Genomic DNA, 144,179 nt, shown 5'->3' with positions numbered 1-144,179 from the left:
GAAGTCCGGAGAGACCATCAAATACTTGTACTTTAGTGGTAAGCGGTGCAGTCCATATATTCAAGAATATATCATGACACACAAGCGATGAAGACTGTGAGAGATTCTGGCTGCAAGTCAGTCCATATCCTGTAGAAAACTCCACAGCAATTAATCAAGAGAGAGGGCCAGACTCTCAGTGGGTGCTAAATTCCACTGAAGTCACTAGAGCTGCATCCATTTACACCTGGCTGCAGATATGGCCCAGAATAGAAGTAGGTACCTTGTGTATTCTGATCACTTTACATCATTATGTAGTGTGTGTGGGTGTGTGCGTGTACACACATACACAAGCAGAAAGCCCAATTTTCAGCCCTCACTTGTGCAAGTAGTGCTTATTGATGCGAGCTGCCAATGGGATTACTCATGTGACTAAGAGCTTTAGGACCTGGACCATAATCAGACAGCTTTCTGTATAATAATATTAATAAAAGCTAGCTCTTATATAGTGCTTTTCATCCGTAGATCTCAAAGCACTTCTCAGGGTCAAAAGGAGGTAACGTTTTGGAGGCTGAAGTATTCCTGGCTCCGACATCAGCAGCTATTACTATGAAGATACACACACAGTGGTGAAATGATTAAATATATCCACTCCATGTACGCAATTCTGGGTGCTGCGAATACAAGCCCAGGCCCATTGCATTAAAGAAATGACCATATTTCCTCCAACACAAACAGTAATTCAGTGTCTCTGGACTAGTAGCATCTGGCATGAAGCATGTATGTTGTTTCCAGAAACCCAGCACAGAAGGGCATTTTAAAGCAAACAAAAAGTTGAAATGCTCTGATTCCAGCGAGCACTTGGAAGAAGGATTTGGGTGCAGGGTGTGGAAATGCAGCCAGCACTTGAACTAACCCCAGGCTGTGTGACGTATCACAGCAGCTATGTAAAACAAGGACTCTTTTACACTTCAGCCCTCTCCTTCCAACGGGGTGTTGCACTGAGCTGAGTGTTACCTGACTTTGATGTTCTCCATACAGACCCCATATTTGTTCATGTTTATATGTTCTGACAGTGAAGGAATGGCTCTGCTTAACATCCCGTGGGTTTCCTTGCGGACAGTTTTAAACATCACACAGCATGTCCAACAGCCAGTCAGACCCAGCCAGCCAGCACTTGTGTCTGACGGAGCAATGGATGAGATCACTGATTGCTTGCGTAGATTTCAGACCTACAGCCACCACTGCATGAAGATATTTGGAAAGCTCCTATCCCATCCAAATAGGGATAGGAAAGTACTAAGGTGGATGTAAGAGGTCAGCAAACTAGTACTCGCCTCCTTTAAAAAAGAACAAAAAGCACCCACCATGTTTCAAATATATTTTTTGTTACAGTAGCAGGTCTGAGGAGTATTCAAGAATAAAAATCTCTGAGAAATTACACTGGCCATGTAAGCTTAGTGAGCCAGATCCTCCCTCCTGATTACATTTATTCAATCTCAGTGACTCAGCTGCGCCTCGTTGTCCATTCACATTGCCTGAAACTCCATCGACCTTGCTGGAATTATTCCTGATTCACACCAGGGTGAGTGAGAACAGAATCAGGCATACTGCACGGAACATCCTCAGCCAAATTCTGCCCTCGTTTATGTTGGCATTATTTGTATTACTAGGGGCCCTGCCTGAAATCACTGTTAGATGCTTTGCATACATATAGGAACAGTCCCTGCCACAACGGCTTAGAATTTAATAGAGAAGGGTTAAAGAAAGCATTAATATCCCTGCTTTACAGGTAAGGAACGAAGGCATAGAAAAATGAAGTGAGTTAGCTAAGGTTATACAAAAAGTGTGCAGGAGGGACTGAAGCCAAGAATCAGGAGGAACTCAAAGTCTAATGTTTTAACTGTGGGAACACCTTTCTCTCACCCTCCTGAGCCTTGTGTGTTTCCATATTTTCAGTTTTCATGATTTTTATTTTAGGTTAACAGGCAAAAAAGCAACAAGAAAGAAAGAACAAATGTAAAATCTCCAGAAGACAGAAGATGGCATGTGTGTGTCTGAAGGATATTTCACCTGGCTCCCAGCCGGCTGTGTTTATCTGTATAGGAAGCATTGCTGAATAAAATGGACCGATTGTGAAATCAACAGGATGATGATCTTCATGGTGACTTAAAGGGCTTAAAACGGGAGAACTTCCAGAGGGAGAAACCACCAACTAACCATACAAAGAGAGAAGGAACGGAAAAAGAGGAGAAGAATACGCATATTTAAGAAAGGAACCTGAACTGTACGTCCCAAATTGTTCAAACATTATCAACACTGGGTGAAATTCACCTTTGTGCAGAGGACCAGAACAAGGCCCATGTATCTCTTATGTCCCACTTAAACCCTCCCAACTGGGGTCTTGTTTTTCAGAACTGAGGCCTCTTCCCCATTTCTCTCCTAATTTTTCTCTGCATGGACTGAAATAGAGAATTAAAAATGATGTCACATCCAAAAAGAGAGCCCAACCCGCTGGAACTGTGTTTGTTTTCGGTGTCAATGGGGTTAAATGTAACAAGCCAAAATCTTCATTAAAAGGCAATTTAGTTCAAGTGTCCAGTAGGCCGAACTGCAAGGAAGTGACATCTAGGGATAATGAATTCACTACACAGCTGTCTAAATGACATAAATCAATTTATATCAAATATCTCCTCTACGAGAGACTATCCAACCTCTTCCAGTTATTAGAAACGCTGGACAAAGCCAAGAAGGGGACCCCACGGTGTTATTGCTAAACAAATGCAGTAAGAGGAGATGGGGAGCCAGGGAAATCCTGATGTACATGCGTGCTTCCCTCAGGCTGATTGTGCTCCTGATTACAGGAGATTAGTCAGCTTTTGGCTAGGAGCAAAGCTCTGATGTGAAGATGAAACCAGAGTGGAATTAGTTGACCCCCAAGCTGCCTTCACTCAGTAAACAAGATGGAAAAATCTGGACCAAAACCAAAGCCAGTGTTGGTGGCTTGTGCAGTTAAACTGTCTATTTGGGGTAAACATGAATCTATTCTGTTTGCTTCAGACAGCTCAGTCTTGCTACATCTCATTGGTAGCATTCACAGCAGCCAAGAAAGGCAGAACCATTTCAGACAGAAGAGATCCATTCCACAGCATATGACAGAGCAATAAAGATCAGCCTCAATCTTTCACAAAGTACGGGGAGCCTGAAGCCACCTGGGAGTGGTTTGAAGTGGTGTAAAATTAAATGTATTTTCATTCTTGAGTTCAGCATGGGTTTTCTTCAACTCAGACAGGCAAGGACTGAGGGACAGCAGAAGCTGTGACAACCAGGGTAGAGGTGTTAGGGATCTGATTCGCCATGTCATCCGAATAACGCAGTGCTGTATCAGGCCCTAGAAGGAAACAATAAATAGGACCAGATCCTCAGCTGATGTAAATTGGCCTAACTCCACTGAAGTCGATGGAGCTAGGCCCATTTACATCAGTTGAGCATCTGGCTCAGAACTGGCAATACGTACAAAGAAAAGGAGGACTTGTGGCACCTTAGAGACTAACAAATTTATTTGAGCATAAGCTTTTGTGAGCTACAGCTCACTTCGTCAGTTTCACTGGTATACTTTTGCTGCTTTGTACCACTCTGATATAACAAAAATTTAAACTTAGCTTAGGTGGCCAGTAAAATAAGGCATATGAGTACTTTGTATCACCACACCATCCTCGTGAATCGGGAACACTATTTTTAAAAAGTGAATTTAGCACTACAGAATCAAGTAATGTTGCCCACGCAGCCTCAATGCATCCTCTTTGTGCGTATAAATTACAATACTTTAATTATGTGATAACATCCAGTTGTTCTCCCCCACCACAAGACCCCTGCCTCATTCAGGCATCTATTGAGTATTTCTCTTTATCCAAAGAAGATGGCTCTAGACTGTTCTCAGTGGTAGCTGATGACAGAACAAGGAGTAATGGTCTCAAGTTGCAGTGGGGGAGGTTTAGGTTGGATATTAGGAAAAACTTTTTCACTAGGAGGGTGGTGAAACACTGGAATGTGTTACCTAGGGAGCTGGTGGAATCTCCTTCCTTAGAAGTTTTTAAGGTCAGGCTTGACAAAGCCCTGGCTGGGATGATTTAATTGGGGATCGGTCCTGCTTTGAGCAGGGGGTTGGACTAGATGACCTCCTGAGGTCCCTTCCAACCCTGATATTCTATGATTCTATGATTCATCAGTCAATGTGTGGCCCCATGCATTTTTTTACTGCACTGCATCTAAACCCTGGAACAATTGAAAGAATATTTTTAGCATGGGCAAAACAGTGTTATTTTTCCCCCTCAAATCTCATTCTCAGAAACAGCTGAACTGTTTTATTTCAGACTTTCCCCAAAAATTCCGCCGGAGACAGACACCCGACATGGAAAATTTCAGCCCATACAGTTACAATTTGGCAAAGTTACATGCAACTGAAAATGATGTCTTTTAATGGCAACCTTAACTATAGGTTTTGTTATCTGCATTCCATCTGTTTATACTTGTCTTCCAGATGGACCAAGGAAAGCCCCGTTTGCCAACTGGCCAGATTCCTGGTACCTTTGGCATATTTTTCACTCACTGTAAATATTTACGGAGATGGTTATCCTTGGAATGACAACATCTTTTTCCAAAGAAATTAGTTCAGCATTAATGACAGCAAAAAAAGAAGTGATAAATGTATCCGAGACTCGAGAAAAGCCCATATGCCATGGTTGCCTGATACTGTCTCCTTAGAATGAGTTGCAGGGGAGAGAGGGGGAGGGTTAGTTTAAAAAGCACCAGGGACACCAGACTAAGAGTCTGTCAGATCCATAATGTTTTATTCTTCCATGGCTCTCAGATACCATGATGATGAATGCGGTAAACCAGATTACAAAGATGCAAAGACTACAAAGGTACAGAGTCGTATTTTCAGCCACAGGTTGTTGTCTCCTATGCAACAGTTACTGAGTGAAATTCCATGGCCTGTGTTATGAAGGAGGTCAGACTTGACGATCATAATGGTCCCTTTGAAAACTATAAGCTCAATTCTCCCTTGTTTCTGAGCTCCCCTTGGTTCCTGTGGCAGCCCAGAGCCAGTTGATTTCCTGTTGGAACTGCTCACATGCTTAAAGTTAAACCCATGTCTGAGTGTTTGGGACCTACATTTGATTGTTGGTCACTAGTAAGAATAATTGTTTGCATTAGAGCAGACTGGAAAACGGGAAGGGGGTGAAATCTACAAATATTTTTGTCAGAAACTGTTTCCTTTTTTCAATGACAATTTTGTTTCGACAAAGACATTTTCCTACCAGCATCTCTCCTTCGCGCTTAACCCAGCACATTTAAATCTAAGGGTCTCCAGGCAAGGAAGGATGGTCTTGTAGCAGACACACAATCTTGGGTGCTGATAGAACTCAATTCTGTTCTTGGCTGTGAAGGGGCTTGTTCCGTTTTTTTTTTCTTTTACTGACATTTATACTGGAAAAAGCCTTAGTGTGAACACAGTTATATCAGTTAAAAAGTGCCTTATACTACTATAATTATTCCCCTTCCGATGTGAGAATATCCGTAGCAATATACCAATATTATTACTAGCATTACCGTAGTGCTTAGGAGTGGCAGTCATGAAAAAAGCACCCCACTGTGTTAGGTGCTGTACACAGACCAAAAAGACAATCCCTGTGCCAAAGAGCTTACAATCTAAATAGAACTGTTCCCATATTAGGGGATTGTGCCACTTTAACTATCCTACTATAGTTAAAGTGGCACAACTTTGTAACATAGGCAAAGCCGAATATCACCTCTTCTCAAATGCATCCATTCTCTACCCACTGTGTTTGCCAGACCCCTTAGAGGATCAGTTTTGGGGATGGAACGCTGCTTTGAAGCTGCAGCTCTGGCTGTTGGATCTTGCTCACAGGTCCTTTCAGCCAGCTGTATTAAGCTCTTCAGCTGTCCTCTGGCCCTCCAGGCTGATCCCTGGAGTGATGCTCAAGAAAGTCCCTCTTCTTGCCCCACAATATGGGCTGCCAGCATCTTCCTTAGCAATGTGGGGTTTTGGGAAGTGGTCAGTTATGCCTGAAAGGAGCTGAACTAATCCTGGCCTGTGGAATTCAGTGGTAAACATTCTCAGAGATGACTTACTGTCTGTCACAACATTGTGCAAATCTATTTGTAACTGGGATTCTTGCAGGGTGAGATCAGTCCCCCCACATGGCAGTTAGATCCAAGAGGAAGTAAGAGTGTGCATTGGGTTACAAGATGATATCACCTTGCTCACTGCGGCCATATGCCTGTGGGTCTGTTCCCATATGAGAGCCTCTCAGAGATTTATGAGACTGATTCAGAAGGCTCTAAGGTCCCCCTTTCTCCCATCCCCAAGGAACCATGTTTAAAGATGATTCAAATGTGTCTGCAGCCCCCATCCAGCACATGCTGTTCAGACTGTGTGGATGGGGGCCAAAACAATTATTATTAAATACATTTGAGATTAGCGGGATTGTGAGAGGCTCATTAAAAAGACAGCCTTGGCCGCTCCAGCGTGATTGCAGTATCCCCGTTGTCTCCTGTTCTAAGTTTGAAGAGCTAGTGCACTGAAAATAGCAGGGTGGCTTCGGCACCCTAGGGGGTGACTTGGGCAAACCACCCAAGTATAAGCCTGCCCAGCCCCACTGGGCACATATTCAGGTGGCTACCCCACTGGGCCCATGCCGTTGCTTCCACACTGCTATTTTTAGCAAGTCAAACAGAACTAGTACATGTCTATCTACCTGGCATAGGCACCGACTCTTTGGGTGCTCCGGGGCTGGAGCACCCTTGGGGAAAAAAGGGTGGGTTCTCAGCATCCACTGGTAGCCCCGTGGATCAGCTCCTCCCGTTCCCTCCCAGCGCCTCCTGCCCACCGCGATTAGCTATTCAGTGGCGTGCAGGCGGTGCTGGTGGGGAGGGGAAGGAGCAGGGGCAGGAAGAAGTGGGGGGATGAGGCAGAACGGGGTGGGCAGGGGTGGGGTGGGGAAGAGGCAGGGCAGGAGTGAGGGCTTGAGGGAAGGAGTGGGGAGGGGGCGGGGCATGGGGCAGAGCGGGGGTCGAACACCCCCCGGGAACTGGGCAAGTCGGTGCCTCTGCTACCTGGGCTGGGAAACTTGTTCCTAGTTGCTGTGGAGACCTATCCTTAGCCCTGTTTTCCTCCTCAGATGGTGTCACAGACCAGAGCGCTCTTTTCTATCCCCTAGCACTCCGCTCAATAAACAGTGGCATTTCTAAGCACAGGTCAAAGAACTTCATTAAGCTGTAGATAAGTGTGAAATGTAGATCAGAGTCTGAAGTGCTAGAGACCTTGAAAGAACTTTGTAGCTATCCAAGCACAAAATTCCCAAATTCCAACTTTATGAAAGCATGCAGCAGAGCTGCGCTGGGACTCCTCCTCGCCCACTTGCAAGGGGCCAAGAACTGTACCCATATACCCAGCTTTTAAAATATTGGCAGGCAGCCCCCAAATCCATGTTATGCGCCTTTCCTTTGCTTTTGGAATGTCCTTGAATGTATATTCAGCAGCTCAGGGGAAATCACTGGAGCCAGTTAGGAATGATAATGTGGAATGGAAAAATCCCACTCTGCCCTATAGAGAAAACAGACAAGGCTGTGTAATACGGGAAATGCCAAACTGTTCTTTTTATGCAGGGAGAAATGCAACACTGTAATATCTGGTTCAGGTGCAGGCCAAAAACCCAGCAACCTGGGAAATCACAGGCCAAAAACCCAGCAACCTGGGAAATCGTAGGCCAAAAGCCCCTCCATAAGACTTTTTTTTTAATTAGTTTCTGGTACTTTCCAATATTCTTTCCCTTTTGTTTTGTCTTTCCCAGGCAGGCCAGCTCTCCACTTTGAGAGAGCCTTCCTGGACATCCTGTCCAAAGAAATCCCAGGCACCCTACCCCAACCAACAGCTATGGAAAGCAACAAAATGTTTTGTAAGACTTTTTAGAAAATTTCAAAGTATTGTTTCCTGCCCATGCATCAGCATTATCATTGTTCTCAAATATCCTGCTTTTTCATTTCAATAGTCAAAACTTTTTTTTTTTTTAATTAACACGAAAATTAGCTGAGACTAGGAAGAAGAGCTTAGTAGCTTAGTAGCTACAGCAGTGGATTGGGACGTTGGAGCTCAATTCCTAGATCAGCCCCTGCCTTCCTTTGTACTGATGATCAAGTCATGGGTGTAGAGCCCTGAGCAGATGCAAAATTTATATTCATGGATATAAAGCAGATATTCGTGGAGCTGCAGGGCTCTACCAGGAACCACAGTGGCAAAATCAGCAATATGTTGGGCCACTGCTCGCAAAATCAGCAATATGTTGGGCCACTGCTCGCAGGAGCCAGCGCCCAGCCCAGATAGCTCCTCCGGTATGGCTGTACTGCCCTGAGCCCAGCCCCTTGGGGCAGGCACCAGGCTCAATGGCAGCTGTCCCTGGTTGTGCTACAGTGTGCAAGTGACTCGCATGCTCCCGGACAGGAGACGCAGACAGCTGTGTGGAAGGAACTCCTGTCCGGGAACATGCAAACTGCTTGCACGCACTAGCATGATCAATATTTCATTTAAAAGTGCCTGTGACGGGGAACATCGGCCTCACACTGGTACCGCAGGGGTTAACCCTTCCTTCCTAGCAGAGGAAGCTCCACCCCGGAAGCTCTGCTGGGCATGCTCTAACTGAAGAACAGGTATAAAAGCCTGCAGAGCTGCTCAGTCTGGACTGACTGCTGGAGGGGAAGGAGGCACACCGCCAGCTCCCAAGGAGGGACAACCTGCGTGCCAGGATCCGGGGGCTAGCCGAGCCGGGATGCACCCTCATGCCCAGACGGAGGACATCACAGGAGGGGAACAGACCGGAGGATCCCACGAAGTGGAGAACATGGCGTTTATGGTAGGAAGTGACCCAGGGGAACTTTAGAGGCAAACGGTGTTAGAGCCGCATAGACACTTGGTGTGTCGCAGGCGGATCGCCACCGAGCTGGTGGCAAGGGGAGCTTGCCGCTACCATGGCCCTGGGTCAGGACCCGGTGGAGAGGGCGGGCCTGGGTCCCCCTACCACCCCCCCCCCCCCCACCGTGGGAATCCTATGGACTCTGGCCGCTAGGCTGTACTACCCGACTTGCGAGGGGGATTGTGTGAACTCTGGCCATTGGGCCACATTGCTCCAATGCGGGGAGCGATTTATGTGGACCCTGGCCATTGGGCCACACTGCCCTGACACTTGGGGCGAGTTACCTGGACTCAGGTGGCTAGTCCATACTACCCTGCTTGTGAAGTGGATTGTGTGGAAGGAGGCCATTAGGCCACAACCGGCTGCCCACAGAGAGACAGGTGCGTGAACTTTGAAGTGGTGAGGTTCTGACACCCCATCCCACCCCTGCCACAAAGGGGCGGGGCAGTGCCAGGCCTGCCACAGTGCCCTACAGCCTTTAAATTCCATGCAGAACTGCCAGGACCTCACTTTTGAAAGGCTCAGCTGAAAAGCCAGAACACACAGTAAACCACAATTTATCTCTCTCTTCAGGATGAAGGGTTACATCAGGTGAGATATTGCATCTTGTTTCAGAGGAGACAATCTGAAGTGGCTGCAGCTGGGTGCAGGAGTCAGCTGTGGTCAATGGATAGTTTATGGAGCAAGAGGAAGCCTGTTCTCAAGCTATGTTTCTGAGCCTTCAATCAGAGCTTGAATCCATTCTGAATGTGAGGCCAAAAGGACAGCTGTCCATGCATAGGTGGAAGCCCAGAAGGTACAGGGAGCGTCTTTCCTGCCTTGGATTTCTATGCAGAAGGCCACCATCACATGGGTAGCTGCAGTCCAAGCGCATGAAGGTGGAAGGATGCTAGTGTTTCCAGCAATACTTCATGACCCATATGTGTCTGGCACGGACGGGACTTGGCCAGGATTCTACTGCACTGCAACTTTCCCACACAACGGGGAGCATCTGGTGCCCAGATTGGGATGGGCGTGTGACTTTCAGATGGGACTGTTGATGAATGTGCTCCCCCAGGACAAGTCGAAGCATCATTCCTGTTGGCCTCCAGAGGCATACTACCTTGTAATGTTGAGAGGTACCGGTGATTGCATCAATCAGAAACCTCTTCAAGATTGGGTGGGGAAGCATCCTTCAATTAGCATGACTGTCATGAAATGTTAATCAGAAGCCCCCCACCTGAGACAAAAGGGGATTGTGAAGCTGCCATGGGATTTGGACTGAATGGGAGGAGGGCTTTTGCTAAATAGTGAGAGAGAGAGAGACTGGGAGTAGGGTGGGGGGCAGAACACACACAACAGAGAGAGAAGCGGAGGCAAAAAGCAAGAAACCCAAAGCAGTAGCTGTGTGATCCTGGAAAAAACTAGAGAGCATTTGGGTCGATCAGCTAAAGAGGCTTGGGGTTGTAAGCTAAGAAACTGTTCCTTTTGTTCTTGGGTCCTGCTGCATTTGGAGAAGCAGGACTTTGTACTTTCTTTATAAATAAACAAAAGTGTATCAAAGAAATACCTGACTATCACCAATTTCTTCTTCCAGTTGGAACATCCTAAGGGGCCCAGACTTTCACTAGCCACTCAGGTCAAAAAGGGCAACACCTCTTTACGCCACCATTCGAGGGTGTGTGCAGCCACACCCAGCCTGGGCAAACTAGTGCGGATGTTTGTGATGGAGAAGCATCTTGGCCTCTCGAGTAAATGGCTTGTCATGGGCTGTGTTTATTTTTGACCTGCTTAAAGGGACCATTAATCATTTCAAGATATGGCATCTTGTGACTGGCCAGGACTAGAAACATGTGCTAAGCACCGTATCTTTCTAATTTAATGGTGCATGAGGTAAAAAAGATCTCAGCTGATCTCATTATTCAGATTATACCATTGCATGTCCGCTGAGTCCTGTGTTTGAAGAATAGCATCCTGCCTGTATGACGCTGATATCCGTCTGCCCGTACCTGCAGAAATCTTAATTAGGCCCCTTTATCTGAGTATTTAATATGTTCTTGGTACAGATTTTCAGTTCTCAGTCATCAACACTACTGTGCCTCTTGGATTTAGCCAGGAAAGGAAGCAACTCAAACTTGATGCAGGAAGCCCTGGAAAGCTCTGAGGCAAGCCAGATCTCATGCAATTTTCAGCTTGATTTCCACGATGATGAGGACTAGGGTAAATTTGGTAAAGCTTAGGAAAAGCATCCAGATTGTACAGGTTTTCTCCTAGTAGACCTAGTTTCTTGCTGTCTTTTGCCCATTTGTAATTAGAGATACTCCCTAAACCCCAGTCTCCGAGCCAGTGTTTCAATGATCAGCTTATTTGTGGTTTTAAGGAAAAAATAATATTCCACTGACGTGTTACATCTCACCTCATGTTTCCTGGTAATACGTCAGGAGACTGCACCTTCACATTTCTGATGTCAAACTCAGCCACATGTAGAACGCTTCTTCCTCCAGGTGGAATATAGTCTGTTGACACAGTTGGCTTTAATGTTAACCACTTCCTTTCGTAGGGTCTGGAGTACCAACCTTTTGACCTGACAGCGTGCCAGGTCCTGATCTCATTTGCAGCAGTCTAAATCGCATAACTCCACTGATGTCAATAAAGCTGTTCTGGATTTACACCATCATAACCAATATCAGCCTCAGGCCCTCAATGTTCATCTCAGCCCCTCCAAATCTAAAAAATACCCCTGACCTTTTATGTCGACTTCCAGGTTCTGCTTAAATCCACAGTCTGTACTGTAGGTTTGAGGCTCCCATGACATTGTGGTCAATATACTGAATTAATCAGATTCCTCTTGAGTGATAAAAGGAGCACAGCTACAGGGTAAAGCATGAAAAGGTTAAAATAAAGAGACCCGATAAAGTCCCCCACTGTGATAACTCCCACTCGTTTCACTAGGAAAATGCAAATTGCCAGACTGGATCAATCCAACGATCCATCTAGTTCAATATCCTGTCTGTAAAAGTGTCTGGTATCAGCTGCTCCAAAGGGAGGTACAAAGAACCCTAAAAATGGTCATTCTAGACTAACGAACACATTGGGAAAGTTATGGGTATAATGCCATCAGGGTAGTTTAGGTGCCAAGTTTACATTTGACAAGATGTAATGTTAACGGCGACATTGTATGATTTTTGTTTAAACCTTATTTTCAATAAAACAGTCTCTTGCTGGGACAGAAAATTTCCCCTGTACCAACTGCAGCTCAGACATCCTGGCCTTCTGCTGGTGCTTTGTGCATGGGATGCAGAAAGCGGCTTGAAACAGATTATAAATAAAAATGAAAGTAGAGTTTCTCTTTTCATCGAGCAACTTGGAAAAGGCAAGCAGAGACAAAATATATGTCTGTGTAAGACAGGAAGGGCCCTATCCAGGACCCTGCATACAGCACAAGCCAATAAGCCATGCACAAGGGAGTTCTGCAGGGCTCTTGCAGAGAGAAGCCAAGAGCATTCCTGCAGACAGTGAAATGGCAGCATAGCCATTCTGCAGCTGCCTCTGCAACGCGCTGCGTTGTCCCCATTGTCGGTGGCAGCGTGATGGGTCAGTAGGTCCAGCCGGTCTGAAACCCTCCCCAAACCTGCCTGTGTGCAGGGATGAGGGGGGCTGTGGCTTGCAGAGTTTGTAAACCCTTTGCTTGGCTCCCTGAATCCTTCCCTCCACCCCAACATGAGGGGACTCTTGCTGGTTCGCAGGCAGTATATGTCCACAGTCAGGCCTGAGGGTTGTAGTCAGAGGGAGCGCCGTGATGTTCAAAGCTCAGAAAATCCATGCTGTCAGTTTTCATGACCTTTGTGAGCAACAACAACACAGGAAGAGAAGGTTTAATACATCGGGCTACATTCAGACGTGGGTACGTCTACACCTTCTTCCGCTGCTCTTAGCATGTTAGGATGTTATACCAGCTAGACTCCCTCTAGTCACCCTTAGACTCACACCTGCTTACCACTGTGTAACTTATCCCTTTGCCCTCTGGCTTACCTCTGAATTTGACCCACCAAGTGTAAGGGAGTCAAACCCAAACCACCATACCCTACTCATTACCCCATAGCTGTGTAACCTGACCCTGTCCCTTTAAACAAGCAATTCTTAACAGGAGAGACACCTTGCCTTAGTCCGCCTTGCTTCTTAAGTCAAGGACCTTCAGCCTTAACATGCTTCCCTAGTAGTCAGGAGCTTATTATTCAGAAAACGACGTGCTGCTACAGGACTAAGCAAGACAGGGGTTCATTTAAACCAGCTCCTACTCCCAGAAATGCCCATTGAGTCACATACAAGCTAGTAGTGAAATTAATTGTGCTGCAGTCACATATCAGTATAAGCTCCTTGTCCCAATGAGAACACAATGTCAATACAGTCAGGGTTAAAATCCATCCCATGGTACTCAGCCTGAGTGGCTGGGATCTGGCGGAACGTGGCGGGAACTGGAGCAGAGAGGGAGGAAGCCTGCTAGCTGAGGTGTAGTGCTGAACGAAACGTGTGTGACCACATCACCTAAAGGAGCACAGGTCGTTTTGTTTTTCCAGGTGCTCAATGCCATTCAATGGAATTCACCCCGCAGGGCAGGAGAGGACCTATTGTTAGCCTCCCACACTGGAGGGGGAGAGTAGGCTGCACAGTGCCACCCACAAAGCATTGGGGTCCCCCCCACCCTTCATCACTATCCCGTTTATGACTGAGAGGAGTCTCACTTCTCCAACTACTGAGCCAAGACCTTTGAGCAAAGGAGGGATTATCTAGCGGAGAGTATCTCTGCTATCGCCAAACGGTTTCCCTCTGGGCTGCTAATTCCCAGCCTGGGGCGGGGAAATCACACACAGCTAATTAGAAACAGGTACCGTCTGCAGGTAACGTTGCCAGACAGAAGCCCATTCGCATCTGACACAATCTGCACAGTTTTCAGTGTCTGAACAAGCCCCTGGGGGAAGTGATGAATTTGTCACACCTGTTTCTCCAAATCTAATAATAATAAAATAATTCCATTCAAGCCCAGGGAAGGCGGCATTCCAGTAACATTTTGCTTTTACTGACTGAAATTTCCCGTAAGACGGGCCTCTGGCTATAGAGTGGAAAATCTCTCCTCACTCACTTCCCCCTGCAGCCCTGGAGCAGACGTAGGGAGTCTGACTTTTTAGTCCTGCCAGGGCTGCAGCAGTAGCTATGGTGTGCTTGCACCTCCCGGGTGTCAAGTCGGAGCCACGTCGAAGGGGGCGGAGGAGCTGGCAGCTGCGTTCCAGTGGGCGCTCCTAAGTCCCGCTCACTTTGTTGCGCAGCAAACCGGGAACAACACCTTGTAAAACGGACCCTAAAAGGGGGGGAAAAAAAAGACGTGATTTCAATGATAACATCAAAGGAATGTGTGTAAAGGCCATAAATGTCCCGTGCCATATGGCCAATCACCAAAGATTGTTTGACGCATCAGACCATATGTTTTCCCCTAAGCAGCAGTTTCCATTGCACTTTAACAATAGGACAATGAGAGGCGGAGCATTCCTGAGTGGTTATTGCTGCATGCACGTGGGGTAATAACTGTGGCGTGAGGCCAGCAGCTGCGTGCGTTCAACTCTTCAAGCAATACAGTCACCATTCTCAAGGCAAAGCGGGAGGTATCTTGATGGCATTACAAAATGGAATTGCTATAGCACTGTACTGAGCAATCTCAGACCTGATCCGTTATGGAGCATTGGGGGTACATCTGTTACATCACTGAGAGCCAGCGAGAATGCTCCCAGGGCTCGACGCACAAGGGGGACTTGGGTGTTATGATACTTAGACAGAGAACATAAGAACAGTCATACTGGGTCAGACCAAAGGTCCATCTAGCCCTGTATCCTGCCTTCGGACAGTGGCCAATGCCAGGTGCCCCAAAGGGAATGAACAGAACAGGTAATCATCAAGTGATCCAGCCCCTGTTGCCCATTCCCAGCTTCTGGCAAACAGAGGCTAGGGACACCATCCCTGCCCATCCTGCCTCATAGCCATTGATGGACCTATCCTCCATGAATTTATCTAGTTCTTTTTTGAATCCCGTTATAGTCTTGGTCTTTACAACATCCTCTGGCAAAGAGTTCCATAGGTTGACTGCGTGTGTAGCGTGAAGAAATACTTCCTTTTGTTTGTTTTAAACCTGCTATCTCTTAATTTAATTTGGTGACCCTTAGTTCTTGTGAAAGAGCTGGTGACCCTCTCTCCTTTGTATCCAACAGCCCAGTAGTTAGGGAATGTAGGAGATCCTTGTTCAAATCCCACCCTGCCTGATGTGGAGCAGAGATGTGAACTTGGATCTCCACTATCCTGTTATGGGACCACTCGTGCTTTAAGTTAGGCCCCTGCTTAAGTGTCTTGCAGAGCCTTAGATACTCCCATGCATGTCTCACTTGAGACAATGAAATCCAACCAGGTGAAACCAAGAGTAGGAACTGGCCTTGGCATTGGTGATAAGCCTACACTAATGTATTCTATCCATTTTGGGAACGTTGAATCTTGTATTTCATATTGATGCTGAAGGCCAAGGAAAACAGGCTCATTTCAGTTACTATTTTTTGATATCAAATGTTTTCCTGTGCAATGAAAGAGGTCCCCAGCTGAAGTTCTGTAAAGGAAGTTTGGGGCAAATGTTTGTACACAAACTGGGGGGAGGAGAGATGATTTTATGTATAAAAAAGTAGAAATAGGTGAGCGTGACTGATTCCCATTGTGCTACAATATACTTATTTTACCCTTACTCCATCCTCCACCACAACCTCATTTATGTGTCTCTTTCTTCTGCTAGTCTAGTTCTGTTGATAGCTTGTGCAGGCAGGGACTGTTTTTTAACAGTGCCTAAAATAATGGGGCCATGATCCTGCATGGGGCCCTTCAGTGCTTCTGTAATGCAAATAACAAATACAATAAAAAGAAAAGGAGTACTTGTGGCACCTTAGAGACTAACCAATTTATTTGAGCATAAGCTTTCGTGAGCTACAGCTCACTTCATCAGATGCATGCAGTGGAAAATACAGTGGGGAGATTTTATATACACAGAGAACATGAAACAATGGCTGTTACCATACACACCGTAAGGGGAGTGATCACTTAAGATGAGCTAATAGTTCCGCTCACCCCGCTCTCCTGCTGGTAATAGCTCACCTTAAGTGATCACCCTTGTTACAGTGTGTATGGTAACACGCATTGTTTCATGTTCTCTGTGTATATAAATCTCCCCACTGTATTTTCCACTGTATGCATCCGATGAAGTGAGCTGTAGCTCACGAAAGCTTATGCTCAAATAAATTGGTTAGTCTCTAAGGTGCCACAAGTCCTCCTTTTCATTTTGCACAAAAAGTGAGTTTCTATGTTCATTTGATGAGTGTCTGCTTCTGCAGTGGTGTCTCATCTGTTGACATCCCACCCCACCCCACACACCTTCTTGCCTTGAGAGGACCACCGTCCACTTGGCAATGGGGAAAACTCAATTTCAACGTTCCCTGAAACCCAGGCTTCCCCTGCTCCACCACACAAACAGATGTCAAGCAACCTAACCTGAAGCTGGAGGGACACACATTATCATGGCCTGGTCTACACCTAAAATTTAGGTCGACCTAGCTAGGTGACTTAAAGGTTTGCATTCACACCCCTGAGAGATGTAGTAAAGCTGACCTAAGCCCTGGTATAGACACTGCTAGGCTGAAAGAAGAATTCTTTCATCAACCTAGTCACCGCTTCTTAAAGGAGTGGATTAACTACAGCGATGGAAAAATCCCTTCTGCTGCTGTAGCAACTGTCTACACTATGGTGCTACTGCAGCACGGTTGCAGCACTGCAGATGTGCCACTATAGCATCTGTAGTGTAGACATAGCCCCTGGGGTAAGGGGGATTCGATTCCTGTCTGTAACAAGCTATCTGTGATTGCCATCCCTATGAGTAAGTGGTGATCCTTCTGGGAAAGGGTTAAGAGGGTTATGCAGGACATAAGGAAGGTGCGAGTGGCTCTTGAGAGGGAGAAGACCTAGGATGTGAGCTGAGCAATCCTGAGGGAGGAACCAGATGAGCAGATAAGCCAAGGAAGATGGCTTAAACTGAATGTGTTCTATTGTTATTAATCTCTATGTTAAAAGAACCAAAACTCAGTAATGAGTCCAGGGGTGAGTTTGGAGTTTATATAACATGGGAAAAGCACCTGTTTGCACCATGTTCACTCAGTTCTGGGCTTCTGTACTCTTCTATCTACCTACCCACCTGCCTTGGTATTTATACCTGCTTATTACTGTGCGATATGATGGTCTCTAGCTTAAGCCTAGAGTGGACCATACTTTTCTGAGCAAAGGGGAGAGAAGAGGTAGGTGGGAGCTGGTGGTCAGGACTTAATTACAGGCAGTTGCATTGCTATATATTGAATTTATGACTATGTTAGACACTGGTGACAGATGCCAAACTCCTTCTCTCTGTGGTTTAAGATTATTGCTGATATTAGGTCTCTAAGAACACAAAGGCAAAACAAGAATAGAGCTAACCCAGTCAAAGGAGTCTGGGATTACAGCTGTCTTTAATGAAATCCAAGTTAGCCACAGAGAACATAAATAAGTTAAATCTCATCTGCTTTGAGGTTTCCCTTTGGTCCCAGAAGACGCCAAAGGCAGGATATGAGGAGAGGTGTATAGGCTTTTTCCGGAAACACTGAGAGAAAGGCAAGGAAAAATGCCTCCCTGTGCACCTTTCGTCTGCTTTTATGATGTGACCTCATCACTAACAACCTCATCTACTGATGCAGACTACAGTACAACACATTACATAGCAAAGCAATGAACGAAGAGAGAGAGGACTAGTGATTTTACCCTCTCCTCCTCCCCCAGCAAATTGGATTAAAACTTCTGGAAGGGCCAGACTGGAAAAGACAGCAGGAAGAGAATCCCCGCCCTCTGCATCCCCACTTCTATCCTCCCCATAACACAGTCCATAGGCCTAGAAGGGAAAAGCAGTGGGGCCAAGGAGCAGGGGGAGGTGCCTAGGAAGAAGCAGTGTACACAATACTTGCCCTCTGCTACATGGCAGGATACAAATTGGGTATTAACTGATCGCAGCAATAAATATTCCCTAGAGCTGTCATGAACCGCATGAGAGCAGTCACACAGCACGAGGGGTTTCTTGCCAGCCCTCGGAAACATGATTCTACTGACACAGCTGGCAGGAGAGGCAGCTCTGCAAGGAGAACACCCGCAAAGGCCTTAGTGCTTCTGGCTGGAGATCCACACCATTGGAGCCTGGGTGTCTGGTGGATTCTCCACCACAGCAGGGTCTGCTTGACCCTGCTCCCTGTTTCATTAGCAATAAGGAATGCAGCTGGAGGCAAGTAGGAGGAGCCATGAGAAACAGCTTTATCAATAATGCTGAGAGGCCAGTGATCTGTTTGTCTCCCTGCCCACAGGTTTATGTTCGTGAATTTCAGGTCCCTCACCTAACTACGTCCCTCTTTGAAAATAGAGACTTTTTTCCCAGTTCTACTCATGCCAAGCCACCAGTGTGCCCTGGACGAGGCCAGAACAAGCTGCAAAGGCCGTGCAGGTGAGCCACTTCTGTTACCCAACATATCTGTATGTTTATAGCAACAGTGTACATTTCACAGGTTGAGTTGATAGCTAGGAGGGAGAATTATGAACTAAAATGATCTGTCCTCCATCAGCCAATAATACTGCCCTTCCATAATGGCCTTTCCTGCCACATATCCCCGAAAACACCCTGCAGAGCTGCTAAAAATCTGCAGCTCAGTGATTTATGATTCAACTGTGATTTATGATCAAAGCGTGGCAACAGCTGAGCTTTGAAACGCAGCAGCCACGTGGGTGTCATGAACCAGTTAAGGCAGTGAATTGTGTATCCTGGCAGTATAGCAACTGGAAGGTCTGAACTAGAGAAGTCAAGATTCTGCCAAAAAACGGAGGTCCTCATAGCCCTTCCAAACCTTGGTCCCTTCCTAGAACTCAGCCCAAACCCAAATTTTGGAATAGTTTAAAATGCTCCATTGACTTTGTTTCTCATTATTTGTTCATTTTCATGTACTCTGTACTTTCTCCAGTACTCACATGATGATCACTGTGAGCTAGGTAGATAGGTAGGTAGATAGATAGATAGGACAGACTTGATTCTTCTCTCGCCCCCAGGTAAATCAGGAATAGTTACGTTCTGGTGTAAATCAGAATAACTCTGTCAACATCAAGGGAGTTACACCAGTTTATGCCCCTATACTCTCCTACTATACACAGCAATATTGGCCCCAAACACCTCTGTTTTACTCCTGCAAGCAACAGAGTTTTGAATTATTACTGCAAAGCTTTTTTGCAAAGGGAAGTATTTATTCTCAGCTTCACCTGAGAGTGTGTGTCATTCTGTGGTTTGTAAAGTAGAGGGTTATTTTAAAATGCGAGAGTCAAATTATCAGACGGTGCAAATCCATTCACTCCACTGCAACCTTATGACTTTATACCAGCTGAGGGTTTGGCTTTAAATTTACATCAGAGATGTCAACAAACTTTGCTAAGGCCATAGCTCCTTACTGCATCACCAATCTGCATCAGTGCCAATGGTTTGTTCTAGCCCCATGTGCTACCCTTCCTATATTGTCATGGTAATATTAGTCCCCAGGTAATATTGCATGTCAGAGTAAGTAGCTGTCTGTGACAAGTGTCTTAACTGCCACAAAGCACTTGCACTTGCAACTTGTGAAGGGAGCTGATTTTTTTTTTAAAGCTTGCTTTGTGTTTCACTACTGGGCTTATTAAGTCCCCTGCTAATGAATCCATGAATGAGATCACAGAATAAAATGGAAACCAAGAGCTTGTTAATTGTTAACAGAGGCACAAAGGGGACAGGTAGTCTGGTATGTGTCTGCTTCCTGCAGACATTTACATTTTAGTTACATTTTACAGTTTCGTTTCCACTGAGGTATGTACAGAAGTCTGAACTCTGTAAGATCCAGGCAGTGAAATGTTCCCGTATTCCATAGGTATGAACCCAGGGAGATTCCAGCCCTCCTGAGCTCTCATAAACTCAGCAGTGAGACTTTCTCCATCACCGCCTGAGATTTCTGACAGACATTGTCCTACCCCTTGAAAATTGTTCATGACTTTAAGGACAGATCCTCTTGTTGGGGTGTTTCCTATGAAGGGGAATGGCGTAGGGTCTAACTTTTCTCTCGTACCAGTGTAAATCAAGACTAACTCCACGCAAGTCAACGCAGTTATGCCGGTATGTGAGAAGAATCAAGACTATGGAGCGTAAGGGCTGGTCTACACTAGAAAGTTAGGTCAACTCATCTACGTTGCTCAAAGGTGTGAAAAATTCACACTCCTGAGTGACCTCGTTAAAGAGACTTAAGTCCCTGTGTAGACAGCTGTAGGTCAATGGAGGAATTCTTCTGTCGCTGTAGTAAATGTCTACACTGAAGCGCTACAGTGCTGCAACTGTACTGCTGTAGCATTTCTAGTGTACACATAGCCTAAGTCAACAGCCTTTCACAAATGACTGCTGTAGTCTTTCTTGCATCCTGGAGCAAGATTCCTCTGATAGGAAGAATGCTCTTGTGGGTTAAGGTGCTGGATTAGGATTCAGGAGATCTGCATTCAACACCCAGCCCTGCCACTGACGCTCTATGTTGCCTTGGGTAAGTGACTTAATTGCTCAATGCCTCAGTTTTCCCACCTGTAAAATGGAGATAAAAGTAATTCCTTTCTTCTAACCTTTGCCTGTCTTGTCTATTTAGATTGTATATTCTTTGGAGCAGAGACTGCGGTGTCTTCACACTGCCAAGCACAATCGGAGCTTGATCCGAGTCAGTGCATCTTGGAGCTACGGTAATACATATAATTAATAACTGTATAATTAATAACCTCGGCACCTGGTCTCTTCCATCACAATGGACGCTACAAGATTCCCCTATCCCATTTCTCCTGTCCATTCTCCCCTTTGGCATTCGGACAGCCATCCTGACCATCCTTCCAGGTTGGATGTGGTTCTCTCTACAGCCAGTCAATGTTGAGCCTTACATCAGCAAAAAGTAATTACTGGAGAGTAGTGGTGTCCTATCCACTTCCCACCACCCTAATTACAATGGGCCCACGGGACCAGAATGCTCCCATACATCCTCCTCTCCTGTTTTATTTGGATCTTTCTATACCTGTCGGGTTGGTGAATGCTACCTGTTAAACTAGTGACCTTTCTAGCCAAGTCACTTGCAGCTTGAAGGTGGGTAGACATAGTTCCCCGGGGTACGAGTCATCCGACTGAGTTGTAATTTCTGCTCATTAGCCTGGAATTCCGCACTCACTGTTTTCTTCAGGAAGAAGCCTTGTGTGACACGGAGGCCCATTGGTGGTTCACTTCTCTGTGTCCGCAACTCCTATCAGGCCTGACAAACTCACTACACCTAATACATTGCAGTCACAGTATTGCTTTGTAAAGAATGTTGCTAACCCAAATAAGAAGCATTAGTAGGAATAATAATAATGAATTGTAATATTTAGCTGTAAGGCTCAGAAGACATCATTTTCCTCTGTCCTGGGAGAGTAGTGTTTAGTGTCAGTAATGGCAAATGAGGTGGTAAATCCATGGGCAACAGGTATTATGCCTTTGCAGACTCATATTCTCAAACTGACACTTCATGGGTGGTCCATTTGTTGTAACCACTCGGCAGCTTTCTTTATGAATGAATGTATTTTCTAAGCACAGCTTCTGTTAGCTCAGCAGGTACTTACTTCAGGCATATTTTAACACCCAGCCCTGCAGGGCTGTTGCTTATTCCAGGGTACCAGGGGAAGCTATGCAGTGTCTATGCCACTTTTATTTGGAAAAAAAAGATGAAGATGGGCTAATCCTATGCTGAATGACTAGCCCTGACACTGCCTAAAGCCGTGTCAATAGAAGCACTTCAGCCATGCCTCATCAAACTCAGAACTAGGAGAAGAGGGCTTCCTAGCGAGCAATCTGGGCTAGACATGTAGAGGACTCATAAAAGTAGCACATTTTCCCCACACTACATGGAGAGTTACGCAATAATCAGTAAAGCATGTAACTCGTCCCTTCCCATGTCGAAAGTGGATCCTTTGCTCGGCGCCATCGACTCCATTTTACATCTTCTCCTCTGTTAGCATGGGATGCTCAGGATCGACAGCGCCGGCCACATGTGGAACTTACAGGACCTTCCTGTAATGGGTGACATATGGGATTGAATTATGTCTCATTCAGTTACAGAAGGCAACCTGTCTCAAAAGGGTGTGTGTGTGTGTGTTTACACAAAGTAATGCTCATCCTAACTTATATAAGAGCTTCTTCTTATTATTATTATTATTAATAATAATAATTAATAACCTTGGGGTTTTATACTAAGACCCATCCCCATAGTATCTGAGCGAACTTCCACATAAAATAGGTATCAGTGGTGAAGTCCCTAGCAGATATTATTTTATTTATTAATAATTATTATTATTATTTCATGTATTTGTTATTAATATCCCAATTTAGGAAACTACACATCTTCAGCCAACATTGTAAGCACATGGTTAACATGCATAACTTTAACAGTAAGGTCAATGGGACTGTGACAGGCTGGCTGGGCTTTTAAGACAAGCCAGGCTCAGCCTTGCCTGTGACCTAGCAGCTAGCTCCCAGCTGACGATGGTGATATGGCAGCTTAATGATACTTAGTGACCCCAGCTTCAGGGAATCAGAAGGAACTACTTAAACAAGGGGGCGGGGGGGGGGGTAGTATGGATGGGGAGTACGCTATGTTACAGGGACTTAAACCCATAGTTCAAGTTAAGCACTTGCTTATGTGCTTATGTGCTTCCCTGAGTTTGGGCCATAGTGAGTGCAAGGTGGTGGGCTGTGGTATAAAGGCATTGCTGGCATTCATTTGAATACTCTGCATGAGCTATGCATGGCTTCACTAGCCAAAAGCAATGCAATCATGCTGACAAAAGCTTTCTGCTGCTCCACATCCTTATTTATACTCCCTCTCATACAACCACTTGGAATATGCTCTGTCTTCTCTCTAGCTAACTAGAGGCCTCAAGCTGTATTTAGTCTCATCAGCTTGCAGGGGAGTCTGCCACAAATATAAGACATGATAAAAGTGGGTCTGAATCTTGCTCTTAACTCTGACACTGTCACTGGGACTGAAGGAAGTTGATACACTTTAGTTGTCACCAGTTCTTGACTCTCGCATTACTCCTTGTGCCAGAGCACTGGTTCGATGTGGTGAACTTAAAGGGTGTTGTATGTTCTGTCCTTGGAAGTATCTCTAATAATAGGTTTCAGAGTGGTAGCCATGTTAGTCTGTATCAGCAAAAAGAAAAGGAGTCCTTGTGGCACCTTAGAGACAGCCAATTTATTTGGGCATAAGCTTTCATGGGCTAAAACCCATTTCATCGAATGCATGGAGTGGAAAATAGAGTAGGAAGATATACAGAGAGAGAGAGAACATGAAAAAATGGATGTTGCCATACCAACTATAATGAGACTAATCAATTAAGGTGGGCTATTCTCAGCAGGAGAAAAAGAGTGGGAGTGGATGGGTCACTACACAAAGTAAAAACTATTTTTCCCTAATTTTTCCCATTACTCACACCTTCTTGTCAACTGTTGGAAATGGGCTGTCCTGATTATCACTACAAAAGGTTTTTTTTTTTCCTCCTGCTGATAGTAGCTCATCTTAATCGATTAGTCTCATTATAGCTGGTATGGCAACACCTATTTTTTCATGTCCTCTCTCTATATATCTATTTTCCTACTGTACTGTCCACTCCATGCATCTGATGAAGTGAGTTTTAGCCCATGAAAGCTTATGCCCAAATTAATTTGTTAGTCTCTAAGGTGCACAAGGACTCCTCATTCTAAAAATAGAAAGTGTTATAAGAGGTTGATATTACGATCAGTAGATCTCAAAGCACTCTACAAAGGTCAGTGTATGTGTTCCTATTTCTCAGATGGGGAAACTGAGGTGCAGTGACTTGCCCAAGGCCACCCAGCAGGTCAGCAGCAGAGCCAGGGATAGAACCCATTTATCCTGAGTCCCAGTCCACTGCTCTAGCCACTAGGCAACACCAGCTTTCCTGATTTTTTTTTCTCTCCTGATAAGGGGACTTGAAATCTCTTTGATAGAGACTGCAGCTTCCTCAGTTATCTTCTCCTGCTTTGGGGTTGAAGCCTTCCCAGGTTAAGTGGAGGCTGTTCAGACCGCCTCAGCCTCCAAAGGAAGAGTTAAAGAAGGGGATACAGGAAGAGACCCTTGTAACCTGCTTCCTGTGCAGACACATTGCATAAGCCCAGTGGTTTTACTTTCAAACAGCTGCACCCCACTTCTTCTCGGGGCATAAACACAACACTTAAGACAACATCCTGCCGATAGACACATTCTAAACAAGAAAGGACTTTCTGTTCTTCTTGAGAAGCACTTCACGGAGAAAAAAGTATGGGTAATTCCAGTGTATTTTGTACTGGAATTACTGGCCAATTATGTTTAATTAGATTATTGGGGTACAGTTCTTCTCCTTACGAGTGTGATCAATTCCTTTGAAATCCCCAGGACTGCTCATCTGATCCTGCAATCGCTGCTCATGTCCTGCTCTCCTGGGTTGGAAGGCTTGCTGCTGCGGATTGTGTAGATACGCCATAAGTGTTATGTTTATAGCATTCTGTCCTGAAGTTCTTGCTCACGTTGGACTCCCATTGACATTAAGAATGGGCCTTTCAGTTCTCTGGCTTCTGATTAATGGATCATAACAGCCCCTTTGTGCTGCTGCTGTTAGGATGTAGCCAAATCTAAAGCAGGAACCTCATCAATAAGGTGGGAGCCAGAACACAACTGTAGCCATCCATAAAAGTTAAGAATCCTTTGCAAAAGTTTCTAACAAATCCCTATTTGCACTCCATTAACCACTAGAATAGGTATCGGTTCAAGCATTCATACAGGAACCATCCATGCAGCCATCCTGAGAGCTCTTGATTGGTTTGGAAGTAATCAAGGCAGGGAGCAAAATTAACTGCTAAACAGGCTACATGAACAAGAAGTTACAAATACCAAACACTCCAAGCAACAGAGCCAGGATAATTTATGGGTCCCTGGTAAGCTGTAAGTGGAGCTATGTTCACGTAAACCACTTGCTGAATAACTTCAAATGAACAAATTCGTAACAATCAAGTATGTGTCAATCATCTGCCGACAGAAGAAAATACTGAATGCATTGAACAAATGGCTTCTTACAAAAAGTGGAACTTTCTCTAGTAAGAAATCAAATGAGAATATTGAAAGAGAAGATGATAGCAAGGTTAGAAGAATAACACAGTCAGATTTAACATGAGCCACCTACAGGTTAGAGGCATGTAGAAGTCAAGACTTTAATGTTTTAGAAGCTCAATACTTTCAAGATATGGGGCAAGGGAAGACACAAAGGTCTAAACGCTAGCCTGACATATTTTTTTTATTCTGCTAAGCTTTTCTGAGCATTGGCTCAAAGATGAGACAATATAACAAAAGGAGATTAAATGGGCTAGGATCACAAATGTCCCTGGGCAATTACTTGTCCTAAAATCATCAGTGAGGGGACTGGGATCTGGCAGGGACCTTTCAGATCTGGTGTCCATTTAGTCAAGTAGAAAGAACCAATGCTATTATATACTAATTTTTCCATAAACCTTTCATATAACACAAAGACCTATTCCCCTGATTGATCCACCTTTAGAAAGCTTTCTTCCACCAAGGTCCATTATCTAAATATTATTTTTAGCCCGTTATTCCTCCTTGGTGTCCAATGTGACTAGTTCATTTTCCTCTTTACTGTATCACTTTTGTAAAATCTCAATCTTTCATCTGGATTCACATCGGAACGTTAGAGCTGAGGTACCTCTCTAATTTGTTTGCAGTTCTAAAAAAATATACTGTGCCTTCCATCTGAGAATTTCAATGTATTTTCATCCCTGTTTTATGGGTGTGTAAAATGATTTGAAGTAGTAATACAGAAAGCAGGGCAGTCAGGATTCCTAATGTCCTGCTCTAACCAGTAGAAAACACTGTTACAGCCTGCCAAGCTGTCCTGCAGTGTCTCAAGGGCATGAATCTGAAGCTCAAGGCAGACTATTAAGAAGCAGGGCACAAATTGGTTATGAGTTCTATACTTAGATTTCATCAACCAGTTACCAAGTGCGAGCTCCTCAAGCACTAAAACAGCCTAAACATGGACTCTCAGACAGTCCCCTTGGGTACTTTCTATCTTGCCATCCGGGTAAACTTATAGATGATTCCTTACACCAAAGTTCTTGACAATAGTCAGTTTACTCCCAGTCCCAAAGGGCCAGTCATTTGCCTTAGGTCAGTTGCACCTTAGATCTCATACTTGACAACACTTGTAGCCAATCCTGTAATAAACTACCTAAAGATTTTATTAACTAGGAAAAAGGAATCAGAGTTATTTGCCAGGTTAAAGCAGGTAAAGCACAAATAAGTTCTAGTCTTAAGCTTAAGACAAATGGTCTATCTTCCATGAACTTGTCTAATTCTTTTTTTAAACGCAGTTTATAGTTTTGACCTTCACAACATCCCTTGGCAATGAGTTCCACAGATCGACTGTGTGTTATGTGAAGAAGTATTACCTTTTGTTCATTTTAAAACACCTGCCTATTAATTCCATTGGGTGACCCCAGGTTCTTGTGTTATGTAAAGGAGTAAATAACACTTTTTTATTCACTTTCTCCACACCGGTCATGATTTTATAGACCTCTATCATATCCCTCCCTTAGTCATTTCTTTTCCAAACTGAAAACTCCCAGTCTTCTTAACCTCTTCTCATATGTAAGTTGTTCCATACCACTAATCCATCTGTACATATGATCTATATCTCTCTGTTTTTGTTCTACCTCCCAACTTTGAATTACTTGCAAATGTTATCACTGTCTCATTTGATCATTTGTCTCTAACTGGAAACACATCTCTTCCCAAATGCCTGTGCTTGAATATTTCCTGTGGCCTAAAGCCATTCAATCCAGGTATCTATTCCACTGAATAAAAGCATGATCACCTGATCATTTATGTTTAATGAGGCAGATTCATTTGATTTGCTGCTTTCCCATCTGTATGATGCTACCTAGGGTTGTGTACACTATTAGTGACACATCAGGATCCACCAAAAATACATGAATTCTCAGTACTACGGGCAAGCTGCATGCAAATCCTGTTGTCAATATTGGTCTGTTCTAGGCTAAATTATTCTAGAATAGGATAGTCAAGTTTAAGTCAGAAATCCTAACCACCACTGACTACCTGAGATCCAGTAATCAATTTTCACAGAATATGATGTGATTCAATGTACATCTGACCAGTGTTTTCCAGAATCCCAGTCTGTGAACATGAGAAGTTTGAACTGTGGTGTCCTGCCATTAGAGTCCAGTCATCCCTGGGCCCATCTATCCATTATGTCCTTCTCTACATATGTCTTGAGGTTCTATAAGTCTTATGAATGCTAAAAATCAGCCTTCTCTAGTCTAATGTTCTTTCACTGTCACATAGGATGAAATTCGCTCCCTCCCTCCTCTCTCTCAAACAAATCTTGCCATCAAAGTTTATTTCTCAAGAGAGGACGCTGCAGCAGTGAGACCTGGGCTCCTGTCCTGCTTGGTATGGACCCCAGTGCCTAAATGTGTATCTCTGATCCAGAATTCTTTTAAAGAGAATCCTCCTCACCCCCATTGATTCAGTTTTTGTTTTGCTTCTGATTCAGGGAATCATTTCATGCTGATACATAATTTAAAACACCAGTATGTGATTAGGGAGGGGTGAGTATATAGGATGAAACAAGAACAGGCCTGGGGTGAGCCAGATAAGAAGAAACAAGAACAGGTCTGAACTTTTGCCTAAAACATTAATCTCATAGGGAACCTGGCTTGAAATTTGCATAGAGTAGTGGGTGGAGAAAACAAAGAGGAAAATTATGGTGAACAGGTTTTAACAAGTGAAGGCAAAAGGCTGGTATTAACAGTTACTGAGACAAATACAGCAAAGGACTTTGAACAATTCAACATTTTTAGCTTTCTATGACAGTCTCATGGATTTGGACAATGAAATAAAATGTTTTCCTAGTATATGCTAGAGTTAGGGACTGGAAGGGATAACCCTGAATGCATTGTTAATATAAGAACCATAGGAACAGAGGATTTCTTCTGTCAGATCAGAGCATTGGTACATTAAATCCAGGATCATGCTTCCAGCAGTAGTTAATAGCTGAAATTTACTTGAGGAATGGGGGGTTCTGTGGCCTGGGTTACACAGGAGGTCAGACTAGTATCATAATGGTCCCTTCTGGTCTTAATTTATGACCCCATGACACTGTGAATTCCCATAATACTCTTAGCCAACTGGGCAATGGTTATATCTGGGGAGGAAACCTTGCCTGAGCCCCCATCACACTTAACTGCCAAATAGATCACACTGCACCCAGTATTCAACGTTTGCTCTTCACAAGAGCCAGCAGTCGTGGGAGATCTGTACTAGAGTAGCTGTGCCCTGAAAAGGGTTAGACAGCAAAGTAGGAAACATGCGGGTGCCCTATCTATTTGCATAACATTGTCAATGCAGCTTGAGAGAACATCAGTTCCGGTGCAACCTGCCCAGAACAATGGGGATGTGGTATTTTTAGAAGACAGTGGACCACTCTCAGCTTCTCTCCCAGGTTCTACTGGTGATTCACTCATAGATTCTGAGGCCAGAAGGGACCATTGTGATCATCTAGCCAGACCTCCTGTATCACACAAACCCCAGAACTTCTCCAAAATCTTTTAGATCATCCTAGCAGACCTTTTAGAAGAGCATCCAATCTTGATTTTTAAAAACTGTCAATGATGGAAAATCCACCGTGATCCTGGGAATTTTTTATCCAGTGGTTAATTACTCTGACTGTTAAAAATGTGTGTCTTATTTCCAATCTGAATTTGTCTAGCTTCAACTGCCAGTAGTGGGGGACAACTTCTTGGAAACAGAACTGGCTGCAAACAATTGGAACAGAGGATTTGTCACTAATTGGAATGGGGGGAGGGGAGGAAGAAATCCTTCTCTTCCTCTTCTTGACAAACTCTATAGCTAATTGAAAAACAGGACAAATTTTTTGTGCCCCTCCCACCCCCCATAAAAAAAAATTCTGAAAAAATTCATTCTGTGTTTTCACAGAAAATCAAAATTCGGAAGCTTCACCAGCTTTATTTAATGTGGCTGCTGCTCCTGAGCTGCCTGGGGAAAATAGATGCCTCTGCTAACACAGAACTAGCAACCACCACTGTAAAAAAATTTGGAGGATATTTGAAATGACCAGAATATAAAGAACAGATGAGAGACAACTCCTAACATGGAGATTCTTATAGAGCAATGATAGGCCCCCATTCAGGAAACACTTTGTTTAAATACATCCTTTATCTGTAAAAAGAAAAGGAGTACTTGTGGCACCTTTGGCCATGTCTACACTACCCGCCAGATCGGTGGGTCGCGATTGAGCTATCGGGGATCGATTTATCGTGTCTAGTGTAGATGCGATAAATCGATCCCCGATCACTCTGCTGTCGACTCCGGAACTCCACCATGGTGAGAGGCAGAAGCGGAGTCGACGGGGGAGCAGCGGCCGTCGATCCCGCGCCACGAGGACGTCAAGTAAGTGATTCTAAATCAATCTAAGATATGTTGACTTCAGCTACGCTATTCTTGTATCTTAGATCGATTCCCCCCCCCCCCCCGGTGTAGACCAGGCCTTATAGACCCTCAAATTTATTTGAGCATAAGCTTTCATGAGCTACAGCTCACTTCATCGGATGAACTGAGCTGTAGCTCACGAAAGCTTATGCTCAAATAAATTTGTTAGTCTCTAAGGTGCCACAAGTCCACCTTTTCTTTTTGCGGATACAGACTAGCACGGCTGCTACTCTGAAATCTATCCTTTATCTGTGAAGCCCATAAATCATGTTTAACTTTAAGCCTGTGCATCACTGTTTCCTGGATCAGGATTCTTTCCTGAATTAGCGGATGCAAAGTTGCAAACACTATATCTGGTCAAAAAAATTCAAAGTTTGAAATTTTGTTGAAAATTTTGAAATTGGGTGGGAGGCTAATCGAGGAAAATTTTCAACAGTCTTGTGATTTCTTCCCATTTTTCTTTTTTTTGGACTGATTGTGGAGGTGGGTGGAATTATCTGAATTTTGACACTTTCCTTTATTTTTAAAATGCGAGGACCTATCCAATAAAATATTAAATTTTCCATCTCTTTCTGACCAGCTCTTGAGTCAGTCCCTCCAGTTTGTCCATTAGAGGGTCAAACATTGAATCAAATATTATTTTCTTACAAATGGTCAGAGGATTATCCAGTCTTTTTATCTGAAGTAATTATGATGAGAGTCACAGGATTCAAGGTTTAAGATGACTGCCCCAGGTCAAAAATTCTTTCCCTCCTCCATGTGCAGTAGAGCACAGTTGACCATATCTATTATGTCTGCCTTAGATATGTAAGGGTGGGCAGGATATTCCCTGTAGTGTAATTCCCTTAACACAGCAAGGATTGGTTGCTGCTGGAGGCAACATACTGGATTTGATGGACAAGTGGTCTGATCCTGTGTGGCAAATCCTGAGTTCCTAGGAACAGCCAGCTGACAAGAGATGCAGTCAGAAGGGTGAAGTAGCTGGAAGGAGCCAGTCAACCAATTTTAATTCCAACCAGCGTCCAGGTGGTGCCCTCGGATTGCAGCTCAAAAGGATCCCACTCCTTTTTAGGAGCCATATTCATCGCTTGTTCAAGCCAACCAGTGTGTTTACACTGACTCCAATGGGCTTTGGATCAGGCCACAGGGAGTGCATCAGACGGCAGTGCTTGCTTACTGGAAGAACATCAGAGATGTGTGGTCAGGACAGTAGCTAGGTGAGGGCAGAGCTGAAACTCTGAAGGTTTTTAAAAGGTAAGTAATTGGGGTGGGCTGAATGGGCTAGTTTATACTGCCCGATAGGAAGAACATACAGGTTACGTACATACTGAAGCCAGGACACCTTTAACCCTCAGTCACAAACCTGAGGTTCAAGGGAAGAATAGAGAGAACAAAAAAGATGCCCTCGAAATATACTAAAGGGGGTGGTCTGTAGATTATTGATAGGTTTGGGTGAGAGAAAGGGATGAAGGTGAGGGGGCTTTGTCCCCAGCTGGATGAAACACAAGCATCACACAAGAGAACAGATTATCTCTCCAAACACACATGCACCCCAGACACACAATCCCCTTTTATCAAATCCCAAGAAGAAAGACGAGGCTTCTTTTTTCTCTCTCCTTTTCAAGGCGTCAGGCTGGAGCTCAGCTCAGACTTTTCTTCTTTCCCCCCTCCACACAGCTTTTGCGTTTGCAGCAGCTCAGAGACATTAGTTAATGAGAATGCAAGGTTGCAGTTACATGGGCCTCCACCTCAGCTGGTGTAAACTGGCATAAACCAAGTGAAGTTTGGCTGATTTACACCAGCTGAGGGGACCGTGATGTGTAAAGAAGCATCTTTGGAACTGGAATCCTGCTTGCCACCCTCCTGCTCTTACTGGATTTTATTTCACAGCATTAAAAAGAGGGGGAAAGACTAAAAACTCTGATAATATACTTTGCTGATGCTGTAAGGAAAATATTCTCCTCTGAGTCACTTGCCTTGAGCTCACTTTTTTTTTTTTTTTTTCCCTCATGGAGCAGGGGGTTTCCTTCTTTAGCCATAAACTGCATGCAAATACCTTTGTGTGTGGTGTGTTTCAGTTTGACAAGCTAACCCACGCTCCAAAGGGACTCGGGAGGCTGTTCCTTTAATAAGCCAACTGGAAAAAAAAAGTGGAAAGCTTGCCTTGAGGCATCCCATTACAGTGGAATGAGACAAGGATCAGGGCTTCTAGCTCAGCTATAAAAACCAGGCAGAAGCTGGCTGCTCTGACCATAGTTTGCCTTACTGTCAAACATCTCTCTCTCTCTTTCTCTCTCTCTCTTTCTCTCTCTCTCTCTCTCTCAAACACACACAGACTATAAGACAAGACAACTTTTTCTCAGTTTTGACAGGACAGCAACAAAGTGGAAAGCCGGTTGCTGATTTTTACATCCTATTTATTTCATGGAGGCTGCTCGTGGTGGGATCTAATTCATATCAAAGCTTGTAAGGTAAGTCTGCTTCATCACAAATTGCTAAATCTAAAAACCCCCTAAACAAGAACAGCGACAAAAACTCTCCGGAGTTTTTTCTTTTTTTAAGCTTGCAATAATAGACTGTGCCCTAGTGAACTTTACAGTCACTGCTTTTATTCAGTCTGAGCTGCCAGAGGATCTCATCTGGGAGCAGTTTTTCATGAAGTGTGCATGCGTTCAGTCTGTTTTTATTTTCTGAGGTGTGATATAATCAGATGAGTGTCTCAGTGGCATTGGCCTGAACAAATGAATGAACCAATCAATGAATGAATGAGTGTGGGGATTGCTGAGCTCTAGATGTGGGGAAATCCAGATGAAATGTGGATGAGAAGGTGGGTACAAAATGAATGTCTGGGTGGAGTGGAATTCTTGAGGTTCACTTTGCTACTCAAGTGACTAAAGAAGGTGGCCACCCTATCAGATCAAGCCCACTTCTAATTCTTAGGCACTTCAAATAATTCTCATCACTAGACTGTTAGGTATGAATTGAAAAGAGTTGGAAGGTTTTAATTTTTAATTGGCCACTTCCCTTGCGCTAAAGTTTTTTTTTTTTCCCCTCACCTTTTTTCCCCGCACTGGGCTCCATTTTCTTCCACAAGTACAGTGACATCTGACTCTGTATTGTGGGACAAAAGACAAAGGCACACACAGCTGGTATTTTATTACTAAGTATTTAAATGGCAGGACAAGGGGACTCCAGGGTATAGGGTTGAAATTCTGCCATCATGATAGGTAAAAACGAGCCACTTTCTGTACTAACGAGAGTTACTTTCTCATGATTAGCCAATTATTTCCCTGTGCATTACAATTTTTGGCATTACTAGTGATCCTATTGGCTTAAATTGCTTCAGCTGATAGAGAAGACTGTAATCCTCGGCTTTGTTTAATGGTTAAGTCCTACTTCAGAACTTTCTGTAGTTACGTCATTTTTAAGTGTTCTCCCTTTGTGTTTTACAACTTAATATCTGGTTAATGAGAAGAACTGGGTTTGGGCTAGTATTTTCACCTTAACAAAACTTTCGTTGCACTGGGCAGATAAAATGTTACGTTTATGCTGTCTGGCATAAATGGAAAACCACGACACGTCTCTAGTGTACAGTAGAGACACCCATAGTCCAGAGGCACAAGACAGGTATTCTTTACCAATACTTCATTTATACAGAAGCTGGAACAAAAGGCCGTACACTGCAGTTATTCAGTGACTAGGGCAGAAAGTCTGATTAGTATCTTATTTTCCCACCAGTTCATTTAGCAAATGTCTTCCTTTAATGAATGTTCATTTTCAAACTTCCCCTCCATATGCTGGAATAAAGTAGCAGAGAGGAAAACTTACAACTACACACATTCAATTAGTTAGAAAACATGGTCTACCTAACATGTATCAGAGTGCCTGTATGTGCCCCGAAATGCTTTAAAACAAGAGCCTGTAAATGGTATGTACTGTTTGATGACTTAGCAAGTATTAACTCTTTTATAACAGAGAGCTAGAAAGAGACCTAGATATGGTATGGGAGTTTTCTCTTTTGTGTCTTTTTTCATTTCACATTTCTAAGCAATAAATCTGAAAAATCGGATTGTTTTTTATCAAATCATCATGCGCAATTAAAATCAAGCTGAACCAGTAATGTCACTGGGTTTTCACACCAGTTATCGGGGAGTTCATGCTCAGCCTCATGCTGCAGGTGTTCCCTCTCTCCCCTATCAGCCCAGCAAAGAGTTTGCATCTTAATGAACGTGGGGATTAGCAGCTGTAAAACAGCTGAGTAAAAAGAGACTAGTCAAAAGACTCCATCCTGCCCACACCCTCACTGGCCCCATTGCACTCATTGTCTGCAGCAAATTACTATTCATGTGCCAGATTTTCTCTTCATTAATGTCATCCTATGTCTCCTTTCATCCCAGAGAAGAGGCTTTTCTAGTTACAGTATTGATGCTATCCATGCCCTTGGAGGAGCCCTATGATCCACAGAAAAGCATGCATCTTGCAGATTAGAGTGCTGGGGCTTGTCTGACAGCAAAGCTGGTGTCACATAGCAAGAGGTGTCAGACAGTACATATTGCTGAACCAGCCCCAATAAAGGGGGACCTAAAAAAAAAACCGCCCTTCCATTGAATTAGTGCTGCTGGGTGCCCCATAAAATTTGACTCCGCAGCACTTCCCAAAGTTACTGTAACTCTGGCCAGACTGCATAACTTTTATAGGGAAATCCCTTCTTTTGCTAGCCTCGCCACGCTCGGGATAGACTGTCTGCCCTCCCTCTCCCCCAAAATAATTGCAGTTACTCTTAACTATCATGTTACCAGCCTGGAATTTCAAAAGGTGTTTGGAGTTGGATAGTGGTGGCTTATTCATCATAAACCTGCCGTTTATAAAATCCCTATAGTACATAAAAGGACTCTTTCATAGGTGCAGATGTCCTGGGATGCTTTACCAAGACTGTCAAAGCTCTCTTGATTAAAGATATTCTTTCACTTAGGGATAAGCAAGACCAGATTAGATAGCTGCAGAGTCTATATTTCTCCGGGTAGGTTCCATACTCTCCTTCCTTCTCTGCTGTCAAAATACAGAACTGAAAATGGGTTTGGTTGCGAGTCTAAAGCTTAGCAGCTTCATAACCTCAAGGGATATCATCATGTGAAATAATGGCCACCCACTTACAGCTGTTTGCTACTCTTCTGATAATACACGTCTCATCTAATGTTTGCCTAGGCTTGTATGACTTTGACATGTAAGGCATTTTGGATGCAAAGCCATCATGGAAAATGCTAAGTATTAATAATTTGGTTTTTTGGATTGCATGAGTTGACAATGGAGAATGAGAATTTATACCAGTCCTCTGGTGAACCTCACATTATATAACCTCACCCTTGCAGAGCTGCTAAGTTGACATAGTGAGTTAACTTTAATTAGAGTATAATAAACCTCTTACTGCATAAGATCTGGGTTCAGATTTGAACTTGGACACAAGTGAAAAAGAGTTGGGTGGTCTCTGCGTAGTTACCAAGTACCCATTTGTCTACCTTACAAACTCCACACATAATTAAACATAAGAGACACAGGGAGGTTGAAAATTACTCCAGTCTGAAGTCTGGGACTTGATATATTCAGCCCTGGACACATGCCATAAAGTCATTGCTAGGTAAAGGGCCAATGACAGTTTTAAGGTCCAATATCTCATAAACCTCCAGAGTTAGAAATGCATGATTTATACTGCTGGAAAGTTAAGACTTTCATCTTTCCAATGGTAGAAAGCATTTGTTTTGAACTCTAGCAGGCTGTAAGACATTGGTCTGTAAAAATATGTTCTAATTTACCATCTTGTTTTCCTCCCACCTACCTAACATAAATTCTTAAATGGCTTTTTTTCCCCAAATAGCACTGTCTCAGGAACTGAGACTTTCATTAAAAAAAAAAAACAATTTATAAAATATATAAGTCTGAAAATATCGTAAAGCATTAATACCTCATCCTAGCAGTTTTCAAGATAATAGCTGCAATATGATCACAGAAAGCATGTTACAACTGAAGGGGGGGAAGCTAACAAAGATGGGAATCAGAATGACATGATTTTACGGACCAGTCTCACATGATCTTCCAGGGGTAGAAATATTATGGCAGACAATACAAATCATTTTAGGATCGGTAAAGTTTGGTCCTAGATTTGTGCCTGAAAATGCACTTGAGTCCCTGGGCCAAGGAATGGAAGAACAGGGGACAGTTGCAGGTCAATACTGAGCTATGAGACTTACTCTCATTGGTAAAGTGCTTTGAGATCTATGGATGGAAAGGACTTCCAAGGGCCTGATCCAAAGTCCATTGAAATCAACTATCATGACCAGTGATGCTTGAACAATTTTTATAGTGGGGGTGCTGAAGGCAGAAACCACGTATTTGGGTTGTTATTACTACTTCAAGCCTGGGAGTGCTGCAGCACCCCTAGTTCCAGCACCTATGACCATTGCCTTCAGTGGATTTCGGATCAGACCTCTTAAGCTGTTGTTGTTATGACTACATTAGTTGGGGGTCTCTTTGTGCTAGGTGCTGTATATACACTTAGAGACAGTCCCTGTCCCAGGAAACTTACAAATAGACAAGATAGAAACATTATTACTGATGGCTGTAAAAGCTCTTTGTGTGATTCAAAGGGAAGAAATGAAATGACAGTTCTTTAAAGAAGAAAAATGCCAGAAAGAAGCAAAATGAACAATTCTCAGATACCTCGTTGAGCTATTTCAGTTTCCACTGGGCTGTGGGGTGTGTACCATGCCTGTAGATAGCCCCGCTATCTACTTGTGCATTCCCCACTCCAGCCAATCCAAGTTGAAGTTAAATGCCTTCTGCATGTGGGGAAAGTTAAAAACTGGGCATTCTTCCAGTAAATAAAATCCCCCAAAGTGTGATGGAACTAAGCTGCACAAAATGGTTGGGACAGGAATGGGAGAGGATTCTTTGGGACAAGGGATACCTGTGGGCCTAGCCAGACATTTGGATGCATGACGAAGGAATATTATGAGGTCCATAGTGCGGTGCAGAAAAAAACGTTACCTATGGTCTTTTTCTAGCCTTCGTAAACAGGAGAAAAGCTGTTACAACGTAAATGTGATTTGGATTATATATCTTTCATCATACTTAGATGAGAAAAAAATATCTTATTAGGATTTCTCTCTGTGTCATTACACACCCCAAATCCCATTGCTAATACACACAGCAATATAGGGCCATATCCTCAACTGGTTAAAATCAGTGTAGCTGCATTGACTTCAGAAGAACTAGGCTAACGTACACCAGCTGAGGACATAGCTCACAAACTGTCCATAATAAAACGCAAGTAAGATATTGCTCCTTGGGCTATGGAGCCAATGGAAATGATGTCCCATTTACCTCCCTCCCCCATATATATGAAAGGCTTATTTGTAAGTTGGATTCAAAAGACAAATTCATTCCGAGCTGACTCGGACATTAGAAATATCCTCAAATTCACATCCTTAATGGTGTTGCCACTGTATTTTCAATTAAACTAACCTTGGCTGTTGCCAAGTTTTAAGAATTTCTAACCAGAAAATCCCTGTCTGCAAATAGCCTGTGGCATTTTGTATTCTTCAGAAAATGGAGGGTAGCCTTGCCAAGGTTTCATTCAGTCACCCATCACATATTAGCCATTCTTCCTCAGCAAGAGGGGAGCTCTGGTGCCTACTTATAAAGATTACTCACACAGAAAATGCTTTCCTTTTAACCAGAACTGCATGAGGAGCAGAAAGGAAGCTTTCTTCAATTCATATAGCTGTTTGGTTTCCAAACCCCTAACAAAAATGATATTGTTTCATAGCTAGAAAACCTATTCTTTTTAGTAATTGACTAAGAAGAACATGGTGATGGAAACGAATTAGTTTTAATACAGACACAAACAAAAAATCAAATCTTAGAAATGAAAAAAGATCAGTTAGGATATCTCTTAGATATCTTGTCCATCCTCGTGCTGAGCTGTAGATCTAGCAAGAGATGAACGGGTATAGTTTTAGACTGAGGTTTTCAAGATGGCCCGTGGAGGGGTGCTGAACTCACTTATTTTCCTTTGAAAATCACTGGTGTGATGGCCCTGATTCAGCAAAACATGTTATAATCTGTCCTGAATCATCAGAACAATTTAAGCACACGCTTAAAGTGAAGCATGTGATTAAGATCCTTGCTGAACCGGGGAGTTAATCTTAAAGTTTAACTCTGTGGGCCTGATTCTTATTTACCCTTATGCCTCTTGACACCACTGTGTAAAATAGTCTTAGAGTGGGTGTAATGTTTTTCACTCTGATGCTCAGGCCTCTCAATCCTTAGGCCTGTGGGGTTGCTTTTACTTAAACACACACACACTCATGTGTCATTATGGTTATTGGCATCTCTAAGGTGCCCAAAACTGTGGTATTTAAGCATCACTACACCAGATTGCTTTTCAGGAAAGCGATCAAATTTTCCATTCCCCCCATGGGCTCACAATTACAGTGACGCAATGATCACCCAATTACTGCATTGCCAAGTCTGTTATAAAGAGTACAAGATCCAAAGAGTATGACACGCCGAAAGGGGACAGAAATGGATTTCCACTTGCCTGGTCGCTCTCAATCTGACTCTGATCTGGTCACACTTCTGAAGCTATTTCACTGTTCTACTAGTCTTATTTTACTGATTCTATCGTCTTTGATAGGGTACTGCCACAGACATTGTGGGAAAGTCAGTTTATTCTTGTGATTTATTTGCTTGGGATCTCTTAAGGGTGGATTATGAACCCTTTACTCAATTGGTGGTCAATTACTTACACAAATACCCTCATTGGCACTACCCTGAGTAATGGCTCATCATCATGAGTAAGGCATTTACAATCTGGCTCCAAATTAATAGTGTTGTTTTAAAGGGGCAGGGCCTGATTCTCAATTACTCTAAGGCCCCCTTACAGTACTCTGAAAGTATGAAGGAGCCTTACATTGAGTGTAAATATAACTTGCAATTGGTGTAAACTCTAAAGTCCTTGTACACTACCAGATGGGTGCACACTGCTAGATGGGTGCAAAGGGCTTAGTGTAAATGAGAATTAGTCCTGAAGTGTCTAATTTATCTTCAATTGCTTTATATATGGACAGAGCTTATCCTATTAATCAGGGAGCTGTTAGCATTGCACTCAGAGTTGGAAAGTTGAGTGAGACCTAATGCATAATGCTCCGTGCAGAACACCGAGCTAGTTGTATTGTAAAGAAACTTCAGCTTGCCCAGGATGCAGCAATGTGTGTTGACCTGATTCTGATCTGACTTGCATCCATGTAAGTCAGGAGTAACCTCTCGTGGAATTACAGCAATGTAAAACCAGTACGGGTGAGAGGAGAGCTGGGTCTGTTGAATGCTTTTCAGTGGATAGAACGTATTACACCTGTGCTTCACCAATGTCATTGTTTGAAATTCATTTAATTTCTGCATGCAATTAAAGGGATCGGATTTCCTCTATGCAACCAGATGAGCTTAGAGACTGCAGGCCAAATTCCCTGTTGATGTCAGTGTGTTGACTTCAGTGGAGATCTGCTAGCATAAAATTGGGCCCTGCCTGCCTCCTCAGGTTCCACAGCTCAAGTTGCAGTCAGACATGGCTCTGGAGTGGATAGATCCCAAGCGAATATGTTCGAGAGAATGGGTCAGGATGTTCTTGGAGGATTCTCAAATCTCCCGTCAGCTCAGCAGAGCCTCAGTTTGTTGACATTCCGAACAATGTGCAAGGTGTCTCTGTGCAGACTTCTTGCACAAGTGCAGTCATTGATTCAATGCACCATTTGCTCAGAGCTGCCCGTGTGTCTAGATTTTCTGTTCCCTTACACGATAAAAGCTAATGCTTTACATCAAAGTACCAAGGAGCATTTCAGGCTGAGTTAAGGAGGAAAGATCTACTTCTTGTTTCAAGTGTTCTGCCCCCATTTCCCTCATGGTTTGTGGATTTGATCTGTTGGCGGGGTTTTTTGCGCCCTCTGGAGTGGACTCCATCCCATCTCTGCCTCTCAACAATATTTTTTGCTCATAAAATAGAGGGTCTAAGGAAGGATCTACAACTCCACTGCTGGTCTCCAAAGAAGCAAGTTCTTGATTTCATTATATCTGACAGAATTAGGCCAAGCAACTATCTAGCCTTGAGGGAGACCGACTTCTAGGAATTATTTCTGTGATCTCATGTGTTGGTAAAATGTGCATGTTCCTGCAAATTTAAAATGTTAGTACCAAGGACAGAGGAGTTCTCAGCTGGGATGGAATGCAGGCCAAGTAAACCATGAATTCTTTAAAAAATTAGGGTTATCTCAAAGGAGTGTTGCCACCTCACTCCCTCAGCTCCTAGTAAGAGGAAGTCATAAGCCCCTGGGGTTGGGAGGGAAGCAGTAATATTTCACATAGCTGAGAGCAGTGTCTGTTTATGGTGAGGTCTGAGGGACGCATCATCCCAATGTGTAATCCGCAGAGCTGGAATAATTATGTGGTTAAAGCAAAGCAAAATTACAAACTGCAGTGCAAAGAACCACAACCTTTACTTAAAATATCTTTCCACCTCCCAACCAATTGCCATCTTAGCCATTCATATCTTTTAAACACTTTGTCTTTTTTCAGGCCAATGCACAAGTGTGCCAATTGTGTTCTCTAGTTACAGCTAAGTCATAAAGAAAGAAGACGACCACTCCATTTGCCTCTATATGCAAAGATCCCTCTACAAAGTTAACTTAAAAGAAGGGACTGTGTTATATTTGGCTTATGGAATGGGACACGGGATAATTGCATGCTGGCTTTGTGACCCCAGTATAAATCTTTTCACTTGATAACGTGCTGCTTTATTTTCATAAGAGCCCACGTTCTATGAAATAACAAACAAAATTACAACACAAATCCTTTGATTGGCCAAGAAGGCCAATGGCATTTTGGGATGTATAAGTAGGGGCATTGCCAGCAGATCGAGGGACGTGATCGTTCCCCTCTCTTCAACATTGGTGAGGCCTCATCTGGAGTACTGTGTCCAGTTTTGGGCCCCACACTACACGAAGGATGTGGAAAAATTGGAAAACGTCCAGCGGAGGGCAACAAAAATGATTAGGGGACTGGAACACATGACTTATGAGGAGATGCTGAGGGAACTGGGATTGTTTAGTCTGTGGAAGAGAAGAATGAGGGGGGATTTGATAGCTGCTTTCAACTACCTGAAAGGGGGTTCCAAAGAGGATGGCTCTAGACTGTTCTCAGTGGTAGCTGATGACAGAACAAGGAGTAATGGTCTCAAGTTGCAGTGGGGGAGGTTTAGGTTGGATATTAGGAAAACCTTTTTCACGAGGAGGATGGTGAAACACTGGAATGGGTTACCTAGAGAGGTGATGGAATCTCCTTCCTTTGAGGTTTTTAAGGTGAGGTTTGACAAAGCCCTGGCTGGGATGATTTAATTGGGGATTGGTCCTGCTTTGAGCAGGGGGTTGGACTAGATGACCTCCTGAGGTCCCTTCCAACTCTGATATTCTAAGATTCTATGATTGGGTAACTCCAGGGAGGGATGAATTTGGCTTGCTATTTCTATAGGCTATGTGTGATCATAACCTCACCTTTGTGCAAAATGAACAGTCATTTAAATATGAATGAATATTATGTGCTGATAACATAAGTGCTTTACTCCCTAACTGCAAGCTTTAGCATAATTACAAAACTATTTTTAAAAACATAACTTATGTTTTCACTGTGACGGAAAGCGAACTCGAAAGTGAAGAGATGCTATTAGTCAAATTACGCTCTCCTTTTCACCATTGTCATTCTAGTGTATCACATTTGACTAGCGTGGAGTCACTCTGGATTTATACCAATGTCTCTGAGGAAAAAAGGGGCAATGAAAATCTTAGAATATAGAAAAAGGAATCAGACCCCCAAAGTACGCATAAGGGGTTCAACGTGTGTGGAATGGGTTCATGGTTATTGGTCAGATCTTGAAAGCTCCATTTTGTTTTTACACATCCTTCTCAGTATTGCTGACCCCGAGCCTTCAAATATCATGAACCTGGCCTGAAAATTATGACATTGGGGGGGGGAGGGGGCTCATTTTATTTCTCTTACGTTTTCTGAGCCTATAGGTCACACTGTCTTCCTGCTTTTAAGCTTTTTCCTGCAACCAGAAGGCTAGAAACTTATTTAAGACAAAGAGAGCCTGAGGGTGGTTTTTCTTTTTTGGATAACATGATTCCAGGAGCTGGGTTTTTAAGAGAAATACCAAATATCACAAGACTCCTTGTATGAGAGCTGGCAACAGTGAACTACTCTTAGTTGCCCCTCTACTTTGTTGATGTTAGTTGGCAAATTTATTGTAGGGGTGTCAATGGTGGATTTGAGGAGAGATTTGAATGCAGGCAGGGTGGTGGTCTTGTAGACAGCTCTGAAAGGACTGCTCATGCATAGAGAGTAGAATGGAAGAAACTGCAAAGATTGTTTTGAAAGAAGCAGACAAACTGGCCATCTACGGAAGGATCCTCTTCAGAGAGGTGGTGATGGGAAAGAGGGCGAAGCACTAAGTCTGAAGGTCTTTCCATGAATACTGCTGCTCTTTGTTTCTAGGTGCAGTGGTTTCTCAGCCTAAACATGTTTAGATGTTTGGTTATAGTAATTCTCGCTCACACTGGTGGGATAAATTAATCATCAAAGTTGGGTGGGGAAGAAATCCACCCCCAGAGCACATGGGCGGGGGGGGGGGTTTGCTGGAGGTTTTATTGCTTTCCTCAGGAGCAGTGATAGTCAATTTGTTCTTTATTGTGGACTACTTACAACAGGTCAAGGAGACTCCCCTCCCAATCACACACGTTCTCTGTGGTCGCTATAGTGCAAAGGAACATGGAAAAGCAATATTATGGCAGAACTGGAGACATGAGGAAAATCAAATCACTTTAATACAATGAGTTGGGCTGTTTATGTCCCTTATTCTGTAGCTGTGCTTCTTTCCTTCTCTCTGTGTTGTCCAACATCTCTTCTGATCTGCAGCCCCCACTGTCACCCTCTTTGCCAGTTAGTTCTGTTGGCGAACTCTCTCAAACTCTGTTTTTCATCTGCAAACTTGACCATGATTGAATTTACACCAAAGAAACACCCATGAAGGAGACTTAATTCCAGTCTTTGATGTCGGCCTCGCAACCCAAACAGGTATATAACGGAAATGCTGCTTCAGAACTCAGAGTAGCAGCCATGTTAGTCTGTATCCGCAAAAAGAAAAGGAGTATTTGTGGCACCTTAGAGACTAACAAATTTATTTAAGCATAAGCTTTCGTGAGCTGCAGCTCACTTCATCGGATGCTTCAGAACTGATTCAAATGATGGCAGGCAGGACCACAATTGCATTTTGTGACCACCGCATCTCTGTGGACTATGTGGAAGTAAGCTACTCAGATTCTATGAACCTGTTGAACAGCATCACTAAAGGAGAAACTTTCTTTAGATTGAGTGGACACCATACTGTAATTAGAGGCATGTGAATGGGCACTAATGTACTTTCACCCTTTTTGACTTCTTTTATATGTATTTTGGTTTTGGCTTAGTAACAATAACATACTGTATAGCACCTTCATCCGATGGTCTCAAAGTGTGGCAGAAATGTGAGTAAGCTGAGTTTTGAGACACCCCTATGAGGCATTATGTGTATTTTACAGATGGCACAGCTGAGGCAGAGTCCAGTGGACAAATTGAGAGTAGATCTGTAAGGTTATGTTAAAGAAAACAGCCTCAGAAATACTTTATTCCACTTGCTAGTGTGTAAATCTGAATGAAAAGAAGTCTAAATTTATGTAACTTACACTTTTTTCCAACCCTTTCATATTTAAGAAGCTGTAAATTAGAGTAAAGCAAAGGGCATTTTAACTTACAGACTCCTGTTGGTTGTATTTCTTGTCACACTTCCATATTCTGGCCCGTCTCTATGTGAGATACACCAATGTAGAGGCGAACTGATACTTAGGAAAGTGTAAGTTACAAGTTAATAGAAGAGAGCCTCACTCATGTCTAACAGAGTAAGTCAGTCACTGTAAGATGGTGTAAATTACATATTGGAGGGTGCAGGGTCAGATGAACAGCAATTTAGACTCCTCCTACTTGGAATTAGTGGGCCAAAAATTGCTCTCATGTACCTCAGTATAAATTCAGAGTAACTCCATGAAACTGTAAATGAGAACGAACTTGTGCAGTTAGTCTTAACTTCTCTGGGCCCAATTCAGAACTGATGCCAAGTGGCTTGCCCAGCATCAGGCAGCAAGTCAGCAAAAGAACCAGGAACAAAACCCAGAAGTTCTGGTTCCCAGCTTCCGACCATTGTGACCTAATGGAAACTAACCCTTCGGGGCTATGTGAAATGGACTGTTGAAAGTCTATGGATGGTTGCGGAAGAAACAGTGGGGGTTCTGGAAATGAAACAGAGCTTTGTATATGAAATTAACATACGTTGCTATGATTAATACGGAGAAGAATACAAACTTCATAGTTTGAAACTGTGTCTGTGAAACACTTGGAATAATTCAGAGTGAAGTCACTTATGTCTATCCAAAAAGTAATGAGCTCCCGAGAAAGTGTAAATTGGCAAAGAAACTTTCCAAAGACAAGTTTAGAAATCTGTTGATCTTTTCCAGCCATGCGTACATCTTTGCTAAAGGCAGGAAGAAAAGAGTAAGCAAATACTTTTACCATTAGGAACAGTTTTATTAAAAGGTACAGATTGTAGGATTGATTTTGCTGTATGATTAAGCACAAATATTGCTTTGGCTGTGGAAGGCTTTTTACTGGAAAAGGCACTAATCTGGTTTTTAGCTTCCTTGAGTGCTGCTTATGGACCTGTTTCCATATTTAAGAGTCCAGCAGCTCCATATGGGTCTGCAGAAACTAATGGGTAAGACTGATTTCTGTGCCGCAAATGCGGGGGGTGGGGAGCAGGGCAGGGGAGTTTACAACAGGAGACAAAACAAAAGGAAAGTGCAAACCCAGACCTTCTGTTTCCATGGAGTCATTTTGAGAAGGCATATTTCTATAGTTCCGCTTCCGTTTTTAGAACAGAGCCTTCTTTTTCCCCCTGATTTCATCCCCTTGTTGCTGTTCACATTGCTGATGTATACTGGTGTTTCTAATCTATATTCTTTGTCTGTGTTGTATCTGCCAGAGGCATTTTAATTCCAGCCCTGGAAACTACAGTAAGAATGGAGATTGCTTTGCAGTTTCGGGAGGGGAGTGTGGGGAGGTAGTATTTAGTAGATGCATAGTGCCCTCTTTTTATTTTATTTTCTCTCAAGTTTGTAGCAAATTGCTCTACTTGGCTGAGTGCTTTGCACCCTGCCGGGATTCTGAATGTAGCTTGAAAGCACCCCACTGACCTGCTTGTTTTGTTTCTCTTTTGCGAATTCCTGTTTCCAGAAAATTATGCTCAAATAACCAAGCTCTCTGCAAAAACAAGCTTTGTGCACGGACTGGATTTCCTGCTAGCCTGTGCCTCTTTTGAGGCAGTGAGAATTGGGTTGCAAGAGAAGGATGGGGTTTGCTCTTCCATTGCTCCCTCCCAATTTTCCATCTCTCAGAAATATTACTCACTCTGATCATATTCTGTCCCCTAAAACATCCAGATTGTCTGTCCTGGCTTGGATGAAAATCACTCCGCAGTTTCAGCCGAGTATTGTGTTCTTCACTTCTGTCCTAAAGCAAGAAACATGTCAGCTGTTTAACAGTGTATGTCATCACTACACAACAGTGATGCTGTTAAACAGCTGATATGTTTCACCATAGAGTGAGGGTGCATTTTGCGTGTGCACATGCATATGAAGTTATTCTTATGCTCAGCTCGTAAAGACCTTGGGGATTCTTTGAGATCAAAGGCATTGGGTAAATGTAAAATATTAGCTCCAAATGCAAAGTTTGGATTTTATTCCAGCTACACATTGTCCCCAAAGGCTGTAGGGTTTTGTTAGTATTATCGCTTATTTCCATACGTTCATCTTGTTTTCCTAGTCTGCTGACCACATGTTGGCTCCAAACAAAGTCTTCGATCTAGTATTGTTCCACCAGAAATTCTAAATCCAGGCAGCTTCATGGTGTTCTGCCCATTTATTTTCTCATGAGGACTTCCTCCCTGATGCAAAAGATAACCCATCCTATAGATAGCATGTGGGAATAAAAGAAGTTTCCTTATCAGGGAAATCAGACTCCAATTATTCTAATGTATTTAATTACTGGCATGGCTGTGGCGCTCCTGAATATTGTATCTAACTGTGAGCTAGGGGATTCTTCAATGCCTTTCATCTGAGGTTGTTAGTGCACTTTACGAACATTCATTCATTCAGCCATGCTTCCCCTTTGAGAATTTGTAAATGCGCAAACTGAGGCGCACTGGTTAAGTTACACAGCGCTATGAGAGACAATAATATAGAAGCAAGGAATCCTGAATCCTAATCCCCTGTTCTAACCACTAGATCATGCTGCTACTAAACCAGGGCTTATAAATGTTTCCTGCTGACACTAAATGGTTGTCTGGGGACTCCAGCCATCCAGCATATTGAGCCAGCTTTATTTCTCTGGTTACAGTTGAGCAGGCCTCTAGTTGGGAAGCTCTCATCGAGACTATTGACCGGTGGTAGCTTGTCTGAAACTGGAGAACTCAATCCACCTGTGAGTTCAGTTCATGTTTTAGCTTTACAGTGACATAAGGGGTCTCTGCATCACCCTGCAATCTAACTTTAACTCTAGTCTTTCCATTTTGCTTCAGCTGCAGTACATGTCAGTTCAACTCCAATTTCCCTTGCATTTTAATTTTCTAAACAGATTGCCTAGCCTGATGAGTTGAAGTGTTTTGTCCTCTAACCTCAGAAGAGGAGCTGGGAGAAAGAACTGTCTCTAGTACATTGCAAAACCCAAAATCCACTGTAGAACAGACGTGAGCTGAATGCCTCTCCCTGCCCTGCACTCTGTTCCATGTGTCACAGCAGATATATGGACACCATAGGCTCAAGTGTGGAGCATGTTTTCTCCCCTGCACACGTAGCCTGTTTAACAGAACACAAACCACTCTGGGCTGATGTTATAAATTTCATTTAAGATATAAGGAGGAAAAAAAACACTCCAAAAAGAACATTAATTCTTAATGCTCCACTCAGAGTTCAAACAAAGATCCATGGTCTCTGTGTTGCCAGTTTGGAAGTAATCCCCGATTTGCAAAATTTGTATTTTTTATTGCAACTGCATTTTAATGTCCTGATTTATAAAACTTAAGCCAGCAAGGAGCAGCAAGCAGTTTAAATAATCAGGGCCATCCCTTCACTGGGAATAAATCAGCATCATCCCATTGACTTCAGTGGAGCTATGCCCATTTACACCAATTGAGGATCTACTCCATATTTTGCCTCATATAGAAATTGTGGGGAGTTTTTTTAATTTATTTTATTTTATTTTTTTGTTGTTGTTGTTGTTAATAAAGGGACAGATTCTAAGCTTGGGTAAGTCACTGGCACTCAGCTGTGCTGATTTTCACCAGCTGGCCCAAAGCATTTGGTAAGAAAAGAGAAGGACGTTTTTAACACTCCAAAACAATGCAATGAAATTAGAAATATTGGTACACAGGACCCCTCCTTCAAGCATTTCAAACTGCTTGCTTCATATCTAGTATCAAAAACACTTTCTCTCTCTCTCTCTCTCACACACACACAGTTTATTTACCAGTCGTCATGATGGTTTATTGCCAAATGGCGAAACTTGCCTTGGTACCATAGGAACTGGTGCTCCAAAGTGTGATGAGAAACAGAACTGGGACTAGACAATGAGCCAACTGGAGAGAGAGAGAGAGAGAGAGAGAGAGAGAGAGAGAGAACGTCCTCTGATCTAGGGCCAGATTCTTAAAGGTCTTTAGGCACCTAGGGATGCAGATAGTTGCCTAGTGGAATTTTCTGAAGCCTCTAAATATAGACGTTAGTTGCCCTGCCCCTTTGAAAAGCCTATTAAGCACCTATCTGCATCTCTTGGTGCCCAAATACCTTTGAAAATCTGGCTGTAGGTTGCTTCTGAAAATGACCTTAGGCTCTTAAGTCACTGAAGCACTTGTATGTTACCCTACACTGCTCAAAGTGCATTAATCAGCACAAGTAAGGTATCAAATGTGGTTAATCTCTCTCCTCCTTTCCCTTGGGGAAAATTCTGTGCAATGTAGTATTGTGTTTTGGAAGGGGTGTGTGTATGTTTGTGTTTGTCAGAGAATGCAGGTTGAAGATGTGTACCTTGCATTTGGAGAGGAAGGTGGTGAGCTTTGCGATGACGCTTCCTGGGCAAGTTCGTTCCATAGTCTAGAACCAGCCACCAAGAAAGCTCAGTCTTGCAGATGACACTAAACTGGGAGGAGAGGTAGATACGCAGGAGGGTAGGGATAGGATACAGAGGGACCTAGACAAATTGGAGGATTGGGCCAAAAGAAATCTGATGAGGTTCAGCAAGGACAAGTGCAGAGTCCTGCACTTAGGACGGAAGAATCCAATGCACAGCTACAGACTAGGGACCGAATGGCTAGGCAGCAGTTCTGCAGAAAAGGACCTAGGGGTTACAGTGGACGAGAAGCTGGATATGAGTCAACAGTGTGCCCTTGTTGCCAAGAAGGCCAATGGCATCTTGGGATGTATAAGTAGGGGCATTGCCAGCAGATCGAGGGACGTGATCGTTCCCCTCTATTCGACACTGGTGAGGCCTCATCTGGAGTACTGTGTCCAGTTTTGGGCCCCACACTACACGAAGGATGTGGAAAAATTGGAAAGAGTCCAGTGGAGGGCAACAAAAATTATTAGGGGACTGGAACACATAAGTTATGAGGAGAGGCTGAGGGAACTGGGGATGTTTAGTCTGTGGAAGAGAAGAATGAGGGGGGATTTGATAGCTGCTTTCAACTACCTGAAAGGGGGTTCCAAAGAGGATGGCTCTAGACTGTTATCAGTGGTAGCAGATGATAGAACAAGGAGTAATGGTCTCAAGTTGCAGTGGGGGAGATTTAGGTTGGATATTAGGAAAAACTTTTTCACTAGGAGGGTGGTGAAACACTGGAATGCGTTACCTAGGGAGGTGGTGGAATCTCCTTCCTTCGAAGTTTTTAAGGTCAGGCTTGACAAAGCCCTGGCTGGGATGATTTAATTGGGGATTGGTCCTGCTTTGAGCAGGGGGTTGGACTAGATGACCTCCTGAGGTCCCTTCCAACCCTGATATTCTATGATTCTGCAGAGATGAACATAAGACCAGCCATACTTAGTCAGACCAATGGTCTATTTAACCCAGTATCCTGCCTTCTGCCGGTGGCTGGTGTCAGAGGCTTCAGAGGGTATGAACAGAACAGGGCAAGAATGAGTGATCCACCCCCAGTTGTCCAGTCCCAGCTTCTGTCAGTTGGAGGTTTAGGGACACCCAGAATATGGGGTTGCATCCCTGACCACCTTGGCTAAGCGCTATTGACAGACCTATCCTCCAAGAATGTATCTAATTCTTTTTTGAGCCCATCTATAATTTTGGCCTTCACAACGTCCCCTGGCGATAAGTTCCACAGGTTGACTGTGTTGTGTGAAGAAGTACTTCCTTATGTTTATTTTAAACGTGTTGCCTATTAATTTTGGGGGAGAGATCCCTTGTTCTTCTGTTATGTGAAGGGCTAAATAATTATTCCCTCTTTGCTTTCTCCACACCATGATCTTTACCCATATAGCAGAGAGTTCCACTGTACCAGAGGAGCAGAGCTTTCAACCATGGTCTTTATCTTGGTGCATTAGATACGCTGGACCCTGGCTACTGAGCATCTTGAAGATAAGGACTAATACCTTGAACTTCTCTATGGTGGATAGGCCATCTCCTGCCTAGGAACTCTTGGTGGTTCCTTCATCCTCTCCCCTTACTGGATTACCTCTTCTGGACTGATTTCAGTACTGTCAAACCCCTAGCATTCAAAAAATCACAAGTTGTCTCTCCCTCCTTCCCCTGGCCCCTCCAGTCCCCCAATTGTGAGATTGGCTTAAATCAAGAGAATTTTTTAAAAATGTGGTTCTTTTTTGTCTTCTGGCTTTTGAGCCACTGGTATTCACCTTTTTAGGCTTTTCCTCTATAGCCATGAGGGTTGGAACTTCCTTTTCTGCTTAAATGAAAGCTGAGATGTCCAAATAACCACATGGCTCCAGGAGCTGGGGCTTTTAGAGAACTCTGGATGTTATGAGACACACAATAAAATTGTGGATTGACAACACTGTTTTGAATCTGTCAGTGCTCCATCATGATTGAGCTGGACCTTTCCCTCGAATAAGACAAGTGGTAATGGCAAAGTACAGTAGCACAGTGTGGTGACAGCAAAGTGACCCGGTGAGATCATGTGGAGTCCATAACTCTGTAGTAGACTGATCACCGCCAGGCACTAGTTGTACATGGAGCTCCTGGTAAGCCACTCACTTCCTAATGAGGTGCTCTGATACCACTGTGATGAGGACAGGAAAAACCCATAAATTAATACAGCAGCTAGGCAAGTGAATTCTGTTTTTCCAATAAAGACCAAGAGTAACAGCAAATTACTGATGTGAAGTGATACAATTCGATTAGGTACAGATGTTTAACAGCAGGTGTTTTACAACCTCCCTGCATCTTTGTCCTGAATCCTTTTAGGTAAAATATAGTAAAACAACTACTTTCCGCACTGCTTGGGACTCTGATCCTGTTAGACCTCATTAGCTAAGCACGGCTGGACCTGAGTAAAGACTTAGACGTTACAACTCCTTGGAGGAAAAGCGAGATGTGGTCGGAAGTGCTGACAGCAATTCAGTATGGTTCTCTCTTCCTTCTTAAGAATGAGCCACGTTCCCAGACTGGTGTTAAAGGGCACTGTGCCGCTGAAAAAGCCATCTGAGATGTACATCACAGTGTTTCAATTACAGCTGGGTGCAGATTTCTTGTGAAACTTTTTTTTTTGATGAAAAATTCAGATTTGGCAACACCAAAACATTTTGCAAATTTGTGCTGCTTTTGCCAAATTGTTTAGGGAAAACCAAACAATTCTGAAAGTTTCAAAACATTCTGATTTTTTTTTGGTTTTAAATGACTTTTGAAATAAAAAGTTCCTTTGATCTGTTATTTTAAAAATTCCAAAAATATTTTAAATGATTGAAATTGAATGTTTCATTTGATCCAAATCTTTTTTTCCCCCCAATTTGCTGAAATGTTTGGAAATTTTCATTTTCAAAAACAATATTTTTTTACTTCAGACCTGAAAAAATCCTTTATTCACCCAGTTCGCGTTCCAGTCTGAGAGGAGAGGTGTTAACCTTAGTGTGCAGGTCAAAGTACAAGTTGGGCAAATTGCAATTGAACTACCTCAAACCGCCCCCCTCCCCCAAATCCTTAGTTTGAATTCGGATTCCACGAGTGCAGACAGAATGCTGTGCTCCAACCGCGAGGTGACCTCTTTTCAGTGGTGGTGTGAAATGACTCCTGTAAAGTATGTACAATGTGGAAAGGAAAGATCCTTCAGGCTGGAATGTGCTATATGAATGTGTATCATGATCTGCTACAGTGATGGGCGCTATAGAAACCCCTAAAATAGATTAGGATTTTGAGCATTGCTGATCGTCTGTGAACAATGCACCCCTTTCTTGTGTCCCCTTTCCCATCTGATTGCTCTTTGCCTACATTGAATAAAACAAAGCAAAAGAAAATCCAGTGTATTTATTCGCTTCTTCCTGCGACTTTTTAAAAAGACCCTGCTTTTGTGAGTTGAATCGAATGCTTGATAACAGACAAAGTGTTGCTAACTAGCACGGAGGCACAAAGAAGCCCCTTCAGAGGAACACATGACCTCATCGACAGGATTACTTGCTTACATGAATTCAGACTTGGTTGCTCACCTAAAATTAATGGTAGGCTTGCTTTGCAAGGACGCTCATTCATCCCCTCCCACTCCCCTCTCCCCAATCCTCCCCAGCAGGGAAAAGGCTTTACGAATCTCTTCCCTGGGTGCTGAGATCAAACATGTATGGAAATGCAAAGCAAGGCAGATCTCCCTAGTTAGGTTCCCTGCCATGCATTCACAGGCTTCTCCAGGGACCTTCGCTTACAGCCACTGCCCTCGCTGAAGGGGCTGAGGACCAGCGGCAGTTCCTAGAGCACGTCAGGCCCTGTTGACTTTGTTGGTTGTCGTCGGTGCTTGGAATATTGAAACCTCAGGTGCAGTGCCTCTGTGGATTCTTGGGGGAGTGCACGCAGCAGCAGTTACCCTTTTACCAGGGTGCAGCGTGTGTTCCTCCCGCACGCACGGGGAGAGATGCGAAGCCAGTGTCCTGCCTGACTGCCTGCGTGGGCTGCTGTCAGCATTAGTGTCCCCTGACTCTCGTACAATGTGGCTGAGATTTTTTTGAAGGAGCGGCTTAGGGGATTTGGATGCCAACTGGGTATTTGAATCGCCCAGGGGCTTTGCAAATCCCAGCCTTTGGGTATGAGGATCCAGATGTTGCTTGACACTTGGGCATGAGTGAGAGAGGTATGGAGCACCAAGTTCCTAGGCTCGGCAAGGCTCCATAGAGCCTTGACTGTACAAGTGTGTCATTAAGAATAGGGACAAAGGTCTTTTACTGTTATTGAACATACCTCAGTGCTTGGACAGAGACTGCACAATGAAGTGGCATGGCAGTATCCCACTGTGTTGCGAGCTGGAAGCATATTTGGTGTAAGCCGGTCTCTGCATAGCAAGGAACCCAGGGAACCACTGGAAAGCAATGGATCTGCCATCTCCTGTTAATGAAGTAACACAAACTGAGACACATCATTTATTTCACTCTAATGATACACCATTAGCAATGCATTACATGCGAGATCAAAGACAAAGTCATGAGCTAATTCTGAATTATGGAGCCACGTCCGTTAAGGATTATCTCTATTTATCCAGAGCTTAATTAATTGTCTTTAATTCTAGTGGCATCAGAGAAGAGTTATTGGAAGCTTGTTCATTTCTGTGTTTAGAAATGGACCACAATGCGGATGGCTAAACATAACTATTACATAATGCCACATCCGATGCTTCTTAACATAAACCTTAGATGCAAAACAACTGTGTTTAAATAACCTTACGGGTCTGATGCAAACCAAGAGCAGGCTGGAGATTTAAGGATACATCTAAAGCTCTTTCCCATTGAGTTGATCAGGCCCAGGAGGTCTTTGATGGATGTTGCATTGGGCTCCTAATGCATGCTGTTGCTCTGCAGGTCCCTGCTCTGTCAACTTTCCTATTGATTTCAGTGATAGCGTTGCCTAAGTGAGGGCCCACAGAATCAGCCCTAAGAGTGAGAGTTGACGATAAGTTACAACAAATCAAGGCATGCCTGTGAATTTCTTTTAGGGGGAAGGGGAGTTCCAAAAACCTTAGGGGCCAAAGTGTAGCTTTAAATGACAGTCCTCCACAGGGGGCACTGCAGAGTCACACTGCCCAGCTGCCGGTCCAGGAGGATCTGTGTCTGATTGACTACAGCTACATCCTTTGGAAGGGTGAAACATCCGTTCCACTGCATTTGCTGGCTGGTGCAAAGAAGGGCTGGGGGCCATAGTTTCCACCCTCTCTCTCCTCTCCCCAGCTCTGAGAAAGCTAGGGCTGCTGTAGGCACAAGACAGGAATGTTTCTTGTGCTCCCTGATCACAAGGATTGGGAGTGTGCCCAGCAAGTGTCTCCTTGCACATATCCTTTCTGCTCTGTGCTCACCTGGGCAAGAGCGGGCAAGAAAGACCTGAAATTTAAGTAGGAAATTTATCTCCCCAAATTTGGTCCTCTCGGGATCAGAGAAAATTCCTGATGGATGAATCCAGTTGGGCCGGAATCCTGCAGTCCAAGTCAAAGAGCAAAAGCCGTCATAGATGAGATGGTTTGAACTATGAAGGGGAGACAGTGCTGCTGCTCTTGGAGTTTTCATATATAGGTGCACACACAGACAATGGATTATCAACATCCAATCTGGATTCCCTCGTGCTCTGGACACCACATCACACCTGCTATCCTTAAGGCTGCAAAAGACAGGCAAGGATTAATATCCTGCCCACTACAGACTCCATATGGGCTCTTTTTGGTGCTCATGCTGGCAGAATGCTACTCCTCAGTCAGCCAGAGTTGTTGGAAAGGGGAAGGAAACCCCGCTCAGCATCCCCCTCTCTTTGGGGAGTGGATCTGTGCTCCTCCAATACTCTGGCACTGGGGGCATTGCGGTGGATTCAGAACAGTATTCAAACCAAGATCTCCCACATGGCAGCATGAAGCCCTACCGCTACACTAATCTCAATTTAATAATGTTAAACACAGATTTGTTTAATTTCCTCCAAGAGTGTCCAGATTCTGGAATGGCTCCAAAGGAAGCATTTCAACCTATTCTATAAATAATTACATAGGCGAGGCTTTAACAAGAGTATCTTATACCCAGCGGTCGTAACCACCATGGTAGTCAATTTCAGTGTTGAAAGAACTATCAGAGTGTATATTTTCCAAAGACATCTCATCTGCCCTCTGCACCACTGTTCTTATCTTCTGTATTAGCTACCTCTTTAGGTGGTGTACCCTGAATATTATTAACCCTTTTGTCACTATCTGTAGTCGCCCCAAGGCACATTGTTAGTTTTCTTCGTATTACAGTAGCACCTAGTGGCCCCTCAATTAAGATCAAAGTCCGATTGTGCTAGGCACTGTACATACATACAGTAAGAGAGAGTCCCTGAACCAAACAGCTTCATTCGTCTTGTGCAGATCGGGAACTGAGCCATGGAGATATCAAAGATTGAACATTTCAAAGGGTGCTAGGGAGTTTGGCAACCGACTTTCATTCATTTTCAATGGGATTTGGGTGCCTAACTCCCTTAGGCTTGGATTTTCAAAGGAGCTTAACTGACTTGCCCAAGGTTATGCCAGAAATTGGGAAGTAACCCAAAATTCCTGAGTCCCAGGTTAGTGCCTTATCCCCAAAACCAACCTTCCTCTGAATTCAGTGAAATTGATGGACTGCTAAGGTGTCAGGCTGAATTTACCTGAGATGCTCATCAGCATCATGGAATCCCAAAGAAGCATGCACTAAAAGCCTTTATGAAATCTATTTAATGCACATTTTCTACTGTCATTTTTTCCCAACTTGTATCTTGGCCAGTTAGCTTTATTTTCTATTTAAGTTGCAAGTAATTGCTCATCAAATGTAATATTTTATAGATTTGAATATGATTTCTGTGCTGTTGATATTGGAAAAAAAACCATGTCTGATCCACAAACTGCCTCTATTTGACAAAATGCCAAACCGACTGTTTAATTTGGAAATATATGTTCTCTGTCTGGGATCTTGAATGACAAGGGTAAGCCAAGGATGAGTTTCTATAGTTGAGAATACAAACCTCCTGAAACCAGTGGTTTAGAATGCAATAATAGATTCTAGTTTCATTAGAAATTGCTATTGTACCACAGTAGATTTGGTCTCTCAAGGGGATCCGTGTGTGCTTTATCACTCAGAATTTACTATAGCTCCTTTCACATGGTTTACAGTCGTTGGCTTTAGTTTTTTCTTTCCCTTCGTGGTAATGTCACGCTGATGCCTTTGTAATACAAGACTCTTCTAAATTCAAAATTGTACACAAAGCAATTAATTTAAACTCCTTCCAAAACACCCTTGGCAAAATTTCCTCTGCATGCTGCTTTTCATCCAAGATGGGAGGGATGGAGGCAAATATTAATCTTAATGGTTTAATTCCAGGATGATACACAGTAGGAGCTGTAAAGCAGAAACTGTACAGCTATTCCCTTGTTGAAATCACAAGAAATTACTCAAGGGGAAAGAAAACGGCCAAGAACTATTTGAAAAAAAGTGAGTGGTAGAACAAGAACAGCCATAAGTGATAGGAATGAGTTTCCAAAGCCCGTGCCTACCAAATGAGATAAAGGGTAAAAACCCAAGCTGATAAATAGTGGGGAGATTTTCAGCTGCAGAAAGAGCAGCTAACTGCCCAACTCCCATAGAAAGCCAGAGTTGTGTGCCTAAAGCCTTCTGTGCCTTTTGCCTTAGGAGAGGGGGATGAATAGAATCCAGTGGTGGAGGGCTGGGAGCATAAGTACAGCCCAGTGCGAGGAAGGACAAATATTATCCGGTGCCCAGAGTTTAGGAGCTTAATCCTCAGGTCCAGCTGAGCTGCACTTAGAACAAGATCCCAGGCAGTTGATCGGTCAAAACGAGTTTGTTTACTACTATCATATTGCTACTCTCTGATATGGAGGCTGGGTTTGGACCCTGGTAGGGTGACCAGACAGCAAGTGTGAAAAATCAGGACGGGGGTGGGGGGTAATAGGAACTTATATAAGAAAAAGACCCCAAAATTTGGGACTGTCCCTATAAAATTGGGACATCTGGTCACCCTAGACCCTGGGAGCAATAAACATCAGGGCCTATTTATAGCCTCCCACAGCTTCCTTTGTTTATCTGAAGTGCACTAGCACAGAGTTTCTCAACATTTTTGATACCAGGGACACAGTTGCTGCCTTCCTAAACTGTGTCAGGGAGATCTCAGGGACCGGTGCCAGCCCAGAGACTGGTCGTTGAGAAAGACTGCCCACATAGGAGGTCCTCAAAGTCATTTTGGAAGGAATGGGGTTTCCATAATTGCACCACCAACGTTTACGGTGCATGCATTTTGCACATAAAACACCTCCTTTGCTGCACAAAAATTAATCACAAATTGAGGGTGCAAATCATTTTCCATGCTGTCCATGGAAAATGGACAAGATCTGGGAGTTGTTAAGGAGGACCTTTATAAATGTGACCATGTGGGTCAGTAAGAGCTGTGCCAAAGTGAGATGTGAAACAGATGACTGCAGGACGTAGCCAAAGCCCTTCATTGCAGACATTTATCCACATCAAACAAAAGCCTCAATTTGTCCTTCAAATAAGAGCTATTTAAGCTGTAAAGGCAGGAACATGAAAATGAGGTCATAGAACTTGGGCTTGATACTGAGAGGTTCTGAGTGCCTCCTGTAGGAGGCTGAGACCTCAGCTGCAAGACAGAAAGGGTGGTCTTGTGTTTTAATGTACTGGAGTAAGACTGAAGACACCTGGGTCTATTTCCAGCTTTGTCAGAGACTTGCATTGCCTTGGGTAATTCACTTAGGGCATTTCTACACTGCCCCGCAGTTTGTACTTACTACAGGGGTGTGAACTGCAGCGTGCATCAAAGTGCTGCGCTCTAACTCCCCCATGTGGATGCTGTGGGCACAAACTTTTAGAGGTCCCTAGTTCACACTCATACTTCTGTTTGTAGAGGACTATGTCAGTGCAAACTCAGGACCTTTAAGTTTTTACCTGCAGCATCCACACTGAGGAGTTACAGCACAGCTCTTTGGTGCATGCTGCAGTTCACACCCCCAGAGTCCAAACTGCAGGGCAGTGTAGACATGCTCTAGGTCTCTGTGTGCCTCAGTTCTCCATCTTTCAAATGGGAGTAATAATACTTTCCTTGTCCATTGTGACTGCAAGCTCTTTGGAACAGGGAAGTGTCTTTTCTATGGGGTCTCTAGACATCATTGAAATATTCTAGGAATAACAGGAATTAAGGGCCCACAGGGGGCCTTGCAGTTTCAGCCCCCCATCGCTTTAGTTAAGTGAATGAATTTTTCATCCATTCTTCTTTTTTTCCCAACTGCTTTCCTCATGTCCCTGTGTTTCTGCCCCATGTTAGTGCCCAGGGCAAGCTCAGAGCTATGTTTCTTGGTCTTAGCATGTCCTGCTTTTTAGCTTGTGTAACCATGAAGATGTGAGGCCAAGCTTTTCTTGTGTCCTGTCTGATGCAGCTGGATCCACTGTGTGCCACTTCATGAAAATCACCTCATACGGCAATGCTTTTTGACTCATTATTCCACAAATGGGTCACCACATCTGAGAGAGTGTTGGCTGATTTGGGGCTTAATCCAAGATGATACTTGATAACATAATGGCATGTGACATCCTTGCCTAAACTGAGAAAATATAATTTCCTTCCAACTGGCTGCCGCCTGCATTTCAATGTGACAGTGCCTGATGTGGTGTTCTGATAAGCAGAAAACTGGAGGGCGTTCTCTCCCGCTTTTCATTCCTTATGGATTTCTCTTCAAAGTAAGAACTCTTCTGCAAACTGAATTTCTAGAGATGGATTCAATCTACACATTTGGAGCTTCGTTTTGAGGGCCTTCAGATCTGGCCTTTCGCTTCCTGTCCATTAGAAGGAAGGGGGCCATTGAATCTGGATCCACAATCTTGGATTCTTTGGATCTGGGATTTCCAATCAGGTTTCTCTCTTTTATTTACAAATAGTGGACCAAATACCTGTCTAGAGTATTTGGTGGGCGTGATGGACAACCCTAAGAGAGTTACTTGATGATGATGTCCACAGAGATAGAACTCAAACTGTCTAGCTCCAAAGCATCTGTCTATATTGCTTGATCTAAAGAACTAGGCCCATCAGGTTGTAGGAAGTGGAAAACCAAACCTTTTTTGTGTGGTCCAGTTGCTGTATGGCGAACAAAGAACTACCCTTGGTTAAATATAGGTTAAGAACATAAGAACGGCCATAGTGGGTCAGACCAAAGGTCCGTCTAGCCAGTATCCTCTCTTCCAGCAGTGACCAATGTCAGGTGCCCCAGAGGGCATGAACAGAACAGGTAATCCTCAAGTGATCCATCCCCTGTCGCCCATTCCCAGCTTCTGGCAAACAGAGGCTAGCGACACCATCCCTGCCTATCCTGGCTAATAGGAATTGATGGACCTTGTGATGAGTTGCCCCCCTTTAAGGTGCCACCTGATGTACTGGGGTTTCACTGAGCCCCTCCTGCTCCACCAGTCTGGATTCCCTCTCCTGGTTTTGCTGAATTAGGCTCTCCAGCCTCTTGCAGCACACACACACACAGGTAGGGCCATACCCAGCTGCAGGCACAGACTGAAGTCAGCTCTGTGTGACAGGATTCACCCAGCACTCACGGCCACACCCCTTTTGGGGAATAAACCCAAAATAATACTGTCTTGTGCTGTATAGAAAGATTTTCACAGCACAAGCTAATAAAAATTTACCCTTTCCCTCAATGTGAAGAGAGATATGCACAACTTATTGCCCCCCCCGTTAGAAATTGCACAAACCTAGTTTAATAATAAACAAACCAAATTTATTAACTATAAAAGGCAGATTTTAAGTACTTAAAAGGGATAGCAAACAGAACAAAGCAGATTACTGAGTAAATAAAACAAAACACACACACTAAGCTTAAGATCTTAAAGAGACTGGTTTCAAGAAGTAATTTCTTATCCTTAATGTTGTTTTAGGTAAGTTGCAGAGTTTCAGTAGCTTAGAGTTCCAGTTATTTTTTCTTGCAGACTTGATCCCTGTCTCAGTCTAGACTCACCCCTGCCTTTCCCTTCAGGTTAGTTCCTTTGTCCATCCAGGTTCTTTCAGCAGTGCTTCTTGGGTACGCAATGGAGGAGAGTTCCTATCAACTTCCTCCCCAGCCCTTAAAAAAGAATTTACCTAAAGCGGGAATCCTTTGTTTGATTCCCATTCCCCTACAGAGGAAAAATACCAGCAATGTCCAAAGTGGTATTTTGTATCAGGTGACAGGACCACCTCACCTGGGAGTGTCACAGCTATGTCCCAGGATGCCTCTGACGAAGGCGGGAGATTAGTATCTTTGCAGTCTTATCGTTCCCTCCTAATGGCTCATCAAGGCTGTGATGGCCCATTGTCTGGTGTGCCTCCCCCAAATACACACACAGTTGTAAAAATATATCTTAGTTAGGCCATATTCATATCATAACCATATTTCTGTGAGGAATATGGGGTGTAACATTACAGACTGATCAATATATAGATAGAACTTTTCTGAGTGTGGGAATCACTATTTCTCTCTCACACACACACTGTTGCTTTCCCTTTTTCCTCTCTGGACTCTGGAGATTCAACACAGTGTAAGAGTTTTCCATAGGGTAGAAGGACTAATTACTGGCTATTCTAAATAACTCAGCAGCCAGAGATTCCCAGTGAGAACATTGGGAGCTGCTGGATGCTGAGCTATGTGACTGCACACAATTTCACTACATCCTTATGGTCCATAACTCACTAAGACTTTCTGAAGTGGCTTGAATCATCCTTCTTAAAAACCTTCCCCTTCAGAACAAATCAGATGGCAGCCAAAGGAAAAGATGCAATGGTTTTGCATTGGTAGTACTCCTCCCACGCTCTTGGGAGGCTGCAGTACAGAGGTAGTCAAGGACTGTTGTTACAAATGATCATTTCAGCTCCCTGGAGTGATTTCATTTAGCCTGCTTTTCACTGAGGATTTCCCACTAGGTTCTTAGGCCTTTTGGCATCTCGAGTGGAAAGAGAGAGTATTTTTCTAGGCTTAAATGTACAGCAGCAATGAGGAGACGTGATTAGTTCAGAAACTGTTCACTTGTTGCCTGGCTACATCTTACATGCTTTAAAACATTTCAATACCCTCTACTCCCTGGCCTACCTGTGCTCGAGAAGATGATGCAAGGTCAAGGGCCCTGGCACAGCCGTGATATTAGCAGATTTCCTTTAGTTGGGTTGAGGCTTTTGAAGCTCTTCCTTGTGAAAATCCACCCTGGCAGCCACTTTTCAGTTGCTAATCCTTGGGAATGAGGTCACTCGCACCACATTAGAAAGTGCCTGAGCTTTACCATTTCCCCAAGTCCCGAAAGGGAAAATATCCCAGAGCAGGGCAATTCCTAGTATGAGTCTTCTGTGCCTGTCTGGTGGAAAGAGACAGAGAGACAAGGACACCACAAACCAGGGACACCAATGCTCACAGCTGGCCACTTCTATGCACCCCAATCCTTGGGGTAACTGGGGGCCAAATTAGCCCCTGGTGCACGTTTGAGAAGCCCTGAGTCCTGATAACCCTCAGAGGGCTGCTATGGAGTCAGCAGTTAGCAGAGTACAAAGTGCACCATTTTATGCTTCCTATGCCAAGGGGTGCCACAGAATATGTGTAACCAGCTCTATGCCAGCTGACGATCTAGCCCAATGTTTTCACTCTAGATTTTAACAAAACATGCAGAAATATAAAATATGTTGACACTATTTGTTCCCATCCTCTCGGGATGGTGACAGTGTCAGCATGGGTCTAAATGTATGTGTGCACATCTGTGAATTTAATTTCCCTATTGTGACATGTGGCAGGTGTCTGAAGAAATCGTCTCAGGTTTTGCCTTCTTCAGTGCAGGCGCCGCAGAGGGATTTGTTACCTCCTACAGTTCCTCACCCGCTGCAATCTGCCTTGATTAAAACCACACAATGTTCTTTTTCCTATACTTATATCGCCATGTGTCCAGAAATCCTCTGACGGTCCTGCCACTCCTTCTGAATTTACAGAATGAACCAAAAGATTCTCTAGAATTATAAGCTATGAGACCATAAATTTCTCTTCAAACCTGGTAGCTTCCAACTAATTTCTTTTTTGGAAAATATTAATAGATTGTGTTTCCTTAGCAGCCACTGGGAGTCAGGACTCCTGGGTTCTGCAATCATCATAAATATTGTTTCCATTTTCACTTAAAAACATAGGTTTCCTATGTTTAAAAAAGTGAAAAAAATTCAGCTTTCAACAACCAAAAAAATACAATGCTTTGAGATCCTCAGAGGTAAGGTGCTGCTATGTAAAAGAAAAGTGCTGTTTTTCTTGGTATTATGGAGAGTCCATCTCCCTTCCATCATATATTATTATTATTATTTATTATTCATTGATGGCGATCAATATTTTATGGAGTGTTTCTTCAGGCATTTCCCCCATTTCTTTTCTCATAATTATCAAATGTCAACAAGTCATTCTTTCATGGGAAGTGTGCGTATTTTCTTCTGAACCCTATCAATAGTAATTCTGAGTCAGCCAAAGGGGTTAGTTTGAAACTGATGGAAGCTTCTTCATCCTCCACCAGAGGCTAACTCTGCTGCCTCTACCGTGCTTCATTGCGTCAGCTAGTCCAGTTGCATGTTAATAGTTGCTTTAGCCTTCCCTCCGCCTAAGTTAAAAACCAGGACTCTGGTCATGGCCTCTGCTCTGTATTCTGAATGCCTGGCTGCAATTCACTTAATTCCTAAAGCATATGTCCAAGGCTCTAACAGTGTGATGTTGAGGCAATAGCTTAGGCTGGTGTAACTTCTGGGTCAGGTACTGTCGCACTTAATCTTATGGCTTCCTTGAAAAACAAAATGATCCGCAGTGACTCTCTGCCATCTTCTGCACAACGCTACTGCCACGGCAACTCTCTTGTTAAATCTTTATGCAATATCTTCAGCCTACCAGTAGAGAGGGTCTGAAATAGAGGATTCTGTTTTAACTCCTCCTGCACCCTCAATCCTGGTGGCTTAGTTGCCGGTCATGGATGTTAGGAGTAACATTTTCAAAAGCTCCTTCGGCTTAGGCATTTAAGTAAATGAGAATTAGTCTCGAAGTCACTTAAGTGCTTTTGGAAATTTGACCCCAGGCCAGGAAAATCTGACTCAGTATGAAGTAAAGAGAATGGCTTTGATCAGTTCAGCAATGTTGTCAGCTTTACGAGCAATGGGCTGGACTGAGCACTGAAGTCAGTGGAGTAATACTACTGTGAAAATAGTGTCAGAGGAGAATCAGGCCCAGTGTGTGTTTATCTGACATTAGTCTTTGACTCAGGCTGGGTGCTATAAGCCGATGCCTGTTTGTCAAGCTATTCCAAGATCTCTAGACTGGTATATCCAACCTAATCAGAGGCTAAGATACTGGCTCAGGTTTATTCATACCTAACCCTAAAGAGCTCGTCTCTAAGAAGATGGTCTTGTTAGAAAATATTCTGCCTCGTATTTCCTATGCCGTATATTTTTCTTCCCTTTTCCCCTCCCCCACCAATTGCTTTAGGCCAAAATCCTGGTCCTTACACATCACATTTTTTCCATGCAGAAATCCTAAATTACATCAATGGGATTTCTGTATGCAAAACAAGTGTAGACTAGGCATTAGTCTAGCCCACAATGTAGACCACAAAAGAGAATTATGCCTATAATGCATTTTGTATTGTGGTGGCTATTTTTCATGATTCTACTATATGTTAGCTGGATGAAGTCTGCAGCAAAGTATATGGACTAGTGAAGAATGGGAAGAAAGGGAAAAGAAAAAATAACCCTGCAATCCAGATGGGATTATTTTCCCAATCAGAAACAAAATGTTTGTCCTATTTCATTACATTTGAGCTAAGAAGCCTAATTATTATCTTTAATAAAAAACATGTAAAAATGCAAACTGCATTCCTGGTGGTTGTTTTTTTCAGATGTACTGTGTCTAGAGCTAAGGTAACGAGTGACAAAAATAATACACTTAGAATATTTATGACAGATGGTTCTGCTAAAGGTCACCGATCAAGGGCTTGATTGCTAACCTGTACTCATAAGATTCAGGGTATGGCTACGCTGCAATCACAAGGTGTGACTGCAGCTCGAGTAGACATACCCAAGCAGAGACAGCAAGTGGAGACAGAAAGACAGATGAGGGAGCATAAAGAAACAATGAAACAGTATTAGTCAGCATGATGGGCTGTGGGGGTCAACCCACCAGGTACCTAATCATTGTCGAGTTTTTTTGTTGGCATTAGGGCAGGATTGAGCACTTGGTGAATAAGGGCTGTTGCATCTGGGCCCTCTTTTGCAAACTCTTTCAAGCTTTATAACCTGCCGTACATTAAAATATTTCAACCCTTGAGGTCTATAGTGAGAAATATTTAGGAGATATCTACACTGGATTATATGTCTGTAACTTTTGGATGCTGACTTGTATAGCAACAAGAAACATCATAGAGGGGGATTGAGGGAGGAAAACAAAGAGCAAATGCTGCAGGTTGCTTGGCTTACATCTTTCCCTTTTTAGATGTCTGTTCCTGGGTGGTCACTAGTGGCCAGAACTGTTGGATAAACATGCTTGAAGGGTGGGAGTTGCAGGAAGGAGTGTTGCCTTTGTTGTTCCAGCCAAAAAATAGATAATTTATAAAGTACTATGTGGAAATTGCCTGGTAGATTAGGAAAGATCTCAGATCCAAGTGGGGAACTCGGCTCCCCAAGCCGGATCCTTGTCAGATCAGACAAGAAACACCTGATCTGAATCAGCCGAGATACACTGGAATCCTGCGCTCTGCTTCAAAGCACAACGACCATGACTCAGGCAGCGTGGAGTGCTTCTTCCAGACCACCCCTGAAGAATGTCAAAAAGATGTCAGTAGGGATGAAGTCTTCCAGAGTCATCCTCCAGCTGGGAGGCTTAATTGATTCGGTCTGAGGCACCTACAATAAATCTGCATATGATCTTGTGACTCTTCTACAGTGGAGTGACAGTGGCCCACTAAGAAAACAGGTTTTTCAGTTTCCAGCCACATTCCAAAGACACAATTAATACAGTCACAGAGCCATATTCAACTCCCATTGAGGTCAATGGGCATTGGACTGCATCCATATCCCTTTAGGCTGGGATTTTGCAAGAGGCCTAAGAGAGTTAGGTGCTCAAACCTTTTGAAATCTGTTAGGAGCTGGATGCCTAACTTTCCTGACTAGCCTTAAACTCACAAGAATTAGGATGACATTATAGGGGTATAATATTGACCGGTGAGTATTGTTTACTAGTTTGGAACATGCATGGGAGTAAGTAGAGGAACATAAGGAACTGGGCTATTTGCTATGATTAGGTGCCTGTTATATTATTTTGAGGCCTTGTGGGAGGAATTATACTAAAGGCTGGATTTTAGCTCTAATCACAGCAAGCTTAATAACCCAGTTACTTATGTCCACCTACTTGCCTCCCTGCGTGTTCCAAACTAATACACACAGGTCAATATTATATCCCTATAATGTCATCTTCATTCTAGCGAGCTGAAGGTTAGTCAGAAGACATCAGGAAAGACGGTAGATCAACATGCCTAAAACCCCTTTCTATATCCCAGCCTTCACTCTGTTGTTGATCCTTTCACTAGCCAGTTCCTAAATGTAGCTAGGTTTTTGTCCGTCAGCATCTTGTTGTCAATTTGGACAATAATTTTGCTTATACACTGAGCAAGACATGGCTAACATCTGACATAGACATCTCCCAAGAAACTCTAAACACCAACAGATAACTTGTGAGACAATCGAGGTCTCGGGGTAAAATACATAGCGTACCTGGGATCTCCGCTTCATCATTTGTAAGACACTTTGAGATCCTCAAGTGGAAACTGCCGTGTAAGTCAGGAAAGGCCTTAAGCACCTCCGTAAATCCTGACTTCACTGGAATTCAAGGACAAGTATGAAATAAGCCTGTTTTTAAGTACTATCCTGAGTAGGGATACTTGCATGACTCGGAGCCCCATTTACAGATGGGCCTAGGTCACAAATTGAGATGTAGATCTAGATCTGAACTTCACCAACCATTGGGAGTGTCTGGCTCAGGACCACCCCTATTATTATTTACCTGGTGACTTTTTCCAGCACAGAAGCTGGGTTCAAACACTTTTGAACAAACAGGGAAAGTGCTGGAGAATGATTCAAAGCTGAATGGTTTACTAGACAGAGAATAAGATGCGGTTGCACCTTTTATGGTTCTGATTTATTTCCTAATAAAAAAGATATAAAGTTCACTCTTTGGGAGCCCTGCTTTGTCTATGCAGAAAATGGAACTGGATAAAGGAGGCTGGGGTATTCTTGTCCTCCTGTTATAAAAGCCACCGGAATTGCATGGGGAAACAAAATTGATCTCTACACTTCATGGGAGGCAAAGGGCCATGGAAGCTGGTTACCCAGCTGATATCTATTGCCATCAGAGCCTTGGGTATCAGAGTCTTTATTGCTGTTTGGGGAATTACCAACACAAAGTAAGAGAGGCCACGTCCAGTCATGGGCCAACAACTGATCTATCCATTTAACAAGACTTTTCTGGGAGTGGAAAGCAACACAAAAATTAAGGTATTTATTAGGGACTGATTGTATAGCCTGCCTAGCAGGCTCTTTGAGTATGTCGGTCTGAGAGAAGAAGGGCTAATTCTGAATGGACGAAGATTGGGGAGAGGGGGGCGGTTATTTTTTTTTTATCTGCTCTCCAGTTCAGCCCACTTGAAATTCACCTCAACATCTTTTTTTTTTCCCCTCCTGAATTAAAAAAGAATGACATGCAGGAAGGGCTGTTCTGGCCCAGCCAGGTGGCTGTGGCTAAAAGTAGGTACTTTATGGATAGCTGATGAAAGATCAGACACTGGAAAATGGTGCCTGGTGAAAGGAGTCACCTGTTGCTGAAAAGACCTGTTCGCACCTGTGTCAATGTGGCGCTTTCTCTTTCTCTTGAAGGGCTCAGGTATATCAAAGGGGTTTTGTTTTCTTTCTTTCTTTCTTTCTTTTCTTTTCTTTTCTTTTCTTTTCTTTTTCTTTTCCCAGTTATTCCCCCGCACACCTGTCTGGTCTCCTACCCTTCCGAGAGATTGATGTAGCTCAGCACAGTTCAAGATACCTGCTACACTTGAACTAATATCTGTTTCTCCCAGTATATACGATGGCCTGGATCCTTAGCAGATGTAAATCAGTGTGGCTGTGAAGAAGATATCAAAGTCCATAAGCTTGACTCTTCGTCTGAGAACACATTTACTTCACTGCCATAAACCAATTCCTTTGCGGGGGTCTATATAAGAAACACATTAAGTCTTGACATTGATCCCCTTTCTACCCCCCCAAGTCAATTGTAAATAAAGGGAAACAGTTGAAATGGGCTTAGTGGCTGTGACATGCTGGATGACACATGATTTAGGTCTCAAATGGCCTGATGCTTGTTAGGCTGAGACCACTTGGTTGTTGGGTGAGAGGAGGGAGGGATTCTTAGTTTCTTACTAGAATGACATCAAAATGTAGAATTTCCATTTGTTTTTAAAGGAAATCATCTTGATTTTTGTGTTTTGATTAGTTCTGCTTCTTACCCTTATAAAAACAGAGTATCCTTCAGTAATAGCCCCCAAACTTACTGCTCACAATACTTCTTTCAGGGGGCCGGATTCTTACCTCGAGTGCACATGGACAGTGCCCATTGTCAGCAATGGAATTTACATGTGTGCACCGGTGGGTAGAATTTTTGTCAGCAGTCTTGGTTTCCGTTCTTGGCCCTGTGAATCACTTAAACTGTCTATGGCTCGGTATGTTCACTTGTAAAATGGGGACTCATTTGCAAGTGCACCAGGGTCTTGGATGGAAGGGGATGGATTGTGGTGGTGTTTAAATGCAAGCTCAGTGACTTGAAGCTGACTGGCTCTTGATGTCAGCAGTGGTGCACCTGAACTCTTTATCAGGCCTCCCTGCTTTCAGTATTGTGGATCTTTAATTGGGAGGTGCAGTGGTAACTCGTTCTGTGCAACTTTCATTGTTGTTATAGGGGGAAAGTACAGCAGGAAGAGAAGAGAAATAGAATTTTGTTTGGAGCTGGCTCTCCAAATTCTTCTCCGGACTGTGAAAGCAAAACGGCATTGAGGAACCAACAGTGTCCCAAAGGAGCCGAATATCACCATGGGGCTTCCCATGCAGGTTTTGACCTGTGCCATCATAGCTTTGCTACACCACCATGTCAACGGTGGGCTCATCAAGAGAATTATCCGTCAGAAGCGGGAGACCGGGTTAAACGTGACCTTGCCAGAGGATAACCAGTCTGTGGTCTTTAACCACGTCTACAACATTAATGTACCCATGGGCTCCCTCTGCTCTGTGGACTTGGACTCAGCTAATGAGGATACAGACCTGAAGCCCCAGGTTGAGCCAAGCAAGACCTACCAGGAGCACACGGTGAATGAGGGGAACCAGATTGTCTTCACACACCGCATCAACATCCCCCGCCGGGCTTGTGGCTGTGCAGCTGCCCCTGACATCAAGGATCTGCTGAGCAGACTGGAAGAGCTGGAGGGGCTGGTATCCTCTCTACGAGAGCAGTGCTCCAGCAGCTCTGGCTGCTGCCACAGCAGCCTAACAGCAGAGGGTAAGACGGGTGGGCGAAGCTGCTGCATAGCAGAGTCTGGCTCCTGGCTGCAAATAAATATTAGAGCTTGTTGAAAAACCGGGGAAAATGAACCCCATTCATTCTGAAGTGCCATCAAAATTGGAAATATTTTTGACCAGCTTGTGAAATGTTAAGATACATTTGCAAGACTTGGATTATCCACAGGCCATAGCCAGACAACTGTTGTTCATGAATCCCTTTGGTTCATGAATCACCCGGTTCATGGATCCCTGTGGGGCTTAGGCTGCAGATAAGCAGCCACAGGCCTAGAGGGAGACAGCAGCAGGTGAGGCCAGAGTCTGAAACATGGGCACTTTGGGAGCTCTTATCCTGAACACGTAGGTGTCTGGATTAGGGTTTGGTGGGAGTTTTGTGGATCGCAGCGCAGCCAAAACTGGGGCTTAGGTGCCCAAGTACCTTTGTGCATCTGGGCTTTCAACAAAGCCATGCTTTATAACAGCAGCTGAGAATCAGGCCCTATATTCTTATGATTATCATTTTGCAAGGACAGAAATTATTATCCACTGGCCTGGCCGGAAATCCATCAGCGGGTTGTGCCTGTTGACTTCAAAGTGCTGCACAGACTCTAATTCCTCTTCACTGCCTCCCCACTCCATCTTATCCCCATGTTACAGATGGGGTAAATGAGTCCCTGAGACTATATATGCCCAAGGCAGCACAGCCAGTGTGTTTGTACAGCACCTAGCACAATGGGTCCCCATTCTTGGCTGGCCGTTAGGTATTACTGTAATAAACATGATTAATAATAAATAATACATTTTAAAATTCTTACCATTATCTCTTTTTTTTTTAATTTCAACATACCTCTGCTCTTGTTGGGTTTGGTCGGGGCTGTCAGAGCAGCAGAATGAAGTGTGAGAAGCCATTTTCAGAGTATATTTGGCACAACCCAAACCTGAAGGGTTTAATCTTACACAAAACTTTTGGATATTTATCCACGCCAAATTTTTTGAGATTCACCCAACCCTTAATCACTATGTGATATTTGTGTGAGCAGGCCACGAATCCAAGCTCACTATCCACATTGGCACCATCCCACTACTGCCACCATTACCATTTTTTAAGAGAAGAGGTAACAGTTGTCCTTGGGTTCAGTGGATGCTTACCCCTGCCATTTTATACAAGATTATAAAATTTTGTAACCCTGACCTGTGCCCTACGAGCGGTACCAGAGTGGTCTTAGTAACAATCTTGTGTGTCTAACTTCTGTGACGCACACCACAACCCGTTAGGTATAATGAGTTTTCTGATTCATTGATACAGGACAAGTGGACACCACGCCGTATTGCAGTGGACGAGGGAACTACAGCACTGAGCACTGTGGCTGCATTTGTGAACCTGGCTGGAAAGGACCCAACTGCTCAGAACCAGAATGCCCGAACAATTGCAACAACAAAGGCCGCTGTGTCAATGGAAAATGTATCTGTGATGAGGGCTTCACTGGGGAGGACTGCAGCCAGCTCACCTGCCCCAATGACTGCAGTGACCAAGGCAAATGCATCAATGGTGTCTGTCTGTGCTTTGAGGAGTACACCGGTGAGGACTGCAGTGAAGAGCTTTGCCCGGTGGCATGCAGGGAGCATGGAAAGTGTGTGAACGGTCGGTGTGTGTGCGATGAAGGCTTCACCGGTGAGGACTGCAGTGAGCCGCTCTGCCCGAACAACTGCAATAACCGTGGGCGCTGCGTGGAGAAAGAGTGTGTGTGCGACGAAGGCTACACAGGTGAAGACTGCGGCGAGCTTATCTGCCCCAATGACTGCTACGACCGTGGCCGCTGTGTCAACGGGACCTGCTACTGTGAGGAGGGCTTCACCGGGGAGGACTGCGGGGAGCTTACCTGCCCCAACAACTGCAACAACAATGGCCGCTGCAGTAATGGGCTGTGCATCTGCAATGAGGACTTTGTGGGCGACGACTGTAGCGAGCGGCGGTGCCCCAAGGACTGCAACAAGCGGGGGCGCTGCGTCAACGGGAAGTGCGTGTGCAACGAGGGCTTTGCTGGCGCCGCCTGTGGCCAAGTGAAGTGCCCCAAAGATTGTAACAACCGGGGCCGCTGCGTCAATGGGCAGTGTGTGTGCCAGGAGGGCTTCATGGGCGAAGACTGCAGTGAGTTGCGGTGTCCTAGCGACTGTAGTAACCGGGGCCGCTGTGTCAATGGGCAGTGTGAGTGTGACGAGGGCTTCACAGGCGAGCAGTGCAGCCAGCTGAAGTGCCCCAACGACTGTAACAACCGGGGGCGCTGCGTCAACGGGCAGTGTGTGTGTGAAGAGGGCTTCGTGGGCGAGGACTGCGGAGAGCTGAGGTGCCCCAACGACTGTAACAACCGGGGGCGCTGCGTCAACGGGCAGTGTGTGTGTGAAGAGGGCTTCGTGGGCGAGGACTGCGGAGAGCTGAGGTGTCCCAACGACTGTAACGAGCACGGGCCCTGCATCAATGGGCAGTGCGTGTGCGATGAGGGGTACATGGGGGAGGACTGTGCTGAGCTGAGGTGCCCCAATGACTGCAACAACCGGGGGCTCTGCGTCAACGGGCTGTGCCAGTGTGACAGTGGGTTCACTGAGATCGACTGTAGCCAACAGCGGTGTCCCAGTGACTGCAACAACCGGGGGCTCTGCGTCAACGGGCTGTGCCAGTGCGACGAGGGCTTTCAAGGAGTGGACTGCGGTGAGCGATCCTGCCCCAACAACTGCAATGACATGGGCCGCTGCGTTGATGGGCAATGCATCTGTGATGGTGGATACGAAGGGGATGACTGCTCCAATGGTAGGTTTTAGTGTTGGTCTCAGCCAGCCAACCACCCTTAAATTACCCTCTATTTGTCCGTCAGCGAATGGAGATTTAAGGGTATTTTTTAGAAAGCCGGGGTCTTATTCGGATCTTGTTTACGATGGTATAAACCAGGAATGACCCCAGTGAAGTCACTGGGGTTAAGGCAGCATTTGACCAAGGTGACCAGCATTCTTGTTATCTCTACTGTTCTTGGGTCTAATAGTTTGATGACCAAGAGGCTAGCAAGGCTAACACTGTAGCTATGTTTCTCACCTGGTATAAATCTGTACCATTCCCATGGACTTCAGTGGCTATGCAGCGATTTACAAGTAGCTGGCAATATGGCCTCCTGCACTTTTACTTTCCCATGACACGTCTTCTGTTGTATTCTTCTGTACTGGTTGTAGCTAAAATACATCTGCTCAGCCATGGGGAAAGCAAAGAGTCCTAGAACTAGGGAGTCAGCTGGATTTGCTAAGGGAAGTAGGTTTTTAAAGTGTAGAGGGAGCTTTGACTCGAAAATAAGACTTGTGGCCCTCCAGGAATACTGGAGTATAGGCTAAAGACTTCAAAGGTTGACAGCCTGAGTTCTGTATATTTCTGATAGCCAGGTTGCAGATTAAAGATAAGTTTCCTATGTCTGATACCTCTTGTTCATGCTGAACTGGGAAAGTGGGGGTTTGCATCTGCAGCATAGCAACTGTTTCAGGTGTACAGAACAGAGTGCATGCCACGCTGTGGCACCATGCAAGGAGAGACCAAGGAGCTCAGTTGGTTGACTGCTCCTTGGGAGTAAATCAACCTGTGGAATGGGCAGTCTTGGCTCCCATCCCCTCTGACTTGCTGGTCAGCAAAGCTGAGTCAGCACTGGGAGTTTTGTCATTTGCTGTTAGCACAGCCTATGGTCCTTAAGACAACTTGCAGTCACTCCTATAGGAGTTTCAGAGGGGCAGCCGTGTTAGTCTGTATCAGCAAAAACAAAGAGGAGTCCTTGTGGCACCTTAGAGACTAACAAATTTATTTGGACATAAGCTTTCCTGGGCTAAAACCCACCTATTTTCCACTCCATGCATCTGATGAAGTGGGTTTTAACCCACGAAAGCTTATGTCCAAATAAATTTGTTAGTCTCTCAGGTGCCACAAGGCCTCCTCGTTGTTTTTCCAATAGGAGTTGTAACTCTTGGGCTATGAAACCCTGCTGTGTTCCTTTTGCTGTCCCTGTGGTGACATTTCCAATTCTTTATCTCCTCCAGTTTCCTCCCAGCAGAAGAATCCTGAGTCTTAGTTTGATCTCCCACCCATGAAAATCTGGAATAATTCCTCTGAAATTGTTGAAGTAATTCCAGATAGCTGGCCTCACCCAAGCTGACAATAGGATTTGAACCCAGGATCTTCAGCTAAACTCATGGGCCATTAGCACTTGAGATAAGTCACTAAGTGCCCTAACAGGCAGCTCTGGTGGCCTTATAAACCTCTGTGCATCAGCCATTAGAGGGGGGCGTGTAGTACTATGAACAGTGGTTGCATACGGGTGTGACAGCAGAAATTGGCCCACTGTCTTAATGTCTCCATTGATTATTTTTTTCTCCCCCTGGCAGTGTCCTCTCCAAGCGACTTGACAGTGACAGACGTGACAGATCAGACGGTCAATCTGGAATGGAAGAATGAGAATCTAGTCAATGAGTATCTCATCACCTATGTTCCTACCAGTGTTGGTGGCCTAGAACTGCAGTTCAGGGTGCCTGGAAACAAGACATCTGCTACCATCCGTGAACTGGAGCCTGGTGTGGAATACTTTATCCGTGTGTTTGCCATCCTAAAGAACAAGAAGAGTATTCCAATCAGTGCCAGGGTGGCAACCTGTGAGTTTAAAATAAATACAAATCTCTATATTTGACCATCTCTCTGCTCCCTAATATACATTTACTTGTCTCTTTTCTTTTCTTTGGGACTTTTCTTTTTTTATTGTTCTTTCTCTTTTGTATTCCACTTGAAGTCTGGACCAAGCCAGAGTCTCCTCAGTTTTCTTTTCCAATCTCTTCTTGCAAGGGTATGCCTTCAAAACGATAGAATTACAGTACTGGAACTTTCCTGCTCTGCATGAGGCCTTCCATTGAATATCATTGGGTTCCTGTAAACCAAAACTCTGTCTACTGTCATGAGAGGCTACAGTTTAAGGCTTTGGGACTCCACCTGTAAAATCGTTTTCATGCATCCACGTAAAAGCATTTGGCTCAGTACTATTGTAATTGGATTTTCAATGCTTCCAAGTACAAATCACTTTCATTGCACATCTGTCTCACCTTTCTCTACGATATCTCAATGCCTTTCACTACTGTAAGGTTCAGCCTCTTGTAAGGCATGCCATGCCATACCATACTAATCTATACCTGTGGCCCTCTAGCCCTATAATAACACTATTATAAGCTGTTGCTGTAGAATATTATGCTTTATTTTTAAGAGTAATGTGCACCATTGAAGCCAGATTAAATAAGTGCATTCACTCTTAATTATCCTCATGTTTCAGTCTTGCCACCCAAATATGCTCATATATTTCCAATTGGCCCACTTGAGAAAGCAAAGGCATTGTGGGTATATATAATATATTTGATTTATTGCATGCATATGCTAATTACTGTGCTTGGAAAGGTTCTACGGAAGAGAACTATCACCTGTAAGTAGAAGGGGCTAAAATCTGATCTCTGCTTTAACATGTAGTGCTGCAGTGTACCACAGAACTACTAAATTGGCAAGTACATAGCTATGCATGTCTCTTAAAAGGTACCAACATATCTGTGGGTGTGGCGGATATTTTGGGGGGGGTTCTGGAAATCAAGGATGATTAAAAAGCCCTTGTGGCTGGAGAGGTGGGAGGGAGGAGTCAGGATGGTGGATAGATTTTCCTATTGTTTGGGTCCCAAATTAACTCTGGCATCTTTGGGGACAGAAAAAAAGTCATCCATCCGTCTACAGAACCCACCTTTGCTATCTGTCCACCGTGTGTTTGTTCATTGTACTAGTTGCCTATCTCTCTATCTATAGCACCCCTCACAGTACTATGTAAGCATCTTGGAGTATCTCAAAACATCCCCAGTGATTTTCACCATGGTACTCGTTTGTGAATACCTTATTTTCTGATCTGTGGGAACACTAGGATCCATGTAGCTACCCTCTTGCTGTTTCTCCTCATAGATCTGCCTGCTCCTGAAGGTCTGACATTCAAATCCATCAGGGAGACATCTGTGCAGGTGGAGTGGGATCCTCTGAACATTTCATTTGATGGCTGGGAGCTCGTCTTCCGAAATATGGTAAGGAAAAAGCTCATCCCGTGATGCCTCCGTGTACAAGTGCAGAGTGTTTGGCTTCTTTTATCCTGCATTCAAACTAGAGCTGGCCAGAGAATGCCCATTTTATTTCACAATAACTTTTGAGGGTTTAAAATTCATTTTTGTTCCTCATTGGAATGAAAACCAAACTTTTCCAATGTTTCCACAAAATGGAATTGTTCCAAAAGGTCTGTTTTTGGATTCAGTGCTGTCTCCCTGGAAATGATCAGAGAATCCCTCCATGGACCTCGGAAACCTTCCCATCAAAAACTTCATTAAAATCAGTTTGTCTTCAGGAAACTTTAGCGTTTGGATGAATAAAAAAGCAGTTAGTCCAACTTTAATTTTAACCAAGTGCCTTGTGTGTTACAGAAAAAGGAAGATAATGGGGACATAACCAACAGTTTGAAGAGACCAGACACATCATATATGCAGCCAGGTCTGGCACCAGGACAACAGTATAACGTGTCCCTGCATGTAGTGAAAAACAAAACCAGAGGACCTGGGTTGTTTAGAGTGTTTACCACAAGTAAGTACTATTCTGTTATTTGGTGTACTCTGTGGAGATGCTACACTAGAGACAAACCAAGCCACACTTTCAAAAGTTTCTGCTTTTGAAAACACATAGCCGGGAAGAACTGAAGTAGCTGACACAAGGAATGAGTGGGTTACCTGTCTGGGGAGGAAAGGAGATGTTTCTTCCAGCTGGCCGTGGGCCAGCATACACTTTATTCCCATTCAGAGAGTGCAACAAAGTGAAACAGGCTCTGCATCCTTAACCCACCACATGGAAACTATTTGGCACCAGCAGGAGTCCTCGTGCAGCTGAAGAACTTGCTTGGACTGCTGCTTATCCTTGCTGTGCCGGTGCAGGACCGGCTCAGTATACATCCCTTTTCCTTCCTGTGTAACACAGCACTTTCCATCCGCATCGGTAGAACGTTAAGGGCCATAAGGAAGTTGACATGAAGATGAGTTTCAGCTAATAGGAGCCACGTATTTGAACTTTGCTTTGATTCAACTATTAAGGGTCAATGTCCAGACTGTGTTTGATCTCTCTATGATGAGATCAGAAAATTCATGTTTTTCCTTTCCTTAACAGAGCTTGATGGCCCAAGCCAGATTGAGGCAAGAGATGTGACAGACACCACAGCTTTAATCACATGGTTCAAACCTTTGGCTGAAATTGATGACATGGAACTCACCTACGGACCAAAGGATGTTCCAAGGGACAGGACGACCATCGACCTCTTTGAGGATGAAAGCCAGTACTCCATTGGGAATCTGAAGCCTCACACAGAGTATGAGGTGACGCTGATCTCTCGGCGTGGGGACATGGCCAGCGACCCTGTGAAGGAAATCTTTGTCACAGGTAAAGAACTTGTTCAGAGATGGTCATAGCTTCTTGTCTTCTGCTCTACTCCAATCACCATCAACACATCCATGCGAATTAGCTGTAGCATGTTGCTTCACTTCACAGTTGTTATGCCAGCACAGCACTGTACCAGTCATAGAGGTTTATGGAAGTCGAGTAAAATTTTCGAAAGTGACTTAGGAACCTAGCTCCCATTGCTTTTCCAAGAGACTTAGGCTCCTAAGTGCCTGCATCTCTTTTGAAAATTGAAATTAGGTTCCCAGATCCTGTAGGACCTTTAGATACCTTTACCCTGAATCTCCCGTTTCCCCCACCATCACCACCACCAAACAGTGTTCCTCCTACCTTATCTGCCTGCCTGTGTGTTTATTGATCTAAAGTTTTCCTATAACCACCATTACCACAGTGCCTAGTTCTGAACAGATGCATTATTCTGCCTACATCCATTGTAGATTAGAAGAGAACTCTTTTTTTTTCCTTCCTGGGTCCTGGGAATCTCTGCCTGCTTTGGTTTTTAATTCAGTTTCACCTTTGGTTATGCTGGGAATGCTTTGGTAAAAGGTGTGCATTTTAGCATGCAGTCATGGTTTGGATCTGTTAATGGAGCCATATGACAATGCTGGGGAATAAATGGAACAAGGAGAATGAAATCTTCTTTTGCCCCAGGGTGGAGTTGTTTCACCAAAGCAGGATTTGAGTCCGTTATGGGAGTGAATTATGACAGCTCATGGAATTTTTAGATAAAATCCCTATTTCACTCCAAGAGATGAGACTCCTTTAGGCCAGGGTTGGAGTGTATCTTCTGAATACTGAATTCCAGGGCTGGTCAACCATTTCCCATCACACCTTTAATGTGATGGAAAATTGGGTTTTCGATTAAACAAAATGAAAAAATTTCACAGGAAGTGTCTGCTTTCCTTGAAGTGGTAACTTCTGTGGGAAAATTGATCTTATCTTGTAGATGGTACCATATGCCAGGCGTATGAATCATTCTTTCCTTCTGTCCTGAGAGAGAAAACCTTTTTTCCCTCCTCAGACTTGGATGCACCAAAGAACCTGAAGCGCCTGTCTCAGACAGACAACAGTATCACCTTGGAGTGGAAGAACAGCCAAGCCAGCATCGATAACTACAGAATCAAGTTCGCTCCCATCTCAGGTGGAGACCATGCTGAAATAACTGTGCCAAGGAGTAACCAGGCCACGACCAAGGCTACACTCACAGGTAGGATCAAAGTGAGATTGTTGTTAATGTAACTGGCACCAGTAACCATCTGGAGATCTGACCTTCTATCATCACGATGCACTGTGGCAAGGTGTAAAGGCATGTAAGGGGTTACAAATAGAAGCCGGGTACCTGCTTGCCACATGGTTGATCTGGGGCAGGTCTCTAAAAACAAAGAGGAATCTACTGCATGGATAATGCCTTGTCCTCTCCCCTCACAGCTGTTGACTGTTTTGAAATCTTAGGTTAATAAAACTAGCCATGAATAAAGGGATCTTGAATTGAACCAGAGTTTGGGCTTTATTTTATGTCCCCAGCTGGTGCCTCAGCCCACCATAATATTTATATAATCACAACATAATTGCATCAATATTCAATAAGAGCATTGTTTTCATTAGGGTCTCATAAGCTATCTAGAGAGATCTGATCTTCCTTTGCTATGAATGGAACTTTCCCCGACACTAAGAATTATATCTGCACAACAGAGGAACAGGAGACCCACTTAGTGTAAAGGACTGTATCTTCTGAATGGATTACAAAGAATTTACAAAAATGTAGCACTATAAAGAGTCACATTGGAGAGATGAGAAGAGAATTGTGAATATATGAAAGAGACTTTAAAACCACACCAAAATCCATGCAGATTGGGATAATAAGTGTATTTGAATCTTTTATGGTAGAGAAGATATTCAGGATGTAAAAGACTTTGAAGGTGATTTACATACCAGGAGACTCTCATTTTTTACCAACTTGGGTACATTGTGTCTTTGTTCCTGTCAGGAGCCACATTGTCAGCCTGAGGGCCAGATTTTTAAAGGTATTTAAAGATGCGGATAGGCGCCTAGTGGAATTTTCAAATCAATTTTGAAATCACTGGCAGTTGATTTTGGGTAACTTTGAAATCTCTCTAGGTGCCTCTCTGAATCTCCAGGCACCTAAATACCTTTAAAAATCTGACACCAAGGCTCCGGCTCCCCATGCCACTTTTGCACATGCTTGCAGAAGTGAGCATGCACTTTTTTATGCTTGCAGGTTGACCTCTTGCCTGCAAGTTAGGCAGTTGGGATTTTCACATTCAACACGGAAGTCTGCACGCTCGTGCAGGTTACATTTATTTCAGTCATAATCTCTTTGAGGTGGGAATTGTCACTTTTTATGTGTTTGTACAGTGCCTAGCACACAGGGACCCTGATCTTGGTTGAAGTCTCGAGGTAATGCAATGATGATAATAAATCACCAAGTTGACTGTGCATGCAACTGTTTTTTTTTTTCCACATTGGAGGCCCACCAGAGAGTGTCTGAAAATTTGGCTCTTAATGTTCATAGAAAAGGAAAGATCCGGCGCCACTATAGTTTTCTTCTTAAAAACAAAACCAAGAAACCGTTTATCTAGCACCATCCCTAAACAGTGACACATCTCTACGTATTCACCGTAGGTCTGAGGCCTGGAACTGAATATGGCATTGGCGTGACAGCAGTGAAGCAGGACAGAGAAAGCGCTCCCGCTACTATGAATGCTGCAACCGGTGAGATGATCCTTTCTCTTGGCCACCCAGGGGGAAAGAGCAAAGAAAGCTGGAGCTGTTCAAGAGCCCCAGTTAGGGGCCAAGTGTAGATGTCTGGTAAATTGTGCAGTCCTTGTGGTCTCTTCCACTAAAAGTGAATGTTGTTGCTGGAGAAAAGAGAGAAGCCCACAAAATACAGTATAGTCCAGTTCTAAACATATAAAATGTTAATAGTGGGTCCAATTAACCATTGGGACAGCTTAGTGAGGGATGTGGCAAATTCTCCATCCCTGGGAGTCTTTTACCCGGGATTGGAGGTCTTCTTAAAAACTTGCTCTAGTTCAATGGGTCTCAACCTTTTTTGTACCCAGACCTGTTTCCGTACTGGCATCCCCCTTTCCGTTACCGCTGTGGGAAGGGCCATGCGATTGCAACCCCCTGCTACCTGTCTGTGGCACCCACTCTCCCCATGACTGCCCGGCTGAGAACCTGTGCTCTAGTTTCATCACATGGGCTCAATGCTGGAATTACGGCTGAAACTGAATGCCTTTTAAAAAATGAATAAATGAGGGGGTCAGATTCTGCCTCTCCTCCATGCAGCCCTGTTGAAATGAATGTTAGTGAGGGAGATCTGGATTCAGTTTGGTTTGCACATAAACGGAACTTCACCTGCTACTATTTAGACCAAGGAATAGGGTCTGAAAGACATACAAAGGGAAATCAGGCTATCATTATACAGTGAATCTATTAAGGCAGCAAGAGTAATTATGGCTCTTTCTGCAGTTAGCTGAGAGAATACCCACATGACAGTACACAGCTCCTGCCCTGCGGAACAGAAAAAATTCTGATGTATAAACAACCTCTGTGGTTTAATGTGCAGATCTGGATAACCCCAAGGACTTGGAGGTCACTGATAACACTGAAACGACCCTCTCCCTCCGCTGGAGAAGACCACTGGCCAAGTTCGACGTCTACCGCCTCACTTACATTATCCCCTCTGGGAGGAAGAATGAAATTGAGATACCAGCAGATAGCACCTCTTACCTCTTGCGAGGGCTGGAGGCTGGTACAGAATATACCATCACCCTAGTGGCAGAGAAAGGCAGGCACAAGAGCAAACCCACAATGGTGAAGGAGTCTACTGGTAAGTAACAGCATCTGAATGGGTGCACTGTGTCAGATCCTCTTAAAGAGCGTGTGAGATGGTCCAAACAAAATGTCACCGGCTTTCCAAGACGCTGCTGGGGAGCAGCTTTGAACACGTCAGCTGGCTGTAAAAACCTGGTTTCTCTCTGTCTAGTGTGAAAGCCTAACTGAGGTAGCCATGCCTTTTCCTTATCCCTTTGTTTCTCTCCATCTCCTCTGTTGTGTGCTTGCTTATCCCTTAAGGTGACCCACACAATACACTTATTCTCCAGCAGGGAATGTACAACCTCGTTCTTTGCTTTAAATTGGACGATTTTGTGTGTGTCGGTCTAATGGTTTATTTTGTTTCCCTGCACTCTAGCAATCAAAGAAGGGGGAGAAAGATGTTAACAGCACACCCCTTTAACATTCCCCCCCACCACCTTAATTAATTTTCATTGCAGCCTTTCTTGACACTGGAAGCATCAAAACGTGGTTGGAGCCCTCACAATTCCACTTTTGCCTGTCACCATTTTTCTCTTTCAATAGGAGAGGAAAGCTGATGTCCTAATGTTAGTCTCAGTCCCTTGAGTCCATTGGATACCACAACTGCTACACTTCTCAATAAAAGAGAGCCCATTCGTCCACCAGTATTCACCTTGAGCAGTACCCTATTCCTCAAGGAGTTTCTACTGAAGTCAGAGGGACTTTTTGTTGAGTAAGGAACTGTTCAGTGTGTAAATGGGGCCCAGAGACGGGGCTATGTCAGGCTATGGCCTTAGGGTAAAAGATAATCAGCTCCTATATGTTTTCAGGGTGTTTTATGTTTAAATATTGTGGGCTAGCACTCACCTGGTATAAATCAGCAGAGCTACACTGAAAACAGTGAGGTTACAACAGTTGGCACCAGCTGAAGATCTGGGCCTCGGAGTTTCATCTTCTTTCCTTCAATTCCATCTAGAGTACAAACCCATGCAAGAAATCCCAGATCTTACAAATTAGCAGTTGTAGACAAGAGAACATTGCCTGGTATTGCGAAGTCTGAAAATTGAAGTAGGCACCTTATTCTGCTGCCACACAGTCAATCCAATCCAACCCAACTTTATTTTCCATAGTATTTTTCATGCCAGCTGTACCTATAAATGCTATACAGAGTTTGGATAATTCAAGACAGCTGAGAGTTCATATGCTGTAAACATCCACATTAAGTAAATTGTATGATGAATAAATAAGGCCAGTAGCCAAGTGGGAGAAAACACAGCAGGCCCTGACACACAGAACAAAGCCAAAGGTCTCCACTGCAGGGACGAGCAAATCTTTGATCTTTCCAGGGTTGTTTCTCCCCCTTCTCTTTGAAGAATCTTCAGACCCTCACAAGAAATGCACATAGAGGGTGAAAAGGCTTAAACAACATACATCAGAAGGACCCTGATGTGGAGTTTCACAAGCTAGTCATGTCTAGCATCAGAATCAAATCCCCCCAAACCTTATTCTGTATCTTCTTGTGATATCTTAAAAAATGCATGAAAGCAGTGTAATTTTTTAAGCATTTGCTCTGGGCTGTGAATAAACCGAGAGGCTCCTGAAGCACCAGAGATGCAGCAGCACTCGTTGATGTAATCTGTCTCTGGGATCTGTCCCTTGACTGGGGATGGATGCATCCCAAATGCATAAGAATCAGGGGCTGTAAAATAAGATCTTGTGGATATGTGAACTGGGGGCTTGCTGCTTTCATGATTCCGTCCATGTTCCAGCGTGTGTGAGATCCTCCAATCCTCAGGCCAAGCAAAACAAATCTTGTTAGCTCTCACTCTCTGCCTACGGCGAGAGATAGCTTTTGCGCCGTTTCACCACGGGGCAGCGGGGGAGTGCTTGCTCTGAGCAGCAGGGAGCAGAGAGTATCTGATTCAAGTGGAAGGCACCAGGAGCATGAGTAGGACCGAACTAGCTCTTTGTATTCTAGGAAGGATGCAGCGGAGGAACCCGGGGCGCAGCTTGGAAACACTCGTTCATTAAAAGAGAGATTTGTCCTCCTCACTGGAAAAAAACAAACAAAAAAAAGGAAACCAATTCACATGCAGCTTATAGAGTGCAAACTGCTTTAGGGCAGGGAGTATTTGCTTTCAAAGTTCCCTTCTTTTACCCATGTTGTGTATTTTAGTCTTTCTCCTTAATCCTCCCTGACTTCTGTTTGTTCAGTCAGGCCTGCAGAGGTCAGGGAGCCTTTGGTTTGGTTTGCAGGGTTTTTTTGTTTGTATCTGTCAATTATCTCCTGCTGAAATCCTGTAAGATAGGCATTGCTCCTGTTGAGCTGAAGACATTATTTTCTTATGTGTTGTATGTCTGGCTGGTTCTCCCTCATACTTTCTTCAATCTCCCCCTGACAATATAAACAGCATCCACCCCCTTTGCATGCAAGCGCGCACACACAAATTAAAAATCTTTGCAAATTGTGTAGCACGCTGGCAAAGTGTGTGTGTCACAATCTCCTTCAGTGGCCAGCCCATTAGTGGATAACAGTGAACTACTGCTACCAAGTAACGGAATGGATCCTTTAGCTCATGTGGTAGAGGTTTGTGCTTTGGTGCTGAAGGTCCTGGTTTCAAAATCTGCTTAGATGGTAATAAGTATGAAGTGCACAGTTCATTGACTTTTGTTCTTTTGAAAAAAAGGAAGGAATTAAGTATTTCATATTCTACCGTTTGCTTGTTTGTTTCTTTATAGCCACACATAGTCTAGATCTAAAGTGGGAGGCGACTCCTGGCCCAGATGAGTACTCTGGATCTGGGAGCTCAGAGGCTTCTGGGATGGGGGAGGATACGCTGAGGGATGTTGTGGTCTCCAATGTGACAGCGCATGGCTTTAGTCTCTCGTGGAAGGCGGACTCAGGAGCCTACACTAGTTTTGTGGTGGAGTACAAGGAGGTGGCATTGGCAGCTGGGCCCCTTGCAGAAGTCTTCATGCCTGGAGACTCCTTAGGCACAGTGATTGATGGCCTCCAGGCTAACACATCCTATAAAATCAAGGTGTACGGAATGATTGGAGGACAGCGCTCCCATCCTCTTGAAGCTGTGGCTACAACAGGTACATCCTTTCAGTTGTTAACTAAGGGGTCCCTAATCATGGTCCACTTTGTTAGTTGTTCCACCCAGGATCATGGTATATTTGCAGTTTAGAATGACCTGAGAAGCAAAGAGGAATAAGCCATGTATTAGCTGGAAAGGCCTTTTCTCCAGCATATCTTTCCAAATACATTTATGGAGGCAGAGAGTCAATTTGTAGTGTAACCACATAGCCCAGCTTTGAGGAAACTGAGCAGTCAGATTGCATCTTTGTTTCTCCCTGCTCCAGTTCTGGAGCGGTGCCTGAGCAGCATAATGTGGATGCTGGAGAAGGAGGGACAGTAGTATGTTACGCATGGGTGGCATGTGGAAATAAATGAATGGACTTTATAATAGCTGAGTGCCCGCTTAACATTCCTCTGCAACAGTGCACAGATTGTTCAGTGACTACTGGCATGTCTTGGATGAGATGCTTTCTTGTCTATGGAAGTGAGTTACAGGTCAAGAGCTGAATGGGAGCATGGCTTGGAGAAGGCAGCTTCCTACTCTGTTGAATGACTAAAGAAGATTCTTTCTATCTGCTGAGGACCCTTGACAATATTCTCTGTCAGTCCTTCTTTCTCTTATGGCTTCTGCTTGTCTGAAGTTGTGTCCCCGTTTTCCCAAGCTCAAAGTAACATTATCAACAATGAATAGGTGAGTCAGCCTGACAGGAACCTGCAGTGGTTACCACTGAAAAGTAATTTGCCAACAGATGCTACACAGTTACCACATCGGATTCCTGTTTAAAACAGAGGCATAAATGGGTATTGCAGATATCAGTATCTAGTGACTACTGGCAATACAGAATTTTTAATGGTAGCCACTGTGGTATATTAATCCACCACAAGTAAGACCTTAAATCAGATCCTGGCCACCAATTACTTCCCCTTTGTTGTTCTCCAATGGTACAAAGCTAGCGTAACCATCTAGCTGAGACAGAAGAGAGGGATATTTAAATGGAGGGCCCAAAATAAGATGGAGGTTTCATGGTTGACCCTGATGCCGAAATCCTTTCTGGGGAGGGTGAGAGCCCTGAGGCATAGAACTTGGGTTGATGGGAGACCTGGCACTGAATTGACTGTGGCCACCTCTTTCCAATAAATAAAGCAAAAGACAGAAACAAGAAATAGTAGAAAGTAACACTCCCAGCTCTGTACCAAGCACCCAGAGAAATCTGACTTCCAGGCAGGACATTAACGTTCTTCATAGTGAAAGTACTAGTGAGGAATTAAAATGGAATTCCTTTAGAAGGCCCAAGAACATCCATATAGGAAAGAATAGGCTATATGTATAAAAGGGTCACCTCTGTTTGAATTTTTTACACTCAGGATAATAAATATAGGTATTTCACTTTGACAAGGAATTCTCATAGCAATTTATCTGTTGTCCATCCAAATGCCCTTTCATGTGTTTAATTCCTGTGCATTTGCTATTCACTCATCATTCTACTAGGTGACATTCTGTCTGGCTCTCACCCATCCATCCAGAGCTTCTAGTTTGTCTCTCTTTTGTCCAGTTATCTAACTGTTGTTATCTTCACATGTCTCTGCCACACACCCACTTTGTTATTCAACAATCAAACTGTTACTTACATTTTCTGTTGTCCATTCATCTAGTTGTTAACAATCTCTTATACATTGATAGCTATCACTAGCTACATTACCTGGATGTTTTCCATGTATCCAGCTATTTTGCATTTCTGTCTCCGTTCTATGTCTGTACACTAAGCCATTCATTTTTCTATTATGGGTTAGTTTGGAGCTAATCAGGTTTTCTCTCTACTTATCATCCATTCATTTCCCCTTTGTGGGTCTTGTTATTAAACCCTCAAACAGTATCCCTAGCTAGTTTTGCAACAAAATGATTGTAAATAATATGACAGTGTAGCTTTACCTGCATGTCATGGGCCAATTTATGCCCTGCAACTCCAACTGAAGTCAGTGGAATCCCATGGGCAAAACTAAGGGCAGCATTTGGCCCAGTACGTTTAACCTACTGGTAATAGTTAGATCCAGAATTCAATACTAGTTGCAAGGGTGTCCCCTTCATGTGAGTTACTCACTGGAGTTATCACATACTCCACCATCCTTCTTTCTATTAGTAGCAGACTGCATGACAAATTAAGTCCCTGCCTGCAAATAATAGAATAAATAATTAAAATGGAGTCATTTTCTGTAGGGCTGGACAGAAAAAAAGGAAGAAAATTGTGACTTTTTTTCCAAAAATTCCCCTTTTTATTTTGGAATTACAAAAATTTTATATTTGGGCAATTGAAAACCTTTGATCAACTTTGAAGCTTCTCAAAACCAATAGGGGGAGGGCTAGAATTTTGTGGAAATATCACTGAAATCTTTCCCCTTCTTTTCTGAAATTGTGAAATTTTGTCACATTTCTGAAATTCAGAAATGGTCAACTAGCCCTAATGTTCACCCTGTCCCCTCAGTTATGCGTTTATCTCTGCAGCAAGTGCAAAAGGATGTATAAAATCAGTCTGCCTTTTCCGCTCACATCTTTCCATGCTGTGCGTTCTTTTCTGCATGTCTCCACGATCTCCATTTCAATTTGCATAACGGACCCCGTATCTCTATGATAATTTTGCTGTTCCCCCTAATTCTGATGTTCTGTGTATGTATCCAGTGCATGTCTATATAGTTGGATGTACTCTACAATATATGTTAGCTAGTAGCATGCATGTAGAGTGGTCAACATTTAGGCAGCATTTGCCTTCAATTAACACAGGCCTCAGATTCTGCTGTTGCCACCAATACTTAGAAAAGAACGGGTGGCAAGTCTTGGCAAAATGCAGCCAGTGTAACAGCAGTTCACAGACTCATAGGAGGTTAATACTTAGATGTTGCATGCTTTCCTCAATTTTTCTCCCCTAGGAACATATGAACATGAACATAATGACTCTGATAAAGCCAGTTAACAACCATAGGCTAACTCAGTATCCTCACTGGCAAAATGGGAATTAGTATAGTAGTGTTCATGGTAGGTAATGCACTATCATGGTAATAAAGATACTGTCTTTCATTAATACAGTATATAGGTTCTGGTCTCAGACTGGAGTAAATCAGGTGGAACTCTATCTAAGTCAGTAATAGAGTTACACAGATCCATGACCAGTATGAGTGAATGGTTTCCATAGGCTTTCAGATTTCTTGAAGGTCAGCAGAAAAGTACTTTACTTGAGTGGTGGAAATGTATTTTCTAGATATCGCTTTTTCTTTTCTTTTCTTTTCTTTTCTTTTCTTTTCTTTTCTTTTTTTTTTTTTTGCATTTATTTCAAGATGTTTTAATTGTTCTTTCTCTTCTGCAAACATTTTTGTGCTATGCTAGTATTTTGTCAGTTTGGAGACAGATATTGAATCGAGGCTACGTACCCATGCTGATCTGCCTGGTGGTGGAAGGCTGCTCACTGTCTTTTAAATGAATGCCACTGAGGCAAGAAAGCAGGGGAGCCCTTTCAGTGTGGAATGATGTGGCTAGTCCACGAATGAAGAGATAATGCTGCATGGCTAATTGAAGTCTCAGAATAGTTCTCTGCCTGTTGCTCTCCAACTGCGATGGGCGTTCTCTCTTATCTGTGCAATGCTCAGAATCCCAAAGGCTGATTGTGATCTAAGGCATGTTACTCTTGGGTAGCATGGAAACCCATGCACAGAGCAAGTGCTGGCTCATCTCTTTGTCTTGTGGAGCTCTTTAAAGAAAGAAGGCTCACATTTTATTTTTTTTAAGAATGAGGCATGTGTACAGACAGACAACAGCTCCACGTTTGTTTTTCTTCGGGTAGGAAGAAAGTTAGCAATGCTACTGCTATAGCTGAATTCTCAGTCTGTCTTAGATATGTTTGCAGTCCTAGCATGCATTCCATTTCCTGTTTCCATCAGCAGTTTTACCCATCATATTGTGTGGATAGAAGGCATATTTAAGAGATTGAGGGCCAAATTCTTAGCCAGTGTAAATCAGCATAGTTCCATGGAAGTCAATGAAGCTATGCTGATTTACACTGATGGCCCTGTATCTCTACTGAAAACTAGTGTCCTTAAATTGCTAGCCATTGTGATTGATGCTCGAGAGCTACCATTGAGTGTGGCTGGTATGAGACTGACATTATGCTTTGTAATGCTTCCTCTGCTTATGACCTGGATTCAGTCTCCAAACAATCAGCTACCCCATCTGCTTTCTCTGTGTCTAGTGATCTTTAATGCAGACTGCAGAAACTAACCATTCTCAGATGTTAGGCATCATTTGGTTTCTTTGCCTTTTATTTATTTATTTATTTATTTATTTTTAATAAGGAAAACTTAACTTGTGATTTACCTCTGTTTAGCACATCTAGTCACAGCATCTGGAGAATCAGACAGTGAAACAACACTTAATCCTACCAGCCCAGCACCTACTGAGCTAAGTTACTTAACAAACCCAAGCACTGATTCTCACACTCTGCTTTCAGTACCCACTGATTTTTCCACCCTGGAATTCACTGCCCAACTTCATGACCTTAAAATAACGGGCAGGACTTTCAATAGTTTCACAGTATCCTGGGCAGCACAAGATGCGTTATTTGATCAGTTCTTTATCACCCTGAAAAGCCTGCCCAGTTTAAACAGGACCCAGGAAATCTTTGTGCCCGGAAACCTACGAGAAACAGAATTTATCAATCTCACAGCTGGCACACAATACCTGATTAATCTCCGTGGAAGCACTCAAGGTCAGCTCTCTCAGTCACTGGATGCTCTAGCTGCCACAGGTATTTTCTATGGATTTTATTATCCATATGTTCTCATTTCTGCTTTGACATTCTGGGTTTCATCTTGTACTGCAGTTCCATTGCAGAAATGCCAGGCTTCATGAGAGATGGCTTCCTTCTGAAACTATTTTCTGCATGGGACAAAACTCCTGTTGCTTTGGAATGAGTTATGTAGCATGGACAGTTTGCCATCCAGCTTTTGAAGGGACATAGCATTGATTCTCCCTTTACAGATTGCATGCAAAGAGGGGATTCGATGCATCAGCTATTTACAAGACACATGGAAATAGCAGGATATGTGACTGGGTTTTGTTTAGATTGTGACCCAAACAAAAGGAAGATTGCAAGGAGGTAGTATCTGGCAGTGTTTCCATGGAAGTGGTGATGTCTGAAAGGGGGAAAAAAAAAGATTGTAACACATTGTGAGTGGGGATTTTCAGAGTTTTTAAACACCCTCTTATTTTCCTTTAGCACATTCATTTCTCCTTGAACAATACAACAGTAAAAGGAAACAACCGTATAAACTCTGAGTGCAATTCACTAATGATCAGGTACCGAGATGCAAATGTACAGTTGGAGAAACAGACAATAGACCGGTAATACTCCCTGTCCACGTACCAGTAACAAAATCACTGGTATGGAAATGGCTAGAACAGTCTCATCTTTTTCTACGACGTGTTATATCTTTTTTTTTTAACCTAAGAAACATCATCTCTTCATCTCACTCCCCATGTCATTGTCATCTCTGTTGTCATGTATGGTCAAGGCTTTACTGGTGAGGCTGGCCGAGCTCCCCAGCAATTGGAATTGGTGCATTGCATGATTTGTGTATGAGAACAGGAAAGCATGATGGATGCATTTCCAGATCAGACATGCATGTCCCTGAACAGGAAACTGAAAGGAAAAGTGTTTTTGTGAGCCTGCGTCTTGGCAGAGAATGGAAATTGAATTTTATGTCCAGGGAAATCTGAATGGCTTTTAAGTTGTTATGGCATTTGCAAAATAGATAATGTTTTTCCTTGAAAGACTTCGCTGTGACTTGACTTCTTTTTTGGGGGGCAGGGGGGTGTATTTTGATTTTAAATTAATGTCTTATTTATCTCTACTGCCATCAAATAATCACTGATTTCTTTTCCAGCCTGCATTCTCCCTTTTGCATTATATCATAACGAGTATCTGATCCCTATTTTTGTTAAAACAGCTCTTGCAAAGTTCTTGAGCAGCATTGATTTGAAAAGTTACTCTGTACAGTGTCATCTCTTGAGGGTCAAAGGGAGATGGGAGGCAGCTGGTTGGTGCTTCAGTGGACCTGAGTGATACCACTTTCCTATACAGAGATATAGGGCCTGAGTATTCATAAATCCAGTTAAGTCAATGGGAGCGCCCATTGATGGCTCAGCATTTCTGAAAATTAGGCCCATACTGTATGCATTACGGCATGTAATACATGCAAGCACACATACACTATGTGCAACCCTTACTTTACATGATAAGCAACTACACAAATAATCTCATTGGGCCTGGTTCTCATTTACACTAAGGCCCCTTTACACCAACCTGCCTTAAAATGGGTGCACACCTTTAAAGCACCTTACACCAATGTGGCTTAAAGGAACCTTGAGTATAACTGAAAATCAGGTCCTAGTGGAACATCTCTCATGAGTAAGTGCTCAGCAACGTGTGTAAGGGTTGCACAACCAGGCCCTGTCATCATTATTAGGGCTGTTTTACCTTGATTTCAGCCATTGCAAATAAGAGAGAAGAGAGCTATGGAATGAGCCCAGTCCGAAAGTTAGCCACAGATTAAAAGAGGAGATTCCCCATGCATAACCAACAGATAAGAAGATGCTATTTTCCAGCGTGACTTTGAAAAACGTAATGTCTGTCACTTGTCTTCCCTCACCACAGGAGGGCTTTCTATAGCATGTCCCTGAGATTCTTCTTTTGAAATAATAAGCTTGTCTTTTTAAAGAAGTTATTGTTATCTGCCCTCATTAAACTTGTGTTAACCACAATTACGGCAAATCTCTAAAGATGGGCATGTACGGGCAAAGAAACCACTATTCATTCTTTGTCATTTTGAATTAGGAATTGATTATTTGAAAACAAACAAAACCAACCTTGCTTCAAGTGGACCCCATTAAAAACATAAACTTCACAGCCCTGGTACTTACAGGAACTTCTGTATCTGTCTAACCTTGGAACAGGAAATACAGCAGTATCACAATCACTTTAGAGTAGCAAACATTGAATTGTTAATGGCAGCTGTAAGATGGTTCTAGAAATACTGACTTGCCTCACAAGGAGGTTTAATTAATGTTTGTAAAACGCTCTAAGCTCCAAAGCTGCTTCCTACATGAAATATTATAGTATTCAAATGATTATTTATTATTGTTGCTCTCTGCTTATTGTACAGCTCTGCATTGCCAAGTCTCAAGGAAGCTTTCCACTGAGTTACCAAGGACAGACATAAATCTAGAAAAAAGAAAAGGAGGACTTGTGGCACCTTAGAGACTAACAAATTTATTTGAGCATAAGCTTTCGTGAGCTACAGCTCACTTCATCGGATACAGACTAACACAGCTGCTACTCTGAAACCTGTCATAAATCTAGAAGTGTGTGTTATAGTGCATCTATAGGAACACTAATTATAACTGAAATTCATTAGCATGGAAAGTCATCAGGTAGCACCCCAATTATTTGTTACTTTAATCTGTAATTTGAGTAACTAATTGACTCTCTGTCCTTATTCAGAGGAGGAACCTGAGCTCGGAAAGTTTACAGTATCGAAGGTTAGCTGGGATGGTTTCCAACTCAACTGGACAGCCGCAGAAGGGGCCTATGAGACTTTTGTCATTCAGGTGCAGGAGCCTAACAATCCAGAAGAAGCTCGGAATCTCACAGTCCCAGGCAGCCTACGCTTTGTGAATGTTACTGGCCTCAAGGCTAACATGCCCTACACTGTCACCCTTTATGGTGTGATTCAGGGCTACAGGACCAAACCCCTTTCTGTTAACACCACAACAGGTACCCTTTCTAATTCATTCATCAGTTTCCATGCTACTACTTTCTTTGCAGAGAGGCATATAGGCCAGCACTATTGCAGTGTCCAGTGAGAGCTTCGATGTCTGCACTCTTTTGCATGAGCACCCTTAATCCTCAAGGCTTATCAAAGCTTGGCTGAACATACCATGCCTGGAAATGTCTCGTGATGATCAGATTTTCTAGTGAGAGTCTCAGGGCCACCATGTTGTCATTTGCTTTCAGGAGCTCCCATTTGTCCTTAGAACAACTTATTTTTGCTTATTTTACTCACTTCTCTGGTTGGAACTAATTGCAAGACCCAAATGTCCATTGCACATGATCAGAAAGAGCAGACGTTGTCCTGTGAAAGCTGTGAAAACCTGACTTTATAGCCCAGATATTCAAGGCCATGAGCACTTGTGTTTCTTGGATTCCAAAAGTTATGTTCAAAACAAAGCACAAAAAACAATATGGAATTTCTGCTAATAGGTGATCTCATCTATTGGGCTGTTAACCAGTATGAATCTGTTACTGCTCTCACAATGTGTAAATCAGGAGTAACTCCACTAAAGTCAACAGAATTACACCGGTGTAAAGCTGGTGTAGGTGAGAGGAGACTCAGGTCTTACACAACCAAAAATTGCTTAAAATTATCAATAATAATGAAAGTAATTTGTATGACTCATCTCTACACCTTTCATTGATATGCATTCACCTTTCACTGATGTAAATATGGTATCTGGGTTGATGAAAAGTAGAGATGGGCACTAGTCTCCACATTCATAACCAGATCTTGCATCCCTCAAAGATGTTCCATGGTTTTGGTTCAGGCCTATCTCTCATAAATAAAAAATAACATTGTTTTAATGATCTACAAAACTCTAAATAATTAACCCTCGGATATAGAGAACCTAGACCACGTGTTCCATCTGCCCAGTCAGATATTTGATTTTCTTTCCCTTCCAATTTGGATTTTGTCCCTCATCTTCACCTTGCAGATTTTTTTTTATTTGCACTACCTGCTCTGTACTTGCAATGGATTGCAGCCACTCTCATTTGGCTATGCCTTAGGAGTATATCTTCTGCAACCCAGTGCACTTCTACTGTAACAAGTCAAATATATCCTTCCTTGGATTGTTCCATGCCTCTGCCACTTTTAGATACTCAGAAAGACTATAATTAATGGGGCTTTCTATATCTCATTTACTCAGTGACAATGGCTGGGACACAGTGGCTCTTCCTTCAGATGCACTAATGATCTGTTTCAGACAGTATTCACAGGACCCTTCCTTAAAGTCCTTTGTAACCTGCTGCAACTTCTCTCTAGCTTGGAGGATGGCTCAGATTTATTCTTGTTTGCTCTCTCTGAGCACATTTTATCCAGCAGCTAGAAGGAACTAGGAAAATTTATAACTGAATTACAGAAATGAGGATGTACTGTTCGCTTTTTGCGGTGGTGCGTTACGTGGCTTGGCTTGGCTAGAGTGGTTTTTATGACATGAATTGCTTGCTTTGCGCTGTATACTGCCATTGACTTTTTACTAAAAGCTTCCATCAGGAGTTCTGAGTATGGGTTGATATCGGATTATAGTCTAGTCACAGTGGACATAAATGTCCTTGAGGTGGAGAAAGTAATCTTTAGGGGGTTAAAAAGAAAACAGACCCCCAACTCAAGCCTGGACAGCTACACTGCTATTTTTAGCACTGTAGAGCAAACCCAAATCTGTAGACTCGGGCTCTGAGACTCGCTGCCACGGATTTCTGCTTGCCGTGTAGCCATACCAACAGTGTCCTGCCGAAATGTGGCTTAGCCATCGCTCAGTCTCTGTTAGTTTAATGGAAACAGCAGATGACACCCTACTGGGGTTTTCCCTTCTATTTCAGTCACACTCACCACTTGGCTTTTCAAGACTTTTCTTTCCAGGGGATTTTCCATTGTCAGAATGTTTCGTGCCTTTTGGGGGCCTGTCAGGGATGTCTGCAGAAGGGAAGGAAGCCCCAGAGAGCTACCACAGCTTTGTACTTTGGGTCAAGCTCCAGGACTAGATGCCAACTTTTGTGTGTTTTAATCGGGAAGGGAGAGAGGAAAAGCTCAAATGAAACTCGACCCTTTTTCCTTGACCAAGCCATGGATCTAGTTTCAGCGTATCTTAAAACAGTGAAGTGTATTCTCCAGGTCTTTAAGGCCCTTGGTGTGTTCTTACACATCTGCTTTCATGCTCAGACCTCAATGGGTACGTCTGCACTGCAGTTGGGAATGTGATTCCCAGTACTGGTAAACAGACATGTCCTAGCTCGGCGTGAGCTAGCACACTAAAAATAGCAGAGTGGCAGGGGGTAGCATAGGTGAAGGCTTGGGCTAGCCATCCAAGTAGGTACCCAGAGGGTCCAGGTGGGTTGGTATTCAGGTGGCTAGCCTGGGCAGCTGCCGATGCTACCCCGGCTACCCTGCTATTTTTAGCACACTAGATTGAGTAGAGGTCATGTGTGTCTGTCTACCTGCGCTGGGGAGCATGGTCCCAGCTGCAGTGAAGACATACTCAAGGATGCTTGGCTGCGCTCAGAAGCATGGACATCCATTGCAGTCTTACAGCTTTCATTTATGCAGCACTGTTAGACGCTTTCTCTTTTTGACATTCTTTCCCTTAGCTCATGTCCGCTTGCAGCAACCTGTTATTCGAACCCTCCAATCCTCTTTTCAACGTAGAACACTGGTAGCTGTAGATGCAAGCACAGCATTTCTGAACATACGGCTTCAGAGGGGGCATCTAATTCTCACTCCTTTTGTTTTCCTCTTTAGCAGCAGAACCCGAAGTTGGTGAACTAACGGTTTCCAGCATTACCCCCGAAAGCTTCAACCTTTCCTGGACAGCCACGGATGAGGCCTTCAAGACCTTTACCATTGAAATTATTGATTCTAGCAGGTTACAGGAGCCCATGGAGTACAACATTTCAGGCAACTTAAGGACTGCTCATATCTCAGGGCTTTCCCCCAAAACTGATTTTATTGTCTACCTCTCTGGGAGCACACGTGGTTTCCGCACAAAGGCAATAAGTGTTGCAGCTACTACAGGTATATAAACCTACCTCACATACTCACTCCGCTTTCTCCGAACTCTTCTTTACAGGACCTTACCTTTCCCCCACCCTTACCTTCCCCAGCCAACCCCCCGGCACCAAATCCTCTACCTCCCCCTACAACGCCTTCTGATGAAGAGCTGCAGGCGTTATTTTAACCTGTACAATTATGTTTAACCCGCCTGTTCAGTGCAGGGAAAGGTCATCACGGCGATGAGGGATGTTCTTATTCACAACAGAAATAATCAGCTTTCTTTCCTCTCGGCTCCATCCGAGCAGGGGCAGCTTCTGGTAGAGAACCCCAACAAGTTTGCTCAGGGGCTGAGCATGGAGCCAATACTTCTCTAGGCACCCCTCAGTGCGGCAACATGTGTTCGTACCTGTTACGTTGCATTTCGGGGGGTTATTTCTCTTGAATAGGCAGATGTATAGGCAAAGCTTTTTCTTCTTTTTGAATGGGGTTTGGGTGAAACTGACTCCACGGCAGAGGAATTATATAAGGCCGACGCCCTATTTTAATCCCATTTAAAATTTAATCCCATTTAAGACCTCAGATTAGGTTTTACATGGGACTGAAGTGGTTCACAGCCCTGGGCTGGCCGGCTGCATCGGTATGGATTTTACTCTTAGCACCTAGAACAGCCTGAAGTTTCACATCTGGATCTCTGTAGCACAGCCATTCCAAGGAAAGAAGGAATCCTATTGTTGTGTGTGTGCAAAATCAAATTAGAAGTAGAAAACCAGCAAATTACAAAAGTAGATGGATTACTCAAGGGAGGATTCTGTATCACATGCAGTAATCTTTTATTACCCATATTGACTCCATTCATATGACCTCATATGCAAATGGTTCTCTGCTAGGGTGACCAGAGGGCAAGTGTGAAAAATCAGGACGGGGGTGGGCGGCAATAGACGCCTATATAAGAAAAAGCCCCCAAAATCGTGACTGTCCCCATTAAAATCAGGACAGCTGGTCACAAAGTTATCTCAAAACAAGGTGCCTACATTAATTTGGTGAGAGATTATACAAGTAATGCAGGTTATATCTCCTCACAGATTGCAAGGACTAGACCGTGCTTTATCTTAAAATCCGTGTAAGTCGGAGGAATTGTAACAAGGTGATGCTGCTGCTGACATGATTGACAGACAGTTCTATGGAACTTTAGGATGCCAGTCGCAGTTCAGCATAATATGAAGTATCTGTGATCAAGTCAATAGCAGATACATTTGTAGGTGGGGAGTGGTATCCTGGCAGAGGGATGAATTAGGGTTTCTCAGCCTGGGGATCATGACCCCCAGCAGGATTGCAAACAGGTGTCAGTGGGTCAAAATCATGCTGCCCATCTCATTCTGCTAAATGGGAGGGGGATCCTGGTGAGCTTTTGGCTAAGATGACAGGGGTCATGGTGCAGAAAATGTGATTAAATAGGTCTTTTCCATTTCTGACTCCTCTGACATTGATTTTATTTGATTTTATTTTTGGTTCTAATAATTCCGACACATTTCCATTTGTTTTTCTTCCTCTAGTAGACGAACCTCTCCTTAGCAAACTAACTGTCTCAAACGCTACCTCAGACAGTGTGTCCCTCACATGGGAAGCTCAGGATGCTGCCTTTGATCGCTTTGTTTTAGAAGTTATAAACTCTGACTTGCCTTTGGATTCCCTGGTGCACACAGTGCCAGGGGCCTCACGGAGTTTTGTAATCACCAACCTAAGAGCCACCACTAATTACACTGTCCAACTGCATGGTCTAGTTGATGGCCAAGGTGCTCAGACTTTGACAGCACTGGTTACCACAGGTATTTCACCTTCCAGATTTACTTTTTCTATTCTTTCTTTTCTTATCCACCAAACTGCTCTAGAACGTGGCTCCAAAGAGACCTCACTTTTCCTCATCTAGATGGCCCTTGTTAGTAAATTACAGGAAGGGTCACTATGGGGACAGATTGGAATAAGCTGAATCCGAGACTGCTTTGAAAGAAGCGGATCTGGGACCCTGGAAATGGCTGAAAAGTGTCCCCAGAATTAAGGAAGCACAATGCTAAACCTTTGGTTTATTTATATATACACTTATCTGCAAACTCTCTGTATATATAACTAAATTGCTCCAGATGATTCTCTGGAACATTTTTGCATTTGACTTTGAACACTCTTTGTGTTCATTCCACACCCTCTCTCTTCATTTGCCTGTGATCTTTCTTATCACGGGAATGGGCACTGTGTCTGTGTCATACCAGAAAGGCAACTGCATGCCATTTTGGTTCTTTGTTTGTAAAAGTCAAATGTCTCTCATGGCATTTGTATCTTTTACTGGTGCTTTGGGTAGCATGTTAAATGACCAACAGGAACTGCATGGTGTGGTCCAGTTATTCAGTGCTGGTACCAAGAGTTTTTTCTGCCTGGCATCTTTCCACATCCCCCCAGCAGTGAGCTGGGATTGAAAAGGAAGTCCATCCCTTCTTGATGTTTGGCCCCGTACATTCTCACTTGCACTGTTACCAGTGAGTCTTGTAGGGGAATGGGCACCACAGTGCCTTCCGGTGGATGCCAGAGCCTTTCCAACACTGGTGGAGACTACAGGATGTTGGGAACTCACTAAGCCTTGCCTGGAGAGAGATTTTCAACTTGTGTTGCATGTAGTAACCTTTGAAATCTGGATGCCATGTCGCGGGCCTGCCTGAGCTCGGTGGGAATGGCATGTGAAGGAATGTGCCCGTTTCGGGTCCAGGGTGGAAAGGACTGTTCTCTACAACCTGCATGCAGGACTGACAGCGCCGTGCCTGGTTTCACCACATTCTCCCTTACGTATGTTTGCATCTTGAATACTCTTTGATCTCCTCCGCCATCTCCCCAGGCACCGAGCTCACGTCATGACAACCTCATTACTGACCATGCTGGCTCTGCTGGTCACTAGATGGCAGCATGATGACAGTCCCAGCATGCATCCTTAATTGGGGTCACTGAGATGCCCCTGCTCCTGGACTAGACCAAGGCAGCAGCGTGGATAGGGAACAAACTCTTCTGGCCCATTTAATCTAAGTCTTGGGTGGTTAAATTGCGGTAACTTGCGTCAGTTCATATGTCAATTAATTATAGGTCTCTCTCTGTTCTTTAATTGTTCTGTTGTTATGATTATGTCCCCCAGAGTGAGTCACTTAACCAATAACTCCCCCTGAATATCACTGACTCCATTTAACCAACACTTTCATGTCCCCAAAACATTTTAACAAATGGGGTTTAAATAGACTCCTCATTGTTGAATTATGTGAAAGCTGGATGGATTTGGCTCCAATTTCCAAAGTTATTCCTTTGAGGATGAGAATGAAATTTATCCCAAAAGGGAATATTTTTCCCTAAGAAGAATTATAAAGGCCTGAAAAAGGGGGTTGCAGTGATCTTGTGTCCTCCATTCAGTGGTCCACAGTGTGACCTAGTGGATAGAGTGCTGCCACTGGCCTGCTATATGAGCTTGGGCAAATCACTTCACTCATTTGTGCCTCAGTTTCCCCATCTGGACAGTGAAGATAATGATCCTGACCTTGTTGGTAAAGCACTTTAACCTGAAGTGTGCCATACCTTAGAGAGCTGGCCTTCTGCAAAAGTAAAGTCTTGGTTCAGATCTGTGCAGTCGTTGAGAGCCTAATTTTCAGAGGTGCTTAGCATCTGCAGTTCCCTTGAACTTCGTGAGGAGTTGTGTGTGTTTAGCACCCCTGCAAATCAGGCCCACGGTTAGGCGAGACAATTGAATCTATTTACCAGTAAACAAAAAAGAGCAAGAAAAAATTAAAACTAATAAACACCTGCAAGAGGTTAAATTGGAAGCCCTTGTCAATGGCTATTTGTAATGCCCAGCTCCTTATTTCTTCAGCCATTGCTCAGCAGATGGTAAAGGCTGGCTATGTTGCTCTATACCCTTAAATAGCCATAACTCTCTCCTGCTTCTAAGCACTGCCCTGCTCTAAGTAATGCTTTCTCTTCACCTGTGTTCCTTTTCCTTCAGAGGCCAAGCCACAGCTGGGCACGCTCACACTCACAAACGTTACCCCCGACAGCTTCAACCTCTCATGGACCGCAAGAGATGGGCCTTTTGCAAAGTTTGTTATAAATGTTAGAGATTCCTATGCAGCCCACGCGCCGCAGGAGCTTACGGTGTCAGGAGGGGCCCGCAGCGCTCGCATCTCAGGCCTGGCAGATTACACTGGCTATGATATTAACATTCAGGGCACCACCAATGCAGGGGTCCACACAGAGCCCCTCACTGCTTTTGTCATGACAGGTACCCGTTTAAAGGCTGCTGCTTTGTGTGTTTGTTTTTTGTAAAAAAAAAAAAAAAAAAAAAACCATTGATTAATGTGCAGGAAAGGAGAGAACTGTGGCGGTTGTTTCTCTGTGAAACTGAGTAATGTTGACACTTAAAGAGATCATCCATTTTTAGGGCGAGGGAGGGGAGAACAATTTCAGGTGAATTAAGAACCCATCCAAATCTTTACTCCTAACTTCAGCTGCAATTAACCTCCCTCACCGAGCTTTGAAAAAATAAGGTTAACTTCATGGGCTCATTTATCTAACCTGAATGCCTTCTAGCCCTCATTTCAACTCTTGGATATTTAGAGCAGCCCTGGCCTTTAAAATTCCACCTGTCCTTCTGGGTCAGTTCCACTGATTAACTCTAATCATCTGTGAGATGGGCATCTCCTTTCTGCACGACACGTGGCAATTGAAAGGGCCAGGACTTCAGGCACCCTTGTGCCTATTTGAACCTCTACATGTGGCAGTAAGAGAAGACATCAAGATTCAGCCCATTTCTGTTGCTGTTTCACTCTTTACTCAGATCAGATCTAACATAATAACCTGGCACTCATGCATGAATGATCGTGCTGCCTGCAGTCCATTTATACTCCTTGAAGACTAAGCATTCCTTGCATATCATATTACAATAACAGAGGCTGTCACTACAGCGTCTCTCCATTCTTTGTATGCTTTGCCTCGACCAAACAGCCGTCCTGCATGTGCTTGCATCCAGAAGCTCATGTCTCATTGGCTTTCCTTTTCCTCCTCACTCCAGTAATACACAGAGGTAACACCATCTGCAAAGGCACTATGCTAGGGTAGCCTCCCTTACGTAAGGCAGTCTGCCCAAGCACTTCACTGAAGTCCCAAGGATGCTGACTGTGACCTCCCTCCCTGATGGTAGCGCGTTACAAATGAACCAGCGTTTGCCTTCTCCAGTCCTGTTCTTTGCTTCTCCAAAGTACAGATGCTTCCCTATAGCAAATGTGGCATTGCTGTATTTGAAGGCAAGTTTCTCAGATCTAGGTAAGCATGCTATGCTTCCTGCAAGCCAACAAATTCTTGTCTGCCTGTAGTTCATGAAAACCTGTTTCTAGAAAATAATTTCAGTGTTTCAGATCCTTTATTTATTTATCAAGGCTCCAGCAAAGCAAACCCATGAGGGGTTGGATCCAGTATATCTTGGGGATGCTCAGTAGGAGATTAGTGTAATTCCCTTAAACCACTCTGCCATGCTGTCTGCACCATGACCATGAGTGCCAGAGTGTCAAGAAGCAGGGCAGAGACCCCAAAATGCTTGTATGTTCTATGCTTAGATTTCACCAACTCAGTAAAAGTATGAACTCCTAACTACAGTAACAGTCTTACCATGGAGTCACAGACAGTCCCCTTGGGCATTCCAGTCTATTTTGCAACCCAGGCAAGCTGGACTGGGTGATAGTTGGTTGCTATACACCTTAGATCACAAAATATTCACGTTACTCCCATTCCCAAAGGACCAGTCACTTATCCGAGGTCAATTTGTACCTTAGATCTAACACCAAAGACAACACTTGTAGCCAATCCTATAGTCAACTATCTAAGGATTTATTAACTAAGAAAAGAAACGAAAGAGTTATTACAAGGGTAAAGCAAAAAGAAAAGGAGTACTTGTGGCACCTTAGAGACTAAAATTTATTTGAGCATAAGCTTTCATGAGCTACAGCTCACTTCATCGGATGCATGAAGTGAGCTATAGCTCACAAAAGCTTATGCTCAAATAAATTTTAGTCTCTAAGGTGCCACAAGTCCTCCTTTTCTTTTTGCAGATACAGACTAACATGGCTGCTACTCTGAAACCTGTCATTATGCAAGGTTAAAGCAGGCAAACGTGCACACAAATGAGTTACAGTCTATGGTTTCAGAAGGTGACACAGTTGTAGTAATCTGTCAGCTCTGAATGTCTTTTAGGACTAACCCAGTTTGACCCTGGGGACCTCTGCTTCTCTTTTGTGTCCTGTGAGAGTCCAAACAACAAAAGAGATGAAATTTTTTCTTGTCAGCTATTTTTAGTTCCTTCTTCCAGAATGGAACTAGCCCTTTTGCAGGTAGCCTCTTTATGGGCGTAGGGGAGTAATTAGCAAAGTCTTTGTATTGTGATGTCCTACGATGGCCCATTTAGTTTTGATAGAATCATAGAATATCAGGGTTGGAAGGGACCTCAGGAATGTTATCTAGTCCAACCCCCTGCTCAAAGCAGAACCAATCCCCAACTAAATCATCCCATTTAGGCCTTCTTGATGGACAGGAAATGAACCCTCCTGGTTGGGTTCACAGTTTCAGAGCAAACATTTTTTACAGTTACACAGCAAAAACTTAAATATTAACTTATATCATGTGATAAAGAAATTCTAAGTGAGATTAGTGCATGCAGCAACTTACAAGCATTTCATAAAGTCTAAACACATTGTTATCATTCCAATACCCATCTAAACCATATTAACGCACAGGTAAAACAGACTGGTTTCCAGCATTGAATTTGTCAGTGCTCGGCTGAGGCCAAAAGCCTTGCTAAGAGCTGGCACCTGATCTGCCCACGTCATGCACTCCACATGCATCAAATTCTAACAAAGCCTTTGGTACATTGCTATGCAGCCATCAAAGCTCGAGGACTTATATATTATTTTAAATGGCTTAATACTATGGATGGGAGAACGAGGGAAACAATGTCTCAGTTCCTACAAGAAGGCCACGGGGCACCCCAAAGTTGGTTCTCGGGTCCTTCCCTTGATAATAGTAAGAAATACTTCACTGTTCATGCCTAGTTCTTGAAGAGCCATGTGGCTTTTTCGTAGAGATGGGCTCAAGCCTAGAAGTTCTGATTCTGATCAAAACCCCGAACTTTCCCAAAGTTTGGAAGTTGGGGGTCTGTATCTGAGCTCCTGGATCAGACTAAGGCTATGTCTACAGTTGGAGCTAGGGATGTGGTTCCCAGTTAATACAGACATACTTGCTCTCTCTCTCATCAAGTCAGCACACTAGAAATAGTAGTGTAGCCATGATAGCATGGGTAGCAGCGAGCAGCAGTATGGGCTGGCCACCTCTAGTTCTTGCCTGTGGGCTACAGGTAGGTTTGTACTCGGAGCAAAGCCTGCACCACCACTTGCTGCTACTCGCATTACCACGCCCGCGTTACCACAGCCACGCTACTCTTTTTAGTGTGCTTGCTTGATGCGAAATCGCACAAGTATGTCTGTGCGAGCTGGGAATCGCACTCCGACCTCCAAGCGTAGACATGGCCTACGCTGTAGAATTCAGCTCAAAAACTTTCTCAGATGCCTGAGTTGCGTGTTTCAGATCCATGCTTCTGGTTTGGGTCCATCTCTACTGTTCAATGCTCTTTCTGTAGTCACACATACTGAAATGCAGGCGGGATTATTTTGTGGGGGGTGGGAAGGAAGGAAGGAAAGAAGGAAGTCAAGGACCAAATCCACTCAACTCTTACTAGGGATAAACTTCCACTGTAGTAAGTGATCATGTTGAGGAAGGATTGCAAGATTCCATGAGTGGGCCATATGGGAGAGCAAAGCCAGATTTTTAAAAAGCTTAGGATCGGATTGCCAAGGGCTGAGCACCCACAATCCGGGCTAGACCTGTGACACCTAGGACCAGATATTCAGATGAGCTCAACAGATTGGGCTCTTTTGATAGCCTGGCCACTTAATTTTAGTGCCGAAATGGAAACTGACCTTTTTTGAACCAATGGCCCTATGCCTCTGAACTTAAACTAGTGCCCTTTTGGTCTGAAAACTACCGGAATAAGCATTCTGTATTGGAATCTCTTTAAGTTGTCAACATATCAGTTAAAGGGGAGAGAGGGGAGGAACTGTTGGCTATTAAGATTTTTGGCCAGTCTGATCTTCAGCCACTACCTGCTGTCATTAGCTATTGTTAGCACAATCTCTCCAAGTAAAAAATCCTTCAGTTGTTTAGATCTTACGTTTACAGTGACCCATGTTGGTTTAAGCCCTGGTTCCACTGGGTCAACCATTAGAAAGAAAAGCAGGCGATACTGGTGTGAAGTCGTGAGATATGTGAAAATTGAGGCTTGTCCCTAAAGCAGTGGTGATGGAGAGGGGAGGATGGAAATAGATGTGTTATTCAAATCAGCGTAAACCTCTATTATTCACAACTGATTCTGTGTGCATGTGAAATTGAAGAAACTTGTTTAAGTATCAGGGTTGGGGATTTTCAAAGGGACCTACAGGAAGTAGGCACCCAAATCCCATTGGCATGCAGTGAGAATTGAACACCTAATTTCTTTAGGCTCCTTTGAGCCTAAAGCCTTGCTGTAGTGGCCATGCATTTCCATTAAATCTTATGGTTTTCGGGGGAAACTTGTGATTGATGTTTGCTGGAAGCTGTGACACTGTCTAACTTGCAATGTTTTTTTGCTTCTTTTCTTTTTTGTTTTTTTGCACCTTCCCTTCTTTTAGAGTCCATGCCCCCACTGGAAAACCTAACTGTCTCTGACATTAATCCTTATGGGTTCACGGTGTCCTGGATGGCATCGGAGAATGCCTTTGACAACTTTCTAGTAATCGTGGTGGATTCTGGCAAGCTGCTGGACCCACAGGAGTTCCTCCTTACAGGAGCCCAGCGGCAACTGGAACTTAAAGGCCTTATTACTGGCATTGGCTATGAGGTTATGCTTTATGGTTTTGCCAAGGGGCGCCAAACAAAGCCCCTAAGCACTGTGGCCGTTACAGGTATATTATCGTGGGCAAATTGTTCTTTTCCGTCCTCTCTTTCATGCTTCTCTTCTCACCTGGAAGATGTTGTGTGCAATCCATTTGCAAAACAAACCATGGCTTTTGCATATCCTTTTTCATCATGGCTACACATACCTCATCATGATTGAGAGGTTCACTAATGTGATCCCATTTCTACGTTTCTTGGTATTCTCTTTATGTTCTGTCTCTGTGGGGTCCAGTGGAGAAGAGTGGAACAGGGTGGAGGGGTAAATTGCTCCCTGAAAGAACCCTTAGCTGGAGAAAGGAGACCAGACGAATTCACCATGTTATAAGCCACCAGGTACCTCGATATTCTTCAATTGTCTATGCAACAGGACCATTCAGGAGAGTCATGCTGGGCTTCCCGCCCATGGACTCCTCCCCTTCATTCTCCATGCCAGTCTCACACAGAAAATAAACAAGAGGATCATTACAACCAATAGCGTTGGGCATCTCTTAATAAAGCATTGCCCGTGTTCTCATTCTCATCGTAGCTGAGTTTTTCCAGCTGCATTTTGGCCTTATTGAACAATTATTGCTTCTTTTCACCAAGTCTCAGCCACAGGATTTGTTCATTCCATGCACCAGCAAAGCCAGAGTTATATGGCTGAACGTTGGTGAGAAAATAAATATGGACCTTTTATTGTGAAAAATACAAACGCATTGGAGATACTGTTAAACAGTTACTATTCTGGTAGCATTGCTACAGCTAGTGATGCCTAGAGTACCCTATGAGGCAGATAACCACAATAATAGTGAGAAACCATCTTAGGTAACTGCTGGAATCCTCTTAGGTGGATTCCTCTGTTAAGGGTGTTAGATAAACCTCTTTGGACTTAAGTGTGCAGCATTGTGGATATAGATTTTCTTGATTTCCCCTTGCTGCTTCAGCACTGATTCCAAAGGAAAAGTGGACACTGTAGTCTAGATCTGAAGCATCAAGAAGTCCAGAACCACATGCAATAAGTGTTAGGAATGAAGTAACTTTTTAGTGACTCCTCTACAGTGCTCCTATCAAAGCGGGAGAAGCAAGCAACGGTATAGGCACAGCTGCAGATTATTAACAATGGCTTGTTTTTATTTGTCATAAAGGGCTCGCAAAGGATGGGTAACTCTAGTGGAAGCCAGAGAACAAATAAACATCACTTTTACTATTAGCATCTTCAATATTGCATGACCGGGGCAAATGGCCTGTATCCAGATATTTGTTCTGCTTTGGGGTATTGTAAAAGTTGGGCACTCCTATACACACACACACATATATCATGTACAGTACCTGTATAACTCTTGAATATCCAAAGGTTTTTTTTTTCTTTTTTATAGCTAGCAGATTGTTCCAATTTCTTTAAACTGTGGCTGGATTTCTGCAGCGTGCTCTGACCCGACCTAGAGCTGGTCACTATGAACTGGTGTATGGGGGGGGGGCGGGGAATCTAATTTCTTCTTCCTACTGCTATTTTCTCCTTTTTTTAGAAGCAGAACCCGAGGTCGACAACCTTCTGGTTTCAGATGCTACCCCAGATGGCTTCCGTCTGTCTTGGACCGCAGATGATGGGGTCTTTGACAGCTTTGTTCTTAAAATCAGGGATACCGACAGGCAGTCTGACCCACGGGAACTAATAGTGCCAGGCCATGAACGCACCCAAGATATAACAGGGCTGAAAGAGGGTACTAAGTATGACATTGAACTCTATGGACTTATCAGTGGACGACGTTCCCAGCCCATAAACGTAGTAGCTACCACAGGTATTGCCTCTGCAACGGAGGGAGAAAAGCATGACGTGCATGTCTGTCTCTTTCATTTCTGTCCCTCTCACATCCAGTTTGACTTCTCACATAGTTTTTAAAAGCCCTTTGCCCCAACAACTCTCACCAAGATTTCTTTTCTTTGCAATCTGCTCCATCTGATGGAGCACACTCTTCTGCTTGGTCTTGTTCACCATATTTAATAAAACAAAAGGAGGGTTATTTCATACTTGTTATCTGAAGACAAGCAGCATGGTCTAGTGGTTAGAGCACGGGGTTTGGGAGACAGGAGATTTGCCTTCTATTGCAGGCACTGTCCGTAACTTTGGACAGTCAGTTGTCTTCACTTTCCCTCAGTTTCCCACCTGTGAAGGATGGATGATAAAACTTACCTAACTCACAGGGCTATTGAGAGGCTACTCAATTAGGGCTTGATTTGCAAGGTTGCCAGGTGCTGAGCACCCTCAACTCACACTGGTTTTAATGGGCGCTAAAGATGCTCAGCAGTTCACAGGAGTCTTCAGCATTTTGCAGGATCAAGCCCTTTAGTGTGTGGGGAGTGCTCTGAAGTCCTCAAATAGAGGACGCTGTAGATTAGCTTGACTGTGAGTAGAGTACCCAGGTGTCAGTGCTTATTTAGCTGAGTCTTACAGTTAATGGGATCCCCAAGGAAAGAGGCAGCCACAAGAGTTTATTAGTGCCATTTTGCTTAAAAAAAAACAGGGCTGGATTCTACACTGTATCATGCCAACTTTACCCAGGCAGAATTCCATTAACCTGGCGCAGAAATGGAGTAATGCCAATGCCATGATCCTGAAGCTTGATTCCTGGGTGCCTAACTCCCGTGTGTGCCTTTCAAATCTCCCCTGGAATAAACTCTCACATCCAGGCCATTTTAAACTGCCAGAGTGGTATAAAGGGGTCTTGGTGAAAATGCGAATCAGGCCCTAAATCTGGCTTGATAACCTTTAGCCGGTGTTTGGAGAAGAAAAGAGCCAATGGTAGATCAGTGTTGGAAAGCATCCACTGAGACCGCATGCACCATGATTCATCTAACTGGTCCCCCATGGTTGAGGGGCAGTGCACACTTGTGACCAGCTTCTAACTGATCACAACCATGTTCCTTAAACAAACAGCCAGCAAATGTACTTACGGTCCGAGACATTTGCAATATGCAGAACATCAATCCATCACAGACAGCCTTTTGTCAACCCACGGGTTTGACTCTCGAGAGAGGGTGCTGTTTAAAGTCAACTGTAGGTTTTAGCAGCATGTCCCCATTTTCACTGACTCACAGAATATTTATGGTAAACCACAGGCAGTTATAAATTTCCTCATGCCTCATTCTGATTCGGTCCTGGCAGAAAGATTTAGGAGCATGTCAGCTATTGAAGCTAATAGTCCAGAAGACAGACCCCCATAAATAGCCCATGGATAATTGATAATAGAGCCTGGCCCACAGAATCCCAGTTAAATGATTTAGGCTGCCACCTAAATGCCATCAAGAAACCTAATTAGCTTTTTGAGTTAGTAGCTTCTGTCTGTTAGACTTTCATAGCATTTCTGCGACGATGGTAAAGAAATATTTGGAGGAATTTTGACATTTCACCATTATTTTCCCTTCCAAATAGGAAGCAAAAGTCAAAATATCAAAAAATGTCATGAAATGAAAAATTTCAAAAAGATTTGATGGAAAATGATCAAAAAGAAATAATTTGAGGTATAAAAAAGATCTTTACATTTTGTTTTGAAACAAAAGCTGGAAAGACCAAAAATAAAGTGTCCATTTGGAAACTGAACTCCTCCTTCACACCAAGAGGTGGCCCCTCTAGCATGGCACAGAGTCTCCCTGGCAGTAGAAGTGAACCTGAAATGCTTTGCACTGTCACTGCCCATGCTGTACCTATGCTGTGGTTCAAGGGTCTAGTCCAGTATTGACGACAGTGGGATTATTCAAAGAGGGTGCAATTCGCCCCATGCAGAGAGGCACCATCCAGGCCATACATCACAAAAATGCTCAGAATAGGGCATAGGTGGGACTGAAGTGGTACTCAGGCACTCCTTGCAGGGATGAATTTCACCCATGCATAAGAATGTCAGGATCTGGTCCCACTAGAGGCTCTCAGTCTCCAGGGCTATCAATCCATCAGCTTTCAGCAGCTACTAAATTCACTGGAATTGCAAAACTAAATTGATATTATTTCCAGCTCTGTCTCATCCATGTTTTTTCTTCTTTACTGTTTCCCTCAGATTGTGGATTGATGGCTAAATCAGCAGCAGCTTTTGGTGCAGTGCTGTTTTACCAAACCCAATTTGCTTTGTCTTTAAGCCCCCCCGCCCCGCTCTTGTTTTTGAACAAACCCAGCAGCCCAAGGTGGACAGCAAGCTGTGGAGATAATTTACAGTTCTCAGTGGAGTGCAGGTTGTTTTCTTTTCCTTTCCCTTCTGTTGATTTAGTGCCCTGCTGCTGGAGCTCCCAGGAGCACCTGGAAGTCACAACCCCCTATGACTCCTTTTCCTGCAAACTCTTTCTTTGCAAGCCATTTCACCCACAGGCTCTTTCTTTTTCCCTCTCACCATATACCCTGGCTTGTCTCCACTAATCCTCTTCATATAGCTCGTGTTTGGTATTTGTCACTCTTCTGCTAATGGACTTCTCTTGTGTGGGCTATTTATTTTTGTTAACAAAGATCAGGGTTGTTTTTGTTAGATAAAAGGGCAGATTAGGACTGAAATGTTGAACGTGAACTTTCAAGAGCCAGGTGTTGTCACCCCACAATGCTGGGAGCCCTCATCGCAATCAGATCACACTTAAGATCTAATTGGTTAAAACACTGCGCAGACTGGCAAAAATTTAGAACACATCTTCAGACTGAATCTCTTTGACACATGTTTTTCTACTTATCCAAGTGGTGCATGCAGTCCGATTTACATGTCTGATTCCAGCCAATGCGTATACAAAGTTATTAGGAGACAGGGTTGGAAGGGCAGCAGGCTTTTAACAAAAGGGCCTCTGTGTGTGTGTGAGTGTGTGTGTGTGTGTGTGAGAGAGAGAGAAACCAAAGCCTCAAAGGTTCACTGTTTCCCCATCTCTCATAAGACCTATCTACCCCCAGTGGTTTCACTTATGCAAAAATATATATGGGGGCATATTCACTGTTATGCTCTGGCTGCTTTGTGTTGCTCTGGCAATGCAAATCAGCCATAAACCCAGGTCAACTGGTTGCATTTACAGCTGTGTACACACCAACCAGTGAATATTCTTATTCTTACTTATTGTTAAGTGCCTACAATGCGTTCACCGCTGTACAGAACAAGACGGCTTCCGACCCAACTGAGTTTGCAGTCGAAACATCGGCTGCATTGCTCTCAACCAGTACATACCTCGCCTAGGCCCCTTTAAATTCTGCTTAGTGATGGCCCCTGCTTTGGAAAGAGAGAGAGAGAGAGAAGAAGAAGCAGTGGTTTTATCCATAGGAATGAAAGCCAAAAGAATTCCTTCCCTGTCCTCCTCCCTCAAAACGATTTGTTCTCTGGCTCTAAATATCCAGTCACTTCCCAGCCAGGGAATGTGTTTTTCCCCTCTGCTCCCTGGGTAAAATGCTGGTTTCATATGCAAAGCTCAAGTTAAAGCGGCTTTCAGCCGGGGGCTCTACTCTGGGGTCGAGGTGATGGAATCCTCCCCGTTTTCATAAGCAGGGTGCAGGGTAGCTGCACAGCCACACCACAGGTGATATTGCCTCCCGTCCTAGTGGATCCAGGTAGTTGTGGTCCCACTGGCTGCCCTGATTCCCTTCCGCATGCCATTACAGAGAGAGAAATAAAGTCCAAAACAGTGCTGCACCACAGGGAGTGAATGGTTTCTTCTACACACTGCACAGCTGGGACTCCCCCTGGTGCCGGGGGGTACTGTGTTCTCTCTGCATTCTGAACCTTCAGTTATTTTGACTTGAGCTAGGAGTTACTTGGAGTTTGTGATCTTATCTGGGGCTTGATCCTGCAAGTTTCTCAGCGTCCTCCACTCCCTTTGGTATCAGCAGGAGTTGAGGGCACTCAACCTCTCGCAGGATGGAGCCCTTGACGCACCTAGACTGCAGATTCAAGACCTTTTGTGGGCTTCCTGCCTGCTTGGGACTTGGCACCATGAGAGAGGGCTTTCTCCATTTCTGAAGACTGCTGTGCACAAATGCTTTCAGGGTGTAAGGATGGGCTGCCTCTGATGTTCAATGAAAAACTAAAAATAGACCAAGAGCAATTGGGTTGAGAAAATAATGGCTAGAACAAATTCTGTACAATATAGAGTGCAAACCAAAAAATGGATTTGTTCCATAACCCCTGCAATTGCCATTATTCCCTGCAATATACTATTAATAAAGTAATATATAATATGAATACATTTAATAGCTTTTTTATGAGGCTGGACATGGCTGTAACTTTATTGGAAAACAAAATCAGGACTGATTGTTCTGAGCGGGTAATAAAACCCTTAGCTGTGTGGAACTTTCTCTCACGTTACGTTGAACTAGATAGTTATAGCTTCAGATCCTGGGACAGAAGGCCGAGGTCAATTGTTATTCCAACAAAAAATGATTGATAAGCACATGCTTTAACTCTTTCTCTGTGTCTGTGTGGTGTGTTTTTCCCTCTCCCTCTGGCTCCACCGGCAGCTGTGGGATCACCCAAGGCACTCACGTTCTCTGACATTACTGAAAACTCAGCCACAGTCAGCTGGTCACCTCCAAGGACCCGAGTAGAGAGCTTCCGGATTTCATACATCCCCATAACAGGAGGTGAGGAAGTAGTGGGGTAGTGAAAGGAATAAGGGTGCACTGGTAAAAGAGAGTAGAGAGCAAGTGGAAGGGACTATGGTGATGCTGGTGTCAGTCACTCGGTACATAGCAGTCTAGCCTCCATACCAGAAGGACACAGAGGTTCAGTTCTCTGGCTAGCCAGCAGCTGGCAGGCACAATTACTGTGCACTTAACCAGTTCCAGTGGGTGGACGTACTGTATGAATGGCATATCTAGTATGCCATGGACCAGATTTGCAAAAAAGCCAGATTTCCGAGTGCTCAGGAGCACCCATAATTGGAGCCAGATTTTCCAAAGAGTTCAGCTCCCATTTTGGCTCCTAGGCACTTCAGCCTGCATGCATCATGCTGAGCACCTTTGAAAAGCTGGCCCTTGAAGATTGAAAATAGTTTGTTTTTTAAAATGTCATCTGTGGCTTTAACTGTGCTTTCTAAGTCAACGCTTTTTTGAACATCCCTTAAGGATGTTTCATTCCATCCACCATATCTCTCTGTTTTAGTGCTTCACTGACAAATGGGAAACTTGTCTTTTTCATGAGACTTCCGTGATGAGTAATAGACTTTAGCACAACTCATGGGACCCCTGGGGTGGAAAGATTACCTAACAGCATGTGAAGAGCACCTACCAGGGACTAAAAGAAACACCCTGGAAGTGCTACAGAACAGAACAGGAAGGAGATAGGAAACTACAAAATGGGAAACCACCACCATCAGATAACCGGGGTTGGTTTTTCAACTAAGATTTAGGCCTTGATCCAGCAAAGCACATATGTAACTTTTAAGCACATGAGTTGTCACATTGAACTCATTGGGCTTTCTCAAAAGCATACAATTAACCGTGTGCTTAAATGCTTTGTTGGAGTAGGACCAGAATTTGGAATAAATAAATATCCCGAGTCCCTGTCTATGCAGGTAGGACCTCTCAGGCTAATATGCACTGTGTCTTGGTCTGAGATTAAGTAGGCCAAAGAGAGACTCTGAATAGATATCTGGCCTTTCTTCACCTCCCAGCAGAAAACAAACCAAAGCGGTCCAAATATACAACAAGACTCTTTGATTTCTTTGTATTTAATTGCATGTACAAATACCTACATTTGCACGGGACAGTTATCCATTTTGCCCATGAAAATGTGGCAGCGCACGTGCACAAGATTTTCGTTTTTCCTTACACATATTCCAATGTTGGCACTCGGACCACTAGGGGGAAAAAAACACGAATAAACCAGCCCCTTTGATTTATGTTTCAGGGAGACTATTTTTATTGATCCTCAACTGTCAAAATTTTCCCTTGTTTTCACCCATTCAATCTTATTGACGTCAGTGGGTTTAACCAAGGGGGAAACTTGGCCCTGTGTGTACATAGCACAAGCGTGGAGGGACAAACTCAGGATAGGGCAAAAAATGAATTACACCTAGCAAGGGATATTGAAGGTAATAACACACGGTTATTTAAATACAGTGGAGCAAGAGAAAGATGAAGGGAAGTATAGGTTCTTTACTTAGTGGAGAAGGAAAGCTAATAATTTATGACATCAAGAAGTTTGAAGTGATTAATTCCTATTTTCCTCCAGTCTTCGCTAAAAAGATTAGTGGTGATTAGATACTCTACACAATTAATATTAACAACAAGGGGGAAAGAACACAAGTCAAAATAGGGAAAGAAGAGGTTAATAAATATATAGCTTAGTTAGATGTATTCAAGTCAGCAGAGCCTAACAAAATTCATCCTACGTTACTCAAAGAACTAGCTGAAGCAATCTCGGAACCGTTATCAATTATCTTTGAGAACTCATGGAGGATAGCAGAGGTCCCAGAAGGATGAACATAGTACCTATCCTTAAAAAGGAAACAAAGAGGACCTGGGGAATGATAGGTCAGCCTAACTTCAATACCTGGGAAGATGCTGGAACAAATTATTAACCAGTCAATTTGTAAGCACGTAGAGGATTATAGGGTGATAAGGAACAGCCCACAAAGATTTGTCAAGAATGCAAAAACAACCTAATTTCCTTTTTTTGACAGGGTTACCAGCCTAGTGGATGGGGGGGAAGCAGTAAACATGATTTATCTTTATTTTTGTAAGGCTTTTGACACAGCCTCACATGACATTTGCATAAGCAAACTAAGGAAATGTGACCTAGATTAAATTATTATAAAGTGGGTGTAAAACTGGTTGAAAGACAGTAGTCAAAGAGTAGTTATCAACGATTCACTGGAGTCCCACAGAGATGGGTCCTGGGGCCGGTACTATTCAATATTTTCATTAATGACTTGGAAAATGGAGAATATGCTCATACAACTTGCTGATGACACCATGTGGGGAGGGGTTGCAAGCACTTTGAAGGACAGAATTAGAATTCAAAACATCCTTGACAAATTGGAGAATTGGTCTGAAATCAACAGAATGAAATCCAATAAAGACAAGTACAAAGTATTTCATTTAGGAAGCAAAAAAAATCAAATGCACAATTACAAAATGGGGAATAACTGGCTAGGGAGCAGTATTGCTGAAAAGGAACTGTGGGTTATAGTGGATCACAAATTGAATATAAGTCAGCAACAATATACAGTTGTAAAAAAAGGCTAATATTGTGGGGCATATTAACAAGGAGTGTTGTATGTAAGACAGGAGAGGTAACTATTTTGTTCTCACCACTGGTGAGGCCTCAGCTGGAATATTGTGTCCAGTTCTGGGCACCACACTTTAAGAAAGTTCTGAACAAATTGGAGAGTCTCTAGGGGAGAGCAACAAAAATGACAAACCTGACCTATGAGGAAAGAGTAATAAAAAAAACTGGGCATGTTTAGTCATAAAAAAATGAAGACTGAAGGGGCACCTGATAATAGTCTCCAGTTATGTTAAGGGCTGTTATAAAGAGAATGGGGGTCAATTGTTCTCTGTGCCACAGAAAGTAGGACAAGAAATGAGGAGCTTACTCTGCAGCAAAGGAGATTTTGGTTAGTTATTAGGAAAATCTTTCCAACTATATGGATAGTTATGCCCTGTAACGGGTTTCCTAGGGAAGTTGAGGAATCCTCATCTCTAGAGGTCTTTAAGAACAGGTTGGACAAACACTTGTAAGGGATGGTCTAGGTTTACTTGGTCCTGCCTCAGTGCAGGGGGCTGACTTGAGATCCCTTCCAGCGTTGCATTTCTATGATTCCATGAAACTTATTTCTGTACTGGAAATGAAGTCCTTTGTTTGGAGCACAGCACCACAGCCTAAACACGAGCTGGAACATCATTTCATCATTGCCTTGACATATGGTTTGCTCCTAGGTACTCCCAATGTTGTGACAGTGGATGGAACCAAGACTAGGACCAAGCTGGTGAAACTGATCCCAGGTGTAGACTACACTGTCAGTATAATCTCCATCAAAGGATTTGAAGAAAGCGAGCCTATCTCTGGAATTCTGACTACAGGTAATGCCCAAAAGAAATAAGGTCCTAGTAAGTTTGTTCAAGTTCATGTGTCATACAGAAGACTCATAAAAATCAGAATTGAAAAACACTAACCAAGTCACATTTTAGCTATCCCCTGATACTGACGAGAGGATTTCTTTCTTTTGTATTTTGCCTACTGGTTATTTATTCTTTGTATTTGTATTGCAGATGAGTCTAGATGTTTTAACTACCCCATTCTGCTAAGCACGTACCAACTTTTAGTGAGAGACAGATCCTGCTTCAGATATCTTCTAGTCTAAACAGGCAAAACAGAAGAAAGCATTATTAGCCCACTTTTATAGATGGGGAGCTGAGGTACAGATTGATTAAGTCACTTGGCCGCAATCAGACGGGGAGTCTGGGGTGGCACAAGGAATTGTACTCGGGTCTCCTGAGTCCCAGAAAACCATCCTCTCTCTCATCTCTCTTTTGTCTAGCATAGTTTTAAATAAACCAGGGATAGGGTTTCCCCCACATCCCTTTGGAAACCACCTGCAGTCTAATTGATTCATAATTCTCCTGGGCTCATAGGGGTACAGAGCACTGGGAGGAAGGGGCAATGCACTCAGCACTGGAGGCCAGGTCATACTTCATATCCCTCACCCTTGGGAGCAGCTAATGGTCCCAGTACAAGGTCTCTGATGGAAGGCATGAAAAGGAGGGAAGATGCAATCCCCACAAGAAAGAATGTAGAAAAGCAGATTACGTGATTCAAAACAATTGTGGCTAGAGGTCTGTAGAAGGTTGTAATGGCCATGAGTTGCCATCAGTTCAGTCCTTTCCCCAGCCTCGGTAGTGTGAGTTTTCCCCAAGAACCTGTCTGGAACTGAGAGCATTGAGGAGAGAAAGGTATCAGGTCTGAAAGAGGCCCCAAGATGGATGATGTCAAGAGTATTATCTTAGAGCCTGTGGAACTGAGACTTTGAAAATAATTCGTTCTCACTGCCAGCCTCTTGGTATGAGTTTAATCCTCTCCCATGATAACCTCCCTCTGCAGCAGTGCTGTTCTGTGAAGCACGATATCTCTCCAGTAACCCCCTCTCCCCTCCCCACATTCCAAAGAGGACCACACAAGGGCAGCAGTGTCTGCGCAGTTTTCACTATGTGCCTGGCACAGCATATTATATGCAGCAGGGAAGCCCTTAATATGTATAATTCCCTCATTATGGTATTATCTGTCCTTTCAGCTCTGGACAGCCCATCAGGACTGGTAGCAGTGAATATCACAGACTCTGGGGCCTTGGCAGTCTGGCAGCCAGCGATTGCCACAGTGGACAATTATGTCATCTCCTACATTGCTGAGGATGGTAAGAAGGGTCAGTGGGGGGCGTCTTTGAGCTTGACCACAGGGCAGTCGGTGAGAGTGGTGCTCAGGATGGATTCTGCAACTGGGAAGGGGGAGAGGAAGGTTGAATCTGAGGGGTGAAGGCTGGTTAGGAGCATGTTACAGCATCCTCATTTAAGTAAGTTGTCAGTCCCTAATCCAGGTGGTGAGAAGCAGCAGAGCTGTATCTGTGTTATCCTTGAGGCGAAGAGAAAACACACTGTTATTTTCAACACATACAGCAGGGGGCGCTAGTACTTTTGTATGGAATTGACTGTAGAGTTAACAGTTTGCATTCAGCTTTGGTGTGGGTTGAGGCAATGACTCCACTGAGCCACTGCTTCTCCTTACTTCATCCTCGTCCCGAAACACCTCCGAAAAATGGGTTTCCTTCCAATGAACGATCAGCCCTTAGCTCAGGATGTGAACATTTGAACGGAGCGCTGGTGTTAAGCCTCCCTCTGAGGAGTGCTCGCCACTTACAACCGACCCCCTGACTTCTAGTGGCCCCCAAACTAAAGTTCTCTGTTCCCATCTTTTGTGTGTTTGCTGTGTAGATCCAGAAGTTACTGAGACGGTGTCTGGGAACACTGTGGAATATGACCTTAATGGCCTTCGTCCTGCAACTGAATATATGCTGAGGATCTATGCAGTAAAGGGACCTCAGAAGAGTGAGACGGTCTTCACCAAATTCACTACAGGTGCAGTGTCAAGCCTTTCCCCAGCATTGCAGCCAAAGGTTCCATTGTCTGCTGCCATCAAGCCAGCACTGCACTCACTGTATCTTGTCTCCTTTAGGCATGGATGCACCAAGATATTTGAATGCCATTGAGGTCCAGTCAGAAGCAGCAGTACTGACATGGAGGCCTCCACGGGCTTCTGTCACCGGCTATCTCCTTATCTACGAGTCTATCGATGGCAAAGTCAAGGTACCGCACTTGGATCTAACCCAGGAATTCTGAGTTGGGAGACATGCTGGTAGAGCTGCTCAGAAAATGCCAGTCAATGGGACTGAAGCACATGTCTAACATTAAGCACATGTCTAAGTGCTCTCCTGAATCGGAGCCAATAATGAAAACTTAGCTGCAGCCTAGACAACATATAGTCTATCTTCTCTCCGCAATAGGGAAAAAAATAAGACAGCAAGCAGCTGCCTTCTGCCATCCAAAGTCTATGGCATAAAGGCAATAGGCATATGTGTCTAAAAGTGACTAGTGATTTTGGGTGCTCAACTTGAACCACTTTTAAAGACTCGATTTTCAGAGGGCGGGTGTTTAGCACTTTCTGAACATCAGGCCTTGTCTAGGTATGTCAAGATGGTTGTCCAAAATTGTCACGTTTGGAAATTCAGTTCCGTGGCATCTACGGACATACCACAAAGGACAATCCTGCTTAATTTTTGATGAATTTCGCCCCTGCGGCAGAATATGATGTGTATATATATGCCATGTTAACTTCTACCATGCTTGCTTTTAAACTACACTACTTAAACGTTATAATATTAAACATTCATTTCCAGGCAACCTTTCTTATACTACTAATGGACATTAGTCTGGTAAAAATCTTGTAGGAATAAAGTTTCTGATAAATCTTTGAAACGGGTAAAAATACCATCAATAATTTACATAAAAAGGCATCTGAAAATCTAAAATATGCAACAGTTCCAGTCCATGGGTTTGTTCATTTCAGAGTTTCTGTAGGATTTATTCTTCCAACAGGAAGTCATCCTGGGACCTGAGGCAACTTCCTACAGCCTGTCTGAGCTAAGCCCGTCCACGCAGTACACAGTGAAGCTGCAGGCACTGAACAGAGCCCTGAAGAGCAAGATAATCCAGACTATTTTCACCACAAGTAAGGCCTTTGCTTTGTATGAGGGGTTGGAATTATCTACGTGTTTCCATTCTTAGGACCAAGTTGAGCTCTGAAATAGGCAGATGCAGCTCCCATTGAAGTCAAAGGGCAGTGGATACCTGCAGTGTGCTTAGGGCAGTGAGTATGTCTACACTGCAGTCAGAGGTGTGACTATAGCTTATGCAGCTTGAGCTAGCTTTGATCTAGCTAGCTTGAAAAACACTAACAGTGAAGCCCCTGCAGCATGGACCGTACAACCCCACCCAGGAACCTGAGCATCTATACGAGTGGCTATCCTCTGTGTAGAAAGCCAGTGTGAGGCTCCCTGCACCACTTAAACTCTGTATGAGGCAGCAGCCCCATTCACTGCCCTCAGACTGGAAGGATGGACTTCAGCTGTTCAACCCTTCCACACTCCACCCACACAGAGCCTGATTCAGCCTGTGGGTGGAGTGGCTTGCACTCAGGTTGGCCCTTACAGCTTTAATCCCTGGACTAGCTTCTCCTCTCCCTTCTCTCTTTCCCACTGAGCTCACTCAGTTTTCATGCTGCTACCCCAGAGTGTTTGTTCTGATCCTACCTGGGAAGGCTCTCCAGTGAGCTGAATGCAATCAAGTATTCTGAAAGCCTCATCACAGCTGACAGTCAGTTCTCCTGTTGACACATTTTTGATGGAAATATAATGTCGTTTTTAAGGATTAAATGGCTACAAAATTCCGCCTGCCGTTCTCCTCACTTCTCACAATTCTCAAGCTTCCAAACTCAACAGCGTCTTCAAATGTTTGCCTCTGACTTCTGCCATCTATGCTGACATCAGGTCAAGAGCTTATAAAATGCTAGATAAAGTCACAGGGCCCTGAATCTGTTTCCAGTCAACACTGGTGTAAATCAGGAGTAACCTCATTGAAGTTAATGGAGCTACACCAGCGAGTGGGAGCAGAATCAGATCCTGATGTGTTTAAGTGACATCTACCTTCATGACCAGTAACTGGAGACCACCAAAGCTAAAGCATGAATCTCTACAGCTTCAGCTAAAGAGCTAGTACCTTATTCAGGCAAACAATTAAGTCCATGTTTAATTTTAAGTACATGCTTGAGTCCTGTTGACCTTAGTGGGGAGGCAAGCACATGAGTAAGTGTGCTTACTTCCCCACTGAGTAATTGCCCTGAGTAGGGATGTTTTCCTGAATTGGAGGCCTAAGTCCTATAGTAGAGAGCTGTAACAGACTCAAATCCTCCGGCACAGAGTGCGTCACATAATACACAATGGACCCTGAGTTACATTTACACAGCTGGCTTTGAGACTATAAAAGTGTTAATAATAGAAATTCACCTAATATACCTTTCCAGAACATCCCTTAATTACACCTGTTGCAGTTATTTCCACTGAATATGCTAAAATCAATAGTATTTTCAGTCATTTCAAAGATGTCAAGAAAATGCCAAAAACATTCACATTTTAATAGTTTTGGGGATTTTTTGTGTTCGAAATTGTATTGACTGCACCTATACCTCTATTAAGTTGTAATGAGAAAAAAATGCACCATTGTTTTTTTTCTTTTTCACAAGCCTTGTTTTATAACATACTTTGCATTACACTGGTTGTTGAAGAAGTCCCAATTTTCGTCTTGGCTTTACCCGTGCTTCCACTGTTATAGTCTCACGTGCCATACCTGCAAATCATTAAAGGTGCAGTTTTGTCCTGCAGGTAGTTGCAGACAGAACTGATGTCACTTAAACATTTAACTACATGATTGTGCCGACATTGTAGGTAGGTAGGCATATAAATGCAGTTAATTGAGCCTTCAAAATTGCAGACATACACAGGAGGCTTAGCTTTAGAAATCTGTCCCTAAATATTTCCTTTTATCACATATTATCTGATTTTTTAAAATTAATATATATATATATATACACAACCCCACACTGGTCTGGATTGCAACCCAGAACTTCTCTCTGTTTATAGTCCTGGTCCACAACCTTGGGTGCTTCACAATGCTTTGCTGTTGTAGCTCCCAACCTGGGATGCTCACTAACAGTCTTCCAGCATGCAAGTCACACACTCCGTGTCTGTGTATAGCTCCAGCTCTGGTCCAGCAGCTCTGGCCCCAGCAGCCTGTCAGCAGCACTCCAGTCACACTCTGGCTTCCAGCAGTCTTGGTTACTACTTCCAGAGTGACCCCAACAAATTCCCAGTCCCGAATTTTCCCAGAAATGTGTGTTCTGCACTGTCCAGCCCTTTCCTGGACTGTTCAGATTTTACAGGTCCATTGCCTCTGTAAAGGGTCAGTATTCAACAGTTTTCTACTTTAACTGGAATTGCCAAACAGTGCGGTTTAAATTAAACACTGGATTGGTTTAGCTTAAAAAACAAAACAAGTTTATTAACAAAAGAAGATACGATTTTAAGTGAATTCAAGTATCAGGTATGAAAGTCAGAAATGATTACAAGACACATAAAGATGAACACACTTTCTAGTAGCTAAAACTTAACAAGCTAGACTTGGTTCAAGGTAAAATCCTTACCACGTTTCCAGCAACATGGTTGACCAAATTCTCAGGTCAGGATCTCCCCTCAGAGTCAAATGGCTGGTTCCTTTGTCGTCTTAGGTGAACGAGAGATGAACTGGGGTATTTTGCCCCTCACTTTTATAGTCCAGTCACCCTTTGAAATGCATTTTCTTGAAAGTTACCCCTAGATAAAGTTTATTCCAGCTGTGAGGAAGGAGACATGGAGGCTTGGGGTGAAAAATGTTGTTTTCTAAAATGCAGATTGATCTGTTCCTGCCCCACCCCCCTTCATTGCCAAAGACTGGCCACTTGACAGGTGGCTACCAATCAACTTTGATGACAACTGGCTAGAGGTATAAGTTTGTCCTTTGTCTTTGAGAAACCAGTTTACCTACTCCCCAAACTTGTCTGGTAAACAAATGGCAGTCATAATTTCAGCTTGTGTTCATAATGCTTAATAGGCATTATGTACATATGTTACATAAGATTATTAATGATCAGTGTGGTGTTAGTTTTTAAATGACTTCTCACAAGGCATATTTTGCACAAAGATTATTACAATAATGTCTAGGGTGTGAATACAGGATCAAGGATTTTCTAGAATTTACAGTCAGGTCTCCTAGGCTCTATTCCTGGCTGGGCCATTGACCAGCTGAGAAACCTTCTTGGCCATATCACCTAAGTTCTCTGATTTAATTTCTACAACTGTATACTAAGGACACTGCTGTTTAATGCACCTAGTGTGCTGTAAGGATTCATTAGTTAATGAGCAAGTTGAAGAAGGAACGTGCTATAGAACTGCAAAATATCAGTATTTTTTCATCCAGATTCGTGGACAGTCAAGTTGATTTTTCTATTGCAAATTTTCAAGTCTGTGCACCACTAGTGCATTACTCCATTCTTAGCAGTATCTCTTCTAAATGAAATAGATTCATTTGCCTTGTCACCAGAAAGAGCTCACAAATTAATTACCTAAATGACAGGAAGATGCATCCCCTTTTCATAAACGATTTCACAAGCACTGTTCTCTGCTTTTTTTCTTTTGTGTGCAGCTGGACTTCTCTATCCTTACCCTAAAGACTGCTCCCAAGTTCTGCTGAATGGAGAAAGTACCTCTGGACTTTACACCATATATATGAATGGAAACAAGTCACAGTCTGTGGAGGTGTATTGTGACATGACCTCTGATGGAGGTGGATGGATTGTGAGTATCCAGAACCTCTGTCACTCTTGCCTTATGCCTGAGTCAAGAACATGAGACAGGGCCCAGCCTCAATCAATTACTGCATTATTAATGATGTTGCATTAACGTGCCAAAACACGTGGGATATTTAACTTTTCGTTCTAAATCCGACTGCAGTCGGGGTGGGAGACTGAAGCAGCGGTGCAGCCAGTTCCAAAGCTTTGCAGGAGATACAAGGCCTGAGAAGGATGCATTAGGTCTACCGTCACACTGAAGGGTGGGTAAGCAGGGCAGTAAAAACAGAGGCAAGAGGAACAGCAAAGTATGGTGCTGAGAATCTGTGGAATTCAAAGAAGCCAGGTGGGGCTGAGAGTCTGAGAAGTGTCAGAGTGAAGGCAAGGAGCTTGAGAAATACTGAGGCTTCGTGGACAACAGGTTGAAGGATACAGAAGGACCTGGCAATAAGGCTGAGTGATATTGAGCTTTGAGGGAGTGCTAAGAAAGCAGAGGGCAGGGACTACCAGGCTGCAAACTATAGAGGTGGCTTGGTGCCCAAGAAGAAACATGGGCCTTGCTTTAAAAAAATGTTCAGTGGGCCTGCTAAAATCTGTACTAGCTTGGGCTGAAATATGTCAGTGCCCATGTTGCTTTGGGATGGTTGGTGTATGGAAGTCCTTAGTGTGTAAAAGTCCTAACTGTTGCAAATATAAAGCTACTGGCATGTTGGGGTTTTAGGTGTTTCTGAGGCGTCACAATGGAAAGGAGGATTTCTACAGGAACTGGAGGACTTACGCTGCTGGGTTTGGGGATCCCAAGGATGAATTCTGGATAGGTAAGCGATTGCCAAGAGCTTTCTGAAACAAAAGAGAACGAGTCACTTGTAGGCATGACAGCCATGTCACTGACCAGAATATTGGCTTCTCTAAAGAGGCTCATGGCAGGAAGATGTAATATGTGGTAATAAGACATTAGGACAAAAGATCGAGAGAGAGGGAGACAACACAGTGGTTCTTTACTTATTTATCCATTCATTACTACAGGTCTGGAGACCCTCCACAAAATCACTTCCCAGGGCCAGTATGAGCTGCGTGTGGATCTGCGAGACAAGGGCGAGACAGCTTATGCTCTCTATGACCGGTTTAGTGTGGGAGACTCCAAGACCCGTTATCGGCTAAAAGTGGATGGATACAGTGGAACGGCAGGTCGGTTAAAACTCATATTTTTTCAGACCGGAAATAGGCCAAGAAAGGGGTGGGGGAGGGAGGGGCTATGCATTTCTCCATATCTGGCTGGAGCTACAATTTCCTTCCACTTGGTTCAGAGCAACAACTTCTGTGTGCAAGCGATGGGGATTGCTGTCACAGCAAGTAAGTCTTTTCTTGGGCGGGGGGAGATTTGAAAATATGAAAGGATCACTTTCCTCTCTGATTCCATTCTCAATGCTCTGCTCCTTCAGGTGCCACTTTTTATAACATGCTTACGACCGAATGTAAACAAACATATTAAACAGACACATGTCTCATGCGAGCACTGCCTACCTGTCATTAATAGGGCTTAGGATAGCTGGCTGCAGTGCCATTTGTGAAGAATGTGCCGCTGATGCCTTGTTATAACGTGCTTGATGATGTTCCTGAAGAATGCCTTTGCCTCCTTCAATCCCATTAAGCACAGGCCTGCAGACCATGTCCAGCCCTCTCTTTGGCTTCAGTGTTGACAGAGTAAGGAGCAAGGGCTAAATCCTGTGGCATGGGAGTGTAAGGGCTTAAACAAAAGAGAAATACTGTGATTCTGCTGTGCATGGCCACAGAAAGAACTCTCTGGGGACTATGCACCTTGAAGCTGTCCATGGTGGCTCTCTGGATAGCTGAGTAGCAGGGACAGGAGTGTGGCCAATGGCTTAGCAATTATGCAGCTCCAATAGTCAAACTCCCCCAATATAGGGCAAACAGACTGAGGTAGAGGCTGCTGCTTCAGCTCATGGGTTACAGTAGCAGCATCACTGCTGTGCCACCAGCTGAAGGGGAGACTCAGTTCCATTAGTGACCTACACAAAGAGCCCCCTGCACTGTCTGTTCACTCTGGCTTTGGACAGGGGACCAGGACTGAGCCCCAAGTGCATGAACTGCAGACAATTGGCCCCAAAGCAATTTTACACAGAGCCGTAGAAGTGACCGTGGAGATCAAATTCACTTCAGCCAGTTGTGGAGTTGTCAGATCCAAAGGACACATTGCATAGAATTAAATTTGATGAGTGCATTTTTGAGAGGTAAGCGGAAAGGCAACTGAGCATCTGCCAAGGCTGAAGTTAAAAGTCTCAGGGGTTCTTTGTTTCTCCTGATAACGTTATTGACATTTAAAGTAGCATAAGGAATGTAGTGCCCTACTCTGCTGCAGCTGTTAAACAATATGACATTGATTCGAACAAGAGAAACGCTGCACCTTGAGGGTTTGAATCTTGGATTCAGCAAGTGCAGTGAGTGAACGGGGAATCCATTTAAACTACTGAGTTTTAAAATGTATACATTTGTCATTTTTTTTAAGCCTACCCACCAATTATGTTTAGGTCAGATGTTCAGCTGATGTAGATCAGCATAGCTCCGTTGACTGGCCTTCGTTTACTTTTGGTATTTATTTTTAGCCGAGATGGGCCTGAACCAAACCCCCAGATCTGAAGCCCAAGAAGCTTGTGGTGGGTTCAGAATCTGGATACAGAGGCAAAATTCACAGTGTGGGCGCATCTCTCCTTTATTTATTGGCAAATAGCATTTCAAGTGAAAGTCAGGACCACGGTTTCAAAGTGGTCTCTGCAAAACTTGTGATATGCACCGCCAGGTTTTTCTACAGGAGCAACCAAGGTATTTTATGCCCAAAAACTCAGAGTTGCCCCTACCCATTGAATCATTTGCACATGCAGAATAGCAGTCAGGTGAAAACTCTGACACCATTCTCTTGGTTTCTCCTGTATAGGTGACTCCATGATCTATCACAATGGACGGTCCTTCTCCACCTTTGATAAGGACAATGACGCTGCCATCACAAACTGTGCGTTGTCCTACAAAGGTGCTTTCTGGTACAAGAATTGTCACCGAGTAAATCTGATGGGCAGATATGGGGACAACAGCCACAGTCAGGTGAGTTTGCCATTTGAAAGCAACGTTACGTAACGATCCTCAAAGCATGGGAATGTAGGAGTGGCCATACCAAATCAAGTCACTTGTTCGTTCATTCTGTTAGTCAGTCCCTTGTTGTGGCCAATATATAGTGCTTCAGAGAGACAGGAGAAACCCCACCATTAAAACTGAATGAATCATGGGGTGGGGAGTTATATTAAATCACATTCACCAAATGAGAATTGCAGTTCGGTCGAAATATGTTCTCAACCTTCTTTGTTCGTTCTCCCATGAGAGTTCACGGGAATGTTTGGGGCTGGAGCTTTTATCACTTCAAATACAGGTTCTCATGTTTTAAGAAAAGAGCATTCTGTTGAAAATGAAGTAAACCTAGGAGAGAACAGTGGAGGAGTGACAGTTTTGGGAGAGCTCACTGTTACTCTAGCCCAAGCCGCTGCTTCCTCCAGCAGGGGTCAGTAAAAGGAATGGCATAGGAACACTGGCTTTGATGGATCTCAAAGCGACTACCGCCTCCTTAATCCCACACCAGGAGTTGGTCTCAGGGACAAAAGTTGTGGGGAACCCACTGCTGTTCTAGTCACAGATTGTTGTAGCTGGAGTTGGAACAGGGAACATTGTAAATTCTTCACCAGCCTTTAAATTGAGGTTGGAGATCTCTTGGCGATGTTCTAATTCAACCACAGTTTATTGGGATTGATGCAGGAATCACTGCGTGAAATTCTAGTCTGGGTTGCATGGGTCAGATGAGATGATTATAATGGTCCGTTCCTGCTTTACAGTCTGAGTTTATAATGCAGAAATCCTGGAGAATAATATATACTGCAACCTCTCTGTTATGAGGTTCTAGAATAGAATAATACATGTACAGGCAGCATTGCCTAGTTGATAGAGATCCAGACTGGCAGTCAGGAGACCTAGCTTCCGTTCTTGGCTCTGTTGCTAGCCTACTTGAGGTGACCTTGAACAAGTCATTTCACTGCTCTTGTGATCTATGGCAGAAAAGCGCTGTATAAGAGCCAGGGATGCAGATTGTACTAATATGAGGTCATGTTGCCTGTGTGTTTTTGCAGGGTGTTAACTGGTTCCATTGGAAGGGCCATGAATACTCCATCCAGTTTGCAGAAATGAAGTTGAGACCCATCAGCTTCCGGAATCTAGAAGGGAGACGAAAGAGAGCATAAAACCCAGAGATGGAGGAAAGTTTGGGAAGCCGGGTGGGGGTAGTGGGAGGGTTTTCTGGAATAACAGGGGGGAGGGGGAGATAAGGCAGCTGGTAATCTTACCAAAGCATCGATGACGCTTGGCCTAACTGGGGCTCCTTCTACAGTCTGAGTGACCAGCCTTATGCAACCACAGCATCTTCTGCAGACCAGCTTTCGCTGCCCATGGTTAATGCCCTTCACACCAAAGACAACAATCTCAAGGGTCCTATATTGATTTTAGATTTTGGGAGGGGGGGTTTTCTCAGAGAGGTTCCGTGACAAGATTCTTCCATGGTCTCTTGGGCAGCTCAAGGGAAGGGCGGGGGGAAAGGCTGTACATTGATAGTTTGAGAACCAGCCATATTTTACACACACAAATTTGTATGATTATCATTATTATTATTATTGGTCAAACTTCTGTTGGTCATTGGAAAGCTTTTTTTAAATATATATATATATATCATGTATCGCAGAGAAAGATGGGGGAGGGGAAGCAATTTAAACCATAAGCAAAATCTTAATTTTATTAATATAATGACAAAATAATAATAATAATAATAATAATAATAATAATGATAATAATAAGCTACATTTTTGTCATGCTTTCCGAAACACAGCAGGACAGTGTCTGATTGTATTTTTTTTTTAAATAAAGCACAATTTTAAATAAACCTCTACATTTTCTTCATGCATCAACTTTATGCACGTCCAGGGTATATTTCCTTAAGTAGGGGAGTAAAGAAGGCTGAGAATGATCAGGATGTTAAATTTATTCAGAAAGCACGCTCCCTTTTGTCAGTGTTTGGGTGTAAGTATTCTGGTGGACTCCTTGCAGTGGAATGCTCGGGGAGGTTTTTAGAGGGTGTTCCTTTTTTCCTACCCAGAAGCACATTCGCTGTGTCATCGAACTGACTGACTCTTACGTTCAACTAGGTGGGAATCACTAACAAAACCAAACCAGCAAAATGCAAAGGTGGGATTAGCTACCAAATGGTGATGCGGAACACCTGTGTAAATAAAGGGCTCCTTTAAAAAAAAAAATGAACGAAGCCTCTGTGTAGTTCCTCTGTACCATACTCTTTGATTAAAGACAATAAAAAACCTTTTGTTTTAAGCCCTGGTCTCTCTTCCTTACCTTGCTCTCTCCATGCTCCTCGGTTGTGGGCTTCTGACTCTTCCTCTGCCATCTCTGGATTGTGGCTTGGAAAGAAAATGCTTGCTCTGTGAGCACAGATGTGAGCAGATCTGTTCTAACAAGGACTTCACGCTGCTGGCCAAGGTGGGTGTGCCTTGTTGCAACAACGTCCTGCAAAACTCTGTCCAAGAGGGCCTTTTTTCTTCTCCCCGAATACCTGAAGTTTCGATATCACATTGGAGCTAAAATATGGTTAGGTTAAAAATACATGTGTGATTAGCTAATGACATAAAATATATCTGTCTTCCACCACATTTCTTCCTAAAGGCCTCAACGATGCCACAACACCTCTTGCAAACATTTTTACCAAGCCCTGTTCTTTTCAAGGCCCCCAGTTACAAGATTCTCCCCTCTCCCAGCCTACAAGAGTGTTTCCATAGTGTAATCCTTTGAAACGGATCAAACCCTGTTTCCATTACAGCGTTCCCCTAATGTTGTTGATCCTTCTCTGGCCCAGAGCCAGTGGCTGAGTGTACGAGCACAGATGAGTACAGCCGGCTCATCCAGTTGGGGAGCTGCATGTTAAACTGATGTGGAGATTCTGCTAGACCAGTGGAAGACGTATGGCAGACTCCTTGCCAGCAAGCTCTCGCCACTCACGGCAGTGCTAGCATTGAAGGCACTTTCCCCTGCCTCCTCAGTCCTAATCTTTTACAGGAGAGACTAGAGACTGAAAAGGAACAGGAGAGTGTCCTCTTCAACAGAAAACTTCTCATGAGATAACTCATAATGTCTATGAAACAATCACTTCTGTGGGTGTGATTCAAAGCCCATATGTTCTGGACTGAGATTTTGGAAGAATCAAGGTAAAGACAGCCCACTGAAGAAAGCATACCAGACTTTATAAAAGCCTCATGCATGGTTGGACAGCTCACTTTCTAGGGGAATTTCAAAAGCACCTAAAGGATTGGCTTTTGATGGGACTTATGCTCCTAAACGCCCTGGACAATTTAAGAAATATCCCACTTTGGCGGAGCTGTGCTGACATCCATCCAACAGCTGGATGCATTCACTAAAGATGAAGTGGAAGGATAGCCCGGTGGTTATGGTGCTACCATGTAACTAGGAGACCTGGGCTCAATTCCCGCTCCCCTACAAACTTCCCTGTGACCCTGGGCAAGTCACTGAGGCCTAGATCCTCAAAGGTATTTGATAAAATATATGAAATAGGAGTTTGGTGCCTAACTACCTTAGAGGTTCTGGGATTTAGTGTCTCTGTGCCTCAGTTTGCCATCTGTACAATGGGGCTAATGGCACTGCCCTACCTCACAGGGGGGTGTTGAGAAGATAAATACATGAAAGATTGGGAGGTGGTCTGATGCTATGGTAATGGGTGGGGGGGGAGTCATATAAGTGCCTTAGAGAGAAAGATGTTAGTCCTTTGCCTTTAACCCTAACTCTTAGCATGTGAATGAAAGGTTGCCATTCACTTGGGACACAACAGAACTCAGCCCACATCTTCATACCATGTCTGATAAAGAAGGAAAAGACCTATGAGCAACGCCTTGTTTTAGACCCATGTTTTCTTCTGTCCCGTACAGAGGTACAGTTAATCCAGGGTTACTGCACTCATTTGATTGGGTCAGAAATTGCTGAATTGAAACGGTATAAAAAAGTGAACAAAGATACTCAAAAAACTCTCATCTCCCTTCTTGTCCCCCTTCATCATCACTTGCATCTTTACTGTTTTATTAAATTGCATCCTTCAATTGGTTTCTTACATTTGCGCTTTGGCTGCTTGACAGCTGTAAAGTCCTGGGGGCATTCCCCTGCAGATTTCTGGTCAGGACTTTGGAGCAACCAAAGAAGAGACTGCCTACTAGCGAATCCATCCAAGGTTTTATGCTGCGAATGAATAAATGTGGAGAGTAGCCAGCCACTGCTATGTGGCTACCTAAGCAAAGCAGACATGAGCAATAACTCTCACCATAATCTGCCTCGCTATCAGGTTTCAGTGCCCACGTTTCAGAAGCAGCCTACAACAGGATGTGTTGCAAGAACCAAGACAATACAACACACTTTTATGAGTCTTCCACATGACTGTTTCACACAATGCACAAGTTACTCACCACAAAACAAATGTTACACATGGAAGGTCAGAGAGTGAAATGCAGGGAGCCTGTTAAATGAGTTAAAGATTGATAACAGCAAACCCCTTTGTGGGGAAGTGGCTAAGTGTATTGGCTGACACTAGCGAATGATTTTTTGAGATATCTTTTTGTTCACATCTTCCCCCATCCCAACATCTGGTGGGGAGTCACACTCTCTCTCTCCCACGCTAATTTGTTCAGGCTTCAGCTAGAATTATTTCTCTCTTTTTACCAGCAGATGGCACGCTAGTTCTATCTTGCATTATAGCTGAGCGCTCTCTAGTCACAATTAATGTTCCAGGCCTTGTGTTTGACTGCACTTGTAAATTCTTCATCTGTTAGCATCATCCCCACCATGCCCATGTTACAAGGAGGTACTCCTGGCCCAAAATTCAAAGCTGTTTAGCCTCTCTTTACATCTCTGAATCAGAGTTCCACTTGGCTAATCAATCTAGGTATCTTGCCAGTTCTAGAGTACTGAAATGAAACTTAATCATAGAATATCAGAGTTGGAAGAGACCTCAGAAGGTCAGCTAGTCCAACCCCCAGCTCAAAGCAGGACCAATCCCCAATTTTTGCCCCAGATCCCTGAATGGCCTCCTCAAGGATTGAACTCACAACCCTGGGTTTAGCAGGCCAATGCTCAAACCACTGAGCTATCCCTCCGGGGATATTGGTGAAAGGTGCTGGATTACACTCCTCATTGATATTTGTCAAAGCACAGAGTGAGCCCTTCAAATGATAGGTACCAGAAAAGAACAGCAAAGCATTCATTGTTGGATCACACCTCCTCTCAAGTCACGCAAAGATGGCTGAATACTACACAGACCGTTCTTCGCATTAATGTGAAATGTCACTGAATAATTTTGAATAACAAGCAAATTTAAGAAACTCACAATTTGCTTGCAGACATTCAGCCAGCAAAGAATTAGGTGAAATGCATAGAAATGATTTCCTCATTACTAGAAGCATCCCAAAACAACCTCTATCTCATCATTGTGGTGTTATGCTAATGGCTTAGATTTCATCTGGGAGAGCCAAACACAGCTATTATAGACCAGCTTAGGTTTCCACCTAGTCACAGAAGTCATGCTAATAAGCTGAATGGGAAAGAGATGATATTTCCAGTAATTATTCACTGAGAGATACCTTACCTGATATTTTTTCAGGGCCACTGACTAGCAAGAAATTGGCAAAACCTCAAAGTAATGAATGTCAAAAGAAAACCACTGACCTAATGCAATTTTGATTCAGGATAAAAATACATACTGCAGCATCTTTTGTAGGATATAGAACGCTCTTTCTCACTGTCCCTCCTCCATCCCTAGTTCTAATTTGACAGAGTCATTTTGCAAAAATTATGAGAACACTCTCAGCTTTAAGTTAATGTAAAATCTGCCAAGATTGATCTAGAGACTCATCTAGGTTATTTTTTTTTTCCCAAATAAGAAATTAGAAGCCACTTTCAAATTAAGTCATTGTGGATAAAATTCTTAAAAGTTCCTAAGTGACTTAGGAGCAGACGGGCCATATATTTAAATGAATTTAAATGCTGAGCTATGCAGCTAGATGCCTAATGGGATTTTTAAAAACACCTAGGTGCTTAACTTCCATTGGTAGCGACGGAAATTTGGTGCTTAGGCACTTGAAAATTCTACTAAGCATCTATCTGTATCTTGAGGTGCCTAAAAATCCGACCCTAATGCCTATTGACGTTCATCTCCCATTGGGAGATAAGCGCCTAACCTGCTTAAGTGCTTTTAAGACTCCCACTAGCTGCCTTTCTCAGCTTAATCACCGAGGCCCAGATCACCAAAACGATGTAGGTGCCTAATTCCTATTGAAATCAGTGGGAAGATTTGGGCCCTAAATACACTGGAACATCTGGGCCTAAGTCCCTTTTGAAAATGGAACTTCGGCTCTGCCCTTATGGCAGCGTGTAGCGGATAAGCACAACACGTGTAGCTACAGGCTGTGTGAAAGGCTCCAGCAACGGGGAAAAGCTCCAGCGGGGGAAGTGTAGAGAGCCCATATATATACTCTGGGGGTTCAGGCATGTAAGGCGTCCTACCTGCCTCAACCATGCCTCCCCAGCCACACTGCTACTTATATCTGTTCTAGCTGGACATGCTGTGTTGTACTCCACGCACAGTAAGTGTGGACATACCCTGATGGTACTAGGGCAGGGATCGGCAACCTTTGGCACACGGCCGGTCAGGGAAAGCCCATGGCGGGCCGGGACGGTTTATTTACCTGAAGCATCCACAGGTTCGGCCAATCGCAGCTCCCACTGGCCGCGGTTCGCCGTTCCAGGCCAATGGGGGGCTGCGGGAAGCGGCGCGGGCTGAGGGACGTGCTGGTCGCCGCTTCCGGCAGCCCCCATTGGCCTGGAGTGGCAAACCGCGGCCAGTGGGAGCCACGATCGGCCGAACCTGCGGATGCTTCAGGTAAATAAACCGGCCCAGCCCGCCAGGGGCTTTCCCTGAATGGCCGCAGGCCAAAGGTTGCCGATCCCTGTACTAGGACATTTAAGCACTTTTAAAATTTTTATCCTCTTTTCATTCGTTTTTAAATTTTTAACCCTTTTTAAAAGAAAGTCTTGATTAAGATGTTTAATTGATTAATTGGATTGAATTGATTAAGACCTTAGGATGTTTCGAAGGAAATTTGACACAGAATCTGGCTTGAACATTTGCATTACCACAGTGCCCAAGAAATGCTTGCAGTATATCTATGGCAGGAACTGCTCAGACCCTGGGGACCAGTATGATTGGTCCAATCCAGAAAATAAACACGTGAGTAATTTTACTTATGGGAGTTGCTTTCTCTTTCGAGAAACAGAGAGAAACTCCTCCAGTGGAAACTGCACAGTCAGAAGGGGTTTGGGAACTGGCTTTACTGGTGGTGGTGGTAGATTTCGTGATGTGAACATTATTGAAAAGCCCTTGCAAGCTATAGCTCAGAGATTGGTGATGGGTGTGGACAGGGCTTATATAATTACAAGATTGCACTTCTATGTTAGAATGGAAGATTATTTTGTTATCGCTTCATCAATCTTCGCAGAATTTATTTTTGCCTGTGTTGTTGCCTAGTTAAATCATAAAACAAGCAAAGCAAAGAGCCAGACCAAATGTTTAAACATAAGAATCTGAACTCCATATAGTATATGTCTTCTCACAAGAGGCTTCTCCCCTCAGAGTTGCCCCACGCAAGAGCTTTTCAGAGAAAATTCATGGGATTGCATGCAGTGTTTACTTCCCAGCATGCCTTGAGACAAGGTAGCCCTACTTCTTGGACTCTCTCCTGGATAGAAAGGGTAGTCCAGCCGGTTATTGATGTCTACAGCTGCAGGACCCTTCTATATCCTGAGCAGGACGGCTTTTTTCCATATGTCCTTCAGTCACTCGGAGGTGGGAAGTGGATTATTATTGTCTGATAAACAACGTCAACTTTCAACTCAGGGTGTCTTTCCTTAAGAAGATTTGAGCAGGGAGATGGGTGTAGTGGGAGACATGGGGGTGCCTGAATGAAAAGAAGCTTTGTGCTTGTCTGCGTAACTGAGAGTCAGACCCAGAGAGAGGAAGTGATATGCCCGAGGACACACAAAGAATCTGTTGCAGAGCCAGGAAATGAACCCAGATAATGAGTCCCAGTCAACTGCCTTAGCCATGCATCCATACTTCCTCTGTTCATGCTCCCTGCCATAGTAGTTGATTGTGTAACCCCCTGAGCTTAAATTTAGCAGGGTTGCTAATGATTCTGTAAAGAAGGTTGGTGGGAAGATAAATGGAGAATGCAGGTGATGATTAAAAATAAAGCAAAACAAATAAAGCTCAGCTCTTTCCTCTCACACCAACTCACAGATCTCCCCCAGACTATAACTTTTACTGCTAAACTAACGTAGAGAGGTGTACACAAGCATTTTATGGTTTGGAGAATTTTGTGTGTGTAAAAGAGAAACTGGGGGAAAGACAAAAATAATTATTCATTTGTGCTGATCCCAGTCTCTTCAGCAGCTCCAGTGGCTGGTGGGGATAGCCCCATCAGCGCTCCGTGCAACCCGTGTCTCACGGAATACATTTCTTTGAAAATGTCTGATCAGGAACTCTCATAACGCCTGTCTGTGTGCGTATAGCCTCCCCTAGGGTACTTCCCCGCCTGCCTCCACAGGTAAAGAAATCTCAGCCTCCAGTGCCAGAGAAGCTATGTGTGGGTAAGACACATATGAGTCCTAATAAACAAGGTCTGATTGTTGCAGAGGAAGTGCAAGTAGACATCGTCCACACAACAATACAAATGATCTTAATTCCTGGAAAAGCGGGCAGCCACACCATGAACGAATGACTGCTAAAGTAGAATCTCATCAGATAACAGGGCAATCTCTCTTGTGATGAAGAAAAGGAAGGGTTAGATGAGAGGTGGGGGGAGCCTCTCTGAAAAAAAATGGAAAAAGAGAGAATAGCTTTGCTTTTCTAGGCCATCCTCCTCTCTCACAAACCACTCCTGGCTTTTTGGGAGCTCAAAAGCAGCTTGGGAACCTCAACCCCATTGATTTCAACTGAAAGGCATCCGGCACTTCCACAGCTAAGGAATTTCTCATTGGGTTTGGAATGGTTCACCATCCAGTTTACACCCCATCACTTTCCTCCTGCAAAGTAACACTTCACTCACATCACATTTGACTGCCTCATTTACTCCACAATGATTTCATTTGACTTTAGAAACTTTATGGCATTCACAGGGGAGAAAGGAACAGCCAAAGTTAATCCTCTTTTGCCATCATGACGCCTGTGTATTTTATAGAGTGTTCTTCGAAGAAGAGGGGGTTGGGTATGAAAGAAAGAAAAGTTATAACATTCTATTCCATTTATGGACAAACTGCTCATCCCTAACAAAATATAAAATCCCCATTTTTCCTAATCTGCCATCCCTCATGCCACGATACACACACCTATACCTGCACACAAACATACACATAAACCCACTTACCATGCCGTCACTTTTGACGTGTAGAGGACTCCTGCTCCCACTGAGATCCACACCTCATACCTTCTGCAGCTGCTGTTGAGGAGTTGCTTGGATGGGGAACTTGGCTCTTGAGTCAGGACAGCTTTCGAAATTTCAGAAAGTTTTTGGTTGAGATTTTTCAAAGCTGACTAAGGGATTTGGATGCCTACCTCTCATACATTTTTATGTGAGCCAGGTGGCCAAATCTCTCTGAAAACTTCAGCTGTCGGTTTTTAGGTATCTGAAAAAAAGATTTTTAAACTTCTGAAAGGAACTGTCTCCTCACAGAATGGGAGATCCAAAATGGCGCCAGTGCAGTGATGGTCCCGCAGCCAAAGCTGGTGTGAGGATTCGCGCTTCACAGGAGGCAGGGGTGGGGTGTGGGGGGGTGGGAGGGAGGATGTAAAATGGCAGCTGTGCAGTGTTACACCCACAGGACACTGCAGATTACCCAGCCATCTGTCTGACAGGCCCACCACAGTTCCCAAGAGAGAGATGCTGCCACCCTTGCTCATGGTGAGTAGTGTCTTGGTCCATGAGTAGTCCCACTGACATCAATGCACTATTTGCAGAGTAAGGTACTACTCAAGGTGGGTGATCGTGGCAGATTCTGGTGTGGTATAGCATGTGACGTATTGATTAAATGCTTTGTCACAAAAACAATGGAAAACTCAAAGCTGCTTGTACTTGGGTTGTCACTAGGAGCAGCTCAGGACTCTCATACCTTCTGAATGTCATGCACCTTCATGACCACATCAAAGGCCTCTCACTCTGGGATCAGGTCTTTTACTGAAACCTCGGAGGACGTAGCAGGTGGTGATGAAGCCAAATCATTTGACGACTTTACTCACAGAGACTACTTCACTACTTGCAATATTATCTCTTTGTCAGGTGCTTTCCTCAGAGGAAATCATTCAGCTTCCTGTGCTTTTACTGTAAATCATATTCACCAAAGAGGAAAGAGAGAGTGTCACAGACCGGCAGACCGAGAGTGGAAACATGTAGATAGTTTCAGTACAGGTTGTGCCTTTCACCATCTCATTTGTAGCTCCCATTACCAAAGAGGCCTCCCTTCTTATCAGCTTGTTGTTATTCAGGCAGGAGTTAAAACCAACAACAACTCGTCGGGAACTTTGATCAACGCTTGAACTGAAACTCGTTTCAAAAACAAAAGTATTTGACTAACTTTCTCCCCACGCCTTTACTTTTCATTTTCTTGTCTCTCTTCGCTTCCTGGAGCTGAGTAGCGAAGAGCTGAAATACGGTGAGAAAGGCTGGGTTTAGTACATTTTTTTCCCAAGTAGAAGGAAGAGATACCGACAATTTCACAAAAAAGTGGAGCTGGCTGGAAAGTGCTTTATTTTATCACAAAAATTAAAACCAAAATGTGTTCAGCGGAAAATGTTTGAGTCAAAACTTAGTTTTCCACTGAAAAACAATTTTGATGAAAAATTTGAAAGCCTTTGTTTACGTTTGTTAGTGTATGCATTGTGCTGTGAAAGCCATCTAAAGAATGAATGCCCTCCCTAGCTGTGTTCCGCTCCTTTAAAGAGCAGAGCGCAGCCCCCAACCCCTAGCTAGCCCCAAGTCTTTTCGGTACCCTGTATCCCCTAAAAATCTCTTGTCAGTACTGCATACTGGAGAGTACCACCCTACTTGCACTACTGATGGTGGCAGTTGTCAAACTAAACCAGGAGAGAACAGTCTGAACCAAAGCCCAGACCAGAAATACCCTCAAACCCTGGGGAATGTCCTGTATCCACAGTCTGTGTCTGAATCCAAACAGTTGGAGCCTAGCTCTTCCAGAGGGGGCCTTCCAGAAATGCGTAATGTCTGCGGATCACACAGTAATTGGGCTGAATGCTCACCATGACAGCTCACAGTTCAGTGCCTTTGAATCCAAACCTGGTTCTGTCCTCAACGCAAACCCTAATCTAAGCGTGAACACCATTTTCTTGTCCTAGCCATAACCCAGTAAGAAAGCTGCTTCTTTAGTGGACTGAGAATAGAACTTTTTGCATACAAAGATCTTAATGTTCACATGCATGAACTAGCTGGTAGAGTCTCAGTATGTCTCCTATAGCTGCATCACCTTGGGTTTGTGATTGCTTTGGCAGAAGGCATAGGGCAGGATCAGTACTTGGATGTGAAACCTCTTGGAAAAATTCAGGTGTTGACGGCAGCGGTGTTGGAGATTCACGAGGTAAAATTCTTTCTAAGTCATTTCTGAAACAATTCCCCAGCATGGTGCTCGAGGGCTCTGTGCTTCCAGAGGCGCTGTCAATTGAGAAGGGAAACTACAGCACTGAGGGTCTGTAGTTTTTAAAGACTCCCTGGCAACTTCTGCAAGAATTATGATGTTAACCTGGTCAATTTCCAACTCAGGTAAGTACCTCCGGCTTTCTGCCTAACCCAAGTCCCCTTGCAGTTTAAATTATGCACAATGCTCCAAACTCATGTGTTGTGTTGCTGTGAGTTGTTAAGCAGTTCCACCCCAGAGGCAGCTGCACTTCAGTGATTGGTAAAGTGATATAGATATAGTGATGTCAGTCTTATAAGTTTGGGATGTGCTCAGTGGAGTATGAAGAGCATGGCAATAACAGCAAAAATGAAGGCCTCGGTGTTTGTGCAAGGCAATACTCGTGGTACTATGGTTACTATCATCTTCAGGGCTTCTTACTGATGCTCCTAGTGGGACCAGAATGCGCTCCTCTCTGTTACCTGCTACCTTCTGTTCCATGCACACTTGAGGAATACCCCCATGCCCCCAGCCAGCTGATGACACCCCCTGCATCTAGCAATCAAGGAAGCATGAGTTCTGTACTACCGTGGCTACTGTGCTGAGGCAACCGATGTCTACACCTTCTTTAAACATCTGTGTAAGACAGGCCAGAATGTTTCCCAGATGCAATAATTCAGTGACATTAAAAATGTTAAATGTGTGTGGGGGGGTGGGGGGGAGCAAGCACAGGATTAAGAATGCGTGAGTTCAAACAGAATAGCCAAATATTGGGGAAGGTGACACACCCCCTCTTTTTACCCAATGGTTGGCCCTGTGCCATAATGGGTAAAGCGCTTTGCAGATAAGAGGTGTTCTCGGAATATAAACTCCTCAAGTTTGTTGCTATTATTATGATGACTGCTCCAAATTATTATCAGTACAACTCACTCACTCCAATTCGTATTTCTTAAAAAGCATTACAGAGACAGAAAATAAGGGGAGAACCAATGATTTCTCTCAGTCCTGGGTTAAAATTGCCCTAAATTTCAGCTTTCCCAGTTTGTCAGCTGTCCTAGCCAGTACATGACCATGAACCAAAATAAAGGAGCAGGTAGGGTTTACTCATTATTGGAGCTCAGTGGGAAACAGTTTTCCCCTCCTAGATGTTTTTTTTTTGAGATCCAACAATTTTCCTGTCAAGAATTGGGATAAAAATTCAAAATCCCCAAAATATTCATCCATTGAAATTTTTAAAAAAAATCATTTTGGGTCATTTCAAACATTTTAAAAACATGTTCTTACCATTCTGACCCTTTTAATGTTTTGTTGGTGGGTTGGTTACTATACTTAGCTCAAATTTCAAAATGAAACATTGGTTCAAACCGGAAAACCAGATTTGTCGTTTGTTTCAAAATGAAACTTTTCAACAATTTCAAAACTTTTCCCCTCAAATAATTTTCAAGTTGAAAAAGTTGTCAAAACCAACCCTTTCTGGCTAAAAGTTTCAGTTTCGATGAATCAGCATTTTCTGACATTGTCAAGTACCTGAGTGGTCTGGCTCTTTGGTATTTTGACAATGCTTATATAACTTGTCATGCCAGTAAGCCTCACTGAATTGGAACACATTGCCAAAATGTCTCTTCTGGAGAATGCTGTGTACCTGTAGCCGTTTTGGTCCCAGGCTGTGAGAGAATCTAGGTGGGTGAGGTAATATCTTTTATTGGACCAACCTCTGATGGTTAGAGAGAGACGCGTTCAGGTCTGGGAACTGAAGAAGAGCTCTGTGTGGCTCGAAAGCTTGTCGGAAGTTGGTCCAATAAAAGATATTCCCTTCCTCGCTTTCTCTCTCTTTTGGAGCAGTCTGTTTCATTCATCTTTGTTGCATACCAAGCAACTATCACCAGTTAATACATCGTGTATATGGGCGCTAGAGGGACCATTTCTTCAGAAAGAACAGGAGGACTTGTGGCACCTTAGAGACTAACCAATTTATTTGAGCACAAGCTTTCATGAGCTACAGCTCACTTCATCAGATGCATTCAGTGGAAAATACAGTGGGGAGATTTATATACACAGAGAACATGAAACAATGGGTGTTATCATACACACTGTAAGGGGAGTGATCACTTAAGATGAGCTAACACCAGCAGGAGAGCGGGGGGCGAGGGGGGGGGACCTTTTGTAGTGATAATCAAGGTGGGCCATTTCCAGCAGTTGACAAGAACGTCTGAGTAACAGTCGGGGGCGGGGAATAAACATGGGGAAATAGTTTTACTTTGTGTAATGACCCCTCCACTCCCAGTCTCTATTCAAGCCTAAGTAGACTAACATGGCTGCTACTCTGAAACTTCTGTAGAGTAAATGCTGAGGGACAGATGATGCCTTTGGAAAAGGGTTAACATATGTTTTTCTTTTAAAAGCAAGGAAATGACATTGAAAATGTCCAGCCTGACCTTTTCATCTCAAAGCAAGCAAAGTCACAGGTGGGTACAGACAATATTCTAGCTGGAGAAGAAATAATAGGAAGGAGAAGTATGGTTGGAAAGCAGATTTCTTTCCTGATTTTTAATAGAAAAGCAGAGACTGAACAAATCATAACAGCCAGAGTTACTGCTCATATGACCACTGAGATCAAATTCATTCTGGCAAAAGTAGACTCAACTACATTATTTCAATGGAGTTGCACGCACCTCCTTGCTCTAGCATTGAACTTTGTTCTGAACTTTACAGATTACAGCACATGATCAACTTTGGCCAAGATTTACAAAAGTAGGAAGCTAAAGTTACGCTTCTAGGCCCAAAAACTCAAAGGTATTTAGACACCTTACTCCCACTGGTTTCAAATGGGAGTTAGATGCCTAAATACCTGTAAGGATCTGAGCTCTAGACTCATACTTAAGCACCTAAATCAGTGAGCTGATTTTCAAAAGTGCTAACCACCCAGTAGGTTCCTTTGGGCTGTTGTGTGCTCAGCACTTTTGAAAAGGAGACCACTATTTAGCTGCCGAACAATGGATTTAGAAACCTAACTGTGACAGACTGTAACCGTGTGTCCACACCCTACACATGATTGTAATAATTTTTGTAAAAGGAATGTCTTGTAAGGTATCATTTGAAAACTCATAATTTTCTGGTCAGTATCATCTAATAAAATATGTATGTAAAACTGTAAGAGTTCCATGTATGATGTTATTAACACATGTTCCAAACTCCACAGCCTTGCCCAAACAGAGGTTGGCAAACTGGTCGGTTGTAGACAAAGGAACATGTGCTCCACTTAATGTGCATTTAAGCAGTAAACAGAGTCATCAAGCAGGAAGGGAAACACAGAAAACGCAAAGAGGTGAGAAAAAGCCAGCAAGGAATATCCTTTCACATAGACTCTGGCTCCTAGTGCTCTGCTGAAAATGTGTTTCAAGCAAGTGACTGAACCTATAAAAAGGAGGGACAAACACCGCAAGGCACCCCGCTTTCTTTCCCTGACCATTGCATTCACTACACTGAAGAGATAAAGAAGCATTTGTTGGACCCTGGAGGAGGGGTCCTGACCTGCAGAGGTTGGTCAATAAGACTGCTGAAAGCATGTGGTGAGAAACTTTGTTTGACTCTGATATAGTTTGTTCAGTTAGGAATTAGTAAACGTCTTATCTTTATTTTTCTTGTAAACATTTCTGACATTTAAGCCTCATTCCTTTTACTCACTTTGAATATCTCTCTTTGTAATTAATCAGCTTGTGGTTTTTTTGTTTGTTTTATCTAATCCAGTGTGTTTAAACGGAAGTGTCTGAATAACTATTTGAGATAATAAGATGGCATATTATTCCCTTTAAGCAATAACAGACTTAAAATATGTTGTACTGTCCAGGAGTGGGCTGGGCAGCACAAGACATACATTTCTGGGAGGAATCTGGGACTGGGGTGGATGTTGGGGTCACCCTGAAGTACAACCCAGGCTGGTGAGAGCCAAAGTGTAACCCTAGTGTCATCTAGGCTGCACTAATGCACAGATACTCACGGAGTGGTTTGCATGCTGGCAGGCTGTTTGTGAGCACAGACCAGGTGAGAGCTTCTTTTGTAAGACACCCAAGGTTGCTGGGCAGGAGAGACACAGCTGCTCATTAGTCTGGATTATACCCTGGGTATGTCACACTAACTTTAGGCTCTGAAAATCTTGGCCTGTTTGTATAAACACAGATTATATATGTGTAAATGCAGAGAGACAAAGAGAAAGAACAACTGACAATAGCTTGCACAGTCACTACAGTGGCAGGGAGAAACAGCTGCATTTCAGATAAGTGCACAGGTAGCTATTATTGCTAAATCTTGTCTTTTTAATAGTGAATGCTGTGTGTTTGTTTGTGTGTGTGTGTGTGTGTGTGTGTGTGTGTGTGTGTGTGTGTGTGTGTGTGTGTGTGTAAAAATTCCGGAAAGATGTAATCTCCTTCAAACAATATGGTAAGAAAACGTCAGCCCTTCATCACAGATGTACTTTTGACAATCCTGGTGTCTATTCTGAGCTTGTAGTTTGAGATTCTCAGAAAACATTCCCCACAAATCTATAAAGATTATTTTTTATTTGTATTGCAGCATTTCTTCAGCTAAGATCAGGGTCTATAATGACAGGGTTGTACAAACACATCACGAGAGCCTGGAGTTTAACTCTGATCTTCTGATTCCCAAGCCAATCCCTTATTCCCGTTTAGGTCTAATTGTGATGAATACCCTGTATCCCTATGACACCATCCTTAGGAATACTTGTGCCTATGTTGTTTACATATCTTTTCATTGGCAACTTTACTGGCCATTTAATCAGCTGTGTAGCTCTTAAAAATCAGCCAAGGGTTTATGAGGAGGAGGCAAGATTTATGTTGTGAGATGCAACTACTAAACAAGCCAACACTCAGGCATAAACATGGACATAGAAGCGTGCTGAAGTATTACGACATTTGAAGTAAGAGAGGCTATCTTCTGCGGTCATCACAGCTTGCCCACAAGAGAAATAAGCTTAGAAAAGCAGGCAGGCATGAGCTTACGTAATGGGTCAGGCAAGGAAATAATAAAGGAAGGCAGGCAGTCAAAGAGGATTTTAACAACCAGTACTCACTAATCCTCTGACCTAGTTTCTGAAAGGCCTATATAAGGAAGAATATTCTTCACTCAGCAAGCTGCTAATAAGCAGTGCCAGCATTTGAGATTTTGGAGCATATAGATTCTGAGATGAAGCTTGCTCTTCCTGGAAAATAAAGCTATGCAAGCGAACCCTCTTCAAAGAAAAAATCACCTTACATCTCTAACAAAAGCAACATTGTCTCCCTCCATAGCAACCATGGTTAATGTAACAACCTCATAGGGTTTATTTTGTTCATTAGTTTGTGGTTGAACCTTAAAATGGACTTTACTGGCAGGGTGGGCCTTAGGGCTGGGCAAACAGGGCCCACGACCAGGGCGCTGTAGCCAGGGGAGCACTAGAAGGGGCTCGGGCTTCCCCTGGCTCGCTGTAGTCAGATTCCTCTCTTCTCCAGCCCATGGCCCATGCTGGGACAGTGGGCTTCTCCCCGCCCCACTGACCCCTCCCTCACTCGCTCCTCAGTGCACTCACTGTCTCTCAAACATCCCTAACATACACACACACACACACACACACACACACACACACAGAGTTTCACACACCCCAACACACACTCTGTCTCTCACACAATCCCCCAACACACAGTGACACGCACACATTGTCTCTCTCTCACACAGGCTGGCTCTCACACCTACATACCCTCTGCCTCTCACAGTCCCCCAACACAGATTGTCTCACACACATAGTCTCACACTCCCCAGCACACACTCTGTCTCTCACACAATTCTCTGACACACAGCCTCACACACACACACAGAGGCTTTCTCTCTCTCACAGACTGGCTCTCTCTCTAAGAGCGGCGAGGGGCTGCAGGAGGGCCGTGGACTCTGGCAAGATGCAACCCCCTTTTGACAGTGTGAAGGCTGCCTTGAGCTGCAGGCCAAGTGCCAGGCACCAAAAGCCACCGCAGCAGACAGAAGTAAGTGTGGCAATACACCATATACCATGCCACTCTTACTTCTGCACTTCTGCTGACAGTGGCCTAGAAATTTGCTAGTTGTAGCAGTTACTCATTGTGATGTTATCTGATTAAAACATGACCATGTAGATCACTGTTGCATATTTGCAACAAATCTTGTACAACATGTCGCATGTAAGATGTCTATGAAAAGGTTACGATTTGCTGAATATGTTTATGCTATTTGTATGCATGTATCATTTTGGTATTTGAAGTCATGAGTAGAGACCTGTATTTCAAATGTTTGCTCCTGGGGTAACTCCCACAAGTAGTACATCTTGAAGGGACTAGTCAAAGTAAGTGGCTCATCAAGTGACACTTAACTACAATGGATCATGGGAGACGCCCATACACTGAATGGACTTTCCTGTGGACATTGCATATGAAGTATAGGTAATGGCCCAGAGGTGATGGGTAGGGGGGAGCCCAGGGACCCCGTAGGAGCCAGGGCTAATGGGGGAAGGAGAGGGAGGGCCCTAAAATACAAGTTCACCCAGGGCATCATTTTCACTAAGGCCAGCCCTGTTCACTGGTAAGTGAGTCTCTCATCCATGGCTATTGGTCTGCATTGTGCATGTTAGTACAGTTATTACAGCTATCGATCATAGGTGTTTGTACAGACATCCATCACCGTATGATCTGAGAAAATCCCTCCATGTAAAATCAATAGCAATAATGAAGTCCTTAGTCTCCTTCATGGAGTCTCTGGGTCTTCTCAATTTAAAGAAAGCTCAGAATGGAGTCGAGAGAGACCCAAACTAGGACCCTCATGGGATTTTCATCCTGTCCAAGCTAAAAAGAGCATTTCTGGACCTTTTGCAGTTGGAAGCCACTACAACCTAAATTTTGAAAAGTGGCCACTGGTTTGGGGTGCTCAGTTTTTGGGTGGTCAATGTAAGATGTACTAGAGGTGTCAGTTTTCAGAGGTTCGCTTCAAATGGAGTCGTAGGTGCTCAGCTCGTCTGAAAATCAGTCCAAATATGTCTCAGGATAGGCTCCCAAAACCTGACGAACGCAAAACTATTATCCAGTTTTGAAAAATCTGGCCAGTGTTCACATCTTACAGATCCAACTTCTCCTCTAACTTACATTGGTCCCACCTTGGTATAACTCAATTAATATCAGTGGGGCTACTCCTGATTCCTAGTGTACCAAGAGAGAGGAGAAATGAGCTCTCTGTGTAAGCCATGAGATTTCTTTTGCATCTTTTTCTCCTCTCCAGAAACACTGTGGATACGCCGCAGGGTCATAGAGGACACTGTCCTGTTGGTATTTCCCCTTGGCCCAGAAATGAGGCAGACCAGAAAATGCGCAACAGAGCCTACCCTGGTGAGATTCCCAGCCCCTTTTTTGCAGGCCCAGGTGTGATCCTTGTCTCAGGAAGAAAGTCCACTCCTCAAAACAATGAGATTGAAGATACCGTTGGAGGATGTCCAATAGTGAGGCTTCAGAAGAAGGTAAAAACCTCCTAGCTAATTGTGTAGCACTGTGGATCGGGGCAGAGGGGATATGAACAGAGAAGCCTCTCTGCCTTCGCAGGCAGAGGGGCAGGATGAGCTAACGTCTCTGATTCTCTCCAGCCCCCGTCCCACCCCATCCCCTGGTGATCATCTTATAAAAGAGGCTTAACCTTACATTTTACTTGCATAGCTCCATATATACTGCTCATCGAGTTATTCAGGGCTAAAAAAATCCACAGGCACAGTATTTCACTTACTGATACCCTGAGGCAGCAAATCTTTGAGCAGCTCTTGGTTTACGTGGTATCAAAGAATATGAGGGAGGGATTGTTGAGCTTTCACTACAGCCTTCATAGCATTGCTCATCGTAATCAAGTCCCCTTAAATCTTCTCCTTTCCGGATCAAAATGATCCCACACTTTACAACCTCTTCTCCTATAGAAACCCCATTTATAACACTTTCCATTGGAACATCTCAAAGGTATTTACAAACAGCAGTAAATTAAGCCTCATGAGATAGGTAAGATATGCATCCACATTTCATCAGTGTAAGAACTGAAGTGCGGAGAGGTTAAATGGTGTGCCCAAGTCCACACCACAAATCAGTGTCAGAGCCATGAATATAGCCCACCTCTCTTTACTGCCATCCCTGCTAACCGTGAGACTGCCTTTAAGCTTTCATCCCTCTGTTCAGGCTCTTTTCCATTTCTGCTTTGTCCTGCTTGAGACCAAAATGAACTCTGCACTCCAGCCTCCCATTGATCTCATATAACGTTGCCGTAATAATTTCCATACTATTTTCTGTCCCCTTTAAAAAAAATCTGTCTAATGTTCTTTAAAAATAAAACAGCCAGCCCCAGGGGAACATATGACACCACCGTCCTCCCCCTTTTCTTTTATCACTGTCTTGTACAGAATGTGTTGGCTGTGGGAGGACCTCTGAGAGGAATTTGCCACAAGTGCTAGTAAAAACTAACCACATTTTTCCTGCAGCTTCATAACCTCCTCGGTACATTGAAATCCTTCAGTACTGCGTGCTCGGCACATCCACAAATTACCTCCAAGCAGCTTCAGTGGCACTGGAGAGGGGCCAGGAGGCTATTCTACCCTCTTTCCCCCTCGCTAACCTTTCACAACACCTACCTGTTTATGAGGTCTTCATGGTACTTGAGTACATATGTGGGTTTATGTAACATTGAAAAACAACCACTGCCCACTGATTCTCAGGAAATCTTACCAAACCGCAGTTGAAATATGTTAGCTCTTGTACAATGTGTTCTTACTCTGCTGGCCTAAGTGAGAAGTGGTGGAATTAGAGCAGGCTAGAATAAAGACTGACCTGAAACTTTGCCCAACCCTCCCAACAGAACTGAACGTAAACCTTGGTTTAGCTCTGAAAAACTCAACAGGTTGTTTTTGCTTCACCTTGCCAACTTTGAGACTTCCTGCTCTTGGATAAACCTGGAGGTGGAACTCTCAAAACAAGGCAAGAAGAGCTCCATGTTTCACATCCTACATGCTGGGTATAATGTGAGATGACTCCGTGTGCCCAGAGGTGAATGGATGGAATCATTCCATTCCAGAAAGCACAGCCAGGAACGCCTTTCCACTCAGAGCACATCTTTCTGTGTGCCGGGGATCTATTAGCAAATGGGCTGTGTTGCTCCTAACTCCTCCTGAGGCCTCACACTACAGCTCTAGCCGCTCTGCAGGGTTGTGGTGCTTTAGGGCTGGTGCCTCGCTTCCGAGTCTCTTTCTTTAATCTTTCAAATGCCTGTTCTTGGGTCTATGACCATTCCCACGCTTGTCACTGTGTGTTCACTGTTCAAGGGTTCCCAGGCTTCTGATCGGTGGGTACAGAATCTGGAAAAGTTAATCGGCCATCCTTATGAATTGCTAGACTCCCTTCGCATCTTTTGGTCCGCGACTGGCCAGACTCCATCAAAAGTCACCAGATGTCCATTGTAGGTGTTTGGTGGGTTTCTTCTCGATAGCCTGCATTTGCTTAATGGCCTCAGAATGGTTTTATTGTTTGTCACCAGCATTTGGACGCATTTGTCCGGTCTTATATTGCTGCTTATCGGGGTTGCAGGGATAGTATTGCATACGGTGACCATATTTCCCTATGCTGAATACAGGACACCTGGTAAAATTACTCGTATTCAAGCGAGTTCAACGGCAATCAATCGTAGAAACGTTCAAATTAACAGCAAGCCCCTGTTAAAAAGAAATACTTCGTAGTTGGATTCTTTTTATTTACCTTCTTATCTGTAAGGCTTTAGGGTTCACATGGGGAGGGGTGACACACACACACCTACTCCCCCACACACACACGGGGAGGGGGGAGAGAAACACAATCCCATACACCTCTCTCACACACAGGGGGTGACTGACAGACCCAACCTTCCCTTCCTGGGGCTCCCTGTCTGGCTGGGCCCCCTATGCGGACCTGACTCTCCTGGTATCTAGCACCGCGTGTTCCTGAGGCAACACATGCGGGGTGGGAGGGATGCAGAGTCACATGCCCCCCTCCCCAGATTTCTGCCACAGTTCACACCAGAATGTGGCCAGCCGACCCTTTCAGCAGTGTGTGGGAGTGAAGGGATGGAAGGGAGAAGGAAGGGAGATGGAAGGAAGATGGAAGGGAGAAGGAGCAGGGGAAGGGGAAGGGATGTCCCTTCCTACCCGCACAATATCAAAAGGCAGCTAACACCTCCAGGCTGCTGCAGGCCACTGACATAACCTAGCTGCCTCCTGTCCCCCAGCTACTGCATGAGCAGGAAGGGGTTAAGCCCTAAGGA

At 43.8% G+C, this 144,179-nt stretch overlaps 1 protein-coding gene across 8 annotated transcripts; it reads left to right on the top strand.

Annotated features, from left to right (window-relative positions):
* The first annotated feature begins 31,747 nt into the window (after positions 1 to 31,747).
* On the top strand, positions 31,748 to 123,344 carry TNC (tenascin C). 8 transcript variants are annotated; one of them, XM_074973769.1, is made up of 29 exons: positions 31,748 to 32,169; positions 67,137 to 67,730; positions 69,036 to 70,535; positions 72,140 to 72,403; positions 73,734 to 73,849; positions 74,240 to 74,396; positions 74,970 to 75,239; positions 76,279 to 76,464; positions 77,901 to 77,990; positions 78,850 to 79,113; positions 81,819 to 82,178; positions 86,532 to 86,951; positions 89,706 to 89,978; positions 92,776 to 93,048; positions 94,581 to 94,853; positions 97,055 to 97,330; positions 101,820 to 102,092; positions 103,590 to 103,862; positions 108,530 to 108,652; positions 111,953 to 112,096; positions 113,305 to 113,424; positions 113,999 to 114,142; positions 114,240 to 114,370; positions 115,160 to 115,292; positions 118,856 to 119,007; positions 119,722 to 119,818; positions 120,027 to 120,188; positions 121,954 to 122,117; positions 123,188 to 123,344. In XM_074973769.1, exons 2-29 carry the CDS (start codon positions 67,268 to 67,270, stop codon positions 123,296 to 123,298), a joined length of 7,212 nt encoding a protein of 2,403 aa, XP_074829870.1. In that variant the 5' UTR covers positions 31,748 to 32,169; positions 67,137 to 67,267; the 3' UTR covers positions 123,299 to 123,344. The 8 variants fall into 8 exon arrangements, with proteins under 8 accessions (XP_074829870.1, XP_074829863.1, XP_074829864.1 ...); XM_074973762.1 differs by lacking the exons at positions 81,819 to 82,178; positions 86,532 to 86,951 and having other exon boundaries at positions 31,755 to 32,169; XM_074973763.1 differs by lacking the exons at positions 81,819 to 82,178; positions 86,532 to 86,951; positions 94,581 to 94,853; positions 97,055 to 97,330; positions 101,820 to 102,092 and having other exon boundaries at positions 31,760 to 32,169.
* Positions 123,345 to 144,179: the final 20,835 nt, after the last annotated feature.

The sequence above is a fragment of the Natator depressus genome, chromosome 16 (assembly GCF_965152275.1).
Source record: "Natator depressus isolate rNatDep1 chromosome 16, rNatDep2.hap1, whole genome shotgun sequence".
NCBI classification, from domain to species: Eukaryota; Metazoa; Chordata; order Testudines; family Cheloniidae; genus Natator; species Natator depressus.
Note: the sequence above shows the minus strand (reverse complement) of the source record. Positions and strands in the feature narration are given on the sequence as shown.

Excerpts from the sequence above, each read along its gene's own strand:
- TNC (XM_074973769.1), top strand. The coding sequence starts at position 67,268 with ATGGGGCTTCCCATGCAGGTTTTGACCTGTGCCATCATAGCTTTGCTA. Across the intron at positions 77,991-78,849 it reads TACTATGAATGCTGCAACCG|ATCTGGATAACCCCAAGGAC; the intron begins GTGAGATGATCC and ends TTTAATGTGCAG. Across the intron at positions 102,093-103,589 it reads AAGCACTGTGGCCGTTACAG|AAGCAGAACCCGAGGTCGAC; the intron begins GTATATTATCGT and ends TCCTTTTTTTAG.